We start from the raw sequence: 134,180 nt of genomic DNA, 5'->3' as shown, positions 1-134,180 counted from the left end.
AATTACCCATAGCCCTTTATGTACTTATCCAGGAGACTCTTGAAAGACCCTATTGTATCTGCCTCCACCACCGATGCCAGCAGCCCGTCCACGCACTCACCACTCTCTGCGTTTACATAAAAAAACAGCTTACCCCCCCAATATCTCCTCTGTACCTACTTCCAACCAACTTAAAACTGTGCCCTCTCGTGCTTGCCATCTCAGCCCTGGGAAAGAGCCTCTTGACTATCCACACGATCAATGCCTGTCATCATCTTATACACCTCTATCAGGTCACCTCTCATCCTCCGTCGCTCCAAGGAAAAAAGGCCAAGTTCACGCAACCTATTCTCATAAGGCATGCTCCCCAATCCAGGCAACATCCTTGTAAATCTCCTCCACACCCTTTCTATGGCTTCCACATCGTTCCTGTAGTGAGGTGACCAGAACTGAATGCAGTACTCACTGTGGGGTCTGACCAGGGTCCTATATATGCCTCTCCAAATGTTCATAAATCCTGCCTCTCAGGATCTTCTCCATCAACTTACCAACCATTGAAGTAAGACTCACTGGTCTATACTTTCCTGGGCCATTTCTACTCCCTTTCTTGAATAAGGGAACAACATCTGCAACCCTCCAATCCTCCGGAACCTCTCCCGTCCCATTGATGATGCAAAGATCATTGCCAGAGGCTCAACAATCTCCTCCCTCACCTCCCACATTAGCCTGGGGTACATCTCATCCAGTCCTGACGACTTATCCAACTTGAGGCTTTCCAGAAGCTCCAGCACATCCTCTTTCTTGATGTCTATATGCTCAAGCTTTTCAATCTGCTGTGAGTCATCCCTACAATTGCCAAGATCCTTTTCTGTAGTGAATACTGAAGCAACGTATTCATTAAGTATCTCTGCTATTTCCTCTGGTTCCATACACACTTTTCCAGTATCACACTTGATTGGTCCTATTCTCTCACGTCTTATCCTTTTGCTCTTCACGTACTTGTAGAATGCCTTGGGGGTTTCCTTAATCCTGCTTGCCAAGGCCTTCTCATGGCTCCTTCTAGCTCTCCTAATTTCATTCTTAAGCTCCTTCCTGCTAGCCTTATAATCTTCCAGATCTCTATCATTAACTAATTTTATGAACCTTTTGTAAGCTTTTCTTCTTGACTAGATTTACAACAGCCTTTGTACACCACGGTTCCTGTACCCTACCATTCTTTCCCTGTCTCATTGGAACATACTTATGCAGAGCGCCATGCAAATATCCCCTGAACATTTGCCACATTTCTGCCATACATTTCCCTGAGAACCTCTGTTCCCAATTTATGCTTCCAAGTTCCTGCCTGATAGCTTCATATTTCCCCTTACTCCAGTTAAACACTTTCCTAACTTGTCTGTTCCTATCTCTCTCCAAAGCTATGGTAAAGGAGATAGAATTGTGATCACTATCTCCAAAATGCTCTCCCACTGAGAGACCTAACACCTGACCAGGTTCATTTCCCAATACCAGATCAAGTACAGCCTCTCCCCTTGTAGGCTTATTTACATTGTGTCAGGAAACCTTCCTGAACACACCTACAAACTCCACCCCATCTAAACCCCTCACTCTAGGGAGATGCTAATCAATATTTGGGAAATTAAAATCTCCCACCACAACATCCCTGTTATTATTGCACCTTTTCAGAATCTGTCTCCCTAACTGCTCCTCAATGCCCCTGTTACTATTGGGTGGTCTATAAAAAAAACACCCAGAAGAGTTATTCCTGTTCCTAGTTTCCACCCACAGAGACTCTGTAGACAATCGCTCCATGGCTTCCTCCTTTTCTGCAGCCGTGACTCTATCTCTGATCGACAGTGCCACGCCCCCACCTTTTTTGCCTCCCTCCCTGTTCTTTCTGAAACATCTAAAGCCTGGCACTCTAAGTACCATTCTTGCCCCTGAGCCCATCCAAGTCTCTGTAATGGCCACAACATCATAGCTCCGAGTGCTGATCCATGCCATAAGCTCATCTGCTTTGATCATGATGCTCCTTGCATAAAATAGACACATCTCAAACCATCAGTCTGTGCGCATCCCTTCTCTATCACCTGCCTATCCTCCCTCTCGCACTATCTCCAAGCTTTCTCCATTTGTGAGCCAACAGCCCCTTCCTCCATCTCTTGAGTTTGATGATGGGTCTTGAACTTGATTTTCACACTGCTTCTCCTTCCACAGGATCTACCTGTGAGTGTTCCTGTTTTTAATTCAGATTTCCAGCATCTGCAGTTATATTTTTTGATTCTCATCAGTTGTAACTTATAAATGCTTACTGTTTCCTTCAAACACAGAACCTGCCAACCGAGCTATGACTGAGACAGACAGAGAACAAAGTCCCCTTCCATACCAAATCCCCCCTTGTAGTCTTTTAATTAGATCAGTTGCTAAATCAATCATAGACCTGTTGGATTTCGATGTTTGTAATCCAAGTTTCTTTCAGAAGTTAAGAGGTATAAAATTTGTTGCTTCATGATCATGTTATTAAGTGTTAATAAAACAAAGGAAATTTAAAAAAAAACAGGCAGGGACAGGAGCAGAGGGTAGTAGCAGAAGCAATAAGAAAGAGGGCGCCACCACATCTCTTTTTATGCTCTGCAGATGAGAAACATCCCATTCCAATTCACGGATGAGACTTAACCAACCATTACATACTGTGACCACTAGGGGGCATATTGAACAACTGCATATACACACTCACAACACGCTGGATGAACTCAGCAGGTCGGGCAGCATCCGTGGAAAAGATCAGTTGACGTTTCGGGTCGGAACCCTTCGTCAGGACTGTAGAGGGAAGGGGCAGAGGCTCTATAAAGAAGGTGGGGGGAGGGTGGGAAGGAGAAGGCTGGTAGGTTCCAGGTGAAAAACCAGTAAGGGGAAAGATAAAGGGGTGGGGGAAGGGAGGTAGGGAGGTGTTAGGCAGGAAAGGTGAAGAAGGAATAGGGGAAAACACAATGGGTAGTAGAAGGAGGTGGAACCATGAGGGAGGTGATAGGCAGCTGGGGGAGGGGGCAGAGTGACATAGGGATAGGGGAAGGGAGGGGGAGGGAATTACCAGAAGTTGGAGAATTCTATGTTCATACCAAGGGGCTGTAGACTACCTAGACGGTATATGAGGTGTTGCTCCTCCAACCTGAGTTTGGCCTCATCATGGCAGTAGAGGAGACCATGTATGGACATATCCGAGTGGGAAGCAGAGATGAAGTGAGTGGCAACCGGGAGATCCTGTCTGTTGCGGCGGATGGAGTGGAGGTGCTCGACGAAGCGGTCCCCCAATCTGCATCGGGTTTCACCGATGTAGAGGAGGCCGCACCAGGAGCACTGGACATCTTTCCCTCTCCACCCCTCTCTGCTTTCCGCAGGGGTCAGTCCCTCCCCACAGATCTCCCACCCAGCACTTATCCCTGTAAGCGTAAGTACTACACCTGTCCTTACACCTCCTCTCTTGCCACCATTCAGGACCCCAAACAGTCCTTCCAGGAGAGGCAACACTTCACTTGTGAGTCTGTTGGGGTCATCTATTGCATCCGGTGCTCCCGGTGTGGCCTCCTCTACATCGGTGAAACCCAATGCAGATTGGGGGACCGCTTTGTCGAGCACCTCCGCTCCATCTGCCACAACAGACAGGATCTCCCAGTTGCCACCCACTTCAACTCTGCTTCCCACTCCCATTCCCATTCAGATATGTCCATACATGGCCTCCTCTACGGCCATGATGAGGCTAAACTCAGGTTGGAGGAGCAACACCTCATATACTGTCTAGGTAGTCTCCAGCTCCTTGGTATGAACATAGATTTCTCCAACCTCCGGTAATTCCCTCCCCCTCCCTTCCTCTATCCCTATGTCACTCTGCCCTCTCCCCAGCTGCCTATCACCTCCCTCATGGTTCCACCTCCTTCTACTACCCATTGTGTTTTCCCCTATTCCTCCTTCACTTTTCCTGCCTATCACCTCCCTGCCTCCCTTCCCCCACCCCTTTATCTTTCCCCTTACTGGTTTTTCACCTGGAACCTACCAGCCTTCTCCTCCCCACCCTCCCCCCACCTTCTTTATAGGGCCTCTGCCCCCTCTACAGTCTTGATGAAGGGTTTCGGCCCGAAACGTCGACCGATCTTTTCCACGGATGCTGCCCAACCTGATGAGTTCCTCCAGCGTGTTGTGAGTGTTGCTTTGACCCCAGCATCTGTAGAGTATTTTGTGTTTGCATATACATACTGTGACCACTAGGAAACATACTAAGCAGGTAATTGTTAAGATGCAAAGAACAGTAGAGTTCAACAGACCCTTACTCTAGTCTAGATTGATGAGATTAAATCTAGTAAGCTTCCATTGCTATGAGGAGCAAGTGTAAATTTATCAAACACAAGTGATTCTGCAGATCCTGGAAATCCAGAGAGAGAGGGAGGTGCACAGACACAGACAGGGAGAGAGAGAAAGAAGGAGAGAGACACACACAGACAGACAGAGATATATACACATACCTCAGCAGGCCAGACTGTGTCTGTGGAGGTCAATAAAGAATAAATATTTCAGGCTGAGACCCTTTATCAGGACTGTCCCTTCACAATCTCATTTGCACTGTTTGTAATTAAGATTGGACTAGTTTTCTTCCTATGACCTGCCGTTAACAGAAGCATGCCAGCCAGAAAGCACCTAGTTTATTCCTGTTTTTTTTTTCTCTCTTTTTTTTTCCAGGGATACAGCACAGGTTAAAGTTAAACAGAAGATTCTGCAGTTGCTGGAAAACTTGAGTGATATACACAAAATGCCAGACGGCATTTGTGAAGGGGAATTGATTTTTCAGGCTAAGACCCTTCATCAGGACAGGAAAGGAAGGGGGCAGAAGCCAGAAAAACGGCTTGATTTCCAGGTGCCCGCCCATTTCAACTTCCCATTCTGATATGTCTGTCCATGGCTCTCTCGACTGTCACAATGAAGCCGTACTCAGCTTGGAGAAGCAACATCTCATAATCTGTCTGGGTAAACTGATCAGCCTGGTGTAATTTCTGGCCGCTTTTTAGGTTTTATTATAGTTTTTGCACCTCACTGGGCAACACAGTCAGCTTTGACCAGTTGGGCTGAAAGGCCTGTTTTCATAGTCATAGTCATACTTTATTAATCCCGGGGGAAATTGGTTTTCGTTACAGTTGCTCCATAAATAATAAATAGTAATAGAACCATAAATAGTTAAATAGTAATACGTAAATTATGCCAGTAAATTGCGAAATAAGTCCAGGACCAGCCTATTGGCTCGTACTCTATGGATATGAATCTATGCATGGGTAAGTATGCAATCTAAGCTGGCCAGCACAAATCATGGGCCAAATGCCCTGGGTGTATGTACCATGTTCGATGGGCAAATTTTCCTTTTACATTTGCAATAACTTTGAAAAGCATTTTCTCCACAGTGTGGCAATCTAATATCACCTGAGATAGAAAGGCATTCTGGGTCATCTACTGCAGAAAGAGGGCAGTGCACATGCTCCTTTCTATATCAATGGAGTTGAGGTTGAGAGCTTCAAGTTCTTCGGAATCCTGGTTCACCACACTGAAATGTCACCAGCAGCCCTACTTCCTCAGGAGGCTGAAGAAATGTATCATTTCTCCTTTGACTCTGACCAATTTTTATTGATGCACCACAGAAAGCATCCTATCTGGATGCATCACAGCTCGGTACGGCAACTGCTCTGCCTGAGACCACAAGGAACTGCAGAGAACTGTGAGCACATTATGGAAATCAGTTGTTTCTCTGTGGACTCTGTTCACACTTAAACTAAAGCAGGTAACATAATCAAAGGTCCCAACCACCCTGGGCATTTTCTCTTCTCCCATCTCCCATTGGGCACAGAAGGGAATAAAGAGTCAATGTTTTCGGTCAAGAAGCTTCAACAGGAAAGGGAAGAAGCCAGAATAGGAAGTGGGGGGAGAGGGAGGTAGAAGGTGATAGGTGAGACCAGGTGAGGGGAAGGTGGGTGGTTGGGAATTCGGGTTGAAGTGAGAAGCTGGGAGGTGATGAGTACTGTACAAAAGTCATAGGTGCATGTTTATCTACAGTGCCCAAGACCTTGGCACAGTACTGAAGTAATTTTATGTATTGCTCTGTACCACTGCCGCAAAAAAAAAAACAAATTTCATAACATACAAGAGTCATGATAAACCTGATTCTGAAATGGGTCTCTATTGTGGATTGAGTTTGAAGGTGGAGTCATGATTGGGAAAACAGGAAGGGAGAGGGCAGAGATTGGGAAGCACCAGAGAGACATTCTGTAATGATCAATAAGCCAATTGTTTGGAATCGAATGCGCCTGCCCATTGTCTCAGGGCTGGGTGTGTCTACATCCCTGCCACCCCCTGCCCCTTCACCTTCTCTACCACATGTCTCATCCTTCAGGGAAAATCCTGCCTGACGAACCTGTTGGAATTCTTTGAGGAGATTATAAGTAAGATAAATAAAGGGGATGCAGTGGATGTTGTATATTTGGACTTACAGAAGGCCTTATTTAGATGATGGAATAGATGGCTTTGTTGCCAAGTTTGCAGATGATACAAAGATTGGTGGAGGGGCAGGTCATGTTGAGAAAACAGGTAGGATGAAGAAGGGCTTAGACAGATTAGGAGAATAAGGAAGAGGGTGGCAAGTGAAATACAATGTTGGAAAATGCATGGTCATGCATTTTGGCAGTAGAAATAAATGTGTGGATGATTTTCTAAATGGAGAGAAGATCCAAAAATCTGAGATGCAAAGGGACTTGGGGAACCTTCTTCAGAACACCCTGAAGGTTAACTTGCAGGTTGAGTTCGTAGTGAGGAAGGCAAATGCCATACCAGCATTGATTTCAAGAGGTCTAGAATACAAGAGCAGGGATGTGATGCTGAGGATTCATAAGGCAATGGTGAGGCCTTATCTTGAGTATTGTGAACAGTTTTGGGCCTCTCATCCCAGAAAAGATGTGCTGGCATTGGAGATGGTTCAGAGGAGGTTCACAAGGATGATTCCAGGAATGAAAGGGTTATCATACGAGGAACTTTTGTTGGCTGTGTGTCTATACTCGCTGGAATTCAGAAGGATGAGGAGGGATCTCGTTGAAAGCTTTTGAATGTTGAAAGGCCGAGATAGTAGATGCGGAAAGGATGTTTCCCATGATGGGAGAGTCTAGGACAAGAGGGCACAGCCTCAGGATAGAGGGGAGCCCTTTCAAAGCAGAGATGCAGAGTAATTTCTTTAGCCAAAGCGTGGTGAATTTGTGGAATTTATTGCCACGTGTAGCAGTGGAGGCCAGATTGTTAGGTTCTTGCTTGGACATGCCATTAATGGTACGGGGAGAAGGCCGGGAATTGGGGTTGAGGAGGAGGAGAAAAAAAGGATCAGCCATGATTGAATGGCGGAGCAGACTCGATGGGCCAGATGGCCTAATTCTGCTCCTATGTTTATGGCCTTATATATGTCCAAGTCTTTTGCACAGTATTGTAGGTGGAAGAAGTCCTTCCCTCCCTCCCCCCCCGACCCTCCACCTTTGTATTCTGCCTTCTACCCCCTCCTTCTCCAGTCCTGGTGAAGAAAAATTGACTGTTTATACTCCTCCATAGATGCTGCCTGACTTGCTGAGTTCCTCCAGTGTTGAGTGTGTGTTGCCCTGGATTTCCAGCATCTGCAGAATCTCTTGTGTATATAGTGTAAATAGGTTCTTGGTGGTTGACATGGACTTTGTGGGCCAAAGGGATTGTCCAGCTAGTGACCTGATTAAATGCATCCATAGCCAGGCACTCAGCATCTCACCCGAATGGTGAGTATTCCCTCCGGTGGAGGACAAACATCTTTTCTGCTATCTCGTTCTACTAGTCTTAGTCATACAGCACTTTAGGAGGTGCAACATTTGTCCTTTTACCTCTTCCCTTTCCATCATCGAACCCAAACATCTCTCCACCTTAAGCAGGAGTTCACTTCCACTTCTTCCAGTCTTGTATCTAGCGATCAGTGTTCCCAATGTGGTTTCCTCCATATCGGAGAAGCTAAGTGAAGATTGGGTGACTATTCTGAAGAGTAATTGCGACCATGAGACATACAAGCAAAATTAGGTCATTTGGCCCATTGAGTCTGCCCCACCATTTGATTATGGCTGATTGGTACCTCCTATACCTAATAAAGTCACCACTGAGTGTATGTTTGTGGTCTTCGGCTTGTAGCCCATCTGCTTCAGGATTCAACATGTTGTGCATTCAGAGATACTCTTCTACACCCCACTGTTGTAATGTATGGTTAATTGAGTTACTTTTGCCTTCCTGTCAGCTTGAAGCAGTCTGGCCATTCTCCTCTGACCTCTCCTATTAACAAGGCATTTTTGTCCACAGAACTGCCTATGGTTAAACAGCTCACTGGTTGTTTTTTCGTTTTTTTTATACCATTCTCTGTAAACTCTGGAGCCAATTGTGCATGAAAATCCCTGAAGGTCAGCAGCTTCTGAGTCACTCAAACCACCCTGTCTGGCACCAATAATTATTCTACAGTCAAAGTCACTTTCTTCCCCATTCTGATGTTTGGCCTGAACAACAACTGAACCTCTTGACTATATTTGCACACTTCAATGCAGTGAGTTGCTGCCACATGATTGGCTGATTAGATATTTGCATTAATGAGCAGGTGTATCTAATAAAGTAGCTACTGAGTATATTTTCCCTCTCAATCCCATTTTCCTGCTTTAGAATGCAGAAAATTACAGCACATTACAGGCCCTTCGGCCCACAACACTGTGCTGATCTTTAACCTACTCCAAGATCATTTTAACCCTTCCCTTCTACATAGCCCTTCATTTTTCTGTGTGCTTTCTCCCATAACCTTTGATGCCTTATTAATCAAGAACTTATAAACCTCTGCTTTAAACATACCCAAAGACTTGGCCTCCACAGGTTTGTTTCATTTTATTATCAAAGTATGTATGCAGAATACGTCTCTGAAATTTGTATCTTCTCCAGATAGCTATAGAATACAGAAAACCATATAGGTAGCTGAAAGATTGACATCTATCCCACCCACCCCTTGCACGAAAAGAAAAAGAAAAGAACCTCATAAAACCCAAGCACCCCCGATCACTCCCTCACACTAAAACCTCACCTCCATGTCTTCTACTTACTCTTTTTATCTTTCTTTTGTTTTTGAAATTGTTGGAGTCCGTAACTTGCAGTCTGATGTTCGATCGAGTGAGCTTAGCACTCTGCTGTCCCTGAGGAAACTCCAGGAGAGAAATGTGAGCACGAGCTGCCATGGGGAGAAGGTCAGAGACGAGACATTTCTCGCTGATTAAAGTGTTGAGGTAGATTGAAAGATCGAGGCAAATGGGGAGGAGAGCGAGCAGTCATCTATGACAATAAAATCCACAGTTTTACCACCCTTTGGCTAAAGAGATTCCCTCTTATTCTAGTTATAAAGGGACAGGTTTCTATTCCGAGGCTGTGCCCTCTGGCCCTAGACTCCCCCACTATTGGAAACATCTTCACCATGTCAACTCTGTCTTGGTCTTTCAATATTTGAAAGGCTTCAGTGGGATTCACCATTATTCAAAGTCCAGCGTGTACAGGCCCAGAGTATCAAACACTCTTCGTACATTAACCCTTTCATTCTTGGGACCATTCTGGTAAACATCCTCCAGACCCCTCCAATGCTGGCTCATCCATTTTACGTAAGGGACCCAAAGCAACTGCTAACAATACTGCAAGTATGGTCTGACCAATGCCCCGTAAAGCTTCAGTCTATAGGAGTGGCCCAAAGTTTCTCATTCCCTGCAACCTTAGTTCACCGTCTCAATCCTACTCTGATCTCTGACTATGGTTTGCACTGTCACAATGGGGCCCAATGCAATTCTGCAGAATAACGCCGTATCTTCCACCTGGGCACTTAGCAATCTAGAGGACTCAATATTGCATCTCCAGCTTCAGATACCTTGTTCTTTCTTTCTCTAGTACTGTAACACCGTGGGAAAGATTTCACTGCTAATGTAATGGTTTCTCTGTAGCAGCAGCATTTGGGTTATGGCTAGAGATAACAGGGGCTTCGGAATGTGTGCTGTCCAATGAAGACGTGCAGTCCTCTTTTATTGTCATTTAGTAATGCATGCATTAAGAAATGATACATTATTTCCTCTGGTGTGATATCACAAAACACAGGACAGACCAAGACTAAAAAAACTGACAAGGGAGTGTTTTTTTCTTGTTGTGTGCCTGAGACCGAGGTGATCTGGGTCTTCTGTTCAATGGAAGACAGGGAGAGAAGATGCCAGAAAGGAGTGGACTTGGAGTGGGGCCAGGAGTCAATGAAGCCTGGGGAAATTGATGGAGTACCAGTGGAACGGAAACCATGAGTTCTAACTTGCCCACGTTAGAGTATTTCATTAAAATGGGTCCTTTTCTTTTTGTTTAACTTTACTAATGCTTTAGTCAAATTAAGAATTATAAAGCTGTATCATTTAATTGCATATGGTATACTATCTGTTATTTCGTGGTACTGATTTGTAACGGGGGAACAGATCACACAGCGTCCACACAAACGAGGTTTTGCACCTCAGGTTACACATGTTTGGTGGGACCAGAGACTGTCTTCCCTAGACTAATGCTGCTGGTTATAGTACCATGACTGGCTAATTGTGCATTCAATCATAAGACAATTGAAGCAGTGTAGCCTTCATTTCATGACACTAGACTATGAAAGCAAGGATGTAATGCTGAGACTTTATAAGGCAATGGTCAGACTGTACATTATGATCTTGCACCTTATTGTCACCCTGCGCAGAATGTCCTCTGTAGCTGTTACAATTTATTTTGCATTGTATAATTATATCAATGCATATTGTAATGAACAATAAGTACATTTAATGTCAGAGGAATGTATACAATATACATCCTGAAATTCTTTTTCGTTACAAACATCCATGAAAACAGAGGAGTGCCCCAAAGAATGAATGACAGTTAAATGTTAGAACCCCAAACCCTCCAGCTCCCCCCTCCCACGCACAAGCAACAGGAAGAATCTGCCCTACCCCTCACCAGCAAAATAGCATTGGTGCCCCCACCAAGCACTCAAGCGTGCAGCAAAGCACCAATAAAGACACAGACTTACAGTACCCCAAAGACTACTCGTTCATCCAGTAATTTGACATACCACAGTCTCTTCTCCCCCCCACCCTTCCCGAGAGGGGAGACGTAACAAACAAACAATGTGCAAGACAAGCTTCTCCCTCTACATCTGAAAACAAAAGGTAGTGGATGCAGTCCAGTCCATCACGGGTAAAGCCCACCCCACCATTTAGCACATCTACATGGAGTGCTGTCACTGGAAAATAGCATCCATCAGCAAGGACTCCCACCAGCCAGGCCAGGCTCGCCTCTCACTGCTGCCATCAGGAGGAAGGTACAGGAGCCTCAGGACCCACACCACCAGGTTCAGGAACAGTTATTACCCCTCAACCATCAGGATACTGAACCAGAGGGGCTAACCTCACTCATCTTCATTTGCCCCAACGCTGAACTGTTCCCACAATCTATAGACTCACTTTCAACAACTCTTCATCTCATGTTCTCAAGATTTATTGCTTATTTATTTATTTTTCTTGTTTTGATTTAAAAAAAATCTTTTTGTATTTGCACAGTTCGTTGTCTTTCACACTTTGGTTATTTGTCTGTCCTGCTGGATGCAGTCTTTCATTGATTCCATCATGTTTCTTTGTACTAACTGTGAATGCCTGCAAGAAAATGCATCTCAGGGTTGTATATGGTGACATATATGTGCTTTGATAATAAATTGACTTTGAACTTTGAACAATAAACCAATTCCAATTCCTTTTCAATTTCTCTTAATCAGCACTTGTGTGAGACTTCAACAAATGTTTAGAAAATCCATATGGATAACTTACTGCATTCACCAGCAACTTTGACGTGTGATACTCCAAAGTCGCCATGTTAGTGATAAGTGGTTGGATGTAGATTAGCTTTTGAAAACCTTTGCTAGTATATTTCTGATCAGCTTATATTTAAAGGTAAAAGATAAAAGATTAGTTTTATTTGTAACACAAATATTGATACATTAAGTTACCAAATTTCATGACACATGCCAGTGATAATAAACCTGATTCTGACATACAGTGAAATGCATCATTTCAAGATTGTTTAGTGTCATTTCCAGTACATGGTACAAAGGAGAGTAAAATAATTGTTACTCTGGATCTGACACAGCACAGAAAAAACTCAATGAGATAAAGAACACAATAATAATAAAAATAAACATAAAATAATAATGCAAACAACAGGAATTCTGCAGATGCTGGAAATTCAAGCAACATACATCAAAGTTGCTGGTGAACGCAGCAGGCCAGGCAGCATCTATAGGAAGAGGCGCAGTCGACGTTTCAGGCCGAGACCCTTCGTCAGGGCTGCCCTGACGAAGGGTCTCGGCCTGAAACGTCGACTGCGCCTCTTCCTATAGATGCTGCCTGGCCTGCTGCGTTCACCAGCAACTTTGATGTATGTTGCATAAAATAATAATAATGCATAAGATAGCTTACTATAGATACATGGAATTGATTGTATGTTCATAAAGTGACGCTGGGCACAGAGCTGTCTGCACATAAGAAATAATGAAGTAGTGGTGGTTGGGGGTGTGGAGGGGTGGGTTAGTGGGTGGAGGTGTTGATCAGCCTCACTGCTTGGGGAAAGTAACTGTTTTTGAGTCTGGTGGTCCTGTGTGGATGCTTCGTAGCCCCCTCCTGGGTGGGAGTGGGACAATGGGACAAACAGTCATCAATCAACGGAACCTGAAGATCTGCTGGGGACAGCCCAAATCTTATTCGATCGAAGCTGTTTAAACAAAACATGAGCCAAATTAGAAGAACAAACTTTGTTTTCAGTCGGTTCGGGTCATTATGACCCGTGCCCATGATCGGCTCAACTACATTGCAAAGAGAACTCGACTTTGAAATCTCTCTGAAGCCAATCAAACAACAGATCTACATAATCATGAAGTGCTGAAATTTCATTCATTGGTGCTTGGGTCTCCTGTGTCCCACTCAGTAGCCAACATGAAGGCCATCATTTTCATGCTGATTGTGTCCCTTGTCGGTGAGTTTGGTTACAGCAAACCTTGATCCTTTCAAAAGAGACACTTGGAATGATTCTTGCCAAATTATGCTCACTCTTCTTTTGCTTTTCTCTTTCAGGTAGTCAAAAGCTGAAATATGGTACGTTCCTTGTTTCCGGGCTAGAGGGGAGTTCCAAATCAGAATCAGGTTTATTATCACTAACGTATGTTGTAAATTTTGTTCTTTTTTGTGGCAGCTGTACCGTACGAGACATAGAATTTACTGAAGTTACCTAAAAATATGGAAAATGTGCAATAAAGGAATAGTGTTCATGGGTTCATGAACCATTTAGAAACCTGATGGCAGAAGGGAAGAGGCTGTTTCTGAAACACTGAGTGCATATCTTGAGGCTCCTATACCTCCTGTCTGCTGGTAGCAATGAGAAGAGTGCACGTCCTAGGTGGAGGTGAAAGTCCTTAATGGTGGATGCCGATTTCTAGAAGCACCACCCCTTGAAGTTGTCCTTGATATTGGGGAGGGTTGTGCTGTTGTGCCTGAGCCTACTGCTCTCTCCAACCTTTTGCAATCCTGCGCTTTGAAGCCTCCAGACTAGGGAGTGATGCAGCCAGTTAGAATGTTCTCCACCGTCTACATGTAGGAATCTGCCGGAGTCTTTGGTGACATAACCAAATTCCCTTCAGATCCTCAAATGAACAGATTGATAGGTTTTGCGGCAAGTATCTAATTGTGGTCTTATTATTTTGCCATCGCAGCCAAAGCGTTTCCCGTCATTGTCCACATCTGCATGGAGCGCTGCCACAAGAAAACAGTATCCATCATCCAGGGCACACTCCCTTCTCAATACTGCCACTGGGAAGGAGGTACAGCACTAGGTTCAGGAACAGTTATTACCCCTTAACCACCTGGCATCTGACATAGCATGGATAACTTCACTCACCTCAACTCTGGACTGACACTATGTGTCATATAAATTCACTTCCGTGGACCCGTGCTCTCAGTATTATTTTTTCACTCGTCTTCTTCAGGCCACCACCCCTACAGGGGCATAGACTGCTGGCAACAGCTCACCAGAATCCTCTGTCCTCGGGTTGCCTTCCATCATTTCAAGCTGTAGCTCAAGGGTTCCCAATCTGGGGTCCAGGGACCCCTCTGTTACTGGTAGAAGTCCCTGGCATAAAAAAGGGTGGGAACCCCTGGACTGTAGTCCATTGAAGATCCTTTCCCTCCCAGGGGTGCGATCTATTGCCGTTTCTGTAGTTTTTATAGGATGGGGTTACTAGCTATATGCCTGACCCATCTCCTTTTACAGCCGGGCTTGGGAGTGTTCATGGTGGAGTTGACGTAGGTGTACTTTGATAATAAATTCACTTTGAACTTTGATCTTTTGCAGAGCCTGACTTCTCTGATGGCCTGGTGCATATTTACAAGTATGAGGGCGTTATTCTGTCTGGACTTCCAGAAAATGGTCTGAGCAGAGCTGGTGTGAAAATAAACTGCAGACTGTCCATTATTCCATGTGGACATGCCACCTATCTCCTTAAGGTAGACTGGATAATTGGGTTTTCTTTAGCGGGAGCTAAAGGAGGGATCTGAAGGAGGTTTTCAATGATATGAGAGAGAGGCTTAGACAAGGTGTCAATGACCACAGGGTTTGGATTTAGGGTGAGGAACAAGAGGGCCAGAAAGGAGATGAGGAAGAACATTTTCAACCAGAAGACGCCTGAAATTTGGTTGGGATTGCAATATACATGTGCCTAATAGATGACGCAGAAATAGAGGAATGAATGCAGGAACAGACCACTTGACCAATTTGTCCTTCTAAAGTCATAGGGTCATAGAATCATAACGAAATGGGCTTTGTGGCCCATCTAGTCTATGCCAAATTGTTATTCTGTCTAATCCCATTGACCCTGACATGGACCATAGCCCTCCATAGCTCTCCCATCCAAACTCTTCCAAACTCTTTCCAAACTCTCTTAGATGTTGCAATTGAACCTGCATTCACCACTTCCACCAACAGCTCGTTCCATACTCACACCATCCTTTGATTCCTCCCTCAGGTTCCCTTTAAAGATTTCAACTTTCACCTTTATCCTCTAGTTGTAGTCTCGTCTAACTTCAGTGGAAAAGGCATGTTTGCATTTACCCTATCTATAGCCCCCATAATTGTGTATACCTTTGTCAAATCTCTTCTCAGTCAATAATTCAATCCTTCCCTGTAACTCAGTTCTTCAAGTCCCAGCAACATCTGTGTAAACTTTCTCTGTACCCTCAATCTTATTGATATCTTTCCTGGAGGTAGGAGACCAGAACTACACACAGTACTCCAAATTTGGCCTCACCAATGTCTTATACAAGTTCAACATAACATCCCAAATCCTCCAACTGTACTCGATACTCTGATCGATCGATATATATAAATATAAAATTGGGGCAACACTGTCTCAAGGGCAGGTATTGCCATGTGAGATGATGGGTTGAGCTGCTTTGATGAAGTGCTGCAGGTTTTCTGGTGAAGGTGATTTCCCGGTGCTGCCGGGGAGGGAGTTCCCGTGATGATGAAGCCTGAATTCAATAAACACACAGCCCAACCCATTTTCAGGAGTGTTTGATGGCTGAAGATCTAAGCTATTCAATCTTTCCCTATCAGGTCCTCAAGACCACTTGGCCAATTGGTCCATCCCTTTGGTGTTCTGCAGAAACCTTTCCCAATTTTACTCCATCTGCAACCATCTTGAAAGAATAGTTTTCAATGGGTAACAGGACTGGTATCATATAGATAGTAAAGTGTATATTTATAAGTCATAGCTTTATATAACTCTATGACTCTATATCGCGAAACCTGCCTACAATTATCGTATACAGATATTCTCCCAAAACCACAGTCCTACAGATAATGCGCTTTAGTGACAATGTTTAAGGGTTTAACACACGAGATTCTGCAGACGCTGGAAATCCAGAGTAACACATGTACTTTAATGATGATGGTTTATTGGTTAAATATAACACAGACAACGTTGTTATCCAGTCATTAGGAGTGACCCTTAAACATTCCAATCTTCCAGGTCAGGTGATCCTTACCGACTCTTTCCTCTCCACCTCCTTGTGTGTCTTACTTTCTCACTTCTTCCACTCCCTTCTTATAGTCTCACCCATTCCCCCTCTCATCCCTTCCCCTCTTCCCCCTCCCCCTCTTCCCCCTCCCCCTCTTCCCCCTCCCCCTCTTCCCCCTCCCCCTCTTCCCCCTCCCCCTCTTCCCCCTCCCCCTCTTCCCCCTCCCCCTCTTCCCCTCTTCCCCCTCCCCTCTTCCCCCTCCCCTCTTCCCCCTCCCCTCTTCCCCCTCCCCTCTTCCCCCTCCCCTCTCCCCCCTCCCCTCTTCCCCCTCCCCTCTTCCCCCTCCCCCTCTTCCCCCTCCCCCTCTTCCCCCTCCCCCTCTTCCCCCTCCCCCTCTTCCCCCTTCCCCCTTCCCCCTCTTCCCCCTTCCCCCTCTTCCCCCTTCCCCCTCTTCCCCCTTCCCCCTCTTCCCCCTTCCCCCTCTTCCCCCTTCCCCCTCTCCCCTCCCCTCCCCATCTCATCCTTCCTTCCTTGCCCCTTTCCCACCCAGACCCTTTCCCACACGGTCCCCTCACCCCAACCCTTCTCCCCAACTCTTCTCCCCCAACCCCTCTCCCCAATCCCTCTCTCCCCACCCCCTTCCCCTCTGTCTCCCTCCCCCACCCTCTCTCCCCCTCTCTCCCCACTCTCCCTCCCCATTATGTGTTAATACATGAGTGAATATGGCATGCCAACGTAATGTCTACCGTACCATTTTGCGGTTCTATTCCTGCAGCTGCCACGGTCTGTAAGGAGTGCTTACATTCTCTCTGTAATCACCGGGTGCTCTGGTTTCCTCTCCCAATCCAAAGGCGTACGGGTTAGGATCTGTGAGTTGTGGACACGCTTTGTTGGTGCCAGAAATATGGTGAAATTTGTGGGCTGCCCCCAGCACATCCTAGAACATTGTTGGTTGTCGATGCAATTGACACGTTTCACTGTACAGTATTTCGATATTCAGGTGTTGATGTGACAAATAAAGTTAATTTTTTCCCTTTCTAATTGATTCAAACCTAGATCAGGGATTTTCAGATTCAGGAATACAGTGGAGTGTGGCCCTCAGAACCCTTCACCTCGGCACACAAGCTGACACGGAGACTGGCTCCTGAGATGACCAAGCCTGTGAAGTTCAAGTACAGCAATGGCCAAGTGGGTAACATCCTGGCCCCGGCCAACCTGCCGGAAGGCATCCTGAACATTCACAGAGGCATCCTCAACATCTTCCACATCACCATCAAGAAGTCACAGAACTTCTATCAGTTGCAAGAGGTATCTTTCCCCTCTCGCCCCGTGCCCTGGCTGTGCTGTAGCAGCAGGTCTTGACTTTGCTAATTGGTTCAGAATCAGAATCACGAACCTATATGATGCTGGAATTTCAAGCAACACACATCAAAGTTGCTGGTGAACGCAGCAGGCCAGGCAGCATCTCTAGGAAGAGGTACAGTCGACATTTCGGGCCGAGACCCTTCGTCAGGACTAACTGAAGGAAGAGCTAGTAAGAGATTTGAAAGTGGGAGGGGGAGGGGGAGATCCAAAATGATAGGAGAAGACAGGAGGGGGAGGGATGGAGCCAAGAGCTGGACAGGTGATAGGCAAAAGGGATATGAGAGGATCATGGGACAGGAGGTCCGGGAAGAAAGAAAAGAGAGAGGGGGGGAAAAACCCAGAGGATGGGCAAGGGGTGTAGTCAGAGGGACAGAGGGAGAAAAAGGAGAGAGAGAGAGAGAAAGAATGTGTGTATATAAATAAATAACGGATGGGGTACGAGGGGGAGGTGGGGCATTAGCAGAAGTTTGAGAAGTCAATGTTCATGCCATCAGGTTGGAGGCTACCCAGATGGATATAAGGTGTTGTCCCTCCAACCTGAGTGTGGCTTCATCTTTACAGTAGAGGAGGCCGTGGATAGACATGTCAGAATGGGAATGGGATGTGGAATTAAAATGTGTGGCCACCGGGAGATTCTGCTTTCTCTGGCGGACAGAGCGTAGGTGTTCAGCAAAGTGGTCTCCCAGTCTGCGTCGGGTCTCGCCAATATATAAAAGGCCACATCGGGAGCACCGGATGCAGTATATCACCCCAGCCGACTCACAGATGAAGTATTGCCTCACCTGGAAGGACTGTTTGGGGCCCTGAATGGTGGTAAGGGAGGAATTGTAAGGGCATGTGTAGCACTTGTTCCGCTTACACGGATAAGTGCCAGGAGGGAGATCAGTGGGGAGGGATGGGGGGGGGACGAATGGACAAGGGAGTTGTGTAGGGAAATTTGTTGTTCTGCAGCAACAGTATAAAGATATAAATTAGTGTCATAGACACATAAGAAAGTACAGCACAGAAACTGGCCATTCAGCCCATCTATCCCATGCTGAGCCATTACAAGAATAAGCAGTGCGAAAAGGGAATAACGAGGTAGCTTTACCTGTGAACCCATATGGGTTCATGGACCATTCATAAATCTGACAGTGGAGGAGAAGAAGCTCTTCCTAAAACAGCGAGTGTGTGTTTTCAGGCTCCCGTACCTGCTCCCTGATGGTGGTAGTGAGAAGAGGCCGTGCCCTGGCAGGCTGGGATCCTTAAAGATGGGCACTGCCTTTTTGAGGCATCGCCTTTTGTAGGTTTTCTCGATGGTGACTGTGATGTAACTACACCTCGATGGTACAAACGGAAAAGTACCAGACAAATGCAGGGCGAAGTGTTACAGTCGCAGAGAAAGTGCTGTGCAGGCAGACAGTATTGTGTAAGGCCAATTGAGAGGTCGAGAGATTATTTCTGTTGTATCAGAGGTTCATTCGGTATTCTTATAATGGCAAAGTCGAAGGTTTCTTTCAGCCTGGTGATACGTGGTTTCTGTTTTTTTTAAATCTTCTTCCCGACGGGAGGGGCAAGGAGAGAGAAGGTTGGGGATAGGAGGAGTCTATGATTATGCTGATCATTTTATTTTTAATTTTATTTAGTACGGTAACAGGCCCTCCCAGCCCAATGAGCCCATGTGACCAATTAACCTACTAACCCATACGTCTTTGACATGTGGGAGGAAACCAGAGCACCCAAAGGAAACCCACACGGTCACGGGGAGAACGTACAAACGTATAGACAATGATGGTAATTGAACCCCGGGTGCTGGTGCTGTGATTGTGTTACCCTAACTGCTACACCACTATTCCGCCCTTTGCCCTCTCACCTTAAACCTATGCCCTCTAGTATTTGACCTTTCAATCCTGACAGAAGGCTGACTATCTTACTGACACCTCTCATATTTTACGATAAGACGTAGGAGCAGAATTAGACCATTCAGCCCCTTGTCTGCTCCACAATTCTATCCCGACAGATTTATTATCCCTCTTAACCCCATTCTCCCGTCTCCTTCCTGTAACCTTTGACATCAAGACTAATCAAGAACCTATCAACCTCCACCTTAAACATGGCCAATGACTTGGCCTTCACAGTTCTCTGTGGGAATGAATTCCACAGATTCACCACCCTCTGGCTAAAGAAATTCCTCCTCATCTCTGTTCTAAATGGATGTCCCTCTGTTCTGAGGCTGTGCCCTCTGGTCCTAGACTCCCCCCACTAGAGGAAACATCCTCTCCACATCCACTCTAGACCTTTCGATATTTGATCAGGTTTCCCATCAGCCTCTGATGTCCCAGAGAAAGCAATCGAAGGTTGCCTGACTGTTCTTTACTCCAGAACTAGAATCAGGTTTATTGTCACTGACATCTGTCATGATATTTGTTACTTTGTGGCAGCAGTACAGTGCAATATATAAAAGAAACTATAAAAGTTAGAACATAGAGCAGTACAGCACAGGAAAGACCCTTCAGCCCATAATATTGTGCTGAACCAGTTAAGTTATAAACCAATTAAACTAATCTCTCCTGCTACACAATGTCCCTATCCTCCCATTTACCTCACACTCATCTGCCTATCTAAATGGCTCTTAAATGTCTGTAATGTTTCTGCCTCTATCGCCACCCCAGGCAGCGCATTCCAGGCACACACCACGCTCCGAGTAAGAAAAAAAAACTTTCCCCTCACATCTGCTTTGAAATGACCCTCTCTCCCCTTAAATACATGCCCTGCGGTATCAGGCATTTCAACCCTGGGAAAAAGATACTGTCTGTCTACTCTGTCTGTGCCTCTCATAATCTCATAAATCTCTACAGATCTCCCCTCGGCATCCACCGCTCCAGAGGGAACAAACACAAGTTTATCCACATCTCGTTATAGCACATACCCTGTAATCCAGGCAGCATCCCGGTGAATCTCTTCTCCAAAGCCTCAGCAAGCTTTCTATAACAGGGTGACCAGAACTGCGTGCAATACTCCCGATGCAGCCTAACTAGACCTTTATAAAGTTGAAACATAACTTCCTGACCTTTGAACTCCATGCCTTGTCAAATAAAGGCAAGCATTCCATGAGCCTTCTTAACCATCCTTATCAACCTGTGCAGCCACTTTCAGTGAGCAATGAACTTGGACCCCAAGATCCCTCTGCTCATCAACACTGTTAAGGGTCTTGCCTCTTTACATTTGACCCACCTACAAGTTTCAACACTTCACGTTTGGCTGGGTTATTTCTCCGTGCATATCTGCAACTGTACATATCTGTTACCATAGCACATATCTAAAAAATACACAAGTAGAGTGAACAAGGAGAAAAATAATGAGGTAGTGTTGATAATTCACTAATACTCTCTAATCCAGGCTACATCCTGGAGAACCTCCTCTTCACCCTCTCCAAATCTATCACATCCTTCCTGTAATGCGGTGAACAGAACGGCCCATAATATTCCAAGTACAGCTGAACATTACATTACTTTCCAACTTTTCCACTTAGTGTCCCAAGGACCTGTCTAATGAACCCAAAAGTATAACCTGAGATACTCAAATCCAGCATGATGAACTGCTGAAGATTCTCAACCTGAAATGTCAGCTGTACTCTTCTCTGTAAATGCTGCCTGGTCTGCCGAATTCCTCCAGCATTTTGTGTGTGTTGCTTGGATTTCCAGCATCTGCAGATTTTCTCCTGTTTGTAATGAACTCATTTTACTTTCTGTGCCCACAGGCTGGAATTGAAGGAGTTTGTCTTACAAATTACATCATCCAGGAAAACAAGAAAGCCAATCGCATCACTGTCACCAAATCGAAGGACCTGAACAACTGTCAGGAGAAGGTTATGCTGTTCACCGGTACTGCCTATTCAAGTCACTGCCCTGTTTTTAAACAGGTAGTCAACTTCGTTTATTGTGCACATCCAAACGAAACAATGTTCCTCTGAACTACCGAGCGTAATCACACAGCACATAAACTAAAATAGCACCATAAATAAGTTAACAAAATATTAGATTTTAGTGTTCTTGATGACCGGCAGTGCCTTTCAGTCACAGAAAAAAATGAACAGGACAAAAAATTTCACTATTGACTAGAGCCACTGTCCTAGCCTGTTGCCATCTTGAGACCTTGGGCGTTTTCTCTTCTGATTGAATGAAGAACCTTTCCTAACCCCAAGTATTATCCACAAAGCAAGGAAACATTTCCATTTTGACCCCAGTCACAAAAATAATAACATTAATAGCATTTATCATTCGTATTTCATATAGCTGATGTAGTTCAAAGTGCTTTACAATGAGATAGAGTGCAACATGAAAATAAAATTAAAATTAAAAATAAGCGTGAAAATAAAAGACAAAAAATGTTAGTTAAAAGCAAGGTTAAATAAATAGGTTTAGAGCTGGTGTTTAAAAGTGTCGACTGAGTCTGCGTCCCTTATAGTTTTAGGGACAGAATTAACTTGAAAGACACATGAAATGGTGTGGCTTCCTATTTTGCTAAAATGATTTTGTTTTATAATTACAAATGTAAAATCCCAAATCTATTCGTAGGAAGAGGTAAAACAGAACCTTATTTTTCACTTGATATCCTCCATCAAGCTGTGCACCCAAGGCAGATGTATGGGGTGTCCAGAGAGGGGTACCATGTCTGGTGAAAGGGCTCGTCAAGTCCGTTCTGGGGTAGCTCACTCACTTTTGGTCCCCACTGGACACTCAGCTCCCACCTGTGGGCTCCAAGTAACTGTTTGCTTGTGACAGCAGCCACACCGTGGAACACCGCTTTGACAGGCGGGCTAAACCAGGTGAGGGTAGCTAGCTGGCCCCATACCCCGGTGAGATAGGGACATGCCTGTCCCTGCATGTGAAATCAGCTCCGGTGGACTGTGCAGATGAGATCTACAGTGAGGTCCACTGCCAGGAAGGTGGTTCCACAGCACTTCATGGAGAGCAGAGGACATGACAAGGCACAGAAGTCATGGTCATCCACTACATCCAGAAGGGCGATTTCGTTGAAATGGAAAGATGCCTCTGCTCCCACTTTGATACAATGGTTCTCTCAGGTGATGCTATGTCTTAGTTTGGAGAAAATCATTTTGAACTTTTGATCCTCGATTTGATTTTGAGGAAAGGTGGGGTTCATTTGCTCGCTACTATCATCTGATTTGAGTTAATTAATATGATTTCTTTCCGATTTGAGTTGGCGGATTGATGTTTTTCTTTTATGGAAGCTTGTATGACGTATAGCTCCAGGGTTGTGCTCCCTGTGGTTTTTTTCCCCCATTTTTTTTTAAGTTAGTAGGGTTTTTTTCTTAGTTAGTAGGGGTTCTTTTTTTTTCTTTCAAAAAAAGTTCTTAACACATTATTTTTTCTTCTTATTATTGATAATATTATTAATATGATATTATTGATAATAAGAGGGACACTTTTCGTCCCTCTTCCCTCCGGGAGAAGGCTCAGGAGCTTGAAGACTCATACAGCCAGATTTGGGAACAGCTTCTTTCCAACTGTGATAAGACTGCTGAACAGATCCTGACCCAGATCTGGGCCGTACCCTCCAAATATCCGGACCTGCCTCTTGGTTTTTTTGCACTACCTTATTTTCCATTTTTCTATTTTCTATTTATGATTTATAATTTAAATTTTTAACATTTACTAATTTTTATTATTTTTAATTTTTAATATTTGTAATCCAGGGAGCGGGAAGCACCGAATCAAATATCGCTGTGATGATTGTACATTCTAGTATCAATTGTTTGGCGACAATAAAGTATATATTGCTTAGCTTTGTTAATCAGTAATTTGCTAATTTAATTCCTCATTGTACATATTGACATATTAACTTGATTACCTTAATGCATTTTCGTTAATCTTTAATAATAATTAATAAAAAAGATTTAAAAAAATGAAAATCCACTACATCCAACCAAGGCCCCAGTTGTGACTACTCGAACCACTGGACCCAGACTTCTGAGGTTGAAAGTCTCTTCCTGCCATTACAGACATTTACACCACATGCTGCATCTGTAAAGCAAACAGTATTATGAAGGACCCCACACACCCCTCATACAAACTCTTTTCCCTCCTGCCACTTGGCAAAAGGCACCGAAGCATTTGGGCTCTCACGACCAGACTATGTAACAGCTTCTTCCCCCAAGCCATCAGACTCCTCAATACCCAGAGCCTGGACTGACGCCAACCTACTGCCCTCTACTGTGCCTATTGCCTTGTTTATTATTTATTGTAATGCCCGCACTGTTTTGTAGTCCTTTATGCAGTCCTGGGTAGGTCTGTAGTCTAGTGTAGTTTAGTGTTGTTTTACGTAGTTCAGTGTAGTTTTTGTATTGTTCATGTAGCACCAAGGTCCTGAAAAACGTTTACTCGTTTTTACCATGTACTGTACCAGCAGTCATGGTTGAAATGACAATAAAAAGTGACTTGACTTGAGTTTGACTTGAACTGTCCCAGTATGATGCCTTTTCAACTTTAAAAACTCTTTTGCACAGTCTCCTACCATTGTTGGATATGACAGACAACCACCTTCATGCATTTCAGATCAGAAATGGGTACTGTTTCAATATTTTTTCAAAACATGGATCTTTGGAATCCGGACCCCTGGTCCTCGGTCTGTGAGTGACCCTGCTTGCCTTCACTCAGTTTCTTAGCCAGTGATGCATTTTGTTTTTTTTAGCACGTTCCACACTTGCCTGAGTGCAGCCCCAGCCCACGTGCCTCAGTGTCTTTAGCCAGAGAGTGGTGAATCTGTGACAGATGGCTGTGGAGGCCAAGTCGGAAAGCAGAGGTTGACAGGTTCTGATTAGTAAGGGTGTCAAAGGTTAGAGGGAGAAGGCAAGAGAATGAGATTGAGAGGGATAATAAATCAGGCATGATGGAATGATGGGGAAGACTTGATGGGCTGAATGGCCTAATTTTTCTCCTATATCTCGTATCCCACACCTTTGGGATAGGGTGGGTCCTCAGTGACCTAACCTTGTTGCCCGGCTCTATCAGTGGTTAGGTATGGAACATTAACCATGATGCTCTTGTCTCACCTGCAGAAAGGCAGGAACATCCGAGCCGCTGCAAATTTCATCCAGGTCCTGAAGCCAACAGCTTCTGGCGCGATCCTGCAGGAAGCCAGAGTCCGCGAGGTGCACCAGTTCACACCCTTCCATGAGCAAGACGGAGTGGCTGTAATTGAGGCAAGGTAGGCCCTGTGCATTGAACGATTGAGTCGAGCCCAGTGTCCGCAGCGACCACTGGATCCCATCACACACAGACCCGAGAGTTCTCTGTGTGACAGAAAACTGAAAGCAGGTAAAAATTAAGCAAACCATTAAAATTACATGACAACAATGAGTCACGCCACTCAATTACACCCATGTTACCAATTAACTCACAAACTCGTATGCCTTTGGACTGTGGAGTAAACCAGAGCCCCTGGAGAAAACCTAAGCAATGGTGCCATTGAGGTATGGTGGTTAGGGCGATGCGATAACAGCCTGGAGTGTCGGAGTTCAGAGTTCCATTCCAGCATCCTCCATAAGCAAATTTGCTTCGTCTTTGCCTGTATGCGTGGGTTTCCTCCAGGTGCTCAGGTTTCTTCCCACAGTCCAAAGATGTACGGGTTAGCAGGCTGATAACAGATGCACTGAAGAGATAACGGATGCATTGGTTGTGATCTTTCAAGAGAATCACTTGATTCTGGCATGGTCCTGGAGGACTGTAAGATTGCAAAATGTCACTTCAATCTTTAAGAAAGGAGGAAGGCAAAAGAAAAGAAATTATAGGCCAGTTAGCCTAACCTCAGTGGCTGGGAAAGTGTTGGAATCTATTACTAAGGATAAGGTTTCAGGATACTTGGAGACTAATGATAAAATAAGTCAAAATCAGCATGGTTTCTGTAAAAGGAAATCTTGCCTGACAAATCTGTTAACGTTCTTCGAGGAAGTAACAAGCAGGGTGGACAAAGGAGAGGCAGTGGATGTCATTTACTTGGATTTTCAGAAGGCGTTTGATAAGGCGGCTTAACAAGATAAATTCCTATGGTGTTACAGGAAAGATACCGGCAGGGATAGAGGAACGGCTGACAGGCAGGAGCCAGTGAGTGGGAATAAAGGGGACCTTTTTTGGTTGGCTGCCGGTAACTAGTGTTGTTCCTCAGGGACCACTACTTTTCACATTGTTTATCAATGATTTAGATAATGGAATTGGTGGCTTTGTGGCAAAGTTTGTGGATGATATGAAGATAGGTGGAGGGGTAGGTAGTGCTGAGGAAGCAATGTGATTTAGCAGGACTTAGACAAATTGAAAGAATCGGCAAAAGAATGGCAGATGGAATAGAGTGTTGGGAAATGTATAGAATAGTACAGCACGGTACAGGCCCTTCGGCCCACAATGTTGTGCCGACCTTCAAACCCTGCCTCCCATATTAGCCCCCACCTTAGATTCCTCCAAATACCTGTCTAGTAGTCTCTTAAACTTCACTAGTGTATCTACCTCCACCACTGACTCAGGCAGTGCATTCCACGCACCAACCACTCTCTGAGTAAAGAACCTTCCTCTAATATCCCCCTTGAACTTCCCACCCCTTACCTTAAAGCCATGTCCTCTTGTATTGAGCAGTGGTGCCCTGGGGAAGAGGCGCTGGCTATCCACTCTATCTATTCCTCTTATTATCTTGTACACCTCTATCATGTCTCTTCTCATCCTCCTTCTCTCCAAAGAGTAAAGCCCTAGCTCCCTTAATCTCTGATCATAATGCATACTCTCAAAACCAGGCAGCATCCTGGTAAATCTCCTCTGTACCCTGTCCAATGCTTCCACATCCTTCCTGTAGTGAGGTGACCAGAACTGGACACAGTACTCCGTGTGGCCTAAGCAGAGTTTTATAGAGCTGCATCATTACATGACGACTCTTAAACTCCATCCCTCGACTTATGAAAGCTAACACCCCATAAGCTTTCTTAACTACCCTATCCACCTGTGAGGCAACTTTCAGGGATCTGTGGACATGTACCCCCAGATCCCTCTGCTCCTCCACACTACCAAGTATCCTGCCATTTACTTTGTACTCTGCCTTGGAGTTTGTCCTTCCAAAGTGTACCACCTGATAATACATTTTGGTAAAAGGAACAATAGTGTGAACTATTATCTAAACAGGGAGAAGGTTCAAACATCAGAGGTGCAGAGGGACTTGGGTGTCCTTGTGAAGACTCCCAGAAGGTTAATTTACAGGTTGAGTCTGTGGTAAAGAAGGCAAATACAAGGTTGGCATTTGTTTCAAGGAGAATAGAATATAAAAGCAAGGAGATAATGCTGAGGGTTTATCAGACACTAGTCAGACTGCACTTGGAGTATTGTCAACAGTTTGAGCCCCATATCTCAGAAAGGATGTGTTGTCGTTGGGGAGAGTCCAGGGGAGGGACATGAGGATGTAGAATGCGTGGGGATCTCATTGAAGTCTACCAAATGTTGAAAGGACTAGGCAGCGTGGATGTGGAGAGGATGTTTCCTCTGGTGGGGGTTTCCAGAACTAGAGGGCACAGCCTCAAAACTGAGAGGCGACCTTTTAGAACAGAAGTAAGGAGGAATTTTTTTAGCCAAAGAGTAATGAATCTGTGGAATGCTCTGCCACAGACTGCGGTGGAAGCCAAGTCCACGGATATATTTAAAGTGGAAGTTGATTATTTCTTGGCTATGGCGAGAAGGTAGGCGTATAGGACTGAGTGGGATCAAGAATCAGCCATGATAGAATGGAGAACAGACTCGATGGGCTGAATGGCCTAATTCAGCTCCTATGTCTTATGATCTTAATTGGTCATTGTAAATTGTTCCATGATTAGGCTAGAGTTAAATCTGTGGGTTTCTGGGTGGTTTGGCTGGATTTGCCAGAGAACTTGTTCTGCACTGTCTCTACATAGATAAATAAATAAAGTCACAAAGGTGAATGTTCTTTGGCAGCAGAGCTGCTTTCACAAAACTAAGGTTTGAAATGTAACCTTGGGCTAACCTGAGCCTTCAGTTCAATGTTGGCACTAAGTAACTGAGATAAGGTGGAGGTGGTGGCCGGGATGCTGGCAGCAACTAGTGGAGACAGAAAGCAAGTAGTTTCAGTAACAGTTACCTCCTCTAACAACACAGATTGCTGGGTGCTGCAACTCGAGGGGCTAGAATGGCCTATTCTGCATTGTATTTCCTAAATAAAAAAATAAAAATTATAAAATAAATACAGCTATTCAATAAATATATCTCAGCTAAAATAATTTGAAGGACTGCTTTTCACCTCGATACGTGTACAATCATAAACCGACTTGCTAGTTTACCAAATGTACCAGTTTGACCTCTGAACCATGACATTTGCAGACAGAACCTTGCACTGGTTGAAGTCAAAGCTGCCACTAGGAGCCTGCCACAGGTTCAGTTTGTAGAGCGGGGGACACTGAGGTATCGTTACAGCGGGGACGTGCTACAGAAACCTTTACAACTAACTCATCTACAAAACATCAAAAAAGCGGTAAATATCCGAGTTATCCACAATCTCTTGTCTCCCTTTCCCTTTCTAATTAAAAGGTCTGTTGTTAGTCATTATTAGCTGGCTGGTGGTGTAGTGGTATCCACACCGGAATTCGGGGTGAGTGTTCCCGGGTTTGAATCTGTTGGGTTCCTGCATGCTTTGTAGCCATGCTGGGCTGAGCTAAAATGGTAAAAAAAATAGTGAGGTAGTGTACATGGGTTCATGGTCTGTTCACAAGTCTGGTGGTAGAGGGGAAGAAACTGTTCCTAAAATGTTGAGTGTGTCTTCAGGCTCCTGTTCCAACACCCTGATGGTAGCAATGAGAAGAGGGCATGTCCTGGTTGAGAGGGGTCCTTAATGACAGATGCTGCCTTTTTGAGGTTATCACCTTTTGAAGGTGTGCTGGGTGTCCCTCAGCCCCCTTCGCTCCAGGGACTCAAAGATTCAAAGTATATTTATTATTAAAGTTTGTATGTAATGTACAACCCTGAGATTCATCTTCTCGAAGACTGTCACAAAACACAGAAACACCTTGGAACCCCATTCAAAGAAAACATCAAACTCCCATCTCGCAAAGAAAAAAGAACAAATCATTAAAGCGGCAAAAAATAAGCAAAAAAACTCAGAATATAAAATGTCAAATGACAATAAGCCAGTTCCAACCTGCCTTACTCCATTCCATAAGTAAAGTCCACCGGTCCAGGCCACATTCTGGTGAATTGCATTGGTCAGACTGCGCTTGGAGTATCGTGAGCCTCTTATCTAAGAAAAGGTGGCATTGGAGAGAGTCGAGAGGAAGTTCACAAGATCATCCCAGGAATGAAAGGGTTAACATACAAGGAGCAGTTAATGGTTCTGGGACTGTACTCACTGAAGTTTAGTGGGGGATCTTAATGAAACTCTTCAATAGTGAAAGGTCTTGAAAGAGTGAATGTAGAGAGGATGCTCCCTATAGCGGGGGAGTCTAGGACCGGATAGCACGGACTCAGAATAGAGGGATGTGCATTAAATACAGAGATTTGGAGGAATTTCTTTAACCAGAGGGTGGGGAATCGGTGGAATTCATTACTACAGACAGCCGTGGAGGCCACTGTGTACATTTAAAACAGAGTTTGATAGGTCTTGATCAGAATCAGAATCGAGTTTAAAATTGCTGGCATATGTCCCGAAATTTGTTGATTAATCGGGCATCAAAGGTTATGGATGGAAGGCAGGAGAATAGGGTTGAGAGGGATAATAAATCGGCCATGATAAATGGTGGAGCAGACTTGATGGGCCGAATAGCCTGATTCTGCTCCTATGTCTTATGGTCTAGAGAATTTTCTTGGCACTCCAGTATAATCACATGCTCAAGATAATGGGAGGCACGGTAGCGCAGTGGTCAGCACAACGCTATTACGGCACCAGCGATGGGTGTTCATTTCCCGCCGCTGTCTGTAGGAGAATTTTGTGTTCTCCCCGTGCTTCAGTTTCCTCCTGCATTCCAAAGAAGTCCTGGTTAGTCGGTTAACTGGTGACATGGCTGTGATTGGGCGGTGGGGGCTCCAAGGGCCAGAAGGGCCTGTTACTGTCCTGTGTTACGTACCCCGTAACTGGGTTGCCAAACCAGCAGAAATGGAACACTCGTTGGAGTCTGGATTACTAGGAACTAATGAAGTTTTATTAAAGAAATAAGTAATACAGTACACTAATCGCAAGGATATAAATGTAACAGGTTAGCAATGATAATACACACCTATACACAGAACTAGGGTAATAGGAATCAACCAAGCTCTATCGCAGTCTAGGGGTAAAATGATCAGTCTTACAGTGACACAGAGTTCATTTCAGCTTAGTGCAGTTCGCAGTAATCGCTGTTGTACCGTTGGGGGGGGGGAGAGGGAGAGGGAGGATGCAATTTGGTTCAGGCAGACCTTTGATGTCTTCGCAGTTGGCTTCGGGCAGACCCTTTTTGATGTCTTCTATCCCGCTGTGGTCACCAATTGTGACCCCTCCGTTCCGGATACGACCGTTCTTCCACGGTGAACCCGGCACCCAGGCAAGGGTGGACACACACACCAGGTTCCCGCTGATCGTACCTTTACACCCTGTGCGTCTATGGTCGGTTCCCGTGAACCGGACCTCCAAACTCCCACCACTTGTGGGGGCACACCGCTCTTTCCAGGGTCTCCTTGTCTCGTGATCTCATGGTGTCCCGTGCCTTAGCGAACCTGTTCTTTTTATCCCCCTGCTGGGGTATCACCTGTCCATCAAACTTCAAACAGTTCAGGTTCATAGCAACCAGTCTGTCAATATTCTGAATTGTGTTTCTTTTCCGTTAATCCCTCTCTCCTCTCTTATTAGCATTTTGAATGTTTCTCCATTGTCTCTCTTATCTTTCTCATTAGCATCAATCGTCCAATAGCTTGGTTTGGCGTCACACCTGTATCTCTAAATTCAATAAAAGAAAAAGAAAACACAAGATAAATAACTTGCCAGGATTAGTTGAGATGGTTTGGATAGTGATGAATTTAACATTTCAGGAAGAGTTTCTTCTCCTCCGCCAACAGATTTCTGAATGGTCCATGAATCTATAAACACTACCCCACTATTTTGCTCTCTATTTGCACCATTTAATTTTCTACTTTTTTATTGTAACGTAGCAATTTTTTATCTATTACTCTGTGTAGATGCCCAAAGCTTCCTGAAAGTAGTTACACAGGTGGATAGGCTGGTAAAGCAGGCGTATGTTCGAGGTACTGAATTCAAGATTCAGGAGGTTAAGATGCAGATTTATAAAACTCTAACCAGGCCACATCTGGAGTATTACGTCCAGCTCTGCTTGCCCCATTATAGGTAGGATGTGGAGACTTTGGCAAGGATACAGAAGAAGTTTACTTGGATGCTCTTGTACCAAGATGAGGCTATTATCAGGGTGGAGAAATAACACCTTATATTCTATCTGGCTAAGCTCCAAACTGATGGCATAAATATTAATTTCTCCTTCTGGTAAAAAAAAGTCCCTCTCCTTCCCCTCTTCTTCTCTCCCCCACTCTGGCCTCTTATTTCTTCTCACCTGCCTATCACCTCCCCCAGATCTCCTCCTCTTTCACCTTCTCCCATGGTCCACTTCCCTGTCCTAGCAGGTCCCCTCCTCTCCAGCCCTTCATCTTTCCCACCAGTCTGGCTTCACCTATCACTTTCTAGCTATCTTCCTTCCTCTCCCTTTGTAGTCTGGCATCTTCCCTCTTCCTCTCCAGTCTTGATGAAGGCCTGAAACGTCAAATGTTTATTCCTCTCCATAGACGCTGCCTGACCTGCTTGAGTTCCTCCAGCATTTCATGTGTGTTGCTCTAGATTTTCAACACCTGCAGAATCTCTTGTGTTTATTACCAGGATGCTGCCTGGGTTAGAGGGCAGGAGCTATAATGAGAGGTCGGACAAATTTAGGGTTGTTTTCTCGGGAGAAGTGGAGGCTGAGGAGAGATCTGATAAGATTATGAGAGACATAGACAGAGTAGCCAGAATCTTTAACCAGGGTTGAAATGTCTAATACCAGAGGGTATGCATTTAAGGTGAGAGGGGGTAAGTTTAAATGAGGAGTGCGGGACAAGCTTTTTAGACGGAGAGTGGTGGCTGGCTGGAGTGCATTGCCTAGGGGAGGCAGATACAGTAGAAGCTTTCAGGAGGCTCTGAGACAGGCCCATGAATGTATAGAGTATGGGAGGGTATTGACACAGTGTAGGCAGACGAAATTAATTTAGTTGGGTACTGTATTTGATTAAGTTTAGTCAATTTGCTACAACATTGTGGGCTGAAGGGTTGGTTCCTGAGCTGTACTGGTCTGTATTCAATGAGAGTGAAACTGGTCAGGAATGCGAGGTGGATGGCTTCCGTCCAATCCAGTGCAACGTCCTTCCGTAGATTACAGCAAAGGTTGACAGGTTCTTGATTAGTCAGGGTGTTGGGGGTTACAGAGAGAAGGCAGGAGACAGAGGTTGAGAAGGTTAGTAAATCAGCCGGGATTGGATGGTGGAGCAGACTCGACGGTTCGACTGACCCGATTCGGCTACTGTGTCTAATGGTGGTGTGGTCTTTTTGTAGATTGTAGAAACGCTGAAGCAGCTGGAAGCCCACTCAGTGCCGAAGGTCCACTCCGACACACCGGCCACGTTTCTGCAGCTCGTCCAGCTCCTCCGGTCCACCTCGGAGAACACCATCACCTCCCTGTGGGATAACAACCACAGTGCACAGACCCGGTAAACAGCTTCCTGTGGCAGAAAATAGGAGCACATCGCTCGACAGAACCGTCTTTCTCCCCACCCACACCCCCACGTCTTCCAGCCCCTCCCCCAGTGGCTTCAGTGAAGGAACAAGTGTCACAAAAAAAGTCTGAATTGGTTTGGGCTTTATTCCCTGCAATGTAGAAGATGGAGGGGAGATTTGATAGAGGGGTATAGATAGAGTAAATGCAAGTCATAGTCATAGTCATACTTTATTGATCCCGGGGGAAATTGGTTTTCGTTACAGTTGCACCATAAATAATAAATAGTAATAAAACCATAAATAGTTAAATAGTAATATGTAAATTATGCCAGGAAATAAGTCCGGGACCAGCCTATTGGCTCAGGGTGTCTGACCCTCCAAGGGAGGAGTTGTAAAGTTTGGTGGCCACAGGCAGGAATGACTTCCTATGACGCTCTGTGTTGCATCTCGGAGGAATGAGTCTCTGGCTGAATGCACTCCTGTGCCCACCCAGTACATTATGTAGTGGATGGGAGACATTGTCCAAGATGGCATGCAACTTGGACAGCATCCTCTTTTCAGACACCACCATCAGAGAGTCCAGTTCCATCCCCACAACATCACTGGCCTTACGAATGAGTTTGTTGATTCTGTTGGTGTCTGCTACCCTCAGCCTGCTGCCCCAGCACACAACAGCAAACATGATGGCACTGGCCACCACAGACTCGTAGAACATCCTCAGCATCGTCCGACAGATGTTAAAGGACCTCAGTCTCCTCAGGAAATAGGCACAGTCTTTTTCCACTGAGGTTGGGTCAGACTAGAACTAGAGGTCATTGGTTAAGGGTGAAAGGTAAAATACTTAAGCGGAATATGATGGGGGAGCTTCCTCACTCTGAGTGTGGTGAGTGTGGGATGAGCTGCCAGTGGAAGTGGAGGATGTGGGTTCTATTGCAACATTTAAGAGTAGCTTGTGTAGGCATGTGGATGAGAGGCTGTGGTCCAGGTGCAGGTCAGTGGGATCGGGCTCTGTGTGTGCTCTGGATTTCCAGCATCTGCAGAATCTCTTGAGTTTATAGTTAGATTCAGTTTAGTTTATTGTCATATGCATCAGGGTGTAATGGAAGCCCAATCGTAAGTAAAGGTTAAAGTGATGGAAGAGGTGGAGTTGAGAAACAGAGAAGGCGGCAGCCCCAACAGGAGGGGATGTGAGAGAGCTGATTGGTTCGGGAGCTTGACAGCGGTGGGGAGGAATCTCTTCTTAACTCTGGTCTCTTGGTCTTTAAAGCTCCTGTTTTTCTCCTGGACGGTAGAAAGAGGGAAAAGGGAGTATCCAGGGCAGCAGCATCCCTGACGATACACAATCATTATCTTCACACTTACTCACCCCTCCACCCCATGGAGGAGGATGAGAGGTGACTTGACAGAGGTGTACAAGACGATGAGAGTCGTAGATTGAGCGGACAGTCAGACACTTTCTCCCAGGGTAGAAATGGCTAATATGAGAGGTGACTGGGGAAAAGCATGTGAGGATGTCAGCTTGCACAGAGTGGTGGGTGTGTGGAATGACTGTTGGGAGTGGTGGGAGAGGCAGACACATTAGGGGCATCTAAAGGGCTCTTCGTCACATGGATGAAAGAAAAATGGAGGAATTTGAGGGAGGGAAGGGTTAGATTGTTTTTGGAGTAGGTTTAAAGGTCATGGGCTGAATGGTTGTACTGTGCTGTGGTGATCTATGTTCTAGTCATTAGCTGGCCAAACATCTCTCTTCTCACTACTTGCATTGGGATGTTTTGGGTGAATTATCTCTAGATCTCTAACCAGAGACTCCTGGCAAACCAGGCTATTGCTAAGGCATTAACTTCCCATTTTGTTCCGCAAGAGTTTCTCCTCCCTTGTGTCCAAGTGATGCCTGCAGAGTGTGAAAGTGTTCTGTCTTTGTTCCGGCACGTCAGGCGCTGGATTCTGTTTGCGCTTCCCGCTACTGGCACAGTCGACGCACTGCGGTTCATCAAGACCAAGATCCAGCGGTTCGAGGTCACGATGCGTGACGCGGCCCAGACTCTAGCCCTCGCCATGCATCAGGTCACAGCTGACCCTCACACCCTGTTGATCGTCAAGGTGAGTCCGAGCCACTCTTCCAGATTTCCGTGGGGTAGTAGATTTGGGATGGAGATGAGGAGGAACCGTTTTCCCCAGAGAGTGGTGAACACAGTGGAATTCTCTGCCCAAGTGTGGAAGATACGGCAAGGGAAGGGTTAAAGTAGTGTGCTGACAGAACAGAGTGCCGACACTGTAGAGTCATAAGCTGAACCAAGCCTATGAGGGCAGGAACATAGAACAAAGAACAGTAGAGCACAGGAACAGGCCCTTCAGCCCACAGAGTCCTGTCAACTCGCACCACCAGCTTCCAGTACAGTTACTACCCCTCAACAATCAGGCTCTTGGACAAAGGGGGATGACTACCCTCATTCTGTTCTGATGCTCCCACAACCAATGGTCTCACTTGAAGGACTCGTTACCTTGTTATTTCACACTCATTATTTATTGCTATGAATTTATAGTTCTGTTTTCAGTTTGCTGTCCATTGATCCTGTTTACAGTTACTGTTCTCTAGGTTTGCTAAGTATGCCTGCAGGAAAAAGAATCTCGGGGTTGTGTGTGATGATGTGTCTGTACTCTGATAATAAAGTTTACTTTGAACCTTGAACTTTGAGTTAGTAATCAAATGTCGAATTAACCTAATCCCCTTTGCCTTCACAATGTCCACACCCTTCCATTTTCCTCACGTTCATGTGCCTGTCTAAACAACTCTTAACAGTCTCTAATGTATCTGCCTCTATCTCTTCCCCAGGCACCATCACACTCTGAGTAAGAAAAACAAACTAACTTGCCCCTCACATCTCCTTTGCACTTAAACCCCCTCACCTTAAATTCATGCCCTCTAGTATTTCAACCCTGGGAAAAAGGGTTGTCTGTCTCCTCTATCTATGCCTCTCAGAATCCTATAAACCTCTGTCAGATTGCCCCTCACCTCCTCCACTCCAGAGAAAACAATGGTACGTGCTTCCAGGTTTTTGTATCTTCTGTTCAATGGATTATTAACAAGGTTAGTGTCTGAACTGAGAGTTAACTACTGACTAGTTTGCCTCTGTCGTAGCAATTACTGGTAATGATCCAAGTGCAACAGTCGCCTGTCCTTCGCCCGCTTGTTTTCCTGGGCTACGGTTCGATGGTTTACCGGTACTGTGCAGACCAGCCAACATGCCCCAGCAGTGTGCTTACGGTAAGCTGATCGGAGTCCTTCTCCCACCCTCTCCTCACCGTCACCCCACGCCTCACACAGCTCCCCCGTCGGTATGACTTCAGTAACCCCTCTCACTGAGGCTCTCTCCCCACAGCTGCTCCACAGTTTTCTGACGGACTCTGCAGCTCAGAGCAATGAGGAGGACATGACCCTTGCCCTGAAGGCAATTGGCAATGCAGGGCAGCCAGGGAGCGTGAAGTATATCATGAAACTCTTACCCAGCTCCCGAGCACCGACCACCAACGTCCCGCTCAAAATCCAAGTCGACGCGGTTATGGCACTGCGTAACATTCTGAGGAAGGACCCAACAAAGGTAACAACAGTCCAAGACAAATTAATAACTTACAATGATTAAGTTGGCATTTGCCATCTTCATTTGGTTTACTGTCTCAGTATTAACATAAATAGAACTAAAGGAGAACAATTTCTTCCTTGAACTCGATGGAGTTCTGACGGATTGAAAAGAATCTCATTGAAACCTATTGAATATTGAAAGGAATAGATAGAGTGGACGTGGAGAAGATGTTTCCAACAGTGGGAGAGTTAAGGACCAGAGGGCACAGCCTCAGAACAGAAGAATGTCGATTTAGGGCAGAGATGAGAAGGAATTTCTTTAGTGAGAGGGTGGTGAATCTATGGAATCTAGAGGACTGTGGAGGTCAATATTTATTTATTAGTAATATAATAGCAGTGAATAATATCATATAACAGTAATGTAGTTAAAGAATAATTAGTATATTATTAAGTAGCCCAGTTGGCCTGTGCCACCCAATTACACCCATAAAAACCATAGAAAAACTACAGCACAGAAACAGGCCTTTTGGCCCTTCTTGGCTGTGCTGAACCATTTTCTGCCTAGTCCCACTGATCTGCACACGGACTATATCCCTCCATACACCTCCCATCCATGTATCTGTCCAATTTATTCTTAAATGTTAAAAAACAACCCGCATTTACCACCTCGTCTGGCAGCTCATTCCATACTCCCACCACTCTCTGTGTGAAGAAGCCCCCCCTAATGTTCCCTTTAAACTTTTCCCCCCCTCACCCTTAACCCATGTCCTCTGGTTTTTTTCTCCCCTTGCCTCAGTGGAAAAAGCCTGCTTGCATTCATTCTATCTATACCCATCATAATTTTATTAATTTTATATACCTCTATCAAATCTCCCCTATGACAAATTAATCTACTAACTCGTATGTCTTTCGACTGTGGGAGGAAATGAGAGCACGCAGAAACAGCCCATGTGGTCATGGGGAGAATGTTCAAACTCTTCACGGAGAGCAGCAGGAATCGAACCTTGGTCACTGGCACTGTAGTAACACCGCAGTGCCATACTGCCTTGTACTTAAGGCAGAGATTGATATGTCTGTGATTGTGAAGTGGGTGAACAGTTACGGGCAGAAGCAGAGGTGAAAACAAAGCATCAACCATGATTGAATGGTGGAACAGTCTCAATGGGCTGAATGGCCTAATTCTGCACCTTAATCTTATTCAGGGTAAAGGGAAAGAGATTTAGAGGAGGTCTGAGAGGAACATCCTTCATCCAGATGGTGCTGAGGACCTGGAATGCGCTGCTGGAGAGAGTGATGAAAGCAGAGTCACTGACAGCATTTCGGAAGAGTCCAGTCAAGCCCTAGAATTGCCCAACCAGAGCAGTCCTTGGGCCATGAGCTGAGAGATGGAAATAACACAGATGGGTGCCCACTGGTCAGTGTGGATGTGATGGGCTGAAAGGCCTGTGACTATGGTGTGTGTTTCTGCAACTTAAAGGAATACACTAACTGCTGGAGGAACTCAGCATCTGTGGAGGGAAAGGGACAGTCGACGTTTCAGGTTGAGACAGTTCGTCAGGAGTGGGAGACAGAGAGAGAAACTGGTATAAAGAGATGGGGGAAGGGGTGGGGCAAGAGCTGGCAGCTGGATCCAGAGCAGGGGGGGGATGGGGTATGGGGATGTTAGGCAGATGGAGGAGGGGAGATTGGGAATAGCAATGGAGGCTGGGGAGGTGATGGGTGGATGTGATGAAGGGTCGCATTTGGTGGGAATTGATAGGCGAGGAAGTTAGAGTGCAGAACTCATGAAGAGTCTCAGCCCGAAATGTCAACTGTTTATTCCTTGCTGCCTTACCTGAAAGATGAAACGCTTTAGGGGAAACCGAGGGGGAACTTACTCACTCAGAGGGAGGTGAGTGTGTGGAATGAGCTGCCAGCAGATGTGGAGGATGAGAGTTTGATTTGAACACTGAAGAGAAGTTTGGCTAAGTACATGGATGGGAGGGGTGGCAGGGGCTAGGCAGGTTAATGGTTTGTTATGGACTAGGTGGAGCACAGGACCTGTTTCTCTGTTGTAGTTTTCTATGTCTACGAACAACCAAAAGACCCAACCACGAACAACAACCACCACTTGCTCTGGCCCACACTACACCAGAATACATGGATCCCACATCAGCGTCTACAGCCACCTGAGGACCCACCAACTTCTTCACTCAGAGGTTGACGAGAGTGTAGAACGAGCTGCCAGCACAAGTGGTGGATGTGGGGTTGATTTCAACATTTGAGAGAAGTTTGGATAGGCACATGGATGGAGGGTTATGGAAGGCTATGGTCTGGGTGCAGGTGATAGGACTAGGCAGATTAATAGTTGACTGTCAATTCCTCTCCATAGACGCTGCCTGATCTGATGAGTTCCTCCAGCATTTTGCAGCTGTTGCTCTGGATTTCCAGCAGCTGCAGACTTTCTCCTGTTTCTGTGCTGTCACGAAGCATGACCCTATGACTCTAACCCCTTAGGAGAACATCTTACTTGGTTCCAGTGATCACACTTCTGACCTGTTGAGTTCCTCCAGCAATTGGTGTGTGTTACTCTGGCTTTCCAGCATCTGCAGAACCTCTTGTGTCGTTGCTATAATGACTCTGTTCCTCTGTTGACACAGGTGCAATCCGTAACCCTGTGGGTATTTATGAACAAACAGAGTCACCCTGAACTAAGGATGTCTGCTTGTGCAGTCTACCTGTCCACCAAGCCTCCTCTGAATGCTGTGCTCATTCTCGCCAATTCCTTGCTGAAAGAGACCAACCTGCAGGTGGCGAGTTTTGCCTACTCACTGCTAAGATCGCTGTCAAGAAGTTCCCTCCCATCCCTCAACCCCCTGTGAGTTCACGGCTCAAGCTGGAAGGGAGCATGTTATCGATAAGTCTTCTGGCCTAGGGAAGTGTACGGTTATGCACTTTGGTAGAACGAATAGAGACACAGGCTTTTTTCTAAACTGGGGGTTGAATTAAGATAGCACAGGCGCAAAGGGAATTGGGAGTCCTCGTGCAGGAGTCCTTAAAGGTTAACTTGCAACTTGAATCGGTGGTAAGGAAGGCAAATGCAATGTTAGCATTCGTTTCGAGAGGACTCGAGTATACGTAAGAGTATGGTTATGATGCTGGGTCTTCATAAAGCATTGATCAAACCACACTTGGAGCATTGTGAGCAGCTTTGGGCTCCTTACCTAAGAAAAGTTGTGCTGGTGTTGGAGAGGGTCCAGAGGAGGTTTATGAGAATGATTCCAGGAATGATAGGGTTAACATATGAGAAGTGTTTAAAGGCTCCGGGCCAGACTTGCTGGAGTTTAGAAGAATGGGGTGGGGGTAGGGGGGATCCTTAATGAAACCTATTGAACATAGAAAGAGTGGATGTGGCGATCATGTTTCGTACAGTGGGAGAGTCTAGGATTAGAGGGCACAGTCTCAGAATAGAGAGATGTCCATTTAGGACAGAGGTGAGGAGGAATTTCTTTAGCCAGCAGGAGGTGAAGAATTCATTGCCACAGACAGCTTTGAAAGCCAAGTCATTGTGTATATTTAAAGTGGAATTTGATAAGTTCTTGATTAGTCAGGGCTTGAGCAAATATGGGGAGAAGGGTTTTAGAAGGACAATAAATCAGCCATGATGGAATGGGGGGCAGACTCAATGGGCCAAATGGCCAAATTCTGCTTCTATGTTTTATGGTCTTTGGTCCTAACACAATTCCTGTTCATTATGACAGGGCTGCTGCTAGCAAGATGGCTTTAAAACTCTTGGAGGCCAGATATGACCAGTTTGGCTTACGGTTCAGTCATGGTTTTCATCTTGATGTGTTCAGCTGTAAGTGTGGTCATGGTCTGTCATTTATTTATTATTTGTCTTGTTCATTGTCAGGGTAAGTATTTATAACCCAACTCGTACTGACTAATTCCCAAGTTCCAAGACAATATTAAACTGGAAGAAAAGTGCAAAGAAGGTTTGCAAGGATGGTTTTGGCCAGAAACATCATCTGTACTTTTTTCCATAGATGCTGCCTGGCCTGCTGAGTTCCTCCAGCATTTTGTGTGTTGCTTGGATTTCCAGCATCTGTAGATTTTCTCTTGTTTGCAAGGATGTTGTCAAGACTCTAGGGACTGACTTAGAGTGAGACAAGCTAGGACTTTATTCCTTGGAGTCTAGGAGTGATATAAAAGCATGAGGGGCATCGATAGGGTGAATGCATTCAGTCTTTTCCCCATGGAAATGAAACCAAAAACCTGAGGGGATAGTCTTAAGGTGAGGAAAAAACACTTGAAAGAGATCTGAGGGGCAAGTTTAATTTTGTTTAATTGTTATTCAACCATACATGAATACCCTTGAATATAGTCAAATAAAACAGTGTTCCTCTGGGGTCAAAGTGCAATAGCATTACTGACAGCACACAGCACAAGACACATACAGTACATATAAAATAGCAGTAAGCATGCGTTCACACAAAGAACACAAAATATACATAATATAGCCTTGGATGTTGTTGGCAAGAACAATCCTGCAGCAGACAAATGCAACCCAGCTTGTCTGCCACTGGGTGAGCACTGAAGTACAGCACCGACTCCCGCGTGGACGCTGCGCAACACGGCCTCCAGCATCACCTCTCCTGGCAGCTAGCGTTAGAGAGCGTGGAGCCAGCTGCCAGAGGGAGTGGTTGAAGCAGGGACTTTTACAACATTTAAGAGACACTTGGACGGGTTCATGGATAGGAAAGGTTTAGAGGGACAAACACAAGACCATCTGCTGATGCTGGAAATCCAGAGAAACTCACACAAAACGCTGGAGAAGCTCATCCACGGAAAAGATTAAACAGTTGTCATTTCAGGCTAAGAGTGCATCAGGACTGGATAAAGAAATGAGAAGTGACATTAGAGGGATATGGCCCCGATGTGGGAAAATGGGGAATCTTGGTCACATTGGCCAGCTGGGCTGAGCCATTGTCATTCAGCCATGCATGGACATCCCTGAGTAAAGCCAAATGGAACAGCATTACTCTGGGGCCAAGGCACAAAACACAGTGCCAACAGTCACACACAGCACGAGACATGTATAGCACATATAATTACAATACTGGTAAACATTGGGTGGTAGGTTGGAGGTATGTCTCTAGCAAAGGATATGTAAGGCGCTCGGCCGGCCTGCGGGCCACCCTCGGGCACCTGTCAAGCCCCCGGATCAGAGTCATGTGAAGCCATGGAAGCAGGTGGTGGATTTCACAATTTCTGTTGCCAGGCACACCATCTCTGAGAAGTTTTGATCACGGCTGAGGTCACCCGTCTTGTAAAGACACGGCCCAGAAGAAGGCAATGTTAAACCACTTCTGTAGAAAAATTTGCCAAGAACAAGCACAGTCATGGTCATAGCCCATGATGGCCCATGTCATACAACTCGTCACATAATGATGATGGTGACCCGTAAACATCCATTCACACAGAAACAATGATCTGCAGGCCCCTGTGTGTCACGTCCTGTGGGGTGGTGGTGTGTGGATGTTGTTGAATGGAATAAGCGCACAGCAGACCCGTCAGCACGTACTAGAGCAGCTGCAGGCAAACGCAATCCCGCTTGTTTTACACTGAGTGAACGCAGGAAGGGCCGGTCCGAATCCGGCATGAACATGGAGCCACACTGCCTCCAGTGTCTCCCCCCGCATGGCTCGAACAGGTGACCCGTGACATGAGGGCTTGTTTCGTGCTACGCCCAAAGCCTCTGCCATCAGTCTCGCCAACGAACCAGTGAACCAGACTACGTTACCAACGCGCAACAAGATCTTGAGATCATAAGAAAACCACCCAAGGAAATCACTCACACTGTTTGTTAGACTGCACACTGACTCCGACGCCTTCCTATAACAGGCAGCAAAGTGGTCCGCAACAAGTTCATCGAGCAGGGAGGGAGGAGAAGGTGGCGGCGTGATGCAGCGCGCGCGGCTGTTCTGAATGATATCGTATTGTGTTAACTAGGGGCAGTGCATAATCCTGATTTGATGGAGACAGCCGTGAGAAGCACATAGGAACACCTGGAGAAACTTCTGAAATGCCCACTTCGCTGCCGCTGCTACTGTGCGATCGAGAATCTCCGGAGGGGAAGGCCCCAAATCCTCAGCTTTGCCTATTGCCTGTTGCTGGGGTCGGGGTTGAAGAGCTCGGCAGAGCTGGTGCTCGGTGTCGGAGAGCTGGTCGGAGGCTCGGAGTTTTCGGACAGACTCGGAGTCGGACTGAGGTCGGATACTTCAGGGATGCTGCATCGGCAAGTTGGCGGCGCTGGAGGTTCACCATCTGTGTGAGATGATGGGACTTTCGAGAGAGTTTGAGACTTTTTACTGTGCCCATGGTCTGTTCTTATCAAATCATGGTATTGCTTTGCACTGTTGTAATTATATGTTATAATTATGTGGTTTTTGTCAGTTTTTAGTCGGATTGTCCTGTGTTTCTGTGATATCATTCTGGAGAAACATGGTATCATTTCTTAATGCATGCATTACTAAATGACAATAAAAGAGGACTGCGAGTCCTCATAACCTAATCTAATCTAAAACTCACTGATGGGATTGAACTGCTGTACTTGATGCTTTTAACATCTAACGGTGTCTTGCAATTGTTAACAAGACATTAAGTGAACAGTTACACCTTTGGTTGGAGTTGGAGAGACTGCAGCAACCATGCGTGCCACCATTTTACCAGTCACAGCCTCTTCGCACGGGGGTGGTGTGTACATGGACAGTAGTTGAGACAGGTAAAATAATGATGTTTGAAAGTCATTTGGACTGGTGTATGGACAGGTTTGGAAAGTTATGGATCAAAAATGGGCAAATGGGAAAATATCAAGTGGGCACTTGGTCAGCATGGGCACGATGGACTGTTTTTGTGCTATATAGCTCCATGACTTCAATTTCCTTTGAGAGGATTTTGATGAATGACTGCATTCAGTTTGGTGAAGGTGCTGTTGGGAGGATGTCCCAGAATTCAGACCCAGTGATGATAAAAACGGTGCCTTGGTTGGCATGGACAAGTTGGGCTCTTTAACTCTATTAACATCTCTGTTATCCTGTTAACGAGAGCTTCTCGGTAGCACTTGGTTAATTAGCTTTCTCCTTGTGATGTAGATAAACTGATGACAGGAGCAGCTACTAAAGTTGTCCTTATGAAGGATGTGGGGAGCCTTATTCCATCCGTAGCAGCAGCCAAAGTCTCAGGATACACGTTGGGAGCCTTTGCAGATCTTCTGGAGGTAATGTAACCTTCAGTTGGTCAGTTCATCACAGCATCATACGGCAACTGCTCGGCACGTGACTGCAATAACTACAGAGTGTTGTAGACACAGCTCAGAACATCACGGAAACCAGCCTCCCCTCCATGCACTTACTGCTTCACTAAGTCAGCCAACATAATCAAAGACCCCGCCCGCCCCGGACATTCTCTCTTCACCCCCTCCCATTGGGCAGAAGACACAAAAACCTGAAAGCATGCACCACGGCCAGCACCGTCCGAGGGTCGTGCTGGGGGCCAGCCCACAACTGTTGCCACAATTCCAGAGCCACATAGCATGTCCACAACTTACCAACTCTAAACTGTATGTCTTTGTTATGTGGGAGGAAACCAGAGCACTAGGAGGAAAGCCACACGATCATGGGAAGAACATAAAAACTCTTCACGGACAGCGGTGGCATTGAACAATTGTAAAACATACAGTAATCCTAACCACAACTCTACTGTGCCATCCCTGACATAACTGCCAGTTCTTTCTGGCTTCTTGCCTGATCTCCATTTACCTGGAGTCCCCAAGATCCCCCATCCCATTATTCCCAATATCAATTCAATTCTCCACAGCTTCCTGCAGATAATGAATTCCAAATGCTCGTGCCCCATACCCCCACCCTGAGGAAATGTTCCTTGTTTTATTCCTCACCAGGCTGGCTTACGAATGGAAGGTCTCCAGGAAGCCATCATGAAAAATCGGGCGAAAGTCCAGGGAATTCCCGACATGAAGCAAATCCAACGCATTTTAAATAAGGTAAGATCAAGCTGGCAGAGTTTTGTGGAGAAGTATCAATCCAGAGAGCAAATGGGGGCCTATAAATTCGCGGGCAGGCCTGAAGAGGAACACCGATAACTGAGAATGTCACTTTGACTGGTGATGAAACATCTGCAAGCTAAATGCCAAGCTCGGTAACACCACAACATTAAATACCTCAACCCGAGCTACCGATTTCTCCACCATCCTAAATAGATACCTCTGTACCGATATTCATATGACCATCTAAAACGCTCTTAAATGCTTCTGTCATATCTGCCTCCACTATCACCTCTGGCAACACATTCCAGGCACCCACCACTCTTTGTGTTTTTTTAAAAAAAAAACCTGTCCAGCAGATCGCTCCTTTAAATCTTCCCTCGGTCATCTTCAGTTAATGTCTTCTAGCCTACACCATTTACACCCTGGGAAAAAGGACTCTTATCTACCTTATCTATGCCTCTAATAATTTTGTAAGCTTCCAACATGAGTTCTCAATCCCTTTATGCCATGGACCAATACCATTAAGCAAAGATTACCAGTACTATTAACCCTGGACACCAGGTTGGGAACCCTTTGTGGTGAGGAAGGCAAGTGTAAAGGTAGCGTTCATTTTGAGATAATTTGAATATTAAAAACAAGGATGTAACGCTAAAGCTTTATAAGGTATTGGTCAGACCACGCTTGAAGTATTGTGAGCAGTTTTGGGCTCCTTGTCTAAGCCTCTGAAGCTCCAGATAAAACACACCAAGTTTGATAAACCTCTCCTTATGGCTCATACTCTCTAATACAGGATGCATCCTGGTGAATCTCTTCTGCACCCTCTCTACATCCTTCCTGGAATGGGGTGACCATAACTGTGCGGAGTAAAAGGGATGCTGAAGGTGAGAGTCTTGGCAAGGTTTGTCACAGGGTGGAGGACAAACAGGGACAATAGCTGAAGACAGAAGTGCCAGCTGGTTTTGGGATTTAAGAGTGCAGGAGATAGGTCTAGGAGATGTAATTAAGTGGTCTTGGACCAAAACTTTGACAGTTCTTTTCCCTCCACAGTTGTTGCCTGACCCACTGAGTTCCTCCCATATATTACTGATTACTCCAGGTTCCAGCATCTGCAGTCAAAGTTTGAAGCAAATTTATTATCAAAGTACATATGTGTCACCATATACAACTGAGGTTGATTTCCTTGCAGGTATATTCAATAAATCTATAATAGAATCAATGAATAATCACACCATCTGGGCGTTCAACCACAGTACAAAGAACAACAAACTACAAATGCACAAAGAAAAAAATAATGATAATAAATAAATAAAACAATAAATACTAAGAGCATAAGATGAAGAATTTGTGAATGTGAGTCTATAAGTTGTGGGAATGTTTCAATGATGGCACAGGTGAAGTTGGGTGACGTAATCCCCTCTGGTTCAAGAGCCTGATGGTTGAGGGGTGATGACTGCTCCTGAACCTGGTGGTGTGAGTCCTGAGCCTCCTGTGGCTCTTTTCTGATGGTGTCAGGGAGAAGTGAGTAGGAGCTGGGCGACAGGGTTCCCTAATGATGGATGCTGTTTTCCTGTGCCAATGCTATGTGTAGATGTGCTCAATGGTGAGGAGGGCTTTACCCGTGAGGGAATGGGCCATATCCACTACTTTTTGTACGACTTTCCTTTCAAGGACAATAGCAGGCTGTGATGCAGCCAGTCAATATACTCTTCACAACACATATATAGAAGTTCATCGCAGTTTTGGATGTCGTGCCGAATCTTTGCAAACTCCTAAGGAAGTAGAGGCGCTGCTGTGCTTTCTTTGCAGCTGCAGTTCGTGCTGGGCCCAGGACATGTTCCCTGAAATAACACAGGTCCCTGTGTTTCAAAGTACTGCTGTCAGCGTTTGAATTCTTATGTTGTGTATTCATTTTTTCAACAGATCCCCAATTTAAAATCTGTGCCAGAGAAAGTCCCACTTGCTTCAGCATACCTGAAGGTATTTAATCAAGAAATCGCCTTTGTCGACTTCAGAAAGGATTATATTCACAAAGTGATCGAGGTAAGAGATAGCTTTGTCAATTCTCCTGCAAGTGGTGTAATTTAGAATACAGAACATACACTCAGTGGCCACTTTATTGCTTGTTAATGCAAATATCTAATCAGCCAATCATGTGGCAGAAATTCAGTGCATAAAAGCATGCAGACATGGTCAAGAGGTTCAGTTGTTGTTCAGGCCAAACCTCAGAATGGGGGAAGAAATGTGATCTAAGTGACTTTGACTGTGGAATGGTTGTTGGTGCCAGACGGGGTGGTTTGAGTATCTCAGAAACTACTGATCTCCTGGGATTTTCACGCACAGCAGTCTCTAGAGTTTCCAGAGAATGGTGCGAAAAACAAAAAAAAAATCTAGTGAGCAGCAGTTTTGTGGGTAAAATGAGAGCGATCAGAGGAGAATGAGAGATATTGGGAGAATGGCCAGACTGGTGCAAGTTGACAGGATGGTGACAGTAACTCAAATAACCACATTACAACAGTAGTTATAACATGTTGACCATTGATGTGGACGGGCTACAGCAGGAGCAGACCACAAACATACACTCGCTACTGAGTGTATGCTACTGCCTCATTCTCCCTTATGAGTCGGAGGTCATCCAGCTGCTGCTCCAGATTCCTCACACGGTCTTCCAGATCGCCCAGCCGCATGCACTTCTGGCAGATGTGACTCTGCGGGAGAGGGGAGTTCCCCCAAGACTGCCACATCTCACATGAGAGGCACATCACCGTCTCAGGAGACATTGTGTAAATTAACTGCGAGCTAGCTTGTCCTCCGCCTCTTCTCGTCGAAGTCTCTGGAGTCAAAGCCTCAAAGCTCCACTCCTTCACTGGCCCGCTCACTCACTGGGAGGGATGTGGAGAGGGTGCAGAAGATGTTCACCAGGATGCTGCTAGGATTTGAGGGTAGGAGCTATAAGGAGAGGTTGGACAGACTTGGGGTTGTCTCTCATGTGAGATGTGGCAGTCTTGGGGGAACTCCCCCTCCCGCAGAGTCACATCTGCCAGAAGTGCATACGGCTGGGCGATATCGAAGACCGTGTGAGGAATCTGGAGCAGCAGCTGGATGACCTCTGACTCATAAGGGAGAATGAGGCAGTCATAGATAAGAGCCACAGGGAGGTAGTCACACCGAGGCTGTTGGAAGCAGGTCGTTGGGTGACAGTCAGAGGGGGGAAAGCGAAGGTGAGCAGACAGGTAGTGCAGAGCACCCCTGTAGCCATTCCCCTGAATAATAAGTTTACCGTCCTGGGTACTGTTGGCGGGGAGAACCGACCAGGTGTGAGCCACGGTGGCAGGGCCTCCGGCACTGATTCTGACCCTGTGGTGCAGAAGAGTGGGACGGAGAAGAGGAGAGCTGTCGTCATTGGAGACTCTATAGTCAGGGGAGCAGACAGGAGATTTTGTGAACGTGAGAAGGACACCCACATGGTTTGTTGCCTCCCGGGTGCCAGGGCCCGGGATGTCTCTGACCAGGTGCATGACATCCTGGTACGAGAGGGAAAGCAACCAGAAGTCGAGATACATGTTGGGACCAACGACATAGGCAGGAAGGGGGATGAGGTCCTGAAGTGTGAGTTTCAGTAACTAGGCAGAAGGCTGAAGAACTGGAACTCAAGGGTGGCATTCTCAGGATTGCTGCCAGTGCTACGTGACAGAGATGGTAAGAATTGGAGGAGATGGCAGTTGAATGCGTGGCTGAGGAGTTGGTGCAGGGAGCAGGGTTTTAGATTTTTAGATCATTGGGATCTCTTCTGGGGAAGGTGGGACTTGTACAGATTGGATGGGTTGCACCTGAACTCGAGGGGGAGCAATATCCTTGCAGGTAGGTTTGCTAGCATGGTTCAGGAGAGTTTAAACTGATTTGCGAGGGGGATGGGACCCAGAGGGATAGAGCAGTGAAAGAAGTGCATGGAGTAAAGCCAGATCTAACATACAGAGAGGCTTTGAGGAAAGAGAAGCAGAATAAACAGTGTAAAGGTAGTAAGGTAGAAGGGCTAAAGTGCGTGTACCTCAATGCAAGAAGCATCAGGAACAAAGGTGATGAACTGAGAGCTTGGATACATACATGGAATTATGATTTAGTGGCCATTACAGAGACTTGGCTGGCACCAGGGCAGGAATGGATTCTCAATATTCCTGGATTTCAGTGCTTTAAAAGGGATTGGGGGGGGGTGAGGGGAGGAGGGGTGGCATTACTGATCAGGGATACTATTACAGTAATGTAGCAGGATCCTCTTTTGAGTCAGTATGGGTGGAAGTCAGGAACGGGAAGGGAGCAGTTACTCTATTGGGAGTATTCTATAGGCCCCCTAGTAGCAGCAGAAATACAGAGGAGCAGATTGAGAGGCAGATTTTAGAAAGGTGCAAAAATAACAGGGTTGTTATCATGGGTGACTTTAACTTCCTTAATATTGATTGGCACCTGATTAGTTCCAAGGGTTTAGATGGGGCAGAGTTTGTTAAGTGTGTCCAGGATGGATTCCTGTCACAGTACGTGGACAGGCCGACCAGGGCAATGCCATACTAGATCTAGTATTAGGTAATGAACCGGGTCAGGTCACAGATCTCTCAGTGGGTGAGCATTTGGGGGACAGTGACCACCGCTCCCTGGCCTTCAGCATTATCATGGAAATGGATAGAATCAGAGAGAACAGGAAAATTTTAAATTGGGGGAGGGCAAATTAAGAGCTACAAGGCTAGAACTTGCGGGTGTGAACTGGGATAATGTTTTTGCGGGGAAATGTACTATGGACATGTGGTCGATGTTTAGAGATCTCTTGCAGGATGTTAGGGATAAATTTGTCCCGGTGAGGAAGATAAAGAATGGTAGAGTGAAGGAACCATGGGTGACAAGTGAGGTGGAAAATCTAGTCAGGTGGAAGAAGGCAGCATACATGAGGTTTAGGAAGCAAGGATCAGCTGGGTCTATTGAGTAATATAGGGTAGCAAGAAAGGAGCTTAAGAAGGGACTGAGGAGAGCAAAAAGGGGGCATGAGAAGGCCTTGGCGAGTAGGGTAAAGGAAAACCCCAAGGCATTCTTCAATTATGTGAAGAAAAAAAGGATGACAGGAGTGAAGGTAGGATCGATTAGAGATAAAGGTGGGAAGATGTGCCTGGAGGCTGTGGAAGTGAGCGAGGTCCTCAATGAATACTTCGGTATTCACCAATGAGAGGGAACTTGATGATGGTGAGGACAATATGAGTGAGGTTGATGTTCTGGAGCATGTTGATATTAAGGGAGAGGAGGTGTTGGAGTTGTTAAAATACATTAGGTTGGATAAGTCCCCGAGGCCTGACAGAATGTTCCCCAGGCTGCTCCATGAGGCGAGGGAAGAGATTGCTGAGCCTCTGGTTAGGATCTTTATGTCCTCGTTGTCCACGGGAATGGTACTGGAGGATTGGAGGGAGGCGAATGTTGCCCCTTGTTCAAAAAAGGTAGTAGGGATAGTCTGGGTAATTATAGACCAGTGAGCCTTATGTCTGTGGTGGGAAGGCTGTTGGAAAAGATTCTTAGAGATAGGATCTATGGGCATTTAGAGAATCATGGTCTGATCAGGGACAGTCAGCATGGCTTTGTGAAGGGCAGATCGTGTCTAACAAGCCTGATAGAGTTCTTTGAGGAGGTGACCAGGCATATAGATGAGGGTAGTGCAGTGGATGTGATCTACATGGATTTTAGTAAGGTATTTGACAAGGTTCCACATGATAGGCTTATTCAGAAAGTCAAGAAGGCATGGGATCCAGGGAAGTTTGGCCAGGTGGATTCAGAATTGGCTTGCCTGCAGAAGGCAGAGGGTCGTGGTGGAGGGAGTACATTCAGATTGGAGGGTTGTGACTAGTGGTGTCCCACAAGGGTCTGTTCTGGGACCTCTCCTTTTATTGATTTTTATGAATGACCTGGATGTGGGGGTAGAAGGGTGGGTTGGCAAGTTTGCAGACGACACAAATGTTGGTGATGTTGTAGATAGTGTAGAGGATTGTCCTCTAAATGACAGTATACTTGGTAGTGTGGAGGAGCAGAGGGATCTGGGGGCACATGTCCACAGGTCCCTGAAAATTGCCTCACAGGTAGATAGGGTAGTTGAGAAACCTTATGGGGTGTTAGCTTTCATAAGTTGAGGGATAGAGTTTAAGAGTCGCGAGGTAATGACGCAGCTCTATAAAACTCTGGTTAGGCCACATTTGGAGTACTGTGTCCAGTTCTGGTCGCCTCACTATAGGAAGGATGTGGAAGCATTGGAAAGGGTACAGAGGAGATTTACCAGGATGCTGCCTAGTTTAGAGAGTATGCATTATGATCAGAGATTAAGGGAGCTAGGGCTTTACTCTTTGGAGAGGAGGAGGATGAGAGGAGACATGATAGAGGTATATAAGATATTAAGAGGAATAGATAGAGTGGATAGCCAGCGCCTCTTCCCCAGGGCACCACTGCTCAATACAAGAGGACATGGCTTTAAGGTAAGGAGTGGTAAGTTCAAGGGGGATGCTAGAGGAAGGTTTTTTACTCAGAGAGTGGTTGGTGCGTGGAATGCACTGCCTGAATCAGTAGTAGAGGCAGATACACTAGTGAAGTTTAAGAGACTACTGGACAGGTATATGGAGGAATTTAAGGTGAGGGGTTTTATGAGAGGCAGGGTTTAAGGGTCAGCACAACATTGTGGGCCGAAGGGCCTGTACTGTGCTGTACTATTCTATGTCCTATGTTCTATAATGGAGTGACCAGAAATGAAACCATAGTTTTATAAATGCACAATTTGGTAATATTTATATAATTTAATTTATTTGTTGAGAATAAATTTATTGAGGGCATGGAATAGGCCCTTCTGGCCCTTCAAGCCATGCCGCCCAGCAACCCACCAATTTAACCCTAGCCTAGTCACAGGACAATTTACAATGACCAATTAACTTAACAACTGTTATGTCTTTGGATTGTGGGAGGAAATCGGAGCACCCGGAGGGGAAACATGCAGTCACGAGGAAAATGTACAAACTCCTTACCGGCAGCGGTGGGAGTTGAAGCTGGCTCACTGGAACTGTAAGGCGTTGTTTTAGCCGCTGTGCTGCAAAGCCGCCTCGTGAATTAAGTTTATGTCAACTCATATTTGTCCTTGTTTTGGAACTACAAAGTGGTGAGAAATGAAATTCATACCCTGGGAATAAAGATAACTATAGTGATTAGCTTTATTTTTCACATGGTCATTGAAATATCAATACGCACAGTGAAATGCATCCTGTGATATCAATGACCAACACAGTCCGAAGATGTATGCTGGGACAGCCTGCAAGTGTCCCCACACTTCTGGTGCCAACATAGAATGCCCACAACTCACTAACCCTAACACATATGTCTTTTGGAAAGTGGGAGGAAGCCAGAGTACCTGGAGGAAACCCATGTGATCATGTGGAGAGCGTACAGACTCATTGCAGACAACGATAGAACTGAACCCGGGTCACTAGGGCTGTAATGGCATTATGCTAACAGCTATGTTACTGTGCTGCCCCTGTATACCTCTAACTAAAAACCTCAACTTAAAATGCATGGTGTCTTCTGCTGACGTTTGACCATTGAATCTTCCCCTGACAGTTATTGTCTGGTGTGGATGTGAGACATGGCGCACTGCAGAAAATAATAGACCGGCTCAGAAAGCCTATGGAATTGCATCTGTCAGCGGCCTTGGTGACATCGGAGGTACGCCGCTTTGTCCCGACGTGCCTGGGTCTCTCCACAGAACTGTCCCTTCTCTCGGCAGTGGTGGCTGAAGCTGCCCTTAAGGGTAAGTCTCCTCAGAAGCAAAATAACATGAGAGAGGTCAGCCACTGGAACCTACAGCAACAACCAAACTGCTGGAAGAACTCAGCGGGTCAGGCAGTATCTGTGGAGGGGAATGGAGAGTCAACATTTTGGGCCAAGACCCATCATAAGACCATGAGACATAGGAGCAGAATTAGGCCATTTGGCCCATCGAGTCTGCTCCTCCCTTTCATCATGGCTCATCCAATTTTCCTCTCAGTCCCAATCTCCTGCCTTCTCCCCATATCCCTTCATGTCCTGATCAGTCAAGAGCCTATCAAAATATACATAAAGATTTGGCTTCCACAGCTGCCTGTGACAAAGAATTCCACAGATTCACCACTCTGGCTAAAGAAATTCTTCCTCACTTCTGTTCTAAGACTGTGTCCCCTGGTCTTAGACTCTCCCACCATAGGAAACATCCTCTTCACATCCACGCTGTCAAGGCCTTTCAACATTCGATAGGTTTCAATGAGGCCACCCCTTATTCTTCTGAATTCCAGCAAATACAGGCCCAGAGCCATCAAACACTCTTCACAGGACAGGCCATTCAATCTTGGAATCATTTTCATGAACCTCCTTTGAACCCTCTCCAGTTTCAGCATATCCTTTCTAAGATAAAGGGCCCAAAACTGCTCACAATACTTTAAGTGAGGCCTCACCAGTGTTTTATAAAGTCTCAACATTACATCCTTTCTGTTATATCCTAGTTCTGTTGAAATGAATGCTAACATAGCATTTGCCTTCCTCACCACAGACTTCCTCACCTGCAACTTAACCTTTAGGGAATCTTGCACGTGCTCCCAAGACCCTTTGCACCTCAGTTTTTAGTGTTTAATTTCTACTTAGAAAGTAGTCACTTCTTTCATTTCTTCTACCAAATTACATAACCAAACACTTCCCGACACTGTATTACATCTGCCATTTCTTTGCCCATTCTCCTAATCTGTATGTCATTCTGTACCCTCTCTCCTTCCTCAAAACTACCTGCCCCTCTGTTTTCTTATTGTCTGCAAAGTTTGCAAGAAAGCCATCTATTCCATCATCCAAATTATGAGCATATAATGTAAAAAGAATCCCTCCTAACACAGATCCCTGTGTAACACCACCAGCCAGAAAAGGCTCCCTTTATTCCTGCTCTTTGACTGCTGGCATCATCCACTGCTTTATCCATGCTAGGATCTTTCCTGTAATACCATGGGCTCGTACCTTGTTAAGCAGCCTCATGTGGGTACCTTATCAAGGGCTTTCTGAAAAGCCAACTACACAACATCCACCAATTCTTCTTTGTCTATCCTGCTTGTTACTTCAAAGAATTCCAACAGATTTGTCAGGCAAGATTTTCTCTTGAGGAAACCATGCTGACTATAGCCTATTTTACCTTGTGTCTCCAAGTACCCTTAACAATCAACTCCAAAATCTTCCCAACCACTGAGGTCGCACTAACTAGCCTATAGTTTCCTTTCTTCTGCCTCTCTCCCTTCTAGAAGAGTGGAGAGATATTTGCAAATTTCCACTTTTCTGGAACCATTCCAGAATCTAGTGATTCTTGAAAGATCAATACTAATGCCTCCATGATCTCCCCAGCCACCCCTTTCAAAACTCTGGGGTGTACACCACCTGGACCAGGTGACTTATCTGCCTTCAAACCTTTTAGTTTCCCAAGAACCTTCTCTTTAGCTATGGTAACCTCACACATTTTGTGATCCCTGAGACCTGGAACTCCCACCATACTACTCATGTCTTCCACAGTGAAGACTGATCCAAAATATTTATTCAGTTTGTTCGCCACTTCATTGTCCCCCGTTACTACCTCACCAGCATTATTTTCCAGTGGTCCAATATCCACACTCGCCTCTCTTTTACACTTTAAGTTGAAGTAACTTCTGATATCCTCTTTAATATTATTGGCTATCCCCCAGTAGGCTCAACCACGAGTTGCTCTACAAAGCCAACTCGTAGGTACTCTAGAAATTCCCGCTCCTGGTATCCAGCACCAACCTAATTTTCCCAATCTAACTGCATATTGAATCCCCCATGACTATTGTAACATTGCCCTTTGGCATGTATTTTCTGTCTCCCATTCTAATTTGTAGGACACATCCTTTCTGCTGTTTGGGGGCATCTATATACAACTCCCATCAGGGTCTTTTTACCCTTGCAGTTTCTAAGCTCTATTCACAATGATTCAACACCTTCTGACCCTGTGTCACCTCTTTCTAATGATTTGATTCAATTTTTTACCAACAGAGCCACACCACCCCTCTGCCTTCCCCCCTATCCTTTTGATACAATGTGTATCCTTGGACATTCAGCTCCCAGCTATAATCTTTCTTCAGCCATGATTCAGTGATGCCTACAACATGATACCTGCCAATCTGCAACTGTGCTGCAAGTTCATCTATCTTATTCCATATACTGTGCACATTCAATTACAACACCTTCAGTCCTGTGTTCACCTTTTTGATTTTGTCTGCCTTTTACATTGCAACTCATCCTGTTGACTGCAATTTTGCCCTATCAACAGCCTCTCCTCACTACACATTGGCTCTGTTTGTAAACCAGCTACCTCATCTTCAACACTATTATCTGCCTTTCCTACAATACTTCCTGCATTGAAATACAGACAGCTCAGGACACTAGTCGCACCATGCTCAACCTTCTTACATTGAAATACAGACAGCTCAGGACACCCGTTGCACCTTGCTCTACCTTTTGATTCCTAACTTTGTCTGAGATCTTGCCGACATCTGCCTCCACAACCTCTCCACTAACTGTACTGGCACCCTGGTTCCCATTCCCCTGCAACTCTGGCTTATGCCCCACCGTGCAGCATTAACAAACCTTCCCACTAGGATATTAGTTCCCTCCAGTTCAGGTGTAAACCGTCCCTTCTGTACATGTCCCGCCTTCGCTGGAAGAGAGCCCAGTGATCCAGAAATCTTATGCCCTGCCTCCTACACCAACTCTTTAGCCATGTATTAAACTGTATAATATTCCTAGTTCTGGCTTCACTAGCATGTGGCATGGGTAGCAATCCTGAGATCACAACCCTGGAAGTCCTGCCCTTTAACTTAGCACCTAACTCCCTGAACTCCCTATGCAGAACCTTGTTACTTCTCACTCATGGACCACAACTTCAGGCTAATCATTCTCCCACTTGCTGAGGATTCGATCTGAGATATCTCGAACCTTGGCACCTGGGAGCCAATATGGACTGAAATATTGAGGGAACAGAACCATATAAGGAGGTAAAGAGAAGACGTGACTTCGTGTTTATGGGTTCATTGTCCATTCAGAAAATGGATGGCAGAGGGGAAAAAGCTGTTCCTGAATCATTGAGTGTGAGTCTTCAGGCTTGTGTACCTCCTCCCTGATGACAGCAATGAGAAGAAGGCATGTACTAGGTGATGGGGTCCTTAATGCTGGATATCGTCTTTCTGAAGTGCTACTCCTTGAAGATGACCTGGATAATACAGATGCTAGGTCATTAGAAACAGTTCCACCGGGCTTAGTAGCTAAGACACATGTGAAGGTGAGGATTTGGACTTGGTTGTCAGAAGCCATTTGAGACGCACACCATCGGGAGCATTTAATAGGTAGCAAAAGCTTATTCCCACTACCACCCCGGCTATAGCAACCTAAAGGAAATATATATATATAAGACACAGTATAATATTACTGGCACAATTATGATAAAATAATAGTCATATAAATATGTGAAACAACAGCAACGAAAGATGAAATCACATGTAGGGAGGTGGGGAAAGAGCTGGCAGGTGATGGGTGGATCAAAAAAGGAGGGCGATAGGTTGATGGAGTTTGGGAACATGGAAATAGCATAAGGAAATGGACTCTCCCCAGTGCAGATGAGTCTCAGTTCAAACATCAACCACTAACTGATTAAATGGCCTATTATTGCCACGTGTATAGTGTAAAACATGTCTTGCTTACTGTTCACACAGATCATTTCATTACACAATGCATTGAGATGGTCAAGGTAGAACAATAACAATGTAGAATAAAGTGAGACAGTTACTGTGAAAGTGCAGTGCAGGCAGAGAATAAGGTGCAAGGTCCATAATGAGATAGACTGTGAGGTCAAGCGTCCATGTTATCTCACTAAGGAGCATTCAATAGTCTTGTAACAGTAGGGTTGAAGCTGTCCTTGAGCTTGGTGGTATTCAGTCCTTTGTAACTTCTGGTCAATGAGAGAGGAGAGAGGTTTGTATATTTGGTGACGAATTCTGACCAAGAGTCTCCCACCTGAAATATTAAAAGTATTTCTCTCTCCAGGGAAATACAAACAGAAAATGCTGGGGCGCTCAGCAGGCCAGGCAGCATCTGTGGAGAGAGAAATAGTTAATGGTTCAGCCCTGAGAAAGTTGAGTGTTTCCACCATTTTCTGCCTTGACCTCAACCTACCTGCATCACCGTCTGGTATGGAAATTGTAAGGTATCTGACCGCAAATCCCTACAAAGGATTGTGAGGGCTGTTGAGAGGATCATCAAGGTCTCTCCTCCACCCATTTACCAGGAGTATTATGTATGCAGGGCCCTTATCACCGTCAATGATCCCACCCATCCATTCACCAATCTCTTTGACCCTCTACTGTCAGGCTAGAGGTACTGTAGCATTAGAATAAGGACAGTTTGGATGGGAAACAGCTTCTTCCCCAAGGCTGAGAGACTGCTGAACACCCTGCCCCTACCTGGGTCTCATCACGTATGAAACACCAGTAGCATGATACTGTTTACTTCTTAACTTGTGTCATAAATGCACCTTATTTGGTAATATAATTGTGGTAATATACTTAATGTGTTGCGTGTGCGTTATATGTACTGTGTTGTGCACCTTGGTTTGAAGGAACATTGCTTCGTTTGGCTGGAAATGACAACAAACTGAACTTGAACTTCAACTTGAAGCCTTGTTTGATGTCCTTCCTTTAAAGGAAAGGTTAAACATCTTTATAGCACAGATATTTTTCCTTGGAATGTTTCATCACTTTTTAATAGAATTGTATAGAAGTTTGTGTTGTTAGAGGAGGTAACTGTTACTGAAACTACTTGCTTTCCGTCTCCGCTAGTTGCTGCCAGCATCCCGGCCACCACCTCCACCTTGTCTCAGTTACTTACTGCCAACATTGAACTGAAGGCTCAGGTTAACCCAAGGTATTTACATTTCATTTTTTTGAAGCAGCTGTTTCCAAAGAACATTCGCCTTTGCGGTGTGGTGATTTCAGTCACGTCCAGTGCTGAGGCTAATGTAACACCTTGTCTGTTCCTCCCTCAGTGTGGCTCTATACAGCAAGGCCGTCCTGGGTATAAAGGCACCATTTCTCCAGTCTGGTCTGGAGTTCACCGCAAGGTTCCAGTCGACTCTACCTGTGGATGTAGCGATAAAGATAAACGCAAAAGAAGGCATTTTGCAGATTAGCAGTGTTCCACTTCAGAAAGAGAACCAGATAATGATTCTGAAGTAATGTTTCCTCTCACTTTATTCCTGCCATCCCCAGCTTTCTTTTCTCTTCAGAAAGATTCAAGGTTGTCTAATGTCATTTCCAGTTCACAAGTGTAGAGAAGAACGGAAAAATTGCTAATCCCCATCCAATAGAGCACAAAGGAAAGTTTGACTAGGTTAGGACTTTATTCCTTAGAACGTAGAAGATTGAGGGAAGATTTGATGGGATTATACAAAATTGAGCAGTATTGATAGGGTAAACACAAGCAGGCTTCTTCCACTGAAGTTAGGTGAGACAACCAGAGGACGTGGGTTAAGGGCGAAAGATGAAAAGTTTAAAGGGAACATTAGGGGAAACATCTTCACTCAGAACGTCGTGAGAGTGTGGAATGAGTTACCATCACAAGTGGTACATGCGAGCTCGATTTCAAAGTTTAAGAGAAGTTTGGGCAGTTACATAGATAGTAGAGGTATGGAGGACTATGGTCCCAGTTCAGGTCGATGGGTGTGGGCAGTTTAAATGGTTCAGAATGGACTAGATGGGCTGAAGGGCCTGTTTCTGTGCTGTGCTTTCTACTTAAAAACACAATAAGATAAAGAACACAATAATAATGAAAACACAATAAATATAAATACATAAGCTAACTTATATACATAGATTGATTGTATGTCCATAAAGTGACACTAGGCACAGGGGTGTCTGTACTTAAGGTGACTTTGACAGCAAATGATAAGGTAGTGGTGGGTTGGGGCATGGAGGGGTGGGTTAGTGAGTTGAGGTGTGGATCAGCTTAACTGCTTGGGAAAGTAACTCTTTTGAGTCTGGTGGTCCTGGTGTAGCCTCCTCCCCAATTGGAGTGGGACAAACAGTCCACGAACAGGATGGGTGGGGTCCTTCATGATAAAACATAGAACATAGAAAAACTACAGCACAATACAGGCACTTCAGCCCACAATGCTGAGCCAAACATGTACTTACTTTAGAAATTACTTAGGGTTACCCATAGCCCTCTATTTTTCTAAGCTCCATGTATCTATCCAGGAGCCTCTTAAAAGACCCTATCGTATCCGCCTCCACCACTGTCGCCGGCAGCCCATTCCACGCACTTACTGCTCTCTGTGTAAAAAAACTTGCCCCTGACATCTCCTCTGTACCTACTTCCAAGCACTTTAAAACTGTGCCCTCTCATGTTGGCCATTTCAGCCCTGGGGAAAAGCCTCTGACTATCCACACGATCAATGCCTCTCATCATCTTATGCACCTCTATCAGGTCACGTCTCATCCTCCGTCGCTCCAAGGAGAAAAGGCCGAGTTCACTCAACCTATTCTCATAAGGCATGCTCCCCAATCCAGGCAACATCCTTGTAAATCTCCTCTGCACCCTTTCTATGGTTTCCATAGTACAGGATGTCACCAGCACCTTTCTGCATTTATGTCCCTGATGGTGGGTAGGCCGGTGCTACTGTTGCATTGTGCACTGGAGGAAATGGAATTAGAATTAATTTATTATTGCCGCCTGTACTGAGATACAGAGAATACTGCCAGGACTTGAGGGATTGAATTGTGGGGAAAGGTTGGGTGAGCTAGAACGTTACTGCTTAGAGTTTAGCGGACCCTACAGAGGTGTGTAAAATCATGAGGGGTACAGATGAGGTGAAAGCGCACAGTTTTCTCCCCCACAGTTGGGGAATCAAGAACGGGAAGGCTGAGGTGAGAGGGGGCAGACTTAAAAGAACCCTGAGGGGTGACTTCTTCACATGGAGATCAGGTGGCTTGCACTACAATAACGTTACACTAACCACTATGCTGCCATGCCACCCAGTTACACCAACGTGATCAACTAACCCACTAACCCGTATGTGCTTGAAATGTGGGAGGAAACTGGAGCACCTGGGGGAAACCCACATGTTCAGGAGAAGAATGTACAAAGTCCCTCCAGGTTACAGTGGGAATTGAACCCGGGTTTCTGGTGCTCTAATAACGACAGTGCAGTGCTGCCATTTTTGTTCACTCCTCTCTCTCCGTGTACTCATTGAGGGTATTGACCCCACAGATCTGAGGTGTTTGCTGTTTCACGGAGCATCGAGAATTCGGTGGCAGAGAAAGTGGCACCCATCTTACCCGAAATCAAGGAAGCAAACATTGTGAATCAAAAATTCAAGATGTCACAGGAAAGTGAGAGTGATGTAAGTATCCTTTAGCATAACTTGTGACATCATCTATCAGGACCTCTGAATTTGCTCTTCTGCTGTGCGTTGTCATGTTAAGAGTAGCAGAGGGCCCTCAGGTCAGTTACTTCGAGAGCTGAGGGAGGTTGTTCCCTTGAAAGCAGAAATGATCAAGAAGATAAGTATAAGGCATTGCACCTTTGGAAAACAGATGAGGGTAGGACTCTTACATAAATGGTTGGGCCCTGGGGAGTGTTGTAAAACAGAGGGAACTGAGGCTTTATCAGGCATTGGTCAGACCGCACTTGGAGCATTGTGGGCAGTTTTGGGCCCCTTATCTAAGAAAGGATATGCTGACATTGGAGAGAGTTCAAAGGAGGTTCACGCAAATGATTCCAGGAATTAAAGGGTTATCATTTGAGGAGCATTTGATGTACTCACTGGAGTTTAGAAGAATGAGGGGTGATATAATTGAAATCTACTGAATATTGAAAGGTCTGGATGCAGTGGATGTGGAGAGGATGTTTCCTATAGTGGGAGAGTCTAGGATTAATGAGCACAGCCCCAGAATAGAGGGATGTCCACTTAGGCAGAGATGAGAAAGAATTTAGAAACTTAGAAACATAGAAAATCTACAGCACAATATAGGCCTTACCTTAGAAATTACCGAGGGTTACCCACAGCCCTCTATTTTTCTAAGCTCCATGTACCTGTCCAGGAGCCCCTTAAAAGACCCTATCGTTTCTGCCTCCATCACCATCGCCGGCAGCCCATTCCACACACTCACCACTCTCTGCATCAAAAAACTTACCCCTGACATCTCCTCTGTACCTGCTTCCAAGCACCTAAAAACTGTGCCCTCTCGTGCTAGCCATTTCAGCCCTGGGAAAAAGCCTCTGACTATCCACATGATCAATGCCTCTCATCATCTTATACACCTCTATCAGGTCACCTCTCATCCTCTGTCACTCCAAGGAGAAAAGGCTGAGTTCACTCAACCTATTCTCATAAGGCATGCTCCCCAATCCAGGCAACATCCTTGTAAATCTCCTCTGCATCCTTCCTATGGTTTCCACATCCTTCCTTCAGATTCTTGGATAATTGGGATCTCTTCTGGGGGAAGTATGACCTGTTCAAAAAGGACAGGTTACACCTGAACCCGAAGGGGACCAATATCCTGGTGGGAAAGTTTAATAGAGCTGTTAGGGAGGGTTTAAACTAATTTGGCAGGGGGATGGGAACCGGAATGACAGAGCAGAGGAAGAGGAAAACAGAAATAAATCTAAGATAGTTAGCAGTAAAGATGTCAGGAAAGACAGGTAGGTGATGGGGCAAATTTGTACCCATTGAGATGAGTTGCGGTGCAATAAAGTTGCAGTGAAATCAAAGTGAAAAGTACCAAATACTGGTCTTAAGGTGTTGTACTTAAATGCACGCAGCATAAGGAATAAGGTGGATGATCTTGTTGTACAGCTACAGATTGGCAGGTATGATATTGTGGCCATCACTGAGACCTGGCTAAAGGATGCATGTCTCTGGGAGCTGAACGTCCAAGGATACACGGTGTATCGGAAGGATAGGAAGGTAGGCAGAGGGGGAGGCGTGGCTTTATTGGTAAGAAATGATATTAAATCATTAGAAAGAGGTGATATAGGATCGGAAGGTGCAGAATTTTTATGGGCTGAGCTAAGAAATTGCAGGGGTAAAAGGACCCTGATGGCAGTTATTTATAGGCCTCCAAACAGCTGCAGGGATGTGGACTACAAATTACAACAGGAAATAGAAAAGGCTTGTCAGAAGGGCAGTGTTATGATAATTGTGGGGGATTTTAACATGCGAGTGGATTGGGAAAATCAGGTCGGCACTGGATCTCAAGAGAGAGAATTTGTAGATTGTCTGCGAGATGGCTTTTTAGAACAGCTTGTTGTTGAGCCCACTAGGGGATCGGTTGTATTGGATTGGGTATTGTGTAATGAACCGGAGGTGATTAGAAAGATTGAGGTGAAGGAACCCTTAGGAGACAGTGATCATAACATGATTGAGTTCACTGTGAAATTTGAAAATGAGAAGCCAAAATCTGATGTGTCAGTATTTCAGTGGAGTAAAGGAAATTACAGTGGCATGAGAGAGGAACTGGCCAAAGTTGACTGGAAAGGGACACTGGCAGGAAAGACAGCAGAGCAGCAGTGGCTGGAGTTTATGCGAGAAATGAGGAATATGCAAGACAGGTATCTTCCAAAAAAGAAGAAATTTTCGAATGGAAAAAAGATGCAACCGTGGTTGACAAGAGAAGTCAGAGCCAAAGTTAGAGCAAAGGAGAGGGAATACAAGGAAGCAAAAATTAGTGGGAAGACAGAGGATTGGAAGTTTTTAAAACCTTACAAAAAGAAACTAAGAAGGTCATTAAGAGGGAAAAGATTAACTATGAAAGGAAGCTAGCAAATAATATCAAAGAGGATACTAAAAGCTTTTTCAAGTATATAAAGAGTAAAAGACAGGTGAGAGTAGATATAGGACCGATAGAAAATGATGCTGGAGAAATTGTAATGGGAGATAAGGAGATGGCAGAGGAACTGAATGAGTATTTTGCATCAGTCTTCACTGAGGAAGACATCAGCAGTATACCGGACACTCAAGGGTGGCAGGGAAGAGAAGTGTGCGCAGTCACAATTACGACAGAGAAAGTACTCAGGAAGCTGAATAGGCTAAAGGTCGATAAATCTCCTGGACCAGATGGAATGCACCCTCGTGTTTTGAAGGAAGTAGCTGTGGAGATTGCGGAGGCATTAGTGATGATCTTTCAAAAGTCGATAGATTCTGGCATGGTTCCGGAGGACTGGAAGATTGCAAATGTCACCCCGCTATTTAAGAAGGGGGCAAGGAAGCAAAAAGGAAATTATAGACCTGGTAGCTTGACATCGGTGGTTGGGAAGTTGTTGGAGTCGATTGTCGAGGATGAGGTTACAGAGTACCTGGAGGCATATGACAAGATAGGCAGAACTCAGCATGGATTCCTTAAAGGAAAATCCTGCCTGACAAACCTATTACAATTTTTTGAGGAAATTACCAGTAGGCTAGACAAGGGAGATGCAGTAGATGTTGTATATTTGGATTTTCAGAAGGCCTTTGATAAGGTGCCACACATGAGACTACTTAACAAGATAAGAGCCCATGGAATTACGGGAAAGTTACATACGTGGGTAGAGCGTTGGCTGATTGGCAGGAAACAGAGAGTGGGAATAAAGGGATCCTATTCTGGTTGGCTGCTGGTTACCAGTGGTGTTCCACAGGGGTCTGTGTTGGGGCCGCTTCTTTTTACATTGTACATCAATGATTTGGATTATGGAATAGATGGCTTCGTGGCTAAGTTTGCTGATGATACGAAGATAGGTGGAGGGGCTGGTAGTGCTGAGGAAATGGAGAGTCTGCAGAGAGACTTGGATAGATTGGAAGAATGGGCAGAGAAGTGGCAAATGAAGTACAATGTTGGAAAGTGTATGGTTATGCACTTTGGCAGAAGTAATAAACGGGCAGACTATTATTTAAATGGGGAAAGAATTCAAAGTTCTGAGATGCAACGGGACTTGGGAGTCCTCGTACAGGATACCCTTAAGGTTAACCTCCAGGTTGAGTCAGTGGTGAAGAAGGTGAATGCAATGTTGGCATTCATTTCTAGAGGAATAGAGTATAGGAGCAGGGATGCGATGTTGAGGCTCTATAAGGTGCTGGTGAGACCTCACTTGGAGTACTGTGGGCAGTATTGGTCTTATTATTTAAGAAAGGATGTGCTGACGTTGGAGAGGGTACAGAGAAGATTCACTAGAATGATTCCAGGAATAAGAGGGTTAACATATGAGGAACGTTTGTCCACTCTTGGACTGTATTCTTTGGAGTTTAGAAGAATGAGGAGAGACCTCATAAAAACATTTCGAATGTTGAAAGGCATGGACAGAGTGGATGTGGCAAAGTTGTTTCCCATGGTGGGGGAGTCTAGTACGAGAGGGCATGACTTAAGGATTGAAGGGCACCCATTCAGAACAGAAATGCGAAGAAATTTTTTTAGTCAGAGGGTGGTGAATCTATGGAATTTGTTGCCATGAGCAGCAGTAGAGGCTAAGTCATTGAGTGTATTTAAGGCAGAGATTGATAGGTATCTGAGTAGCCAGGGCATCAAAGGTTATGGTAAGAAGGCGGGGGAGTGGGACCAAATGGGAGAATGGATCAGCTCATGATAAAATGGTGGAGCAGACTCGATGGGCCGAATGGCCGACTTCTGCTCCTTTGTCTTATGGTCTTATGAGGCAACCAGAACTGAGCACAGTACTCCAAATGGGGTCTGACCAGGATCCTATATAGCTGCAACGTTACCTCTCGGCTCTTAAACTCAATCCCACGGTTGATGAAGGCCAATGCACCGTATGCCTTCTTAACCACAGAGTCACTCTGCGTAGCAGCTTTGAGTGTCAATAGACAATAGGCAATAGGTGCAGGAGTAGGCCATTCAGCCCTTCGAGCCAGCACCGCCATTCACTGTGATCATGGCTGATCATCCACAATCAGTATCCAGTTCCTGCCTTATCCCTATAATCTTTGATTCCGCTATCTTTAAGAGCTCTATCCTACTCTTTTTTGAAAGCATCCAGAGACTTGGCCTCCACAGCCTTCTGGGGTAGAGCATTCCATATATCCACCACTCTCTGGGTGAAAAAGTTTTTCCTCAACTCCGTTCTAAATGGTCTACCCCTAATTCTTAAACTGTGGCCTCTGGTTCTGGACTCACCCATCAGCGGGAACATGCTTCCTGCCTCCAGCATGTCCAATCCCTTAATAATCTTATATGTTTCAATAAGATCCCCTCTCAGCCTTCTAAATTCCAGAGTATACAAGCCCAGTCGTTCCAATCTTTCAACATATGACAGTCCTGCCATCCTGGGAATTAACCTTGTGAACCTACGCTGCACTCCCTCAATAGCAAGAATGTCCTTCCTCAAATTTGGAGACCAAAACTGCACACAGTACTCCAGGTGTGGTCTCACCAGGGCCCTGTACAGCTGCAGAAGGACCTCTTTGCTCTTGTACTCAATTCCCCTTGTTATGAAGGTCAACATGCCATTAGCTTTCTTCACTGCCTGCTGTACTTGCATGCTTGTCCTATGGACTCGGACCCCAAGATCCCTCTGATCCTCCACACCGCAAAGAGTCTTACCATTAATACTATATTTTGTCATTATATTTCGCCTACCAAAATAAACCACCCCTCGCTTGAACTCCATCTGCCATTTCTCAGCCCAGTTTTGCATCCTATTGTTGTCCCGCTGTAACCTCTGACAACCCTCCACACTATCCACAACACCCCTAATCTTTGTGTATTCAGCAAATTTACTAACCCATCCCTCCACTTCCTCATCCAGGTCATTTACAAAAATCACGAAGAGTTGGGATCCCAGAACTGATCCTTGAGGCACACCACTTGTCACTGACCTCCATGCAGAATATGACCCGTTTACAACCGCTATTTGCCTTCTGTGGGCTAGCTGGTTCTGGATCCACAAAGCAAGGTCTCCTTGGATCCCATGCCTCCTTACTTTCTCAATATGTCTTGCATGGAGTACCTTATCAAATGCCTTGCTGAAATCCATATACACTACACCTACTGCTCTACCTTCATCAATCTGTTTAGTGACATCCTCAAAAAATTCAATCAGGCTCGTAAGGCATGACCTGCCTTTGACAAAGCCATGCTGTCTATTCCTAATCACATTATGCCTCTCCAAGTGTTCAAAAGTCCTGCCTCTCAGGATCTTCTCATTCAACTTACCAACCACTGAAGTAAGACTTACTTGTCTATAATTTCCTGGGCGATCTCTATGCCCTTTCTTGAATAAGGGAACAACATTTGCAACCCTCCAATCCTCCGGAACCTCTCCAGTCCCCATTGATGATGCAAATATCATCGCTAGAGGCTCAGCAATCTCCTCCCTCGCCTCCCACAGTAGCCTGGGGTAAATCTTATCCAGTCCCGACGACTTATCCAACTTGATGCTTTCCAAAAGCTCCAGCACATCCTCTTCCTTAATACCTACATGCTCAAGCTTTTCAGTTTGCTGCAAGTCATCCCTACAATCGCCAAGTCCTTTTCCATAGTGATTATTGAAGCAAAGTACTTATTAAGTACCTCTGCTATCTCCTCTGGTTCCATACACACTTTTCCACTGTCACACTTGATTGGCTCTATTCTCTCATGTCTTATTCTCTTGCTCTTCACATACTTGTAGAATGCCTTGAGATTTTCCTTAATCCTGTCCGCTAAGGCCTTCTCATGGCCCCTTCTGGCTCTCCTAATTTCTTTCTTAAGCTCCTTCCTGCTAGCCTTATAATCTTCTAGATCTCTATCATTACCTCATTTTTTGAACCTTTCATAAGCTCTTCTTTTCTTCTTGACTAGATTTAAAACAGCCTTTGTACACCACAGTTCCTGTACCCTACCATCCTTTCCCCGTCTGATTGGCATGTACTTGTGCAGAACCCCATGCAAATATCCCCTGAACATTTGCCACATTTCTTCTGTATATTTCCCTGACAACATCTGTTTCCAATTTATGCTTCCAAGTTCCTGCCTAATAACCTCATATTTCCCCTTACTCCAATTAAACGCTTCCCTAACGTGTCTGTTCCCCTTGCTGTCCAATGCTATGGTAAAGGAGATAGAATTGTGATCAATATCTCCAAGATGCTCTCCCACTGAGAGATCTGACACCTGACCAGGTTCATTTCCCAACACCAGATCAAGTACAGCTTCTCCTCTTGTAGGCTTATCTACATATTGTGTAATAATAACAGGGATGTTGTGGTGGGAGATTTTAATTTCCCAAGTATCAGTTGGCTCTAGGGAAATGCCAATTGATATTTGGTAAATTAAAATCTCCCACCACAACATCCCCGTTATTATTACACCTTTCCAGAATCTGTCTCCCTATCTGCTCCTCAATGTCCCTGTTACTATTGGGTGGTCTATAAAAAACGGAGTTATTGACCCCTTCCTGTTCCTAGTTTCTACCCACAGAGACTCTGTAGACAATCCCTCCATGACTTCCTCCTTTTCTGCAGCCGTGACACTATCTCTGATCAATAGTGCCACGCCCCCACCTCTTTTGCCTCCCTCCCTATCCTTTCTGAAACGTCTAAAGTCTGGCACTCGAAGCAACCATTCCTGCCCCTGCACCATCCAAGTCTCTGTAATGGCCTCAACATCATAGCTCCAAGTACTGATCCATTCTCTAAGCTCATAATACTCCTTGCATTAAAATAGACACATCTCAAACCATCGGTCTGAGTGCGTCCCTTCTTGATCACCTGCCTATCCTCCCTCTCATACTGTCTCCAAACTTTCTCTGTTTGTGAGCCAACCACCCCTTCCTCCGTCTCTTCAGTTCTGTTCCTAACCCCCAGTGATTCTAGTTTAAACTCATCCCAATAGCCTTTGCAAACCTCCCCACCAGGATATTGATCTCCTTGGGATTCAAGTGCAACCCGTCCTTTTTGTACAGGTCACACCTGTCCCAAAAGAGGTCCCAATAATCCAGAAATCTGAATCCCTGCCCCCTGCTCCAATCCCTCAGCCACGCATTTATCGTCCACCTCACTCTATTCCTATACTCACTGTCGCGTGGCACAGGCAGCAATCCTGAGATTACTACCTTTGAGGTCCTGCTTCTCAGCTTCCTTCCTAATTCCCTGTAGTCTGTTTTCAGCACCTCCTCCTTTTTCCTACCTCTGTCATTGGTACCACTATGTACCACAACCTCTGGCTGTTCTTCTTCCCATTTCAGGATATCATGGACACGATCAGAAACATCCCAGACCCTGGCCCCTGGGAGGTAAACTACCATCTGCGTTTCTTTCCTGCTTCCACAGAATCGCCTGTCTGACCCCCTAACTATAGAGTCCCCTATCACTGCTGCCATCCTCTTCCTTTCCCTACCCTTCTGAGCCACAGGGCCAGACTCTGTGCCAGAGACACGACCACTGTTGCTTCCCCCAGGTAGGCCGTCTCCTCCAACAGTACTCAAACAGGAGTACTTATTGTTAAGGGGGACAGCCACAAGGGTACTCTCTAGTATCTGCCTCTTGCCCTTCCTTCTCCTGACTGTGACCCACTTATCTGCCTCCCGAGACCCCAGTGTTCTTTAAATTTCTTTAGCCCTAGAGTGATGAACCTGTGGCATTCATTGCTACAGATATCTGTGAAGGCCATGTCACTGGGTATATTTAAAACGCAGTTTGATATGGTCTCAATTAGTCAGGGTGTCAAAGGTTACGGGGAAAAGGCAGGAGAATGGGGTTGAGAGGGATGATAAATTAGCCATGATGGAATGGTGGAGCAGACTCGATGGGCCAAATGGCCTTATCCTGCACCTATGTTTTATGGTCTTATGTTACAATGGGAGGAATGGTGAAAATTGAGTCAGCATACACTTGTACAGACTTATTATGTTGCGTTAGTGATCGGTGATGTAACATGACTTTATGAGACGTGTTTGCTGATGAGCCTTCTTGCTCCTGTAGGATGTCATTTGTCTTGGGATTGGATCAGATGGAGCTGAGTGTTTGGACAATGCCGAGCGGCCTTCACCAAAGCCTTGGGTACATCACTCTTGTATCAGGATGCCTCATTTCAGCTTTGAGGTGTGCCTGGACATGAAAGTTGAAAACCTCCTTTATGTCCAACACTGTCCGCTGTACAGGCTGATGGGAACCCATGTTGTCAGAGTGTTAGCCAGACCAGGTAACATACAATGATCTCATGTAAATGTCATCATTTTCTTGGCAGTGGTATCATAACACAACAAAATGATGACAGAACTCAGCAAGCAGCAGCATCTATTGAAATGAATAAACAGTCAAAGTTCTGGCCTGAGACCCTTCATTAGGACCAAAACATTGACTGTTTCTTTCCCTCCATAGATGCTGTCTGACCTGCTGAGTTCCTCCAGCATTTTGTGTGTGTTGATCTGTGTTTATGATTCACCTTTAAGAAGGTACAGTAGTGCGATTCAAGAAGATTCTTGAATCATTGCAGTCTGCTTGGTAAGGAATCTCATAGCTTTGTTGGACAGGGAGTCCCAGGACAGGGATTGAGTGATGATAAAGAAGTGGTGATTATTTCCAAATCGGTATAATATGTGACTTGGAGAAATAATTGGTTTACTGTTGGTCACATCTACCAAGCTACAGATCAATTCATTGCAACCACGCAAGGGAGAACGATAACGATGCAGTACAAATGTTAGAGTTACAGAGAGGTGCAGCACAGGCAGACCGTGAGGTGCAAGATTGCCAAGAGTCCATCTTATTTGTCATTCGTAATCTGATAACAGTGGGATAGAAGCTGTCCTTGAGCCTGGTAGTACGTGCTTTCAGGCTTTTGTATCTTCTGCCCGGTGGGGGTGGGAGGGGGGAGAAGAGAGGGTGTCTGGAGTGGGTGGGGTCTTTGATGACGCTGGCTGCTTTACTGAGGCAGTGAGAAGTGTAGACAGAGTCCCTGTTGTTTTTAGAGATGCAGCGTGGTAACAACTCATGTTGTCCATTACACCATGTGACCAGTTAAACTACTAACCCCTTTGACTTTGGAGAAAACTGGAACACCCGGAGGAAACCCACGCGGTCACGGGGAGAACGTACAAACTCCTTACGGGCAGCAGCGGGAATTGGACCCGGGTCACTGGCGCGGTCAAGTGTTAAGCCAACCGCTACGCTACCATTCCACCCGAGCCGTTTCCGTGAAGTGCTCGGCTGCGTCCACAGCAGGTCATTGGCAAAGTGGTTGCCATAACGGGCTGTGATGCATCTGCAGAGCTGGTCAAAGGGGACACGACAAATCTCTTTAGCCTCCTGAGAAAGCAGCGGCATTAGCGAGCTTTATCGGACCACGGCAGGCTATTGCTGATATTTGCTCCAGGATACTAACGGCCTGTCTGAGGAGGACAGGTTGAGAGGGCTAGGTCTTTTCTCTTTGGAGAAGAGGAGGATGAGAGAGGATGATAGAGCTGTGCAAGATGAGAAGACACATAAATCAAGTGGACAGCCAGATAATTTTTCCCAGGGCACAAATGGCTAATATAAGGTGTGAGGGGATCCAGGAGTGCCCCTATTAACTGTTTGGAGAGAGACATTTATCATTGATGGTTTCTTTGGAAAGGAGGGAGAGACAGAGTTATTTACCACCCGTGTGTTGCTTTTGGAAAAGAGAGAGAGAGAGAGATGAAGATTAACAGTTGGACTGTCACTTTAAGGCATTGGAAGTAACTTTGGATTTTTACTGAGTTTGGAGTTGGAGACAGCACCGAGCAGCTCGAAAGTTGCTATGGTGACCGAAGGCGTTGTTAATTAGTGGACACTCGATGTTATGATTTTCAGCACATTGTTGATATTTCTTCAAGGACTTGTTGCCTGCTTGTGCATTTTTTTACAGACAAAGGAGGGAGGGACTCTTTGAATGACAGGTGATGCTCAGCCTGGTGAAATAAATGGGAGGTCAGATGATACAGACCTAGGACGCATGATCTGGACACTGAATGAGCATTGTTGTGCCCGCAGAGAAAGTGAGGTTTGGAGGATCGATCAGGTGGATCGATCCAAATTGCTATTCTATCGGTGAAGAAGGGGTTGACTGGTGGGGAGTTGTCTATGTGTCCACCCTCGCCTGGGTGATAGCTCCACCACAGAAGACTGGTCCCCCGGTTAAAGTCACAGTCGGTGACTTGTAAAGGATTTCGGAGGACGACGAGAAGATCGACGGTATCAGCTCACCTGAGACTCAACTCTCTCTCTCTCTCTCTCTCTCTCTCCATCACTACTCAACTCAATACCATGAACTGAACTGAACTGAACTTTACTCAACATCGTAAGACTGTATCTTTTTACCCCTAGACTTAAAGAAGCTTGGTTTTCATACATATATATTCCACACTTACTTTTATATATAATCATTGCTAACTTGTTTGATTTATCTATATTTATATTACTGTATTGCATAGATATTAATAAATATTATTAGTTTATAACAATACGAGACTCCAAAGTGTTTTCTATTTCTGCTGGTTCTTTATCCTTGTCACGGGGTCCGTGACATAAATTGAGGGCTCGTCCGGGATATGAACAAATTGGTTGGGAGGCTGGTTTGAATTGATTGGGGAAAATCCCTTTTGAATTTGTACTGTTGATTTGGTTGTGTGGAAAAACAGCAGAAATGGGTGTCAGAGACTTTCTGAAATCACCAGACCTGGGGACCTTGAAGTTTGCTAAAAAGTATGAGTTGCGGGACATTGCTAAAGAATTGGGAATTGAGGTAAAGAAGGCTGTGAGTAAGGTAGAAATTCAAAGGAAAATAGTTGAATATTATATAGATAAGGGAACATTTGATGAGGAGGCGTTAGAGTTGTTCGTGGAAGGTGAACCTACTGAGGATGAGCTTCAGCTTCTGTTGGAAATAGTAAAGAGGGAGCATGAACTGAAATTCAAACAGCTCGAGAGAGAAGCCAAAGAGGCAGGGAAACGGAGAGAGGAAGCAGCAAGACAGAGACAGCTCGAGAGGGAGAAATGGCAACGTGAAGATCACGTGGCAGAAAGGCAGAGACAGTTTAAAAGGGAGAGGTTACAGCAAAGAGGTTTAGTCTCGGACCCTGATGATTTTTACAGCTCAGAAGGGCTAGTTTTGTGTGATGAATTTAAAAGTTGTGTTCATGATGAGGTAAGGGCATATCCAGTGGCAGAGGATGCCCCTACCCTGAGGGGGTCTGTTGAGAAAGCAGACAAGACTGGGGGCAGATTTTACAATTAGTCAATACTTCTTCTATCTGTGCTAAACATTCCCTAATTCAATTTAAAGTTGTTCATAGAGCACATGTGTCCAAAGATAAATTAGCTCATTTTTATTCTCATATTAATTCTTCTTGTGATAGATGTCTGGGGCAGATAGCCTCTTTAACTCATATGTTTTGGTCTTGTCCTACTCTGGAAACTTTTTGGAGAGACATTTTTAATATTATCTCAAAGGTATTGAATATAGATATCTCTCCTCATCCTATTACTGCTATCTTTGGATTACCTAAAATTTCCAGTAATCTTTCTCCTTCAGCCCGTAGAATGATTGCATTTCTTACTTTAATGGTGAAAAGATGTATCTTACAACATTGGAAAGAGCCTAATGCTCCAACCACCTTTTTTTGGTTTTCCCAGATGATATTATGCTTAAATTTGGAGAAAATTAGAAGTAATCTTTATGATTCCCCACTTAAATTTGAACAGACCTGGAGATCTTTTATTCAATATTTTCATTTAATGTAATCTTTTTTTTCTCTTTTGCTCCATATTTATATTCCCTTCTTGCTTTTTTTTAACTGTTTTTAATGGAAGTCGGGTTTGAGGACGTGATTTTAAGTTCTTTAACTCTACCTGTTTCCAAATTAGCCCATTGCTTTGCTTTGCTTTTAGTTTAGTTGCACGGTGAGTTTTTTTTTGGTTTTTTTTTTCCTTTTCTCTGTTGATATATATATAAATTAGTATACTATTATTTTTCCTTATTATTTTATGTTTAAATTGCACTGTTTGTATCAATTTTTTTCTGTATTAATATCTCCTGTAATTTTATTATATTCTAACAGTGTACTAGTGCCTATATGGTTTACCTTTTGTATACTTATTCAATAAAAAGATTTAAAAAGAAAAAAGAAAGAAAGAGAAAGCAGACGAAGAAGTTTTAACCCACGAGGTTGAGTTTACTCCAGAAAGGAGTTGGCCAGAGAATAACTGGGAGGATCAGGATGACCTTGAATTTGAAACTGGGACCAGTGATGACAGCCCAGAAGAGGCAGTTGTTCCGATTGAATGTGTTCAGGTTGTTGAAGTACCTGTGAGTTCACAGGATTCTGAACTTCATGTTGAGGCTCAATTGAAGTCTGAGATGGCTGACTTGGTTGAAAGGGAATGCAGTTTTTGTGTGTCAGATGGTCTTGGTTCAGTGAATAAGGGGTTAACCTTGGTACCAGTGGAATGTGAGGATTCGCAGTCATTTGTAGTAGACCGTGTTTTGGAACCTGGTGAGGTCAATGTTGCTGGAAGTAATGGGAAAAGTGCTGTTCCTGGACTTTTGGATAAAGTGCTGGGAAAGGTTGGATTGGTTGTGCGACCTTTGACCCTGCTTGCAGGACAAAGGCCTGCTGAGACAGAATGCGCTAGTTTGTTGGATTTTGTTTGGATATTTGGAAGTAAGCACCTGCAAGGTCATGCTGTTATTCAGAGTGATATTATGGAGAGGAGGAAAAATTGTTGTGGTTTTGGAGTGGAGTTGCCATGGATACAAGTCGAAGTATAGGTCGTATTGAGATGGGTAGTTTATTTGGTCTCTTTCATATTCTCATCAGCCTGATGATGGTACTGAGTTTAATAAACAATGGAGGCATGTTGACAGCTCTCCAAGAAAGATAAGAGTGTTTCGGCAATTCAGCTAATGAGCAAAGTTGCTGTTGAGACCTGTGACAGGAAAACCAGAGGTTTAAATTATGACGTGTCAGAGACTTTTCTACCTTCCAGATTTCAGCAGGACTTAGAGGGTAGTACAATTAATAAGGGTAAGGTGTATAAGAAAGCTTTGTCTTTGTTGGGAAAAAAATGTATCGAGGAACAGAAACGAGATTCTGGAATGGTGGCTTTAAGGGAGATGGCTCTCACAGGAGAGGAGGTTCAGAGAGAGTCAGTGGGATGTTACCTTAAAGATGGGATGTTGATGAGGAGGTGGAGACCAGCCACAGTGCCTGCAAGTCACGTGGAGGTTTTGAAAGGTTACAAGGCTGAAATTTTAAACATGGCTTACAGTATACCTTTAGGTGGACATCATCGTGTGAGAAATGAGGAAAATGGGAATGAGGGGATTCCCCTCCTTTTATTTATTGTTGGAGATTCGATTCAGAAGGCAGTGAAGGGTAATTTGTTGGAACCTGTGTTCAGTTACAGGCCAAAAGGACCTTTGACCCTACTCCGAGAACTTTGGAAGGGATTTGGTAAGCTTTGTGACTTTGCCAAGGAAAGTTTACGAAATGGTCGAATCAAAATAAGACACTTGTTTACTGAGATTGCAGCTGGGAGATTTGTCGTAGAACAAAATGAAATCGTGAAATCTGATAATGGAATGGAAAAACATGTTTACTCATTGAATCTAGACCCACCAAGATGCCAGAATTCCATTGTTTTGGAAAATATTACTGATAAGGTCCACCAGTTGGACCCAAAGCCGAATAAACAAGTAAAAGGACTAACTGGTGTTTTGAAATGGGGCACAGGTGCAGTGAATGACATCATTATGAATTTAGCCCAGCTTACGAAATGGCATCTTCACAGAGTGAACTTTGAGAAAAGTAAAATGGGTGAAGAAGAAATTAGAAACAAGAAAGAACAAAGAAAGAGAATGGATGACTGTATTGATAGAGTGGGGAAGGCTAAATACCTTATTAAGATTGACTGGTTAAAAGGATACTGGGGAGTTCCTTTAACAGAGAGGGTTAAAGAGATATCAACATTTGTGACACTGTCTAGACTGTGTGAATACAATGTTTTGCCCTTTGGGATGAAAAATGCACCAAGGACATTTCAGAGAATGATCAATTCCGTAATTGGAGGGTTGGAAAGCACAGGAGTTCATATCAATGATTTAGTGGTCTGCAATGACATGTGGGAAGAGCATATTGCAGCTGTAGAAAAACGGTTTGATAGACTGTCCAAGGCCAATGTTACTGTGAACCTTGCTAAAGGTGAATTTGGCCATGCTACAGTCACATATCTGGGTTATGTGGTGGGCCAAGGCCAGCTGGCTCCCGTACAGGCCAAGGTTCAAGCTATTGCTGAAGTTCCTGTTCTGACCGACAAGAAAGCTTTAAGAAGGGTTTTAGGAATGGTTAGGTATTATAGAAAGTTTTGTAAGAACTTTGCTAACATCGCCCTCCCTCTAACAAAACTCCTGGGGAAGAGTGAAAGATTTGAATGGAGTGACCTTTGCCAGGAGGCATTTGAACGTCTGGAAACCATTCTGTGTTATCATCCTGTGCTCAAAGCACCTGACTTTTCAAAGCCATTTTCTACAACAACAGGCGCCAGTGACGAAGCTGCTGGGGCAGTACTGTTACAGAAGGGAGTGGATGACATTGAACACCCAGTAGCTTATTTGTCAAAGAACTTTAATGTACACCAGAAAAATTACTCAACTGTTGAAAAGGAATTGCTAGCACTTATTCTGGCTTTACAACATTTTGAGGCCTATAATCAGAGACCTCAAAACCTTTCTGTTGCTCAGAGACCACTTGTGGTTTACATGGGTTATAATCCGTTGATGTTTCTAACTAAGATGAAGGATAAAAATAGGAGGATGTTAAATTGGAGTCTAGTATTGCAGGAATTTGATTTGGTAATAAAACATGTAAAAGGTACTGATAACATCATAGCTGATTGCTTATCCCAATGTTAAGTTGAAAACTGTATCCATTTTTGCTTTGTCATCTGATGTTTTTCCTCTGTATTGTTTAAAACCCTGTGATGGACCTTTTAAAAAAAATTGTCTTCGACAATTTTTTTTCCCTGAGGAAGGGGAGTGTGAGGGGATCCAGGAGTGCCCCTATTAATTGTTTGGAGAGAGACATTTATCATTGATGGTTTGTTTGGAAAGGAGAGAGAGACAGAGTTATTTACCACCGATACGTTGCTTTTGGAAAAGAGAGAGAGACGAAGATTAACAGTTGGACTGTCACTTTAAGGCATTGGAAGTAACTTTGGATTTTTACTGAGTTTGGAGTTGGAGACAGCACCGAGCAGCTCGAAGGTTGCTATGGTGACCGAAGGCAGTGTTAATTAATGGACACTCGATGTTATGGTTTTCAGCACATTGTTGATGTTACTTTCAAGGACTTGTTGCCTGCTTGTACACTCCTTTACAGACAAAGGAGGGAGGGACTCTTTGAATGACAGGTAATGCTCAGCCTGGTGAAATAAATAGGAGGTCAGATGATACAGGCCTCAGACAGATGATCTGGACACTGAATGAGCATTGTTGTGCCTGCAGAGAAAGTGGGTTTTGGAGGATCAATCAGGCGGATCGATCCAAATTGCTATTCCATCGGTGAAGAAGGGGTTGACTGGTGGGGAGTTGTCTATGTGTCCACCCTCGCCTGGGTGATAGCTCCACCACGGAAGACCGGTCCCCCTTGTTAAAGTCACAGTCGGTGACTTGTAAAGGATTTCGGAGGACGACAAGAAGATTGACGGTATCAGCTCACCTGAAGACTCAACTCACTCTCTGTCTCTCTCTCTCTCCATCACTACTCAACTAAATACCACGAACTGAACTGAACTTTACTCAACATCGTAAGACTGTATCTTTTTACCCCTAGACTTAAAGATGCTTGTTTTTCATACATATATATTCCACACTTACTTTTATATATAATCATTGCTAACTTGTTTGATTTATCTACATTTATATTACTGTATTGCGTAGTTATTAATAAATATTAGTAGTTTATAGCAATACAAGACTCCAAAGTGTTTCCTATTTCTGCTGGTTCTTTATCCCCGTCACGGGGTCCGTGACAGAGGGGACATAATTTTTAAGATGATTGGAGGAAAGTATAGGCAGGATATCAGAGGTAAGTTTTTTTACACAGTGCTGGGTGTGTGGAATGCACTACCGGGGTGGTGGTGGTAGGGGAGGTGCATTGGGGACTCTTAAATAGGCCCATGGTTGATAGAAAAATGGAGAATGTTAGGAGGAAGGGTTAGATTGATCTTAGAGTAGGTTAAAAGCTCAGTGCAACATTGTGGGCCGAAGGGCCTGTACTGTGCTGTAGTGCTCTACGATCTTTCTCCCTGATGCAAACAGGAGTGCCTGGATCGTGCCCCTCCCCCACAGTGTCAAAGGCCGTCTCTGCTATGTCCCAATGAGAAAGCTGTCCTTGACCTTACTGGTGGTAAAAGCCATGGTTAGTGAGGTGCTGTTGGCGTTAGCACGGTGAGTAACCGCGCAGCAGCCACTGTGCGACAGTGGTGGAGAGAATGGACGTTGGCTTTGTCCTGGACGCCGGTGATGCTGTTGTGCCCTGTGTGAAGTTTGGGAGACATGCTTACCCTGGTGAGTTGAGAGGGCTGCTCCGTACACTGCAACTACACTAAACCAAAACCCTTTCCCTTTGCCAGTCCATTCTGAGATGGAGATCAAAAGGCTGGTGCTGGAAGTTCAGGCAGGGCCAGAAGCTGGTGCAAAAGTGATTCGACTTCTGGAGAAAGAGAGGCTTCCGCTTGAACGAACTAATGGGCGAACTTTGTTAATGAAAGGATCACACACTCAGGTACAGTGTCCGCCCTCTGCTTTTTTAGCCTAATAAGCAATCCATCAATGAATGACCCTACACACACAAGGCGAAGCCAGACAGTTGTGTAATAGCGTTGGCACTGGACTTTGGAGTGAGCGGTCCTGGGTTCGAATCCGGCCAGCTCCTTGTACACTTTCCATCCATTCTGGCTTAAACACTGAGCTCGCAACTCAGCCTCGTAAAGCAGACAAATGCTAAAGAGATGGCAAGGTTGCCAGTGAGGCGCAGGAGGGCATTAGATTATACAGGTATATACACTCAAGGAGAGGAGTCCATTTCTTTACTAGTTTTAGAAATGTAGAATTATAGTGTACAGCAGCACAGAAAGGGGCCTTTTGGCCTATCTAATCTGGCTTTCTGCCAAATCATTGGGTATACTTAAGGCAGAGGTTGACACATTCTTGATTAGTTAGGGCACGAAGGGAAATGGGGAGAAGGCAGGAGAGTGGGTCTGAGAGGGAAAATAGATCAGCCATGATGAAATGGCAGAGCAGACTTGATGGGCCAAATGGCCCAGTTCTACTCCTTGTAGTCCCATCAACCTGCACCGGGACCAGAGCCCTCTTCTTACTTCATAGGAATTGGAATTGCTTTATTATTGTCACACGTACTGAGATACAGTGAAAAGCTTGTGTTGCGTACTGTTCACACAGATCAGATCATTGCAATGGAACAAAGTGTTGACGTGAGGTGTGAGAAGGAGGGAGGAGGGGGCAGGTTTTACCCACTCACCAGGGCCAGTTAGCTACCAGCGCTGGGAGGTTTGATGGCTTTTTCTGGTCTCCTCCTCTGCCATCTTATTTCTGAATGGTACGTGAATGTGTAAACACGTCATTATTCCTACTTTTGAACTATTACTTATTTTTGTAATTTATAGAACTTTATGCCTTTTACGCAGTACCGCAGCCACACAAACAACAAATTTCACTTCACTTACGATGGAGATAATAAACCTGATTCAGAAGCTGTTAGCCCCATTCCTAGACCATGGATGGTAGGGGTGTGGAGGGGTATGGCCCCGGCGCAGATCGATGGGAGTAGGCAGTTAAAATGGTTTGTCATGGACTAGATGGGCTGTAGGGCCTGTTTCTGTGCCATACCTTTCTATGTATGATTCTTGGAAGTCAGCATGCTGGGACTGAGCCAGCTCAGAACTGGCTCCAGTTCAGCAGACCTTACTGGAGCAACGGGACGACTCAGAAAGATTGGAAATGGTTTCTTTATAGGATTCACGGACGTGTACAGCCCTGAAACAAATCCTTCAGCCCAAATAGTCGATGCTGACCAAGACTAAGCTGGTCCCATTTTCCTGCATCTCTTAAATGTTGTAAAAGTCCCTGCTTCAACCACTCCCTCTGGCAGCTGGCTCCACGCTCTCTAACGCTAGCTGCCAGGAGAGGTGATGCTGGAGGCCGTGTTGCGCAGCGTCCACGCGGGAGTCGGTGCTGTACTTCAGTGCTCACCCAGTGGCAGACAAGCCGGATTGCATTTGTCTGCTGCAGGCTTGCTCTTGCCGACAACATCCAAGGCTATATTATGTATATATTGTGTTCTTTGTGTGAACGCATGTTTACTGCTATTTTATATGTACTGTATGTGTCTTGTGCTGTGTGCTGTTGCTACAGTGTTTTGCACCTTGGCCTCTGAGTAGCACTGTGTTGTTTGGCTGGATTCATGGATATTCGTGTATAGTTGAATGACAATTAAACTTGAATTTAATGCACCCTCATGCATTCTCATGCTTCTAAAGTTCTCTAATTCCATGCTCTCTAATCCAGAAGTTACACCTCAGTGTTTCTTTGAATGACTCTGGGGTCCTCTTTGTTTCTGCTGGTACTTCCCCGACAGTGGAGAATTCAGTCCGTAACCTTCTCTTCTTTACAGTCCAGGTTGCGAAATCAGACTACCACCGGAGGTTCCTCACCCGGCAGCCGTTCCTCGCCGAGCAGAGAATCTTCTCAGAGCTATTCTTCGTCGAGTGGCCAGTCCCTCCACAGGCACCACAGCCCTGACGAGGTGGGAAGACGGCTGGGATAGATGCGGGGGGGGAGACAGTCTGAATCACGCCACAGGCCATGGGTACATTCCCTCCCCCCCTTATCGCCTTTCAGCCATTGGGTGCCCAACTGAGTGCCCAGTGTCCCAACCACAACACAGACAGTAATTATAACTACTGCTGGGTCGTTAGACATAGGAGCATTTGTCTATTCAGTCCCTCAATCTAGGTCCAGGATTCATTAGGACTATGTCTGACTTGAACTCGGTTTCTATCTGCACAGCCTCCAACCTGATGGCATGAACAGCGATTTCTCTAACTTATGGTAATTCCTCCCCCTTCTCTCTTTTTCCACTCCCCATTCTGCCTCTCTTCCTACCCCTTTTCTCCTCCTCACCTGCCCATCACTTTCCTCTGGTGCTCTTTCTTCTTCCCTTTCTCTCATGATCCACTCTCCTCTCCTATCAGATTCCTTCTTTTTCAGCCTTTTATCTCTTCTACCTATCACCTCCCAGCTTCTTTCCACCTCCCCTATCTGTTACGACCTGCCTGTCGTCTTGCACCCCTCCTCAGGCCACAACTAACTTGGAAACCTGTCTTGCCACTCACCTTCCCTCTACAGGAGCCATCTCACCTCTCCACTCTCAGTCCCAATGCAGGGTTCAACCCAAAACATAGATCATAGAATATTACAGCACAGTGGAGGCCATTTAACTGATTTTAAGATCAATCTAACCCTTCCCTCCTACACACTCTCCATCTTTCTATCAAACACGTGCCTACCTAAGAGTGTCCTAGATGCCCCGAATGTATGTGCTTCTACACCACCCAACAGGGTATTCCACACATTCACCACTCTGTGTGCGAAAAAAACCTGTGACATCCCCCCCTATACATTGCACCAATCACGTTAAAAATATGGCCTTCTCATATTAGCTGTTTTCATCCTGGGAAAAAGTCTCTGATTATCTACCCTATCTATGCCTCTTATCATCTTGTACATTTCTACCAAGACACCTCTCATCCTCCTTCTGTCCAAAGAGAAAAGCCCTAGATCGCTCATCATATCCTCACAAAACATGCTCTCTAATCCAGACAGCATCCTGGTAAATCCCCTTATGCCCTCTCTGAAGCTTCTACGTCCTTCCTATAATGAGACGAACAGAACTGAGCACACGTGTGGTCTAACCAGAGTTTTATGGAGATGTGACAGTACCTCACTGCCCTTGAAACCAATCCCTGACTAATGAAGGCCAACACACTGTAAACCTTCTTAACCATCCTGGTCAACAGTTTCTTTCCTCCCAGAGATACTGTACGGCCCACTGAGTTCCTTCAGTGGATTGTGTGTTGATCCAGATTCCAGCATCTATAATCGCTTGTGATTAGCCTGGGAAGTTCAGACATTGTTTAGAAAGGAGGCTCCAGTCTCCCTGTGAATTATTGTATCTCAGTATCGTGCTGTTTACCCTGTGAGTGTCACTTGATAAACTCTTTTGGAAAGAATGCACAATGTGATTAAATTTTTAAAAAATGTTTTTATTTCCCGGGGATGAACAGGGAGTTCCTGGAAATTGAGTTCAGTTCAGTTCAAAGCAGTGAGGTAAGATAACGTTCAGCAACAATTTCCATACAATCTGGAATGAGGCCATTCCACTTGGCAAGTCCAGGCCGGATTTCTCACACGTGTCTTAGCCCGAAACACAATTTGTGCTTGAGCCTGTTCAGGAAAGGCTATTGTAGATTGTGTGTTGTGTAATAACCCAAATCTTGTTAGGGAGCTTAACATAAAGGAATGCTTAGGAGGCAGTGATCATAATATGATTGAATTCATACAGCAGTTTGAGATTGGAGAAGCATAAGTCAGTATCACAATGGAATAAAGGGAATTTCAGAGGCCATGAGAGAGGGGCTTGCCCAGGTGGATTGAAGGAGGATTCTAGCAGGGATGATTGCAGAGAAGAGATGGCCGAAGTTTTTGGGAATAGCTCACAAAGCGCAGGATAGATATGTTCCACAGAAGACAAAGTTCTCAAATGGCAGGGTAGGCAACCGTGGCTGACAAAGCAAGTTAAGGACTGCATAAAAGCCGAGGAAAGCGTATATAAGGTAGCAAAAGTGAGTGGGAAGTTGGATGATTGGGAAGCTTTTAAAGTCCAGCAAAAAGCAACTAAAAAAGTTATGAGAAGGGGAAAGATTAAATCTGAGGACAAACTAGCCAATAATATAAAACAGGATACTAGAAGTTTTTTTCAGTTAAGTAAAGAGTAAAAGGGAGGTGAGAGTTGATATTGGACCACTGGAAAATGATGTTGGTGAGGTAGTAATGGGGGACAAGGAAATGGCAGATGAACTTAATGAGTACTTTGCATCTGTCTTCACTGTGGAAGACACTAGCAGTGTGCCAGAGGTCCATGAGTGTCAGGGAGCAGGAGTGAGTGTCATCGCTATTACAAATGAAAAAGTGCTGGGCAAACTGAGAGGTCTTAATGTGGATAAGTCACCTGGACCAGATGGACTACATCCCAGAGACCTGAAAGAGTTTGCTGAAGAGATAACAGATGCATTGGTCATGATATTTCAAGAACCACATGATTCTAGCATGGTCCTGGAGGACGGGAAGATTGCTAATGTCACTCCACTCTTTAAGAAGGGAGGAAGGTAAAATAAAGGAAATTATAGGGCAGTTAGCCTAACCTCAGCGGTTGGGAAAGTGTTGGAGTCTATTATTAAGGATGAGGTATCAGGGTATTTGGAGACCAATCATAAACTGCCAAAGTCAGCATGGTTTCCGTGAAGGGAAATCTTGCCTGACAAATATGTCAGAGTTCTTCGAGGAAGTACCAAGCAGGTTGGACAAAGGAGAGGCAGTGGATGTCATTTACTTGGATTTTCAGTAGGTGTTTGATAAGGTGCATCACACGAGGCTGTTTGTGGCGTTACAGGAAAGGTACTGGAATGGATAGCAGAATGGCTGACAGGTGGGAGGCAGTGAGTGGGAATAAAAGGGGGCCTTTTCTGGTTGGCTACCAGTAACTAATGGTGTTCCTCAGGGGTCGGTATTGGGACCGCTACTTTTCACATTGTTTTTCAATGTTTTGGATAATGGAATTGATGGCTTTGTGACAAAGTTTGCGGATGATGCAAAGATAGGTGGAGGGGCAGGTAGCGCTAAGGAAGCAATGTGATTGTAGCAGGACTGATGATAATGTACTTTGGTAGAAAGAACAATAGTGCAGACTATTACCTAAATGGGGAGCAGGTTCAAACATCAGTGGTGTAGAGGGACTTAGGAGTCCTCGTACAAGACTCCCAGAAGGTTAATTTACAGGTTGAGTCTGTGGTAAAGAAGGCAAATGCAATATTGGCATTTATTTCAAGGAGAATAGAATATAAAAGCAAGGAGATAATGCTGAGACTTTATAAGACACTAGTCAGGCTGCACTTGGAGTATTGTCAACAGTTTTGGGCCCCATATCTCAGAAAGGATGTCTTGCCTTTGGAGAGAATCCAGAGGAGGTTCACGAGGATGATTCCAGGAACGAAGGGGTTAACATATGAGGAGCATTTGGCAGCTTTGGGCCTGTGCTCACTGGAATTTAGAAGAATGTGTGGGGATCTCATTGAAACCTACCAAATGTTGAAGGGACTAGATAGGGTGGATATGGAGAGGATGTTTCCTATGGTGGGGGTTTCCAGAACTAGAGGGCACAGCCTCAGAATTGAGGGGCTGCTCTTTAGAACAGAGGAAAGGAGCCCTTATTAGCCAGAGAAAAGTGAATCTGTGAAATGCTTTGCCACAGACTGCTGTGGAGCCCAAGTCTGTTGGTATATTTAAGGTGGAAGCTGATCATCCTGATCGATCAGGGCATCAAAGCATATGGTGAGAAGGCAGGTGTACGGGGTTGAGTGGGATCTGGGATCAGCCATGATGGAATGGTGGAGCAGACTTGATGCGCTGAATGGCCTAATTCTGCTCCTGTGTCTTATGGTCTTATTCTATATATACCTGAACTAATTCTTTCATTTCCCTCTAATGACAGATAATTAAACTTATAGAATATGCACTGTATACAGTTATTGCAGTTAGTGTAATTTTTTACAGTGTGAACCTTGCATGTCTCTCTGTATCTGTGTCTCTCTCTATTCCTCGCCCTCTCCCCTCTCTCCCCCTCTCTCCCCGCTCTCCCTGCTCTCCCCCTCCCCATCTCTCCCCCTCCCCTCCCCTGTCTCCTCACTCTCTCTCCCCATCTCTCTCTGTGTCCTCTCTCTCTCTCCCCCTTTTTCTCTCCCCTTCCCCCTTTCTACCCCCTCCCTCCCCCTCTCCCCATTCTCTATCCCATCTCTCTCCCTCATCTCTCTCTGCTCCCCCTGTCTCTCTCCTCCCCTTTTCTCTCCTCCCTCTCTCTCCCCACCCGCACTGTCTCTTCTCTCTAACTCCCCCCCCCAACCGCCACTGAAGGTCATCACACCCCTTTTTCACACTAGAAAGTACTATCTTTAATTACCCACAAAGTTAACTAAGACTACACATGAATTGAAATATGATGCACCCCACAACGTAGTTACATTCTCATTACAAAATACACAGTAGTGTCTACCTTAAATACAGAATACGGCATAAACACATCGACACATCCCCACTGCGAAAGACACGGAATGTTCCACCTGTATGGTAGGAAAGACACTATAAAGCTCATCAGCTCAGTTTATACTGGGGGTGGGGGTGCAAACACTGAGCACAGCGACGGCAGAATAACTAGGCAATGTTTGTGTGTGTGTACATGCGTGTGTGTAAGGAATGCATTTACCCAGAGCTTTCCATCACTCACAAGAAATAGATATAGCCCAAATCCCTGAGTGAAAATGTCCTATAAATTGATGGTGCATGGGTGTTATTGGCAAGAATAGGCAGTTCTCGGCAGTCTGCAGATGAACGCATGCATGCACACAATCCAGCTTGTCTTCTGTCAGTTGAACTCTGGAGGGCAACACCAGCAGGAGACGCCAGCTCCCAACCCAGCATGGACACTGCTCTAAACTGCCTCTGGCGTGTCCTCTACTGTACTGCTGCAACAGGCAAGCCTGCGCCTTGAGGCCTAATTAAAACAGTTTTCCAATATATCATAGAATCATAGAACACTACGCAGAGAAACAGGCCCTTTGACCCATCTAGTAAATGCCAGACTATTTATTTGCCTAGTCCCATTGACCCACACCCAGATCATAGCCTCCATTCCCCTCTCACTCATGTACCTATCTAAACTTCTCTTAAAAGTTGAAATCAAATCCTCATCCACCACATGCTGGCAGCTGATACCCCACTCTCATGACCCTCTCTGAGTGAAGAAATTCCCCCTCATGTACCCCTTAAACACTTCACTTTTCACTCTTAGACCATGACTTCTAGTTCTTGTCCCATCCAACTTCAGTGGAAAAAGGCTGCTTGCATTTACCCCATCTATACCCCCTTATAATTCTGTATGCCTCTATCAAATTATCTCCCAGTATTCTATGCTCCAGGGAATAAAGTGCTAATCTGATCAACCTTTCCCTATAATTCAAGGCCTTAAGTCCAGGGAACATTCCTGTAACTCTTCTCTGCATTCTTTAATCTTACTAATGTCTTTCCTGTAGGTAATTTAGAGCGCAATACTCCAAATTATGTCTTGCAGACTCCTTATGCAACTTCAACATGACATCTAAACTCCTGTACTCAACACTTTGACTCATGAAGCCAATGTGTCAAAAGCTTTCTTTACGACTCTATTTACCCGTGGCACCACTTTCAAGGAATTATGGATCTGTATTCCCAGCAATGTCCCTTCTAATTTTTTTGCATTGTTCTGAGCAGGAACTGTTTGTTAACAATGAGGTCTTGACTTCCATTCTGTATTTAGTGTTACAATTATTTATTTTTACAATTTGCAACCATTTTTAACTTGAAACACTGACAATGTAAGTAATTTGAAGTTCTAAAATATTTCAAAGTAAAGGTTGTGGTATGTTTATTACTTATAAAATTATGGGTTATATTCATTACACAAATTAATTACAGGGTATTTCAAAATTAAACTAACATAGATTTCAAATTATATTAACATATGTTCAAAAGTAGATTAACATTATGTAAAGGATAATTCCAGCTGTGCAGCAGCAAAGGCTTTGGGTATGGGAGCATTTCACATGCAGCTTAGAGGGAATAGTGATTCCCAGATCCCTCCGTTCTACCGCACTCCACAGTGCCCTACCTTTCACCATAGAAGTCCCAAACTGGTTTGATCCTTTACTTGAGAGGAACCAAATAACTAAGAGAGCTTCCAAAGATGTGGTGCTTTGATTTCATGCTTCAGCGACTGTTGTTCAGACACTAATCTGTCTTATTAACCTTGTGATTCAGGTCGGGAGCAGGACGCCATCGGCTGGAGGGGTTTCCACCTCAAAACCCAGGCAGCAAAGCAGTAGCAATGAATCTTCTGAGGAGGTTTGTCTTACAGATGTCAGCCATCGTCGACAGTGGCAACACGCACACACACATGCACACGTACACAAACATGCATGTGCATGCACACACTCACACTTACACACACACATGGGCACACACATGCATGCGTGTATACACATACACACACGCACGCGCACTCACACACACACACTCACACTCACTCACTCACACACACTCACACACATACATACACACACATACACACACGCGCACACACATGCAAACACACACATGCGCGTACACCCACATGCACACACACATACATACGCGCGTGCTCACACACACACGTACATACGCATACTCTCTCTCTCTCTCTCACTCTCTCACACACACACACACACGCATACATACGCGCGTGCTCACACACACACGTACATATGCATACTCTCTTTCTCTCACTCACACACACACACACACACACACACACACACACACACACACACACACACACACACACACACACACAGCCCCGGGGGACTTGGCAGATCAGGTAGCAGCTATGGAGAGAGATAAACAGCTGAAGTTTCGGACTGAGGACTGGAAAGGAAGGAGGTAGAAGCCAGAATAAGAAAGTGATGAGGTTGTGTGTGGGGGTGGGGGGGAACAGAGAGGAATACAAGCTGCCAAATGATAGGTGAGACCAGGTAAGGAGGAAGGTGGGGGTGTGAGAGAAGGGTTCCACCGATCACCTCCCTGCTTCTCAAATCATCCACCCTGACAAAGGGTCTCAGCCCAACCCATCAACTCTTCATTGCCCTCCGTAGATGCTGCCTGACCTGCTGAGTTCTCTGTGTCTACATTCTCACTCAGGTTGGTTGTTTGATTGTCTGTCCTTGTGCAGTTTTTCATTGATTCTGTTGTATTTCTTTTTCGAATGTGAATGCCCACAAGAAAAAGAATTTCAGGGCTGTATATAGTGATGTAGTTGTACTTGGAAAATAAATTTGCATTGAACTTTAATACATATATGAGAAACAACGGTCGTCCCAGTAGCGATCGCTGTGACATAGAAGAGGCTGCAGATAACCATTTAGACAGCATCTCTCTACAGCTGCCCTGCACCTCCTGTAACTGGGACAATTTTGGATCAAGTTTGCCAATACGCTGTTTTGGATCCCATTTGCTCTAATCTTTTGAAATCACCTATGATGCGGAACTTTGTCATAAGCTCCACTGAACCATGTCTACCACCGTGCCTTCAGCTGTTTTCAGATGCATTTTCATTTATTTAGCATGTGTACATTGAAACATAAAGTGAAATGTGTCGTTTGTGTTAACAAGCAACACATCTTAGCAACCCTTCCAACCCTCCCACCCACTCACACACCCACATAGGACCCCTGGCTTATGTTCTGCTGCCTGATGATTTGATCTTTTGATGCAACGTTCCTTTGTAATACAGCTGGATCAGGTTGGAGAGCTCGGTCCCACTGTACTCGTCGTCATCGCCAAAGCCGTGAGGTCAGATGGCAACTTGCAGGGCTACCAGCTGACTGGCACAGTGGAAAGCGCAAGTGGCAGGCCAAGAGTCCACCTGCGTGTCGTGGAGCTGGACGATGACAGCAGCTGGAAGATGTGTTTGGATGCCAGCAGTCCTAGACCATACAAGGCAAAGGTAAGCTACTCAGTAATGGTAACAGACAAGGTGTTAGTAACACACATCAAAGTTGCTGGTGAACGCAGCAGGCCAGGCAGCATCTCTAGGAAGAGGTACAGTCGACGTTTCGGGCCGAGACCCTTTGTCAGGACGCTGTTGCTTGAATTTCCAGCATCTGCAGAATTCCTCGTGTTAAGGTGTTAGTAATGGACGTTGTAATGGTAACAGGCAAGGTGTTAGTAATGGACATAGTAATGGTAATGGACAAGGTGTTAGTAATGGACAAGGTGTTAGTAATGGACGTAGTAATGGTAACAGACAAGGTGTTTGTAATGGACATTGTAATGGTAATCGACAAGGTGTTAGTAATGGACAGTAATAGTAATGGACAATGTGTTAGTATTGGACAGTAATAGTAATGGACAAGGTGCTAGTAATGGACACAGTAATGGTAACAGAGAAGGTATTAGTAATAAGGACAGCAATGGTAACAGACAAGGTGTTAGTAATAGGGACAGCAATGGTAACAGACAAGGTGTTTGTAATGGACATTGCAATGATAATCGACAAAGTGTTAGTAATGGACAGTAATGGTTCAGACCAAACATAAGAATGGGAAAGAAATGTGATCTAAGTGACTTTGACCATAGATTATTGGTACCAGACCAGATGGTTTGAGTATCTCAGAAATAGCTGATCTCCTGGGATTTCATGCACAAGAGTCTCTAGAGCTTACAGAGAATGGTGCAAGGAGCAAAAAACATCCAGTGAGCTGCAGTTCTGTGAGTGAAAACACTTTGTTAATGAGAAAGGTCAGAGGACAATGGCCAGACTGGTTCAAACTGACAGGAAGGTGACAATAACTAGATAAGGTGGATGTGGAGAGGATGTTTCCTATGGTGGGGGTATCCAGAACTAGAAGACTCACACTCAACATTGAGGGACAACCCTTTAGAACAGAGTTAAGGAACAATTATTTTAGCCAGAGAGCAGTAAGTCTGCGGAATACTCTACCACAGACTGTGTTGGAGGCTCAGTCCGTGGGTATATGTAAGGCTGAAGTTGATCATTTCCTGATATGGCGAGAAGGCAGGGGTATGGGGTTGAGTGGGATCCGGGATCAGCCATGATAGAATGGTGGAGCAGACTTGATGGGCTGAATGGCCTAGTTCTGCTCCTATGTCTTATGGTCTTATAATAGCTAACAATTGGCTCAGATTTACAGATGAGTTCGAGTCAACACTACAGCAGAGAAACAGGCCCTTCGGCCTGTCTGGTCCATGCTGAACTATTCATTTACCTGGTCCCATTGACCTGCACCCAGACCATAGCCCTCCATATCCCTCTCACCCAAGTACCTAAAAAACATTCTCTTAATGTTGAAATTGAACCCAAATCCATCACTTCCACTGCATCCTGTTCTACTCTCTCACCATCCTCTGAAGGTAGAAGTTTCCTTTCACCTTTCACCCTTAATCCATGACCTCTAGTTGTTTCTGATTAAGGCTAAGAATGTAAAACAATCTCTAAAAAGATTTAAAGAATTGTTTTATTTGTCCCATCCACATCAAAATAATACATTGAAATACATTGAAATACATTGCTTGCATCAGGATGTTGTGGGGGCAGCCTGCAAGTACTGTCATGCTTCCGGTGCCAATAGAGCATGCCCACAACTTACCCGTACGTCTTTGGAATGTGGGAGGAAACCCACACGGTCACGGGGAGAATGTACAAACTCCTTACAAGCAGCAGCAGTAATTGAACCCCGATCAATTGTACAGATGATAATGCAAAGCATTGTGCTAATCTCTTTGCTACCGTGCCACCCAACTCAGAGGGGTAAATCATAGGAAATTTGGGTTATTGTGCTTATGCTGGGTCATTGATAACCTTCTAGCTCCCAGCAAGCGGAGACTGATCCTGCTTTAGTTCATCAAATCATTTACCCCTGGGTTGCCAAGTTCTGTTCGAGTTTAATTGTCATTCAACCATATCTGAATACAGCCAAATGAAACAATGTTTCTCTGGGGCCAAGGTGCAAAACACAGTGCCAACAGCACACAGCACACTGCATATCACAATAGTACAAATAGCACATATAATAAATACAAGAGAATGGTGCAGAGATTGCAGTGAGAGAGGCTGAGAGAGGGCACTGTACCTGCAATTGTCCAGACAGGATAGCCCATTCCATCCTGGGTAAAGCTCCCACCACTGAGCACGTTTGCAAGGGCTCCTGTCACGGGAAAGCAGCATCCATCATCAAGGATTCCCACCATTTAGGCCATGCTCTCTTCTCACTGCTGCATACTGTAAGCAAGCACTTGAGATACTGCATGATGCCGTCTCCAAACAAGACACAGTCCACCCAATGTATTCCAAATCATAGTCGGGAACTTCAACCAGGCTTGTCTGGAGAAGACCCTGCCCAATTGCATCAGCATATAACCTGTGGCACTAGAGGTCCCACTGTTATACTAAGCTAAGGAGTGTCTACTTTTCCATACCCAGACCACATTTTGGTAAACTGGATCACTTGACTGTCCTTCTCCAACCTGCTTACAGGCAGAGAGAGGCTGATCAACAAATCTCCAGAAATAAGGACAACAAAGAGATGATCACAGGAGGCAGAGCAGAGGCTATGGAATTGCTTCCAGTTGGTGGACTGGGCCATGTTCAAGAACAAGAGGATCTGAATGAATACACCATGGTCATCACTGACTTTATTAAAACAGCTGTAGTCTAGTGTATCCCCACAAAATCACTCAGATTCTTTCCCAACCAGAAGCCCTGGATGAACCATGAGATTTGCAATCTGCTGAGAGCCAGACCACAGGCATTCATGTCTGGTGACCAAGAAAGTTACAAGAGGTCCAGTATGATCTCCGGAAAGCCACTTCACAGGTGAAGTGACAATTCCAAACTAAACCTGAATCAATGAAGGATGCTTGACCATTGTGACAGGGCTGGAATGCTTTCACCAATTATAAAGTTAAATCAAGTGACATAGACAACAACAGTGCTTCGCTTCCAGGTGGGCTCAATGCCTTCTAAGCTCGCTTTGACAGCCAAAGCATGGAGGAACTATCACAGCTCCTGATGATCCCGTGACACGCAAGCAGCCTAGAGGAGGGTGAACTCATGAAGAGCATCTGGCCCAGATGGCGTACCTCGCCAAGTACTAAAGGACTGATTAATTGACTGGAGTGTTCGCTGAGATCCTTAACCTCTCACTTCAGCAGTCTAAGGAACCCACTTCCTTTAAACAGGCTTCAATTTTACCATTGCCTGAGAAGAACATGGTAGCCTACCTCCAGGAACATTTGCATCCACAGTGATGAAGTGCTTTGACAGGTTGAAGGTGAAACGTATCAACTCCTGCCTGAGGAGCGACTTCGATCCACTCCAATTTGCCTACCAGAGCAACAGGTCTCCAGCAGATGCCATGTCAGTGGCTTGTCACTCATCCCTGGGGTATCCGGACAGCAAAGCTGCATACATCAGGATACTCTTCATCGACTACAGCTTGGCATTCAGTATCATCATCCCCTCAAAACTCATCAATTAGCTCCAAAACCATGGGCTCAGTACCTCCTTGTGCAATTGGATCCTCGATTTCCTCAGTTGTAGACCCCAGTCGGTAAGGGTTGGTGATAACACCTCCTTCGCAATCTCCATTGGCACAGATGTACCACAAGGCTGTATGCTTAGACCGCTGCTCTACTCGCTTTACGTTAATGACAGGGTGGCTACGCCCGATTCCAATGCCATATTCAAGATTGCTGACAACACCACTGTCGTAGGCCGAATCAAAGGTGGCGATGAATCAGCATATAGGAGGGAGATTGAAAATCTGGCTGAGTGGTGTCACAACAACCACCTTTTACTCAATGTCAGCAAGACTAAGGGAGCTGATTATTGACCTCAGGAAGAAAAAACCAGAGCCAGTCCTCATCGAAGGGTCAGAGGTGCAGAGGGTCAGCAACTTTAAATTCCTCGGTGCTATTATTTCAGAGTACCTGTCCTGGGCCCAGCACGTAAGCACAATTTCAAAGAAAGCATGGCAGCACCTCTAATTCCTCAGGAGTTTGCAAAGATTAGGCATGACATCTAAAACCCTGACAGACTTCTGTAGATGTGTGGTGTATTGAATGGCTGCATCACAGCCTGGTATGGAAACACAGAATGCCCTTGAATGGAAAATCCTACAAGAAATAGTGCATGCGGCCCAGTCCATCATGGGTAAAGCCCTCCCCACTATCGAGCACATTTATACGAAGCGCTGTCGCAGGGAAGCAGCATTAGGGACCCCCACCCTCCAGGCCATGCTCTCTTCTCTCTGCTGCCATCAGGGAGGAGGTACAGGAGCCTCAGGACTCACACCACCAGGTTCAGGTAAAGTTATTACCCCTCAACCATCAGGCTCCTGAACCAGAGGGGAAAATGTCTCTCAACTTCACTCACCCCATCACTGAACTGTTCCCACAACCTATGGACTCACTTTCAAGGACTCTTCATCTCATTTTCTTGATATTTATTGCTTACTTATTTATTATTATTATTTCCTCCTTTTTGTATTTGTACAGTTGTCTTTTGCACATTAGTTGAATGCCCAAGTTGGTGCGGTCTTTCATTGATTCTATTATGGTTATTATTTTGTTATGGATTTATTGAGTATGTCCACAAGAAAATGAATCTCAGGGTTGGATATGGTGACATATATGTACTTTGATATTAAATTTACTTTGAACTTTGACATTTGAAGAGGACTAAAAGTGCCTTAATGAATGTGTTCTCTGCGGAGTAGCGCCGAGTATAGCGAGTATAGTGCCTGGAAACTCTTCTCTTGATGATCTAATTCCTCCTGAAAGCCTCGATTAACTCTGCTTCCTCCAAACCCTACCAAGATACCTGGATACTTCCCACTGTAGAAATGTCTAATACCAGACAGCATGCATTTGAGATGAGAGGGGGTAATATCAAAGGAGATGTGAGAGGTAGTTTTTTTTTTACACAGAGTGATGGATGCCTGGAATGGTGATGGAGGCATTCAAAAGGTTCTTGGATAGGCACATTGATGTGCACTCATTCTAGTTAGACCCACACACCCATCTAATACCTTAGTCAGTCACTGCACTGGAAAGACTTTACAACAATTTTTATAATGCTGTAAATATGTACATGATGGTATTTATGTATTTCTGTATATTTTCTCCATACCTGTACTTCTAACATTATTTTTACATAATTCTTTATTCTGTATAATTGTTGAATGTTGTTGTTTTATTTTCTAAAATGCAACATGTTTTGTTAAAGCCCTTTATATTCCATTTCAATGACAAATCTTCAAAAACTTCACCCAATATTAAAAATTTCTTCCCTCAGGCAGCTGATCTTCCCCTACCCCCGCTATCTATTACCTGTTACTCCACTGTAAACACTTTAAATCACATTTTATAATACTGTTTACATCGTAAATGCATGCTGCTTTTGTAGTTTATTCAATATCTCTACTTCAAATTTTATTTTTTTATTTTTTTTATTCTTTATAATTGTTGAATGTTGTTTTTGTTGCATGTCTCACCCTGACCAACACACGACAGCAAGTTCCCAACAGATGTAAAGGTATATGGTAAATAAAGCTGATCCTTGATCTTACTCCTGATTACCTCAACCGAGTCCTTTCCAGAAGTGCCTAGCAAAGCCATTTATATCAAAGCAATAGACGGCAGAAACCACACCTGGAAAAAAAAGCACATCCTGTATGGCAAACCCTCGATCTTGCAGTTGGCCACTTGATTACTAGGTTAATTGGTTTGGCACAACATTGTGGGCCGAAGGGCTGGTTCCTGTGCTGTACTATTCTATATTCCCTGTTCTATGTTAACTGCAAAAATAACGTTTTTAAATCTTCCAGGTGATGTACAGATGGGGTAAAAACTGCGAGAAGTATAAGATAACATTCCAGGCATTGCTGGGATATCTTGCAAACCATCCGGCTCTGAAAATTCAAACTAAATGGGCCTCTATGCCTAAGGGCTACGCAACCGGCAGCAGAATGTAAGAAATGTGTCATTTCATTGTTGTGTCCACTGTTTCTTAACCCACAATACCAAAGTAATGTTTTGTTTTAACCAGAATTGGGTCAGGATTCGCTTATCTACTGGGATTTTCCAACAGATTTAAAGACAATCCCTCTCATCAGATTACACAGCTGATCGCCCTCACCTCTCCACGGACTGTCAATACAATCGTGAAGCTACCCAGGGTACCATTTTCTTCATTTATAATTATTTAACTTGGCTCCAGATTGCAATCAGAGCCACCGGTTCCTTACCCGCATAATCGTGAACGTTAGAGACATGGGCTGGTTGGACAAACTTGTGCTGTTTCTCTGGAGCGTTGAAGGCTGTGAGGAGACCTGCACCAGAATCAGGCATCTGACATATGTCATGAAATATCACTGGCATATATTATGAAATATCACTGGCATATGTCATGAAATATCACTGGCATATGTCATGAAAGTAGTTGCTTTGCTGCAGCAGTACAATGCCATACATAATGAAGACCCCTTTTACTGGGCATCTCCAGAGATGCAGCTCGTTAGCCTCTCGTTAACAGCCACCGAACTCAGCAGTGAGAAAGCCACCTTTCTCAAGCTCTGTATGTCTAGGGTCGATACGACTTGGGTCACCAAAACAGGGACGTTACGATGTCTTGACCACCCGAACCCAGATCCGTGTGAATACTGTGTAATTACTACTCCCACGCAATTAGCCATTGGCAATAAATAACAGATCATACCCTGCATATAATAATAAAGAAAGTATATTTACAAATTTCAGCTTTATTGAACAGTAAGTAGGAAAAAGAAAAAAGGCCCATTACAGTTAACTCAGTCCAAATGCACACATAAATTGGAGCTCATCTTGAAGTTGTCTTTAAGTCACACATTGGACCCCTGGTGTGCATGAAAGCACACACCACCTTCTGAATGTCACTCGAAATCCTTCTCGAACAAATGGGCTCCCCCACGGGAGTATTGGTCCTTCCTCCTTGAAGTCATTCATCTGCACAAAGCACCTTGTACAACAGGGTCAGCGTCCTCAGCCATCTCCCCTCCTGTCTTCTCCCAGCTTCTGCCAAAAAGACCTTGACCCACACCAGTGTCTGTCACAAAAACCTCTCCACCCAGTGTTCTCTCAAACTTTCTCCCAATTCCACCATCCTGACTGGATGACACAACAATCCTAAGTTGAATAACAAAGCCTCTTTTCTTTAGTTCAAACTCAAACAGGCTGAAAGCAGAACAGCCTGTTCTTACAGAACTACTAAAATGAAATACCTGCAGCATAACAGTAAAAATCTTATCCATGGTGTAACAATAATAATAAAATATATAAATTACAGTAAGTTTATTTAAAAAATTAAATTGAATAAGTTGTGCAAAAAGAAAGCAAAAATACCAAGATACTGTTCATGAGGGTGGTGGGTTGGAGTTACTTCTTCCCTCTGCTAGCCTGCAGGTCTCCCTTGGGCAAGGTGTAGAACCTGCTTAGCCCCCCAAACAGGGTCACATGAACCCATGGGAGCAGGTGGTGGATGGTTGTATGAGCAGCTGGTGCAGATCACAAGTCCTGGTTATGTGACCAGTGACACCAAGTAGACAATCTCTCAAGAGTATTGATAATGGCTGGGGTCACCTGTCTTGTAGAGACACTGCACAGAAGAAGGCAATGGCAAACCACTTCTGTAGAAAAGTTTGCTAAGAGTGATCATGGTCAAAGACCACAATTGCCCACATCATATGACACGGCACATAAAGATGTTGATGAGTGTTCACATTGTCCATCTGATGATGGAAGGGAAGAAGCTGTTCCTGAACTATTGAGAGTGTGTCTTCAGGTTCATGTACCTCCTCCCCAATGGTTGCAATGAGAAGACAGCATATCCCTCTATCCATGCCTCTAATAATTTTATAAACCTGATCAAAGTTCTTGAAATTATAAGAGACAGGGTAGGAATGTTGAATATAAGAGCAAATGCATATAAGGTGAGAGGGAAAAAGTTAAAGATGTGGAGGCCAGGGTCTTTTACACAGGGAGTGGTGTGAGCCCGAGAGTAATTAATCTGGCACATTATGGTCACATGTATCAAGGCACAGTGAAAGCACTTGTTTTCCATGTCGTCTACACACATCACTTCATTACAGCAGTGCACTGAGCGAGCTCAAGCTAAAACAATAACAGAATGTGGGGTTCGTTACAGAGAGAGTGCAGTGCAGGTAGACATTAAGGTACAAGGTCAAAATGAGGTAGATTGTGAGGTCAAAAGTCCAATTTATCGCACTAGGAGACCATTCAATAGACTTATCACAGTGGGGTAGCAGCTGGCCTTGAGCCTGGAGGCTTGTCCTTTCTGGCTTTTGAATCTTCTGCCCAATGGTAGAAGGGAGAAGAAAGAATGTTTGGGGTGGGTGGGCCATCAGTGTGGAGATGGAGGCAGATATGATGGTGATGATCAAGAAACATTTGGGTAGCACATGGATGTGCAGGGAGGAGGGATATGGATTGTGTGGAGGGAGGAGGGATACGGATGGTGTGGAGGGATACGGATCATGTGGAGGGATATGGATTGTGTGCAGGGAGGAGGGATTAGTTCAGTACATACAGAAGATGCTGGAGGACCTCAGCTGGTCAGGTGGCATCTATGGAGAGGAATAAGCAGCTAAGGTTTCGGGCCGAGACTCTTCTTCAGGATGGTGAACTAATTCCTGCTAATAAACTATTTAGGGATTAGTTTAATTTTCAAGCTGGTCACAGATATCATGGCCCAAGGGTCTGTTCCTGTGCTGTATTGTTCTATGTTCTATTTTCCAGGCTGTTGGCTACTGTCCAGGTAGCTTTCAACCTGACAACATAAACACTGATTTCTCTAACTTCCAGTAATTTCTTCCCCCCTCACCATTCTTTCTTTTTCCATTCCCCACTCTGGCTCCCTTCTTACCCCTTCTCTTCTCCTCTCTTGCCCATCACCTCCCCCGGTGTCCTTCCTCCTTCCCTTTCTCCCATAGTCTGCTCTCCTCTCCTCTATGATTCCTTCTTTTTCAGCCTTTTACCTCTTCCACCTATTGCCTCCCCGCTTCTTACTTCATCCCCCCCCTCACCCTCAGCATTTCCCCCTCACCTGTCACCTGTCAGTTTGTCCTCCTTCCCCTCCCCCCAGCTTATTGTAGCTTTCTTCTCTTCCTTTCCAGTACTGATGAAGGGTCTCGGCCTGAAACATCGTCCGTTTATTCTCCTCCATCAATCAGGTTTTCCAGCCTGAGTCCACGGGCCCCTCAGTTAATGGCATTGGTCCAAGGGGTAAAAAAGGTTAGGGACCCCTGCCATAGAGGCTGTCTAATCTGCTGAGTTCCTCCAGCATCTTGAGTGTGTTGCTTTGCATTTCCATCATCCGCAAAATTTCTCGTGTTTAGGTTTTCTATTGTCCATGTTATTTCTGTTCCAGTCTACCATCTATTACCAAGGCTTTGAGCTGCCCGTTCCTCTGCATATTCCTGAGCCTGCACCGATCGTGAGAGCGCAAGGATTCGAGAGCATTGCTAAAATTCCACATCTTCTTCTGACAATTCATCAAAGTAATGATTATTTTCTTGGCACTTTCTTTCAAGTTGACAACAAACTCAACTTTAGAAGAATGAGAGAGGAATCTTGGTGAAACCTATTGAATATTGAAAGGCCTAGACAGAGTTGATGTGGAGAGGACGTTTCCGGTTATGGGGGAGTCTAGGAGCAAAGGGCCTAGGTAGAGTGGATGTGGAGAGGACGTTTCCGGTTGTGGGGGAGTCTAGGAGCAGAGGGCCTAGGTAGAGTTGATGTGGAGAGGACGTTTCCGGTTGTGGGGGAGTCTAGGAGCAGAGGGCCTAGGTAGAGTTGATGTGGAGAGGACGTTTCCGGTTGTGGGGGAGTCTAGGAGCAGAGGGACTAGGTAGAGTGGATGTGGAGAGGACGTTTCCGGTTGTGGGGGAGTCTAGGAGCAGAGGGCCTAGGTAGAGTGGATGTGGAGAGGACGTTTCCGGTTATGGGGGAGTCTAGGAGCAGAGGGCCTAGGTAGAGTGGATGTGGAGAGGACGTTTCCGGTTATGGGGGAGTCTAGGAGCAGAGGGTACAGTGTCGGAACAGCAGAATGTCCATGTAGAACAGAGATGAGGAATTTTTTAGCCAGACGGTGGTGAATCTGTGGAATTCCTTGCCACAGATTGCTGTGGAGGCCAGGTCATTGAGTATATTTAAATGGAGGTTGACAAGTTCTTGTTTAGTCTGGGTGTGAAAGGAGAAGGCAGGAGAACAGAATCAGGTTGAATATCACCAGTGTATATCGTGAGATTTGTTGACTTTGCAGCAGTAGTACATTGCAATACATGACAGAGAAACAGAAACCATGAATTACAGCAAATGTATATATTCTGTTGCATATAAGTGTGCCTTCAGACTTCTGGATCTCCTCCCTGATGGTGGCAATGAGCACACACGATGGGGGTCCTTAATGATGGACAGCGGCTTTTTGAGGCATCACTCCTCAAAGATGTCCTGGGTACCACAGAGGCTGGTGCCCTTGATGGAGCTGACTAAGTTTACATCTCTCTGCAACTTACTTCAATCCTATGCAGTAGTTCCCCACCACCCCATACCAGATGGTGACAGGGGACAGGACACAGGGGGTGGCTGATGAAAGGCTTGATGTGGAACACATGGAAGGTGGGATGAATCCAGCAGAGAGTGGAGGGAAGCTTCAGATGGACGGCAGCAGGGCTGATGACTTTAGCAATGGGACAGGGGCCGATGAAGTGGGGGTGAGCTTGCAGGAATCCACCTTGGGGCAGGTCTCGGGTTGAAAGCCACACACGCTGTCCCTGGCGGCAACATGGGGCCTTGGAGTGATGGTGGTCAGCTTGATACTTGATCCCAGCAGAGGCACGAAGAAGGGCAGAGCGAGTGGCCCTCCACATCGACTGAAACAGCAGATGGAATGCCAACCTCCTCCTCCTGGGCAGGAAACAGTGGAGGTTGGTAGCCAAGGCAGCACTCGAAAGGGGACAGACCGGTGGAGGAGGACGGTTGAGAGTTTATGGCGTACTCGGCCCAGGGTAGCTGCTGACTCCACGCAGAGGGGTTCTGGGAGACCAGACACCGAAATACAGTCTCTAGCTGTTGGTTGGCCCGCTCGGTCTGGCCATTGGTCAGTGGATGGAATCCTGAAGACAGACTCTCAGAGGTACCCAGAAGATTACAGAATGCCCTCCAGAAGTTGGATGTGAATTGAGAGCCCCTGTGACACAACATCTACAGGTAAACCATGTAATTTAAGAACATGCGGTACTAATAATTTGGCTGTTTCTTTGGCTGAGGGGAGCTTAGGTAAAGGAATGAAGTGTACAGATTTGGAGAAACGATATTCTACTGTGAGAATGGTGGTGTTACCATCTGTTGGGGGAAGACCAGTGACAAAATCCAGGACAATGTGGGACCAGGGTCTCTTGGGGATAAACAGGGGTAGTAACAGACCAGAAAGTGACCGGTTACAGTTCTTGCCTTGAGAACAGACAAAGTTGCAGATGTCATCTCCCATGGAGGCCACCAGAACCACTGACTGATGAAGGCATGAGTATGCTTGGTTCCAGGGTGACAGGATAACTGGGAGGAATGACCCCACTGCAATACCTGTGAGCAGACTGAGCTGGGAACATACACACGGTTAGTGGGGCATTGACCGGGGGCTGCCTCGCTCTGTTGAGGAGCTTGCACAGTGGATTCAATGTCCCATTGCACTGCACCCACGAGACAGTGAGCAGGGTGGATGACATCGGGCACCTCAGGGGTCTCAGATGAAGGAAATCTTCAGGAGGGGGCATCAGGTTTTCCATTCTTCAAACTGGGGCAGAAGGACAGAGTAAAATTGAATTTTGATAAAAACAGCTTGAAGGGAGTTGAGACACTTGGCCGCACGGATATATTCCAGATTCTTGTGATCAGTCCAGACTGAGAATGGCACCTTGGCTCCCTCCAGCCAATGCCTCCACTCCTCCAGAGCTAGCTTCACAGTCAGCAGCTCCCGGTTTCCAACATCGTAATTCTGCTCGGTGGGAGTGAGGTGGTGAGAGAAGGCGTCGCAGGGGTGTACCTACGCATCCTTGGCCGAGCGCTAAGAGGGAACAGCTCCTACACCAATATCAGACACATCCATCTCCACGATGAACTGCCGGTCGGTGTCGGGTTGAATTGGGGGCAGAGGTGAAACGTTCCTTCAGGTCAGAGAATGCGTTTTCAGCAGCAGGGGACCAGGAGAATCTGACAGCTGAAGAGGTCAGAGCAGTGAGTGGTGCAGCCAGTGTACTGTAATTTCTGATGAAGCGGCGAGAAAAGTTAGCAAAGCCCAAGAAGTGTTGCAACTCCCAACGAGTTGAAGGTTGGAGCCATTCAACCACTGCCTTAAGCTTCTGTTGGTCCATCTGAATGGAACCACCTGGAATTACATACCCCAGGAAGGAGACAGTATTGCAATGAAACTCACATTTCTCAGCCTTCACAAAGATCTGGTTCTCCAGAAGGTGCTGGAGAACTCTGCGGACGTGACCTGCATGTTCAGCAAGGGACTGGGAAAGAAAACAAAATGTCGTCGAGATACACAAAAACGAATTGGTTCAGCATGTCCCTGAGAACGTCATTTACCAGGGCTTGGAAGACAGCGGGGACATTGGCATGACCAGATACTCATCATGGTCTGAGGTGGTGCTGAAGGTGTCTTCCACTCGTCCCCTTCGCAGGTGCAGACAAGATGGAGATCAAGCTTGGTGAAAACTGAGGCTCCTTGCAGTAGTTCAAATGCCGAGGTCATGAGCGGAAGAGGGTAACAGTTCTTAACAGTGACTTCATTCCACCCCTGGTAATCAATGTATGGACGCAAGGAGCCGTCCTTCTTTTCAACAAAGAAAAGACTGGCACCAGCAGGGATGAAGACAGCTAGGTGATACCTGCAGCTAGAGACTCTTGGATGTACTTACTCATGGCTTCTGTTTCAGGTACGGACAGGGTATACAGTCAGCCCCTTGGGGAGATGTTCCAGGCAGGAGGTCAATGGCGCAATCATATGGATGATGAGGCAGTAGGGAAGTGGCCCAGGACTTGCTAAACACAGCCTTGAGTTCCATGTATTCAGGAGGGATGGCACTAAGGCCTGGAAATTCCTCAGGGGATCTGAGCATGGTGGAGGCAGTGGGAGTGACAGAATGGGCTCCAGTCTGCAATCTTACGACTGAGCCAATGTGGGGCGTCTGACTAACCAGGGATGGCCCAGGACAATGGGAGCTTGAGGACAGTCAATAACATAAAGGGTTAACTGTTTATGATGGTTGCCGGATAAACTGAGACTCCCCGGGGCCGTGACATAGGTGATGTTAGCCAGCCTCTGACCGTTCAAGGCGTTGGCTACTAATGGTGACTGGAGAGCAGACGTGGGTAATCCCCACTGGGCAGCCAAGCCGGAATTGACAAAACACCCCTCTGCACCAGAATCAACCACGACAGAGACTGCTTACTGTTGGACCCCCCACTCCAGAGAAGCAGGTAGGGAAGCAATAGGGAAGTGGCCCAGGACTTGCTAAACAAGTGAGTGGCGTCGAGGAGGGCCGGACAGGGGTCACGCTCACCAGTACTCCTCGTCCTACTGGTGAGCGCTTGGCTTTTACTGGGCAGGTGGAGATGAAGTGGTCTGGTTGGAATGGGTGCTGATTCTCCTTTGTCTTTCAGTTGGTGTCAGATGGGTACAGTAGCTCTGGGCTCTGGAATGGGAATTGTGGATTGGGGAGAATGGCAGGGCAAGGTAGACTGATGAGGAGCTTGGAACTCACCCAGTTCCCCTAGGGACCCTCTGGAACCCCTCCCTTTGCTGAAGGCGAACATCAATATAGATGGCCAAATCCACCAGGGTTTCAAAGGTGTCAGGAAGGTCCTGGGTGACCAGCTCATCTTTGATGTCTTTAGAGAGGCCGTTCAGGGAGGTGTTGTACGGTGCATCCAGGTTCCAGGTGCTGGAAGTGGCTAGGGTCTGGAACTCTATGCCTTTAATCTGACACAGATGCATGTGCGGCATTTCATGGGCAGCCTCTCCCCCATGTTTGGAGCGATCAAACACTTTTCTCATTTCCTCAGAAAATAACTGAAAACTACTGCAGAAAGGGGAGCCTGCCTCCCAGCCGGCTCTTCCCCATTCTCTCACCCGACCAGATGGTTGGGTGATGACGTAGGCTACCTTGGCTCAATCAGTCGGAAATGTTATACTTTATACTTTATTGTCACCAAACAGTTTATACTAGAACATACAATCATCACAGCTATATTTGATTCTGCACTTCCCGCTCCCTGGATTACAAATCAATAGTAAATATTAAAAATTTAAATTATAAATCATAAATAGAAAATAGAAAAATGGGAAGTAAGGTAGTGAAAAAAAACCGAGAGGCAGGTTTGGATATTTGGAGGGTACGGCCCAGATCTGGGTCAGGATCTGTTCAGCAGTCTTATCATAGTTGGAAAGAAGCTGTTCCCAAATCTGGCCGTATGAGTCTTCAAGCTCCTGAACCTTCTCCCGGAGCGAAGAGGGATGAAAAGTGTGTTGGCTGGGTGGGTTGTGTCCTTGATTATCCTGGCAGCACTGATCCGACAGCGTGCAGTGTAAAGTGAGTCCACGGACGGAAGATTGGTTTGTGTGATGTGCTGTGCCGTGTTCACGATCTTCTGCAGCTTCTTTCGGTCTTGGACAGGACAACTTCCATACCAGGTTATGATGCACCCTAGAAGAATGCTTTCTACGGTGCATCTATAAAAATTAGTGAGGGTTTTAGGGGACAGGCCAAATTTCTTTAGTTTTCTCAGGAAGTAAAGGTGCTGGTGGGCCTTCTTGGCAGGGGACTCCGCTTGGTTGGACCAAGTCAGGTCATTTGTGATATTGACCCCAAGGAACTTAAAGCTTTTGATCTGTTCCACTTGCACACCACCGATGTAAATTGGGTCGTGCGGTCCGCTACTCCTTCTGAAGTCAACAACCAATTCCTTCATCTTGCTGACGTTGAGGGATGGGTTATTGTCTTCGCACCATGCCACCAAGTTCTTAATTTCCTCTCTGTACTCAAACTCATCATTACCCGAGATACGGCCTACAATTGTTGTGTCATCAGCAAACATATATTGAGTAGTTGGTTGCAATTCAAAAACGTGGGTGCACTGGGAAAGAAAAGAGCATCAGGTACCGGGCTCACCTGAGTACTTTTCTGGAGGAGGCAGACGGGACTCTCGGATGGGAGGAGTGAGTGAGAATGCAGAGGGCAGGGCAGAAGATGAGGCTGCAGAATGTTGATGGGCGCTCTGGGACAGCTGGAGTGACTGAATCTGGGCCACAAGATCAGCCACATTGACAGAAAGTGACTCCACTACCCTGAACGTGGACTCCAGCTGGTTCTGGTGTCTCCCCAGCATCACTCCCTGTTGTTCCAGGGCAGCTCTCAGATGATCAGGGTCTGCTGGATCCATTCTGGCCAGATTGTACTGTCAGGACGCTGGAGCAGGGACCCAATCGCAGACCCAGTACCGTGCACACAGTGACCTTAATTGAGTAGCAAATCCTGGGGTTTAAACAAAGTCAGCGTCAAAGTTCAGGCAGAGATCAAAACATCCAGAGAAATTCAAAAACCAGAATCAGGAAACAGGCAGAGTCGATATTCAGACAGACAGAGTACAGATACGAATGCTGGAAAGGCTCAGGAAAATTCACTGACACAATCTGGAAACAAACAGCTGGAGACACAGGACTGAAATACACTGAGTGATAAACAGGGAGGCAGATGATAGGTGGAGCACAATGAGACACAGGTGGCAGCAGTACAGGTAATAATGAGAAACAGGTGAGAGACGGAATACTCAGTAATACAGGGGCCGCAGTAGAGCAGGACCGGGGATAGGAGCACATAGGGCATTAAAACATACAAGAGCACATGGCAATACAAAACCACAGACTGACAGCTAGGGGGAAAACACACAAAAAGACAAAGTTTAACTGGAGGTACTGACAGTGAGGTACAGATACAATGAAATCTTGCAGCTGCATCAGAGACAACACACAGGCAGGGGGGTTGGAATCAGTATGATAGAGCTGAGGATGAACCAGCAGGTTTACAAGTAGATGATGGGTGTAACATGAATGTAAGGAAGGACAAGCCAATGACTGGGTACAAATGCAGGCAGAGCAAAGGGCAAAGAATGCAGGACTGAAGGTGCTGTATTTAAATGCACGTAGCTTTCCGAATAATGTGGACAAACTCATGGCGCAATTACAGATTGATTGGTATGATGTTGTGGGCATCACTGAAAGAAGACCATAGTTGAGAGATTAACATCAAAGGATATACTTTGTATCAAAAGGACAGACGGAAAGGCATAGGTGGTGGTGTGGCTCTGTTGGTAAGAGATGAAATTACATCTTTAGAAAGAGGTGACATAGGGTCAGAGATTGATGAAACTTTGTGGGTGGAGTTAAGAAGCTGCAAAGGTAAAAAAGATCATTATGGGAATTGTACATAGTCCTCCAAATAGTAGCCAAGACATAGGGCTAAGATTGCAAAGGGAGCTGGAAAAGGCATGTAATAAGGGTAATGACACAATTATAATGGGGACTTCAATATGCAAGAGGATTGGGAAAATCAGGTTGGTGTCAAATTGCAAGAGATGGAATTTGTTGAATGCTTACGAGATGACTTTTTAGAGCAGCTTGTGCTTGAGCCTACCTAGGGCAAGGCTATCTTAGATTCATTCATGGTTTGGCTTCCAGAATGAAGATTTAGGAAGGGGGCTGCCCACGTCTGCTGCAGGCTCGCTGGTGGCTGACGAGGCCAATATGGGACAGGCAGGTCCGGCCACAGCGGCTGCAAGGGAAATTCTGTTCTGGGTTTGGTGCTGCTGTGCCACAGTTCTTCATCCTTCTCCTTTTGTCCTCAATGCCAGCCCTGCGTGTGTTCCCAAAGGAGGAGACAGACTGGTGAATGGTGTGTCGCCAGGCCTCGCGATCGGAGGCTAGTTTAGACCACTGGCGATGGTCGATGTGACAGGCACCAAGAGATTTCTTCAGAGTCCTTGTACTTCTTCGGTGCCCTTCTGTCACGGTGGCCAGTGGAGAGTTCTCCATACAGCACAATCTTGGGCAGGCGATGATCCTCCATCCTGGAGACGTGCCCTGCCCAGCGCAGCTGTGTCTTCAACAGCATGGCCTCAATGCTGGTGACCTCTGCCTGTTCAAGGACTTCGATGTTGGTGACGAAGTCACTCCAGCGGATGTTCAGGATGGTGTGGAGGCAGCGCTGGTGGAAACGCTCAAGGAGTCGTAGGTGGTGACGGTAGGTGACCCACGACTCAGAGCCGTACAGGAGGGTGGTCAGTACAATGGCTCTATACACGCTGATCTTTGTGTCTTTCTTCAAGTGCTTGTTGTTCCAGACTCTTTTGGACAGCCTGCCGAATGCGCTGTTTGCCTTTGCCAGTCTGTTGTCAATCTCTTTGTCGATCTTGGCATCTGACGAGATGGTGCATCGCAGGTAGCTGAACTGGTGGACTGTCTTCAGCTCTACCTCACTGATGGTGATGCGGGGAGGGTGGTAATCTTCCTGAGGTGCGGGCTGATGGAGAGCTTCTGTCTTCTTCAGGCTGACTTCCAGTCCGAAGAGCTTGGCAGCCTCTGTGAAGCAGGATGTTATATGCTGCAGGGCTGTCTCTGTGTGGGCAACAAATACAGCATCATCGGCGAAGAGTAGCTTTTGGATGAGTTGTTCCAATATCTTGTTGTGGAATTGTACTTGCCTCAGGTTGAACAGGCTGCCATCGGTGTGGTATCGGATGTAGACATCGTCCTCGTCATCAAGGTCTTCTTTGGCCCTTTCGAGCATCATGCTGAAGAAGATGGTGAAGAGAGTTGGTGTGAGGACGCAGCTTTGCTTTACTCTGTTGCCTATTGGGAAGGGTTCTGAGAGGTCGTTGTTATGTCTGACTTGGCCATTCTGATCTTTATGTAGCTCGATGACCATGTTGAGGAACTTTGGGGGGCATCCCAGTCGTTCCATTACTTTATTACTATTTATTATTTATGGTGCAACTGTAACAAAAACCAATTTCCCCCAGGATCAATAAAGTATGACTATGATTTGCCACAGAACTTCCCCGCTCACAGTGTCGAACGCTTTGGTCAGGCCGACAAACGTCATGCACAATCCCTTGTTCTGTTCCCTACATTTCTCTTGGAGCTGCCTGAGAACAAATACCATGTCGGTGGTGCTCCTGTTGGCTCTGAAGCCACACTGGGGCAAGTGAGGTCTGGGCCTGACATCCCGCTCATCTAGGGAAAGTGTACACGCAATACATCGCCTCTCCTTTCCCAGTGTAGTGATCACCGCGTGGTCACTGTCTGGCTATCTTAGATTGGGTGTTATGTAATAACCCAGATCTTATTAGGGAGCTTAATGTAAAGGAACCTTTAGGGGACAGTGATCATAATATGATTGAATTCATACTGCAATTTGAGAGGGAGAAGCATAAGTCATGTGTATCAGTATCACAATGGAACAAAGGGAATTACAAAGGCATGAGAGAGGAGTTTGCCCAGGTGGATTGAAGTAGGGTACTGGTAGGGACGACAGCAGAGCAGAGAAGGCTGAAGTTACTGGGAATAGTTCACAGAGCACAGGATAGATTGTTCCAAAGAGTCAGAGGTTCTCAAATGTCAGGGCTAAGTAACCACAGCTGACAAAGGAAGTTAAGGACTGCATAAAAGCCAAGAAAAGGGCATATAAGGTAGCAAAAGTGAATGGGAAGTTAGATAATTGGGAAGCTTTTAAAATCCAACAAAATATAACTAAAAAAGCTCTAAGAAGGGAAAAATATTAAATGAGGGTAGACTAGCCAATACTATAAAGCACAATACCAAAAATGTTTTCAGTTGTATAAAAAGTAAAGGGGAGGTGAGAGTCGATATTGGACCACTAGAAAATGATGCTGATGAGGTAGTAATAGGAAACAAAGAAATGGCAGATGAACTTAATGGGTACTTTGCATCTGTCTTCACTGTGGAAGACACTAGCAGTGCGCCAGAGGTCCATGAGTGTCAGGGAGCAGGAGTGTGAGCCATTGCTATTACAAAGGAAAAAGTGCTAGGCAAACTCAAAGGTCTTAAGGTGGATAAGTCACCTGGACCAGATGGACTACATCCCAGAGTCTTGAAAGAATTTGCAGAAGAGACAACGAATGCATTGGTCATGATCTTTCAAGAATCACTTGATTCTGGCACAGTCCTGGAGGTCTGGAAGATTGCAAATGTCACTCCACTCTTTAAGAAGGGAAGAAGGTAAAAGAAAGGAAATTATAGGCCAATTAGTCACACCTCAGTGGTTGGGAAAGTTTTGGAGTCTATTATTAAGGATGAAGGGAAATCTTACGTGACCTAATCTATTAGAGTTCTTTGAGGAAATACCAAGCAGGGTGGACAAAGGAGAGGCAATGGATGTCATTCACCTGGATTTTCAGAAGGCATTTGATAAGGTGCCACACATGAGGCTGCTTAACAAGATAAAATCCTATGGAGTTACAGGAAAGATACTGGAATGGATAGAGGAATGGCTGACGGGCAGAAGGCAGAGAGTGGAAATGAAAAGGGCCTTTTCCGGTTCGCTGCCAGTGACTAGTGGTGTTTCTCAGGAGTCAGTATTGGGACCGTTACTTGTCACATTGTTTGTCAATGATTTAGATAATAGAATTGATGGCTTTGTGGCAAAGTTTGCAGATGACCCAAAGATAGAAAGAGGGGTAGGTAGTGCTGAGGAAGCAACACGATTGCAACTGGACATAAACAAATTGGAAGAATGGGCAAAAAAGTGGCAGATGGAATACAGTGTTGGAATTTCCTTGTACAAGACTCCCAGAAGGTTAATTTACAGGTTGAGTCTGTGGTAAAGAAGGCAAATGCAATGTTGGCATTTATTTCAGGGAGAACAGACTATAAAAGAAAGGAGATAATGCTGAGGCATTATAAGACACTAGTCAGGCTGCACTTGGAGTTTTGTCAAAAGTTTTGGGCCCCATATCTCAGATAGGATGTGTTGTCATTGGAGAGAGTCCAGAGGAGGTTCACGAGGATATTTTCAGGAATGAAGTGTTTAACATATGAGGACCATTTGGCAGCATTGGATGTGTACTCACTGAAATTTTGTAGAATTCAAGGGATTTCATTGAAACCTTCTGAATGTTGAAAGGTCTAGATAGGGTGGATATGGTGAGGATGTTTCCTATGGTGGGTGTATCCAGAACTAGAAGAAACAACCTCAAAATTGAGGGGCAACCCTTTAGAACAGAGGTAAGGAGGAATTCTTTTAACTAGAGAGTAGAAAATCTGTGGAATGCTCTGCCACAGACTACAGTGGAAGCCAAGTCTGTGAGACATTATGCCTGAAGTTGATAGTTTCCTGATCCATCAGAGCATCAAATGATATGGAAAAATGGCAGGTGTGTGGGGTTGAGTGGGATCCAGGATCAGCCATAATGGAACGGCAGAGCAGACTCGATGGGCTGAATCGCCTGATTCTGCTCCTATGTCTTATGGTCTAATATTATAGATTAGGTTTATTAGAGTTGATTTAACCACCATATATTTACAATGTGAAGGGAAATAGGAGCATCTGGGGAACCTTCACGGTCACAGGGAGAACATGCACACTCCATTCAGACAAAACCGAACCCTATTTGCTGGAATCACAATACATCCTCAATGCCACTGAGAATAAAACAATCCGCTAAGGCATTGAAACATGAAATATATTCACGCCCTCAGGTTGGAGGCTACCCAGACGAAGTATAGGATGTTGCCCCTCCAACCTGAGTGTGATGGATGGAGCATAGGTGCTCAGCTAACACAACGCTCCATCTGTCCGAAAAAGCGGGCGGGATCTCCCAGTGGCCACTCATTTTAATTCTACTTCCCATTCCCATTCTGACATGTCAGTCCACTGTCGCGATGAGGCCACACACAACTTAGAGGAGTATCACCTCGTATTCCGTCTGGGTAGCCTCCAACCTGATGGCATGAATGCCAATTTCTTGAACTTCCAGTAAATGCTCCCCCCCTTTACCATACCCCATTCCCTTTTCCTTTTCTGACCTTATCTCCTTGCCTGCCCATCACCGCCCTCTGGTGCTCCTCCTCCTTCCCTTTCTTCCATGGCCTTCTGTCCTCTCCTATCAGATATCAGACTCTCCCTTCTCCAGTCTTGTATCTCTTTCACCAATCAACTTCCCAGCTCTTTACTTCACCCCTTCCCTCCTCCCGATTTCACCTATCAACTTGTGTTTCTTCCTTCCGCCCCCCACCTTCTAAATCTGACTCCTCAGCTTTTTTGCTCCAGTCCTGATGAAGGATTTTAGCCTAAAATATCGACTGTTTATTCCTCACCTGCCCAAGGGTTTCAGCGAGATGTTAAGACCCAGTTGGTGAAGATCTCTGATGATAGATACTGCCTTCTCGAGGCAGTGCCTCCTATAGATGCTGTCAGTATCAGTAGTGGGGAGAAACATCGACTGTACTCTTTTTCATAGAAGCCACCTGGCCCTTCTGAGTTCCTCCAGCATTTGGTGTGTGCTGCTTGGATTTCCAGCATCTGCAGATATTCTCTTGTTTAAAATTAAATAATATGGAATGAACTGCCAGAGAAAGAGGTTGAATCAGGTACACTAAGAAAACTTAAAAGGTACTTGGACAGGTACATGGATAGGAAAGGTTTAGAGGGAGGTGGGTTTAGCTTAGATGGGAATCTTGGTCAGGATGGAGCAGTTGGTCCATAGCGCCTGTTTCAGTGTTTCGTGAATTTATGGTCAAAGAGTTGAGTATTAAAATTGGGAAGGTTTAGGAAGAATATTTTCTCCCAGAGAATGGGTAAACCCAGAACTGATTCCAGATTCTAATCACATCTGAAAGGATGGAGGAGACAAGGACTGTCACAATATTGAACTTTTCTCTTTAGAGTGAAGGAGGATAGGATACATTATAGGCTGAAGGGCCTATGATGTGTTGTAGTGTTCTACGTTCTAGGTTAACCTAGCTGATCATTACAGCTTCTTACCTTAAACTAAAGTTCTTGGTTCAGTAAGCATTCTTGTTTCTTTGAATAATTCAGTAAGGATTATATGTAAAAACACATTAATTGCATGGGTCATCACACTACCACATGACACATGCACCTTGATTATAGTAAAATTGAAGTCACACCTGTATTTTGGACTCCCAGCTTCATTTGATTCAGTTTTATGTTTTGGAGTTACAAAACGCAACAAAAATGATTATATTGAAGAGGTTATAACGATGAGGAGTGTTAAGGTTATTGAGGGGCCTTTCCTCAAAAATAAATGGTCCCTGATTGCAACCTGATAGATATAATTAAAATATTAAACGTACAGTAATTGATAAGCTTTAGAGAGAATCTATTGTCTTGTGGTCATAAGTATTCATTAATAAATCCATTTGGGATTCAGAAGGTGTTAACAGGAGAGTTGAGGAGATTACACAAAATCTTGGAGGAACTCAGCAGGTCAGACAGCATCGAAGGAGAGAAATAAATGGTTGTTGTTATGAGCTGAGGCCCTTCATCAGGCATTTTTTTGTGTGTTACTCTGAATTTCCAGCACTTGTAGAATCTCTTCTGTTTATGAGTGGTGGAGGTTCCTCCCACAAAGATGGAGATCAAGAAACCGTAAGAAATAGGAGTAGAATTAGGCCACTTGGCCCATCAAGTCTGTTCCAAAGCCGGTGAATAAGACTGAATCTTGCTGATCAAGCAGTTCAGAAATCTTCTATTCATGTTTTTATTCTGTCTTCCGCAGACGAATGCACTGTAACGAATGACCGAGTTGTCACCTTTGACAGTAACGAACTGAATTATCACATACCCAATGACTGCTTCTACGTTTTGACCAAGGACTGTACCCCCACTCCAGCCTTTGTGATGCTAATGAAGCGCGCTGAGAGTCAGCAAACAAAGAAGAGAATCAAACTGCTTGTATCGGCCACCAATACGTAAGTAGCCAACCTTACATCAGAAAGATGACTAATGTCAATGCATCTGATGTAACTTTCATTAAAACATAGACTTGTGGCATCTTGAATCAGTTTTCCTTTGTACTAATGAACTGCTGAGTACACTGCTGTAACAAATTGATCTGTAGGGATGGTATGCAAGGCAAGGTTTTCACTGTACCTCAGTACACGTGACAGTAATAAACCAACTTACCATGCAGCACCCAAGCTCACAGAGCTCTGAGCCAGTAGTTCTACAACTGCAGTAACTGCACATTACTACAAACTAGTTTCTACCCTGCAAGAATTAATTATTAATGTAGAGGCTAAGTTTTGAAGCTGAATTAGACTATAAGACACAGGAACAGAATTAGGCCCTTTGGCCCATCGAATCTGTTCTGCTATTCCATCTACCTTGGCTAATTTATTATCCTTCTCAAACCCATTCTCCTGTCTTCTCCCCATAACCTTTGACACCTTTACTAATCATGAGTCTATCAACCTCAGCTTTAAATATACTTAATAGCTTGTCCTCCACAGCCATCTGTGGCAATGAATTCCACAGATTAACCATCCCCTGGCGAAAGATATTCCTCCTCATTTCTGTTCTAAAGAGACATCCTTCTATTCCAAAACTGTGCTCTCTGGTCCTAGACTTGCCCACTATATGAAATATCCTCTCCCCATCCACTCTGTCCAGGCTGTTCAATATTCAATAGGTTTCAATGACAGCCCCCTGGTTCTTCTAATCTCCAGCTGGTGTAGGCCCAGAACCATCAAATGCTCCTCATAAATTAACCTTTTCATTCCCAGAATCATTCTGTGTATCTACTCTGGAAATTTTCCAATGCTGGCACATCCTTCTTTAGATAAGAGGTCCAAAACTGCCCTCAATTCTCCAAGTGCGGTGTGACCAAACCCTTAAAATGCCTTTGCATTACTTCTTTGCTCTTATGTTCAAGTACTCTTGAAAAGGATGCTATTGTTAGACCATAAGACCATAAGACAGAGGAGCAGAATTAGGCCATTCAGCCCATCAAGTCTACTCCGTCATTCCATTGTGTTGATCCCGAATCCCACAACCCCATACACCTGCTTTCTCACCGTATCCTTTGATGCCCTGACCAATCAGGAAATTATCAACTTCCGCCTTAAATATACTCACAGAATTGGCCTCCACTGCAGTTTGTGGTAAAGCATTCCACAGATTTACTACTCCCCAGCTAAAAAAAATCCTAAAAGGACACCCCTCAATTTTAAGGCTGTGCCCTGTAGTTCTGGATACCCCCACCATAGGAAACATCTGCTCCACATCCACCCTATTCAGATCTTTCAACATTTGGTAGGTTTCAATGAGATCCCCCCCACATTCTTCTAAATTCCAGTGAGTACAGGCCCAAGGCTGCCAAACGCTCCTCATATGTTAACCTCTTCATTCCCAGAATCATCTTCGTGAACTTCCTCTGGACTCTCTCCAATGACAACACCTCCTTTCTGAGATATGGGACCCATAACTGTTGACAATACTCCAAGTGCAGCCTGACTCGTGTCTTATAAAGCCTCAGTGTTATTTCCTTACTTTTATAGTCTATTCCCCTTGAAATAAATGCCAACATTGCATTTGCCTTCTTTACCATAGACTCAACCTGTAAATAACCTTCTAGGAGTCTTGCACAAGGACTCTTAAGTCCCTCTTCACATCTGATGTTTGAACCATTTCCCCATTTATATAATAGTCCACACAATTGTTCCTTTTACCAAAATGCATTATTGTACATTTCTCAGCACTGTCTTCCATCTGCTACTTTTTTGCCCAATTCATCCAATTTGTCTGAAGTCCTGCCACGATCCCATTTCTTCTTCAGCCCCAGCTATCCCTCCACTTATCTTCATATCATCTGCAAACTTTGCCACAAAGCCACCAATTCCATTATCCAAATCAATGATAAGCAATGTGCAAAGTAACAGTCCCAATACTGACTCCTGAGGAACACCACTAGTCACTGGCAGCCAACCAGAAACTGCCCTCTTTTTTCCCACTCACTGCCTCCTGCCTGTCAGTCATTTCTCTATTCATGCCAGTATCATTCCTGTAAAGACATAGGATTTTATTCTGTCAAGCAGACTCGTGTGTGGCATCTTATCAAATGCCTTCTGAAAATCCAAGTGACATCCACTGCCTCTCCTTTGTCCACCCTGCTTGTACTTTCTCAAAGAACTCTAATAGATTTGTCAGGCAAGATTTCCCTTTACAGAAACCACGCTGACTTTGACTTATTCTATCATTAGTGTCCAAACACCCTGAAACTTCCGACACTTTCCCAACCACTGAGGTTAGGATAACTGACCTATAATTTCCTCTCTTTTGCCTTCCTTTCTTCTTAAAGAGTGGAGTGACATTTGCACTCTTCCAGTCCTCCAGGACCATGCCAGGATCAATTGAGTCTTGAAAGATCACAACCGATGCATCCATTATCCCTTCAGCAACTTCTCTTAGAGCTCTGGGATGTAGTCCATCTGGTCCAGGTGACTTATCCACCTTAAGACCTTCGAACTTGCCTCGCACTTGTTCCATTGTAATATCAATGGCATTCACTCCTGCTCTCTGACACTCACGGACCTCTGGCACACTGCTAGTGTCTTCCACAGTGAAGACAGATGCAAAGTATCCATTAAGTCCATCTGCTATTTCTTTGTCCCCCATTACTACCTCCCCAGCATCATTTTCCAGTGGTCCAATATCCACTCTCACCTCCCTTTTATCTTCATATAATTGAAAAAAACTTTTAGTATCTTGCTTTATATTATTGGCTAGTCTGCCCTCATATTTCATCTTTTCCCTTCTTGTAGCTTTTTTTTAGTTTCCTTTTGTTGGATTTTAAAAGCTTCCCAATCATCCACCTTCCCATTCACTTTTACTACCTTGTACACCCTTCCCTTGGCATTTATGCAGTCCTTACCTTCCCTTGTCAGCTACAGTTCCCTACTCCTGCCATTTGAGAGCTTCTTCTGTCCCCATATCTATCTTGCACCTTGTGAACTATTCCCAGAAACTTAAGCCATCTCTGCTCTGTCATCATCCCCACCAGTATCCTCCTCCATTGTGTTTGCCTTCCTTACCATTGACTCAATCTGCAAGTTAACCTGCAGGGAATCCTGTACTGGTATTCCCAAATCCCCTTGCATCTATGCTTTCTGAAATTGCTTCAGTTAGAAAATTGTCTACACCTTTATTCCTTCTACCGACATGCATGGCCATACACTTCCCTACTCTACATTCTAGCTGCCACGTCTTTACCCATTCTCCCAATCTGTCCTTCTGCAAACTCTCACCTTCCTCAACAGTACCTGCCCCTCCACCTTTGTATCATCTGCAAACTTGCCCATAAAGCCATCAATTCCATCATCCAGATCATTGACATATAATGTGAAAAGAAGTGGTTACAATACCAACCCCTGCGAGACACCACTAGTTACCAGCAACCAACCAGATTAGGCCTCTTTTACTCCCACACTTTGCCTCCTGCTTGTCAGCCAGTCTTCTATCCATGCCAGTATCTTTTCTCTAATACCATGGGTTCTTATCTTGTTAAGCAGCCTTATGTGTGGCACTTTGTCAAAGACCTTCTGAAAATCCAAATAAACAGCATGCCCTGACTCCCCAACAAGAGAAAATTTGCAGATGCTGGAGATCCGCGAAACACACACAGAAGTTCTGCTGAAGGGTTTCAGCCCAAAATGTCGACCGTACTCCTTTTTCCTAGATGCTGCCCAGCCTGCTGAGTTCCTCCAGCATTTTGTGTGTGTTGCTTTAATTCTCCTTTGTCTATCCAGTCTGTTATTTTCTCAAAGAATTCCAACAGATTTTTCAGGCAAGACTTTCCCCTTAAAACCAGCTTCTCTCTCATGCCTCTGTAATTCCCTTTACTCCACTGTAATACTGATACATCTGACCTTATTTTCTTTTAAACTGCAGGGTGAATTCCATCACAATTTGATCACTAGCACCCAAGGGTTCCTTTACCTTAATCAAATCTAGTTCATTACACAACACCCACTCTGGAATTGCTTGTTCCCTAGTCGGCTCAGCCACGTTGCTCAGAAAAGCCATCTCATGAGCACTCTACAAATTACCTCTCTTGGTATCCGGTACCTACCTGATTTTCCCAATCTATCTGCATATTGAAATCTCCCATGACTATTGTAACATTGTCCTTTTTAACATTCATTTCTATTTCCCACTGAAATATATATCCTACATCCTGGTTACTGTTTGGGGGCCTTTATATAATTCTTATCAGGGTCATTTCCTGCACATTTGCTGTCAGTCCAAGAGCCTCTTGAACCTTTCTATCATACCTGCCTCCACCATCACATCTGGCAGCACCCACCACTCACTGTGTAAAATTGAAAACTTCCCCTGCATGTCTCCTTTGAATTTAACCCTTATCACATTAAATGCATGTCAAGCATTTTGTGTACATTGACTTAGATTTTCAGCATCTGAAGAATCTCTTGAATCTCTATCACAGAAAGATACATTTTTTCCCCTCTTTCAGTCTGACAGGGAATTATTCTTTCCAATTTCAAGTAATTTGCTCCCTCTTTGTCCCCTTTCTCTCTTCCTGATCTATCCAATTGTTCCTACACCTACCTTAGCCCCTCCCTCACCCTGTTTCCTTACCCTCCTCCACCTGTTCCATCTGCCCATCACCCACATGTTCCTCTCACTTGGTCAGAAACATTCCAGCCTAGACCCTGATGAAAGGTCTTAGCTCAAAATATTATCTGTTTATTCTCCTGCATAGATGCTGCCGGACCGCTGAATTCCCACAGCATTTTATGTGAGTTCCTCACACTGGGTCCCCTCCCCAACTGTCCTCATCTGCCCACCCCACCTCCCTTGCTTTCTTCTGTGGTTCACCTTCTCTCCCATGGATTCCATTATCTGCAGCTCTTTGTCACCTGCACCCAATACCCCCAGCCTCTGTTGCTATGCCCACTCTCCCCTCCTCTATCTGCCTATCCCCCCTCCTCACCTAGATCCACCCATCACCTCCCAGCTCCGTCACGATTCCCACTCTCCCCTCTTCCATCTGCCTATTGTCCCTCCTCACCTGAATCCACCCATCACCTCCAGCCTCTGTCACTATGCCCACTCTCCCCTCCTCCATCTGCCCATCACCCTCCTCACCTGGATCCATCACCTCCCAGTCTCTGTCACTATCCCACTCTCCCCTCCTCCATCTGCCCATCACCTCTCCTCACCTGGATCCATCACCTCCCAGTCTCTGTCACTATCCCACTCTCCCCTCCTCTATCTGTCCATCACCTCTCCTCACCTGGATCCATCACCTCCCAGTCTCTGTCACTATCCCCACTCTCCTCTCCTCCATTTTCTTATCACCCCTCCCCACCTGGATCCACCAATCACCCCCAGCCTGTCACTCCTTCTCATTGATACCATCAAGGAGGTGGTATTGGAGTCTGAAGACACACACTCATTATTTTAGGAACTGGCAATCTTCCCTTCCTCTGAGACAGTGGGCCTTTTTGCCACGTCACTGATCCACCCTAGACAACTGTGTTGCTGTAGTCATAGCTAAAGTGGCTCTCCGATCTCTAGATCTGCTCAAAATATCAAATACTTTGATTTCAAACTAGAGCAGGGATTCTCAACCTTTTTTTTAATGCTATGCACCCCTAATATTTATCAGGCCATGGAGCCCAGGCTGGGAACATTTGTACTAGAGGTTCTATTAAACAGAAGAGATTCTGCAGATGCTTGAAATCCAGAGCAACACACACAAAATTCTGGAAGAACTCTGCAGGTCAGGCAGCATCCATGGAGGGAAATAAGCAGTGAACATTTAAGGCCGAGATCCTTCATCAGGACTGGAAAGGAAGGGGGCAGAGGCCAGAATAAGACGGCGGGAGGAGGAGGACAAGGTGAGAAGCTGGGAGGTGATAGGTGGAAGAGATAAAGGGCTGAAGAAGAAGGGGGACAAGAGAATTGTTGATGCAATTCATTTGTTACAGCTATTCAAGGTCACTTTTGGGGATAGTAATTTTTAAACCTGCTCTCAATTCTCAGTCTGCCCTGATGGAAAATGATTCAAAATCAGAAGCAGGTTTACTTCGTGGAATGTGTTGTTTTGTGGCAGTAGTGCACTGCAATACATTAATATACTCTACTTTATAATAGGAAATATTAATAAATAAATATTGCAAGAAGAGAACTAAATAAGGAGTACAGTGAAATATATAAAACAAACAATAAATTAATAAAGTAAATGAAATATGAAGTAGTTCAAAAATAGTGAGGAAGTGTTCATGGGTTCATGGTCTGTTCAGAAATCAGATGGTGGAAGGGAAGAAGCTGTTCCTAAAATATTGAGTGTGTGTCTTCTGGCTCCTGTACCAGGAGCAATGAGAAGAGGGCATGTCCTAAGTGGTGAGATTCCTTACCAATGGATGCTGCCTTCTTGAAGCATCACCTTTTGGAGGGAAAAGGACCTGAGAGTGCATTGATATTGTCCTGTAATTGATGGTAATTGTAATAATGTGTGGGACACTCAGCAGGACAGTCAGCCTCTGTGAAGAGAGAAATCCGATGATTTTTGAATAGTTTTCATCAGATGTGCAGTATTAGACCTGGCCCCTCAGTCACCAGCTCAGGAGCATAACACAACTAGGGCGCCGCAGTAGCGTAGAGCTTAGCACGATGATATTACAGCTCATGATGTCGGAGCTGTAACGTGTTCAGTTCTGGTGCCGTTTGTACATTCTCCCTGTGACTGCCAAAGTTTCCTCTGTGTGCTCTGCTTTCCTCCCCCAGTGCAAAGATTTACTGGGTAGTAGGTCATTGTAAATTGTCCTGTGATTAAATAGGTGTGTTACTGGTGGTGCAGCTCGGTGGGTGGTATCTCTAATAAGTAAATGAATAATGAATCACTGTCTCTTCCTCTTTACCTTGCTCCCTTCCCCAATAATCCTGTGCTATTTCAACAGAACTAAAGGTTAACGTGCAGGTTGAGTTGGTGGTGCAGAAGAGAAATGCAATGTTAGCATTCACTTTGAAAGGATTATAAAATAAAAGCAAGGATGTAATGCCTAGGCTTTATAGGGCATTGTTCAGACTACAATCGGAGATTGAGGGCAGTTTTGAACATTATATCTAAGAAAGGATGTGACTCCGTAGGGGGTTTACAAGAATAAATTCAGGAATAAAAGGGTGAGCGTATGAGGAATGTTTGATGGCTCTGGTTCTGTATTGACTGGAATTTAGAAGAATGATGGGGATTCTCTTTGAAAGCTATCGAATATTGAAAGCTTGGATAGAATGGATGTGGAGAGGATGCTTCCTACGGCGGGAGAGTTTAGGACCAGACAGCACAGCCTCAAAATAGAGGAATGTCCATTTAGAATGGAGCGAGGAGGAATTTCTTCAACCAGAGGGTGGTGAATCTTGGAATTCATTGTTACAAACACTGTGGATGCTACATCATTGAGTATATTTAAAATGGAGGGTGATAGATTCTTGATTGGTCAGGGTGACAAAGGTTACGGGAAGAAGGCAGAAGAATGGGGTTGAGAGGGACAATGAATCAGCCCCGATGGAATGGTGGAGCAGACTCAATGGCCTAATTCTCCTCCTATGTCTTATAGGGTGTAATCTTGGTTTTCCTTTTGACAGTGTAATTGAAGCTTATCCCACAGAGGATGGAGTCAAGCTCATGGTGGACTCCGTTGAAACCACTCTGAGAGACGAACAAACGGTGTTAAGTGGTGAGTCAATATTTCCCAGTTGTTGTTGGAACTGTTATTGGGAATGTTACTGCCCCGACCAGGGTTGGGGATGACTATCGAGGACCCAGTGTAGGACGGGGTGATTCAAGATAATTTAATATCATTTCCAGTACACAAGTGTAAAGGAGAATGAAATAATTGTTACTCGATCTGATGCAGCACAAAAAAACACAGTAAGATAAAGAACACAATAGTAATAATAAAAACAATAAATATAAATACATAAGATGGTTTATATCCGCAGAGTGACTGTACGTCTATAAAGTGACACTAGGCACAGGAGTGTCTGTACACAAGGTGATTGACAGGAAATGATAAAGTAGTGGTGGTTGGGGGTGTGGAGGGGTGGGTTACTAGGTGGAGATGTTGATCAGCCTTACTGTTTGGGGAAGGTAACTGTTTTTGAGTCTGGTGGTCCTGGCGTGGATGCTACGTAGCCTCCTTCCTGATGGGAGTGGGACAAACAGTCCACGAGCAGGGTGGGTGGGATCCTTCATGATGGTACACTATATGTGCCAGTAGCTATCCTCTGATCTGTGCCTCTTATCATCTTGTACACTTCATCCTCCTTCAATCCAAAGGGAAAAGCCTCACAATGCTCAGCCTATCCTCATACTCATAGAGTTACAAAATACACGTGGACTAAGATGTTAATTGTCCTGTGCTATCACCAGTGTGATCATCAGTTGATCTGCCACCTGTCTTCAGAAGTTTCGGCCCGCTTATGATCAAGACTCCCTCGAGGTGGTGGGCCAGCAGTGCTAAAGCACCATCTCCCACTGGTGAGCTTAAAAACTTGGCATCTGTCTCTATCAGTCACTTCCATCCAACAGATAGTCTACTCTTCAGGTGTCTATGTAACTACTGAAGGGTTTGCAAGATATGTATACACTGTCTGACTATCTGCCCCTCTGGAGATACTTGGTCCACACCCATGCTGATCCTTTCTCTGCTGCCTCAGCTACAGCCCTGCTGGTTGACTTGATCTCTCTTCCAGTGAAGCCAAGGTCACGCAGCCACTTCTGGAGAGTGAACGCAATAAACCCACGACAGCCTACTTCGAATAGATAGCATGAGACCTTCCACCCTCTGTCTCCGCACTCTGATCTTAATTCTGCATACTTGGTTAACTTGTACTCATGGGCTTCATCAATGTTGTCTTCCCAGGGGACTGTGAGTTCACCAATAACCGCTTCTCTACTGCTGTCAGACCATACGATTATATCTGGACGCAATGTTGTGAAAGCTATTTGCTCCGGGAAACTGCCTTTCCCATCCAGGTTGGCCTTGACACACCAATCATTGGCTGAAGAAAGTATGCTTGATCGTGGGCCTGCGCTGTACACCCTTGACTTGGAGCCTTCTTTCACAAATGATATGCGATGTTCTGTGCAGCATGGGGCATGAGATAAGTTGTGCTGCAATACTCTCTGCTCAACCGCTTCTGTTACAACTTTGAGAAAGTTGTTATGTCTCCAAGTGTACATGCCGCTGGAAAGATTGACTCTGCATGCACTCAAGATATGTTGAAGTGTTCCCTTCTCACCACAAGCAGCACACCTGTCTGTCTTATCTTCATACCAGGTGCTGAGGTTGGCAGGTGTTGGGAGCAGATCGTACGCTGCTCTGCATAAAGAAATGCAGAGTGGTTCCATCTGCCACAGAACATTCCAAGATAGATGTCGTTGTTCAACACTTTCCCACCAGGTCCGAGCCCTTTGTTTGGCCAGGCCAGCTGTTTTAGCTAACCTCTTCTCCTCTTCTACCTCTCGTATTTCTTGTGTTACAAGCTCACGGCGCTCCTTACCTGTAGAAGATGACCACCACTTGTGGGTTGTCCACCCAAGTCCCTGGCGGCCTAGCTGGATAGCCCCAACCGTCTCCTTGTGCTTCAATCTGGACTCTGCCTCATCAACTGCTACACGGGCTGACCACTTCCTGCCTGATCTCACATCTGGCTGGGTGTTCTTGATGACGGGGTCTTTTGGGTCTCGAAGCATCAAGAATGATCTTACCTTGGCTACCCTGACTTCCTCAACAAGGGATTGTACTGGGATGGTAAGCTTTGTCTGGCTACTGTGGATTGCAACATTGGTGAGGCTGCTCGGTACTCCAAGCCACTTCTTCACATACTTGTTGATCTTCCGTTCCATTGCCTCAACGTGGGACATTGCCACTTCATAGACAGTTAGTGGCCACATTATCCGTGACATCAGTCCGTACTGCAAGCACCACAACTTCAACTTGCCAGGCAAGCCACACTTGTCAACAGACATCAGACCTCTGCTGATCTGTTCTCCTGTCTCTTGAACCCTCTTGGTGTCTCTCAGCTCCTCTGTGTACCATCACCCGAGGCTCTTAACTGGTTGGTCCTGAATGGATGGAATTTCCTCTCCACAAAGGGTGAAATGAAAGTCAACCAGCTTTCCTCTCCTAAGAACAAGGCTCCTTGACTTCTTGGTTTTGAACTTCATTCTTCCCCAATCCATTAGCTCCTCGAGTCTAGATAGTACATTTTCCACTGCCTCCGTGCTGGGACCCAAAAGGGTAAGATCATCCATGAACACTCGTATTGGTGGTAACTCCTCTCCGCCATCAAGTGCGACACCTGGTCCCACTGATTCTGCAGCCCTCACAATAACCTCCATGGCTAACACAAAAAGGATGGGTGAAATTGCACATCCCATTGGGATTCCAACATCCAAGCTCTGCCACCTAGTTGTAAACTGCTGAGTGGAAAACCTCATCCGGAAATCGTTGTAGTACTGCATAACAAAGTTCCTCACCTTAGCGGGAATCCATCGGAATTCCATCGCAAACTCAATCAGGACATGGGAAACAGAACCATACATATTTGCCAGATCAAGCCAAACTACAGCCAGATTTCTTCTCAGCCTTTTTGACTCCTGGATGGTATGCCATATCATACTAGAATGTTCAAGGCATCCTGGGAAGCCTGGTATTCCTGCCTTCTGCACAGATGTATTTACCAATCCATTTTCAATCACAAATGAAGATATTCTTTCTGCCAGAATGCCAAACATAATCTTCCCCTCTCCATTCAGGAGTGAAATTGGTCGGAACTGATTCAATGTAGTAGAATTCTCTTCCTTCGGGATGTATACTCCTTCAGCCTCACTCCATGACAAAGGAACAACACCTTGTCTCCACACCACCTTTAACAATCTCCACAAGTATTTCCTCAGCTGTTCACACTTCTTGAACACCTTATACAGCACTCCATTAGGTCCTGGCACTGAGCCTGAACTTGCCTTTCTGATGAACCGTTCGACTTCTGCCAGTTTGGATTCTGACAGATCGAACTTCACTCCTGGCCTGGTAGGCTTCACAAGCCCTGAAATGTCAAGCAAAGGAGCCTCCTGCTGTTCGTTAGAGTAAGTGCTTGCTAGGTGATCCTCAAGTTCTTATTGAGAGATGTTAAGCTGCCCACTCTTACTTTGTTCAAACAGTTTCTTTGTGAACTCGTGAGGGTTCTCAAAGAACGACTTTCTTGCCTTCTCTCTCTTCTTTCTCTTTTTATGTTGTGACTCTGCACGACGGAGTGATGCTAACTTTATTCGAAAATGCTCTCAGAGATCAGCAAGCCCTGGCTTGTCACTCTCACTTGCTACCTTCCACCTCTGTCTCAACGATCTAAGCTCTGTCCTCAACCTACTGATCTCCTTCTGGCGCCTGCTTGGTTGCTGTGTAGGCTTTGGTTACTTCAACTCAACCAAACCAAACCTGTACTTTCCAACATCGTAAATCATATCACCCATCACTTCCAACTTTCTCTTTGATGTTCCTCTGAGAGTGTTCTCCAACATCATACTGATATCCTCATCAAATACATGCCAAGCCTTCTCATCTGCCATTGCTGGCCACTTGACCTTCCTCTTCTTCTCTACCTCCTCACCACCGCCATCATGCGAAGAATCTACCTGGGTACTGTGGTCTGAAACCTGACCTGGGTTATCTCCCGTCTGACCTGGAGTATGATGACTCACTCCAGAGCGAATTGCTGTGGCTTGTGAATCAGTGGTTGAAAAGACCACATCATCTGTGCTTGGTGAAGAAATCTCATCTTCATCCATTGGGATGGAATAGCACTTCAACTTTGCTTGGTGGACTCGTAAACCTTTAATGCTGGAAAACACTCTCCCACACCAACACACTGGACACTCAGAGCCTTTTATCCTAGCTCTGGGTCGTAGTCGTTCCCTGTAATTAACTGTATCCGTCCGATTGGGTCCATCATTCTCCCTCCCTCTTGGAGGACCCCGTGGGTATGTTTCTCCATGTAAACTAGAAGCTTCGAGAGGTGGGTGCTCATCTGAGCTGGTGCCCGGACTGCCAATCCCGACACCTCCGGTGCCAGTCTTTTCTGGCTGTCCGCTGTCTCTCCACGCTGTCACCGGACTATTCCCGGTTGCCAAACAGACTATTCCTGGTAGTCACTGGTGTCCAGAACAAAAGAGTTACAAAATACACATGGACTGAGATGTTAACTGTCCTGTGCTATCACCAGTGTGATCATCAGTTGATCTGCCACCTGTCTTCAGGAGTTTTGGCCCGCTTATGATCAAGACTCCCTCCAGGTGGTGGGCCAGCAGTGCTAAAGCACCACCTCCCACTGGTGAGCTTAAAAACTTGACATCTGCCTCTATCAGAGTTGTTGGTCACTTCCATCCAACAGATAGTCTACTCTTCAGGTGTCTATGCAACTACTGAAGGGTTTGCAAGATATGTATACACTGTCTGACACAGATATGGCACAGACTCAGAGACAGATGCACGCACTGAAAAACTAAACCTTAACCTTCGGTGGTGGTGCAGAGATGTGCCCCTACCAAAGGAGGTGTAGGTCGCTCTTTCCCTCCACTAGCCTGCAGGTCATGAACTGAGAGCTTGGATACATACATGGAATTATGATGTAGTGGCCATTACAGAGACTTGGCTGGCACCAGGGCAGGAATGGATTCTCAATATTCCTGGATTTCAGTGCTTTAAAAGGGATAGAGAGGGTGGAAAAAGGGGAGGAGGGGTGGTATTACTGATCAGGGATACTATTACAGCTATAGAAAGGGTGGGTAATGTAGCAGGATCCTCTTTTGAGTCAATATGGGTGGAAGTCAGGAACAGGAAGGGAGCAGTTACTCTGCTGGGGGTATTCTATAGGCCCCCTGGTAGCAGCAGAGATACAGAGGAGCAGATTGGGAGGCAGATTTTGGAAAGGTGCAAAAATAACAGGGTTGTTATCATGGGTGACTTTAACTTCCCTAATATTGATTGGCACCTGATTAGTTCCAAGGGTTTAGATGGGGCAGAATTTGTTAAGTGTGTCCAGGACGGATTCCTGTCACAGTATGTGGACAGGCCGACCAGGGGGAATGCCATGCTAGATCTAGTACTAGGTAATGAAGCGGGTCAGGTCACAGATCTCTCAGTGGGTGAGCATCTGGGGGACAGTGACCACCACTCCCTGGCCTTTATAATTATCATGGAAAAGGATAGAATCAAAGAGGACAGGAAAATTTTTAATTGGGGAAAGGCAAATTATGAGGCTATAAGGTTAGAACTTGCGGGTGTGAATTGGGATGATGTTTTTGCAGGGAAATGTGCTATGGACATGTGGTCGATGTTTAGGGATCTCTTGCGGGATGTTAGGGATAAATTTGTCCCGGTGAGGAAGATAAAGAGTGGTAGGGTGAAGGAACCATGGGTGACAAGTGAGGTGGAAAATCTAATCAGGAGGAAGAAGGCAGCATACATGAGGTTTAGGAAGCAAGGATCAGATGGGTCTATTGAGGAATATAAGGAAGCAAGAAAGGAGCTTAAGAAGGGGCTGAGAAGAGCAAGAAGGGGGCATGAGAAGGCCTTGGTGAGTAGGGTAAAGGAAAACCCCAAGGCATTCTTCAATTATGTGAAGAAAAAAAGGATGACAGGAGTGAAGGTAGGACCGATTAGAGATAAAGGTGGGAAGATGTGCCTGGAGGCTGTGGAAGTGAGCGAGGTCCTCAATGAATACTTCTCTTCGGTATTCACCAATGAGAGGGAACTTGATGATGGTGAGGACAATATGAGTGAGGTTGATGTTCTGGAGCATGTTGATATTAAGGGAGAGGAGGTGTTGGAGTTGTTAAAATACATTAGGACAGATAAGTTCCTGGGGCCTGACGGAATATTCCCCAGGCTGCTCCACGAGGCGAGAGAAGAGATTGCTGAGCCTCTGGCTAGGATCTTTATGTCTTCGTTGTCCATGGGAATGGTACTGGAGGATTGGAGGGAGGCGAATGTTGTTCCCTTGTTCAAAAAAGGTAGTAGGGATAGTCCGGGTAATTATAGACCAGTGAGCCTTACATTTGTGGTGGGAAAGCTGTTGGAAAAGATTCTTAGAGATAGGATCTATAGGCATTTAGAGAATCATGGTCTGATCAGGGACAGTCAGCATGGCTTTGTGAAGGGCAGATCGTGTCTAACAAGGCTGATAGAGTTCTTTGAGGAGGTGACCAGGCATATAGATGAGGGTAGTGCAGTGGATGTGATCTGTATGGATTTTAGTAAGGCATTTGACAAGGTTCCACACGGTAGGCTTATTCAGAAAGTTAGAAGGCATGGGATCCAGGGAAGTTTGGCTAGGTGGCTTCAGAATTGGCTTGCCTGCAGAAGGCAGAGGGTGGTGGTGAGGGAGTACATTCAGATAGGAGGATTGTGCCTAGTGGTGTCCCACAAGGATCTGTTCTGGGACCTCTACTTTTTGTGATTTTTATTAACGACCTTGACGTGGGGGTAGAAGGGTGGGTTGGCAAGTTTGCAGACGACACAAAGGTTGATGGTGTTGTAGATAGTGTAGAGGATTGTCAAAGATTGCAGAGAGGCATTGATAGGATGCAGAAGTGGGCTGAGAAGTGGCAGATGGAGTTCAACCCGGAGAAGTGTGAGGTGGTACACTTTGGAAGGACAAACTCCAAGGCAGAGTACAAAGTAAATGGCAGGATACTTGGTAGTGTGGAGAAGCAGAGGGATCTCGGGGTACATGTCCACAGATCCCTGAAAGTTGCCTCACAGGTGGATAGGGTAGTTAAGAAAGCTTAGGGGGTGTTAGCTTTCATAAGTCGAGGGATAGAGTTTAAGAGTCACGATGTAATGATGCAGCTCTATAAAACTCTAGTTAGGCCACACTTGGAGTATTGTGGCCAGTTCTGGTCACTTCACTATAGGAAGGATGTGGAAGCATTGGAAAGGGTACAGAGGAGATTTACCAGGCTGCTGCCTGGTTTAGAAAGTATGCATTATGATCAGAGATTAAAGGAGCCAGGGCTTTACTCTTTGGAGAGAAGGAGGATGAGAGGAGACATGATAGAGGTGTACAAGATAATAAGAGGAATAGATAGAGTGGATAGCCAGCGCCTCTTCCCCAGGGCACCACTGCTCAATACAAGAGGACATGGCTTTAAGGTAAGGGGTGGGAAGTTCAAGGGGGATATTAGAGGAAGGTTTTTTACTCAGAGAGTGGTTGGTGCGTGGAATGCACTGCCTGAGTCAGTGGTGGAGGCAGAGACACTAGTGAAGTTTAAGAGACTACTCGACAGGTACATGGAGGAATCAAAGGTGGGGGCTTATGTGGGAGGCAGGGTTTGAGGGTCGGTACAACATTGTGGGCCGAAGGGCCTGTACTGTGCTGTACTATTCTATGTTCTATGTTCATCCTTGGACAAGCTTAGCACCTGCTTAGCCCCCAAACAGGGTCATGTGAAGCCATGGGAGCAGGTGGTGGATGGTCGTATGAGTAGCCGGTGCAGATCACAAGTCCTCGTTTGTGACCACTGACAGCAGGCAGACAATCTCTGAAGAGTATTGACAATGGCAGGGGTCACCCGTCTTGTGTAAACACTGCCCAGAAGGAGGCAATAGCAAACCACTCCTGTAGAAAATTTGCCAAGAACAATCATGGTCATGGAAAGACAATGATCACCCACGTCATACATAATGACACACATCACACATAATAAACAAAACCTTAACTTAATGGCCTTCCATCCTCTACTGCCTCAGTAGTTCTGTGTGTGAGCTGTACTTGAATTTTGGGCAGTTTTACCAGGTTAGCATGTTTGCCTATAAAACCCATTGAAGAAATAGCAATCTGTTTGTTTTCTAGATATCATCACCATTCAAAGGAACGGGATAGGAATTACTCTGCAAGCCCCGTCAATCAGTATTGAGAGCTTGTACTTTGATGGGGAGAAAATCCAGGTATCTCCAGCTTAATAACTGATTAAAGCTTTCAATGTAACTTTTAAATATTGACGATTAGTTTTATTTGTCACATAAACTTGTGCAGTGAAATCTGTCATTTGCATTAACGACCTACACAATCTGAGGATGCGCTAGGGACATTTTGCAACTATTGCCATGCTTTTGGCACCAACATACTGTAGCATGTCCACAATTTATTAACTCGAACCTGTACAACTTAGGAATGCGGGTGGAAATCCAAGCACGCGGAGGAAACCTGCAGAGTCATGGGGAGAAGGTGCAGTCAGCAGGCGGAATTGAACCAGGGTAGCTAGCACTGTAACAGCTCTACACTAACAGCTACACTACTCTACCACCCTTCAGGTTATGCCCACAACCTACTAACCCTAACCTGTACATCTTTTAAATGTGGGTGAAGCCCAGAGGAAGTCTGTGCAGTCACAGGGAGAAGGTACTGTCACGTACCCTGTGACGGGTTAAAGAACCAGCAGAAATGGAAAACACTTTGGAGTCCAGTATTGCTATTAACTAATAGTATTTATTAGTAACTACGCAGTACAGTAACATAAATGCAGATATATCAAACAGGTTAGCAATGATTATATATAAGTAAGTGTGGAATATATATGAAAACCAAGCTTTTTCAAGTCTAGGGGTAAATAGATACAGTCTTACAATAATGAGTAAAGTTCAGTTTAGTTCATGGTATTGAGTTGAGTAGTGATGGAGAGAGAGAGATTTGAGTCTTCAGGTGAGCTGACGCTGTCAATCTTCCCGTTGTCCTCCGAAATCCTTTAGAAGTCACCGACTGTGACCACAACAAAGGGAACTGTTCTTCTGTGGTGGAATTATCAACCTAGGCGAGGGTCGGACACACAAATAACTCCCCACCGGTCACACCCTTTTCACACTGCAAGAGCCACTGATTGATCCTCCAAAACCCACCTTTTCTGTGGGCACAACAAAGCTCATTCAGTGTCCGAAACCATTGTCTGTAGGTCTATCATCTGACCTTCTATTTATCTCACCGTGCTGAATACCAACTGTCTCTCAAGTAGCTCCTCCCTTCTCTCTCTGTAAGAACTTACAAGCAGGCAGCGTCCTTGAGGAAAGTATAAACAAACTGTGAGCAGTCTTTGCCTCTCTCGCTCTTTCTTTCTCTCTCTTTTTAACAAGGTGTCTGTGTTTGGCACCTCTCTCTCTCTCTTCCAAAAGCACAGTTTATAGGGGTAATTCAGGACCCCGTCACAGTACAAACTCCTTACAGACAGTGGTGGGAATCAAGTTCCAATTGGTGATTACTAGTGGTGTAAAGCATTCGTACTAACCAGTTTGCTAACTTTGTAGTTAATACTTTTGCCTCTATGTGAAGACGGCCCTCGACCAGATGATGGGGAAGACGTGTGGACTCTGTGGCCTCAACAATGGTGAGAAGAAGTTGATCATGCCCAACCACGAGGAGGCCAGAGACGTGGAGCACCTTTTCGAGTCCTGGTTGTGTCCAGGAACCTCCTGCAAAGATGGTGAGTGAGTCCACCCCAGTGTAGATCATGTAAATGGAAGCACCATTGGACCTGCGTTGTTCCTGTTACAATAATGTCCCTCCGTTGAATTTCAGACTGCCGAGTCCGACGGGAATTTGTGGAATTGGGAAGGATCATTGATTTTGAAGGACAGGCATCTAGATGCTATTCAGTCGAACCAGTACAGCGGTGCCTGGCCCAATGTACACCTATGGAAACTCGGTCTCGTCATGTCAACTTCCACTGCGTACCCTCCAGTAAGTCCACTCTATTGACAGAAAACCAACATGAGAAGTGAAAGTAACTGAATATTGTGGATTGAGAACACAAAATACTGAGTATACAAATTAGGCTGTTCTGTTGAAATTGTATAAGACATTGGTGAGACCTAATTTGGAGTATTGAGTGCAGTTTTCGTCTCCTACCTACAGGAAAGAAATCAATAAGATTGGAAGAGTTCAGAGAAACCTTATATGGATGTTGCCAGGATTTGAGGACCTGAGTCATAGGGAATGGTTGAATAGGTTAGGACCTTATTCCGTAGAGTGTAGGAGATTTGATAGAAGTATACCAAATTATGAGGGGTAAAAATAGGGTAAATACAAGCAGGTATTTTCCACTGAGGTTAGGTGAGACTAGAACCAGAAGAAGGGCACAGATAAAATTTACAAGGATGTTGGTTGGATTTGACCAGAGTCACAGGGAAAGGTTGAATAGATTAGGACTTTATTCCGTACAGCACAGGAAAATAAGAGGAGATTTGATAAAGGTCTTCAGCAACTGTGGAGAATGAAGGGACTGGACCTGAAACATTCCTCTCCACAGATGCTGACTGACCTACTGAGTTTTGTGTGTCTTTCTCTTGCTCCTGTTTCTTTCTGTTCTGTTAGTCAAGCATGTATTAATCTATTGGCAGATCGCGCTGTGAATGCATCTACCATGTCCAGCTTCCATTGGAGAGCAACACACATCAGTCTCCCTACAGACTCACACACAGACTGCACATGTCAGTGTGCCAAGACATAAGGTCACCATGTCTGTCTACAGTATAGAGCTTATCTTCCTCTTCTACATTGCCAAATATTTGTTTTTTGGCCGAGGATTTACACGGCCACGCTTTGCTGAATGGCTGAGATACTCTGAAGCAGGAAATGTGTAATTTAATCAGGAATTTTAAAATCTGAATAAAATATTCATTCATCAACAATTGTGAACAATATAGCTGTCTTGATGAATGATTTCACTCAAATGGTGATGCAATTATTGTGACAACGACTGAATAAATTAAACCACAAACAAGCCTTTCTGGTGTAAGACTGGTAAATTGGTTTATTGTTGTCATATGTACTGAGCTACAGTGAAAGACCTGCCTTGCATACTGTCCATACAGATCATTTCATCACAGCAGTGCAAGGGGAAGCAATGAAATGCACAATAAAGAGTTACACTTACACGGGAGGTGCAGTGCAAGTAGACAATAAGGTGTGAGGCTATAACAGGATAGATTGTGAGGTCAAGAGTCCAGTCCGTCTTTTCATACTCGGGACGGATAACAGTGAGATGGAGGTTGTCCTCAAGCCCAGTGGTACATATTTTCAAGCTTTTGTATTTTCTGCCTGGCGGGAGAGGAGAGAAGTAAGAATATCCAGGGTGGGTCAGGTCACTACTGTAATATGGAAAGGGTTGTTTTCCAGCAAAGCAGTGCTCGGAGGCCTTCAAAAGTAAAATTTTGAGAGTACAGAGTTTGTATGTTCCTGTTAGAATAAAAGGCATGGATAACAGTTGACCATATACAGCCCTGAGATTCATTTTCTTGCAGGCATTCACAGAAAAATAAAGAAATATAGATATGAAAAACTATACATAAACAGCAAGTGACAAGCAACCAATCTGCAAAAGAAGGCAAAGTGTGCACAAATAACTTAAAAGAAATAATACACTGAACATGAGTTGTAGAGACGTTGAAAGGGAGTCTGTAGGTTTGTGCAATCAGTTCAGAGTTGATGTGAGTGAAGTTATTCATGCTGTTCCTGAAGCAGGTGGTGTGGGATTTAAGTCTCCTGTACATCTGGCCCGATGCCAGCAGTGAGAAGAACATATGCCCTGGGCGGTGGAGATCCTTCATGATGAATGCTTCCTCCTTTCGGCTGTGTTCTGCATCAGTGTGCTCATCTGGGTTGTGAAGAGTACTTATAGCGTCATAAAAAATTACAGTATAGAAACAGGCCTTTCAGCCTATTTTGCTTGTGCTGAACCATTTAAATTACCTACTCCCATTGACCTGCACCAGAACCATCGCCCTCCATACCCCTACCATCCATGTACCTATCCAAACTTCTCTTAAACATTGAAATTCAGCTCTCAGGCACCACTTGCACTGGCAGCTTGTTCTACACTCGTACCTTTCACCCTTAACACATGATCTCTAGTTGTAGTCCCTCTCTATCTCAGTAGTGGCATTCATTTCTAGAGGAATAGATTATAGGAGCAGGGATGTGATGTCGAGGCTCTATAAGGCGCTGGTGAGACCTCACTTGGAGTACTGTGGGCAGTTTTGGTCTCCTTATTTAAGAAAGGATGTGCTGACGTTGGAGAGGGTACAGAGAAGATTCACTAGAATGATTCCGGGAATGAGAGGGTTAACATATGAGGAACGTTTGTCCGCTCTTGGACTGTATTCCTTGGAGTTTAGAAGAATGAGGGGGGACCTCATAGAAACATTTCGAATGTTGAAAGGCATGGACAGAGTGGATGTGACAAAGTTGTTTCCCATGATGGGGGAGTCTGGTACGAGAGGGCATGACTTAAGGATTGAAGGGCGCCCATTCAGAACAGAAATGCGAAGAAATATTTTTAGTCAGAGGGTGGTGAATCGATGGAATTTGTTGCCACGGGCGGCAGTGAAGGCCAAGTCATTGGGTGTATTTAAGGCAGAGATTGATAGGTATCTGAGTAGCCAGGGCATCAAAGGTTATGGTGAGAAGGAGAGGGAGTGGGACTAAATGGGAGAATGGATCAGTTCATGATAAAATGGCGGAGCAGACTCGATGGGCCTAATGGTCGACTTCTGCTCCTTTGTCTTATAGTCTTATGGTCTACCTTCCTCAAAAAACTCTTTCAGATTGGTTAGACACGACCTACCACACAAGAAGCCATGCTGACTATTCTTAATCATTCTACGTCTATCCAAATACACATTTGTATGATGTGTGTTTTATTTTCCTCTTTCTCCATGAGCTGGCTATGGTCTTTTTGAAAATTGGGTTGTTTGGGTTTCTTGCTTTGTGGCTGCCTGTAAGCAAACAAATCTCAAGATTATACATTCTTCGACAATAAATGTACTTTGATTGATATATCTGATCCCTTCATTCTCCTTTCAATTAGTGTCCCACTACTGATGTCAGGCTCACCGGCCTATAATTTCCTGGTATAATTTCAGAGCCTTTCTTAAACAGTGGATCAACATTGGCTGTTCTTCAATCCTCTGGTACCTCCCATGTTGCTAAGGGTGATTTAAACATCTCCGCTGGGGCCCTGGCAATCTCTGCACTTGCCTCCTACAGGATGCGAGGGAAAACCATATCCGTTCCTGGGGATTTATCTCCCCTAATTAGCTTGAAGACAACAAACACCTCCTCCTCTGTTATCTGTATAGAGCCCAAGAAGTTGATGCCACTTTGTCTCACTTCTATAGACTCTGTGTCCATCTCCCGAGTAAATCCAGATGCAAAAAAGTTATTTGAGATCTCCTCCATCTCTTTTGGCTCCACATATGGATCACTGTTCTGATCTTCCAGAGGACCAATTTTGTCCCTTGCAATCCTTTTGCCCTTAACATATCTGTAGAATCCCCTAGGATTCTCCCTCACCTTGTCTGCTAGGGCAACCTCATGCTTTCTTTTAGCCCTCCTCATTTCTTTAAGTGTTCTCTTGCATTTCTTATACTCCGTAAGCACCTCACTCATCCATACCTGCCTATATCTGCCATGCACCTCCTTTATTTCTTAACCAGGTCCTCACTATCTCCTGAAAACCAAGGTTCTGTACACCTGTTATCTGTACCTTTTATACTGACAGGTGTATACAAGCTTTGTACTCTCAAAATTTCCCTTTTGAAGGCTTCCCAGTTACCAGGTTCATCTTTGACAGAAAACAGCCTGTCCCAATCCACACTTGCCAGAACATTTCTGATACCATCAAAACTGACCTTTCTCTACCTTAGAATCTCAATCCATGGTTCCGGTGACGTCATCGTTCAGAATGGCAGCTTGAATCAACAGCTCCTCTGGAAAAATGCATATTTTACCCCATTAATCCATCAAATATAAGATCTTACGAAAATATCTGAATTGATAAGGGGGGCAAGGATAGGGAGAAAGAATGGAGATAAAAAAGCATCACTGCGGAGCCCATGGAAGAGAGAGGTACAGCGAGCGGCTCTCCCACACGTGCGCGTGGTGGCGAAGCTGACGCTGGGCCTCATGCAGGCAAAGCAGCAAATATGATGAGGAACACACATCAAAGTTGCTGGTGAAAGCAGCAGGCCAAGCAGCATCTATAGGAAGAGGCGCAGTCGACGTTTCAGGCTGAGACCCTTCGTCAGGACTAACTGAAGGAAGAGTGAGTAAGGGATTTGAAAGCTGGAGGGGGAGGGGGAGATGCAAAATGATAGGAGAAGACAGGAGGGGGAGGGATAGAGCCGAGAGCTGGACAGGTGATAAGCAAAAGGGGATACGAGAGGATCATGGGACAGGAGGTCCGGGAAGAAAGACGGGGGGGGGTGACCCAGAGGATGGGCAAGAGGTATATTCAGAGGGACAGAGGGAGAAAAAGGAGAGTGAGAGAAAGAATGTGTGCATAAAAATGAGTAACAGATGGGGTACGAGGAGGAGGTGGGGCCTTAGCGGAAGTTAGAGAAGTCGATGTTCATGCCATCAGGTTGGAGGCTACCCAGACGGAATATAAGGTGTTGTTCCTCCAACCTGAGTGTGGCTTCATCTTTACAGTAGAGGAGGCCGTGGATAGACATGTCAGAATGGGAATGGGATGTGGAATTAAAATGTGTGGCCACTGGGAGATCCTGCTTTCTCTGGCGGACAGAGCGTAGATGTTCAGCAAAGCGGTCTCCCAGTCTGTGTCGGGTCTCACCAATATATAAAAGGCCACATCGGGAGCACCGGACGCAGTATATCACCCCAGTCGACTCACAGGTGAAGTGATGCCTCACCTGGAAGGACTGTTTGGGGCCCTGAATGGTGGTAAGGGAGGAAGTGTAAGGGCATGTGTAGCACTTGTTCCGCTTACACGGATAAGTGCCAGGAGGGAAATATGATGAGGATTCTGGAAGAGATAAGGGAAATCCAAAAAGATATAAAACAGCAACTCAATGATATAAAGTCAGAGCTCGCCAACGTCAATCAGAAAATAGCGATGGCAGAGACTCAAATTGAGAAGGTGGAAGATCGCTTGCAAAACGTGGAACAGATACTAAGTAAGACAATAAAAATATTAAATCAACAGGAAAATAAATTGCTTGACCAGGAGGGAAGGTCGCAACGGAAAAATATCAGGATTTATAAAGTTCCCAAAGGAGCGGAGGGATTATCGATGATAGACTTTGTAGACAAGCTACTGCGGGACGCGCTGAAGATTCCCCCAACTATGGAGATTAAAAATGAAAGGGCACATTGTTCACTCGTCCCGAGGCCTCCCGGAGACAGAGAAAGTAAGCCACGCTCAATAGTACTTAGATTCCTTCGATTCAAGAGCAAGGCAGAGATTCTACGAAGGGTCTGGGGTAAGAAGAGGGTTTTTCGGAACGGAAAGTTAATATACTTCGATCATGATTACCCCCAGGCGGTCCTACAGAAACGAAAGGAATACTCTGAAGCAAAACGAATATTAAAGTAAGAAAAGATTAAATTCCAAACCCCGTACCCTGCTAAACTGAGGGTATTTTACCAAGAAGGGATACGACTATATCAGATGGTGGAAGAGGCGACTACAGACATGAAGAACAGAGGACTGTCCTTTAGCGTGGTCAATCCAAGGGAAAGTCTGGCTGAGCAGTTATCCCGAACTGCTTGGGAAATAGTAAGAGAACCGAGAAAGCAGAGGATGGGAGGAAGACAAGAGAAGGATATTGGGAATAGACTGTGAGTTCTCCAAGGACAGCCCTCACCTCCTCCAGCAGAGCCATAAGGTTTGGCTAACTTTTAAAGTGCTGATAAACTAAACGGAAGTAAAAGTAGACGGTGATATACCTATCTCGAGAAATACGTATTATAATGTGGATTTTATATTACTCAATTTTTAAAAATTAATTTATTCATTCCTTTTTCCCCACCTAAATGAGAATATATACATGGGAGGAATACACAGGGAAATCATTTCTGTGCAATGGACATAGTTTTTGTTTTACTTACTTTTACAGGTACTGCAATGGGGGCCCTCAACCCACAGGTAGGAGGGACTATCCCCCACAGCTAGACTTTCCTTCTAGCTCAACCCAGGGTCATCTAGAGACCCCAGCCTTGGAATCACACCCTTGTTATCCTTTTTTTTTT

At 45.1% G+C, this 134,180-nt stretch overlaps 1 protein-coding gene across 3 annotated transcripts; it reads left to right on the top strand.

Annotated features, from left to right (window-relative positions):
- The first annotated feature begins 12,862 nt into the window (after positions 1-12,862).
- Positions 12,863-129,067, top strand: LOC134355067 (vitellogenin-like). Of its 3 annotated transcripts, none has more exons than XM_063064793.1 (34): positions 12,863-13,113; positions 13,212-13,232; positions 14,485-14,636; positions 17,205-17,456; positions 21,253-21,414; positions 24,574-24,722; positions 27,881-28,031; positions 32,115-32,269; positions 34,211-34,376; positions 35,416-35,541; positions 35,657-35,875; positions 38,496-38,713; positions 39,597-39,694; positions 42,990-43,114; positions 43,796-43,897; positions 45,821-45,940; positions 51,521-51,710; positions 56,815-56,899; positions 57,021-57,206; positions 59,243-59,375; positions 67,923-68,142; positions 76,593-76,744; positions 78,653-78,784; positions 85,165-85,248; positions 86,672-86,884; positions 92,787-92,929; positions 93,050-93,137; positions 96,383-96,512; positions 109,834-110,026; positions 117,723-117,814; positions 125,994-126,088; positions 127,464-127,614; positions 127,710-127,871; positions 128,531-129,067. In XM_063064793.1, the coding sequence occupies exons 1-34, from the start codon at positions 13,074-13,076 to the stop codon at positions 128,638-128,640; spliced, it is 4,815 nt and encodes a 1,604-aa protein (XP_062920863.1). In that variant the 5' UTR covers positions 12,863-13,073; the 3' UTR covers positions 128,641-129,067. The 3 variants fall into 3 exon arrangements, with proteins under 3 accessions (XP_062920863.1, XP_062920862.1, XP_062920864.1); XM_063064792.1 differs by having other exon boundaries at positions 93,008-93,137; XM_063064794.1 differs by lacking the exon at positions 78,653-78,784 and having other exon boundaries at positions 93,008-93,137.
- Positions 129,068-134,180: the final 5,113 nt, after the last annotated feature.

Source organism: Mobula hypostoma, chromosome 12 (assembly GCF_963921235.1).
Source record: "Mobula hypostoma chromosome 12, sMobHyp1.1, whole genome shotgun sequence".
NCBI classification, from domain to species: Eukaryota; Metazoa; Chordata; class Chondrichthyes; order Myliobatiformes; family Myliobatidae; genus Mobula; species Mobula hypostoma.
This window is presented reverse-complemented; position numbering and strand designations above follow the sequence as displayed.

Coding starts and splice junctions, on each gene's coding strand:
- LOC134355067 (XM_063064792.1), top strand. CDS start 13,074: ATGAAGGCCATCATTTTCATGCTGATTGTGTCCCTTGTCG. Junction 78,785..85,164: donor GGCACCACAGCCCTGACGAG/GTGGGAAGACGG, acceptor CTTGTGATTCAG/GTCGGGAGCAGGACGCCATC. Junction 93,138..96,382: donor CAATCGTGAAGCTACCCAGG/GTACCATTTTCT, acceptor TTTCTGTTCCAG/TCTACCATCTATTACCAAGG.